This window comes from Apodemus sylvaticus, chromosome 22 (genome assembly GCF_947179515.1).
Source record: "Apodemus sylvaticus chromosome 22, mApoSyl1.1, whole genome shotgun sequence".
In the NCBI taxonomy this organism is placed as follows: domain Eukaryota; kingdom Metazoa; phylum Chordata; class Mammalia; order Rodentia; family Muridae; genus Apodemus; species Apodemus sylvaticus.
Genome location: NC_067493.1, coordinates 31,459,284 through 31,598,217, shown reverse-complemented (window position 1 = coordinate 31,598,217; position 138,934 = coordinate 31,459,284). Strand labels below are relative to the sequence as shown.

At 47.0% G+C, this 138,934-nt stretch overlaps 9 protein-coding genes and 1 pseudogene across 13 annotated transcripts in view; 4 read left to right on the top strand and 6 right to left on the bottom strand.

Moving 5' to 3' along the window:
• Nucleotides 1-4,289, top strand: part of Tsc22d4 (TSC22 domain family member 4) — a 12,834-nt gene extending 8,545 nt beyond the window's left edge. Inside the window, exons 4-5 of the mRNA XM_052167505.1 lie at nt 3,260-3,308; nt 3,608-4,289. Coding sequence (XP_052023465.1) covers nt 3,260-3,308; nt 3,608-3,817 — 259 coding nt within the window. The 3' untranslated portion in view covers nt 3,818-4,289. The remainder of the gene's footprint in view (nt 1-3,259; nt 3,309-3,607) is intronic.
• A 1,575-nt stretch (nt 4,290-5,864) lies between these two features.
• Nucleotides 5,865-13,670, top strand: Spacdr (sperm acrosome developmental regulator). Its single transcript, XM_052167506.1, has 3 exons — nt 5,865-6,886; nt 7,259-7,585; nt 13,204-13,670. Exons 1-3 carry the CDS (start codon nt 6,836-6,838, stop codon nt 13,444-13,446), a joined length of 621 nt encoding a protein of 206 aa, XP_052023466.1. The 5' UTR covers nt 5,865-6,835; the 3' UTR covers nt 13,447-13,670.
• Nucleotides 13,671-26,149: 12,479 nt separating this feature from the next.
• Ppp1r35 (protein phosphatase 1 regulatory subunit 35) lies at nt 26,150-27,387 on the top strand. Its single transcript, XM_052167817.1, has 4 exons — nt 26,150-26,499; nt 26,580-26,823; nt 26,909-27,045; nt 27,136-27,387. Exons 1-4 carry the CDS (start codon nt 26,272-26,274, stop codon nt 27,307-27,309), a joined length of 783 nt encoding a protein of 260 aa, XP_052023777.1. The 5' UTR covers nt 26,150-26,271; the 3' UTR covers nt 27,310-27,387.
• A 1,661-nt stretch (nt 27,388-29,048) lies between these two features.
• Nucleotides 29,049-33,466, bottom strand: Mepce (methylphosphate capping enzyme). The gene is made up of 4 exons (XM_052168226.1): nt 31,452-33,466; nt 30,246-30,464; nt 29,720-29,846; nt 29,049-29,623 (listed from the first exon to the last, which is right to left on the bottom strand). The coding sequence occupies exons 1-4, from the start codon at nt 33,042-33,044 to the stop codon at nt 29,571-29,573; spliced, it is 1,992 nt and encodes a 663-aa protein (XP_052024186.1). The 5' UTR covers nt 33,045-33,466; the 3' UTR covers nt 29,049-29,570.
• Nucleotides 33,467-34,825: 1,359 nt separating this feature from the next.
• On the top strand, nt 34,826-67,599 carry Zcwpw1 (zinc finger CW-type and PWWP domain containing 1). Its single transcript, XM_052168657.1, has 17 exons — nt 34,826-34,962; nt 45,122-45,177; nt 46,123-46,367; nt 47,429-47,504; nt 48,962-49,052; nt 49,505-49,662; nt 50,147-50,269; nt 58,923-59,039; nt 59,697-59,817; nt 60,439-60,514; nt 60,889-60,993; nt 62,264-62,347; nt 62,818-62,884; nt 63,174-63,313; nt 64,318-64,378; nt 64,789-64,932; nt 67,139-67,599. Exons 2-17 carry the CDS (start codon nt 45,153-45,155, stop codon nt 67,456-67,458), a joined length of 1,953 nt encoding a protein of 650 aa, XP_052024617.1. The 5' UTR covers nt 34,826-34,962; nt 45,122-45,152; the 3' UTR covers nt 67,459-67,599.
• Nucleotides 43,431-43,796, bottom strand: LOC127673093 (nucleoside diphosphate kinase 6-like; annotated as a pseudogene).
• Nucleotides 67,600-68,059: 460 nt separating the features above from the next.
• Nucleotides 68,060-81,453, bottom strand: LOC127673089 (paired immunoglobulin-like type 2 receptor alpha). Its single transcript, XM_052168647.1, has 7 exons — nt 81,007-81,453; nt 80,317-80,709; nt 75,618-75,851; nt 71,204-71,234; nt 68,819-68,865; nt 68,574-68,605; nt 68,060-68,412 (listed from the first exon to the last, which is right to left on the bottom strand). The coding sequence occupies exons 1-7, from the start codon at nt 81,275-81,277 to the stop codon at nt 68,287-68,289; spliced, it is 1,134 nt and encodes a 377-aa protein (XP_052024607.1). The 5' UTR covers nt 81,278-81,453; the 3' UTR covers nt 68,060-68,286.
• Nucleotides 81,454-91,224: 9,771 nt separating this feature from the next.
• LOC127673091 (paired immunoglobulin-like type 2 receptor beta) lies at nt 91,225-128,250 on the bottom strand. 4 transcript variants are annotated; one of them, XM_052168654.1, is made up of 5 exons: nt 128,005-128,249; nt 127,306-127,692; nt 126,215-126,350; nt 124,425-124,455; nt 91,225-91,335 (listed from the first exon to the last, which is right to left on the bottom strand). In XM_052168654.1, the coding sequence occupies exons 1-4, from the start codon at nt 128,090-128,092 to the stop codon at nt 124,443-124,445; spliced, it is 624 nt and encodes a 207-aa protein (XP_052024614.1). In that variant the 5' UTR covers nt 128,093-128,249; the 3' UTR covers nt 91,225-91,335; nt 124,425-124,442. The 4 variants fall into 4 exon arrangements, with proteins under 4 accessions (XP_052024614.1, XP_052024613.1, XP_052024612.1 ...); XM_052168653.1 differs by lacking the exon at nt 91,225-91,335 and adding an exon at nt 92,895-93,255; XM_052168652.1 differs by lacking the exon at nt 91,225-91,335 and adding an exon at nt 123,090-123,914.
• Nucleotides 92,895-98,764, bottom strand: LOC127673092 (paired immunoglobulin-like type 2 receptor beta). The gene is made up of 4 exons (XM_052168655.1): nt 98,515-98,764; nt 97,831-98,217; nt 95,521-95,710; nt 92,895-93,781 (listed from the first exon to the last, which is right to left on the bottom strand). Exons 1-4 carry the CDS (start codon nt 98,561-98,563, stop codon nt 93,769-93,771), a joined length of 639 nt encoding a protein of 212 aa, XP_052024615.1. The 5' UTR covers nt 98,564-98,764; the 3' UTR covers nt 92,895-93,768.
• A 4,092-nt stretch (nt 128,251-132,342) lies between the features above and the next one.
• LOC127673090 (paired immunoglobulin-like type 2 receptor beta) lies at nt 132,343-137,503 on the bottom strand. 2 transcript variants are annotated; one of them, XM_052168650.1, is made up of 5 exons: nt 137,258-137,502; nt 136,559-136,945; nt 135,468-135,603; nt 133,678-133,708; nt 132,343-133,167 (listed from the first exon to the last, which is right to left on the bottom strand). In XM_052168650.1, the coding sequence occupies exons 1-4, from the start codon at nt 137,343-137,345 to the stop codon at nt 133,696-133,698; spliced, it is 624 nt and encodes a 207-aa protein (XP_052024610.1). In that variant the 5' UTR covers nt 137,346-137,502; the 3' UTR covers nt 132,343-133,167; nt 133,678-133,695. The 2 variants fall into 2 exon arrangements, with proteins under 2 accessions (XP_052024610.1, XP_052024609.1); XM_052168649.1 differs by lacking the exons at nt 132,343-133,167; nt 133,678-133,708 and adding an exon at nt 135,186-135,301 and having other exon boundaries at nt 137,258-137,503.
• Between the last annotated feature and the right edge of the window lie 1,431 nt (nt 137,504-138,934).

The following is a 138,934-nucleotide window of genomic DNA, read 5'->3' as shown; positions in this document are numbered from 1 at the left end:
GTATATATTTATGTTATGTATGTATGTATATGCGAGTACCACTTTGTACCACAGAGGTCAAAGGTCAGAGAGCAGGTCATTACGCTCTGTGGAAAGCGGCCTTTCTTTACCCACTGAGCCATCTGGATGACCCCTCCACACACTTACTTCATGAAATTGTAAAAGCAATCCCATGATTCCTCACTTTCCAGATGAAACTTAAAGGAAAGGGGGGTTGGGGGTGGCGGGGTTGGAAACACATCCAAGGTCACTCAGCCAGTCTGTGAACCTCGACCTCAATCTATAGCCACTCTCTTTCCCGTTGGAGTGTGTGCTTCCCAAGAGGATAAGAGGTGGCAACGGTCCTTAGGATGTCCTTTTGCTAAGACAGAGGCAGGGACAGCTCTCAGTAACTGGAGCAAGGAGCCAGCCCCTCCCCCTCCCTGGCCCAGCCTCTGCCCTGCGTACCCCCAAAGGCACTACAGAATCAGATCTAGGCGAGAGTGTAGACAGGATTGCTGGATTCCTCTTCCTTGGCCTCAGGCCCGACCTCTGAGGGCTCCCAGAGCGAGCGTCTGTGGGCAGCTGTGCTGGCCCACGGCTCCAGCTCTTCAGACAGCTTGTGTCTTCCGTTCTCTCATATTCCGCCTTCAGATGGAAAGACCCGTCTCGAGAGCTGCCCTCACCCCTGGACCCAAGAGTCTGTCCCTCAGGGCTGCTGTGTCCACTTACACCCCGGGGGGTGCCCTTTCTGTTCTCAGTCTCAGCCTGACCCGGGTTGGAAGTCATGGAGGTTTGCAGGTTGACGGCAAGACGTGTCTCAGGGGCGGGGATATTTTACATTTCACCCTCCTTCCTACAGAGTTGCTTAGGGGATTGTGGCACCTGGCGGGCTGGGTTTGCCAGAGTCCCCGTCCCTTCAAGTGTTAAGGCTCGGATGGCACAGGGGAAGTGCTTTCAGAATCCTCCTGAGCTAGACAAACACAAGATAGCCATCAATCAGCCGACAAATGTTGCTGTTGTATTATTCCTTCATTTCTGGCAAGAGTCGAGGGTTTAACTTGGCATCTCTGCCCGGAGTCCGCCAAGCAGGGCTGACACCTCTTTTCTGGTCCATCTTGGGTGTCTCTGTGGACTGGAAGGAGGGGGTGTTGGGTTTTTATTCCGTAGCCTGCTCCCCTCCCAGGTACTGTGGACTGAAGTATCTTGAAAACAAATTTGACACTGGCACCTCCCCCTCCTCCTGCTCCTCCCCCTCCCTCTCTTCCTCCCTCCCTCCTTCCTCTTCATTATGTGTGTGTGTGTGTGTGTGTGTGTGTGTGTGTGTCCAGGTATATTATGGCAGACTTGTGGAAGTCAGAGGACAACTTGGGGAAGTTTGTTCTTTGCTTCCACAAGGTAGGTTCTTGGAATGGAGCTCAGGCAAGTCAGGTTTAATAACCAGAATCTACCCCCTGAGCCCCCTTCCCGCCAACCCGTCTGGCCCCCACCTCCGTTGTTAAGCATCTCTTGTGTCCCCTGCCTTTGGAGCCCCCCCACCCCCGCCCGGTGTCCTTAGTCACTGATATCCTGCTCTTTCTAGCCTGTTCACCCCCTGGGTTGGTTGTACCTGTCAGCACCTCCTGCACCCAGAGCTTGGCCAGGAAATGGAAAATTCCCAGCTCCCTCTCTGCCAGCCAGGCCTCATGCAAGGGTCACCTTGGACCGAGTATGGGTCCCCCTGTAGGAAAGCAGGTTGAGGTTGACAGCCAGTGGGGAGGGACTACAAAGAGTTAGCAATGTAAGCTAAGCTAAGCGGGGAGGCAAGTGGCACCCTGACTCTGGGAGGGGACGGGGCTGGAGACCCCGTGTCCCTAGGGAAAGGAGAAAAGAGGCTCAGGTGACTGCAACAAAAACCTGCTTCCTCTGCTCGGGCGGCCTAAGGGGAGACCTTGGAGGCTGGAGCAGGGCGAGCAGACCCTAGGAAGTCCTGGGTGACCAGAAGGGCTTGAGTAAGAACCAGATTCTTTAGCCTGGTGCCAGTCGGGAGCCTGAGCCCCGGGGCATTTGAGTCAGGCGTGAGTTGCCCTCTGGTGGCCGCTGCTCGAACTGCAGCCAGACCGCCCTTTCCCTGGCTGATTACCCAACTACCGATTTAAAGTCTCTGCCTCTCTCTAGCCAATGTCCCGTGTTCACCCTCTCTCTTTTAATCCATGACTCACTGCAAGACCTCCATACCCAGGTCTCAGGTCCCATACAGGTTGCTTTTGATTTACAGGGTTCCTGACATGAGGGAGGGAAGGGGTGCTTTTGTTGTTATGGTAACCTTTCCAATTTCTCTCCTTCACTGAAGTGGGGTATCCTCTGTCGCAGGTTTCGAGAACCACCCGAAGTGTGTGTGTGTGTGTGTGTGTGTTTCTACCCTGCCCCCTTGTCTGTTCCCTTTCTCAAAGTTGAAGGAGGCTGTGGTTAATCCAGACAGGGCAGAGAGGAAGGCATAGGTGGGGACAGGCGCCCTAGGTCTCGCCTTCAAGCCCCTCCCCACGCCAGCCGTCTTGCCCTATAGCCCCTCCCCTGCCCCCTCTTCCCAGCTGACTTCGCTTCCCCTTCCCCTCCAATCCGGGAGTGGTGCCAGGGTGCGAAGGGGACACTGGCACAGACCATGTGTGTCTGGGAATTCCCGCCCACTGTGGAGCCAAGGGAGGGGGTCCCCGTGTCCCCGAGGAACCAATAGCAACTGCGCCTTGCCCTGAGGGGGAGGGCAGGGTGTATATCTGTCAGACCGGCAATCGGTAAGTCCGGTCTTTTCTCTGCCTGCCTGGCATCCATCCGCAGAACTCAACTCTGCCCAGGGGGGCTCTGAGCCCCCCAGGCGTTCCGCCTGACACGGCCTTTTTGGTTGGGAGTGGATACTGATGACCCCCACCTCAGGAATGTCCCAGCCAGGGGTCTCTGTGAAGTCCTTGGTATCATCTTATGAGACTCGAGTGGTAGGGATGGCGCCAGGGGCACCCCGCAAAAGGGGCTGCGTGTCTTCCCCATGCTCCCCACGGGGGTCATCCCCCATCCGGGGGGCGTCGGGACCTCCTGCCCACCAGGGCTTGGGGGCGCCTGGGCGTCGACCTTCATCCCGCTGTGGGATGGACAAAAGCCTCCTCCCTCTGATCCTCTACTGTCACAGGTACTTGGGCGGGGTGGGGCATAACCTGGGCTTTTAGAACAGGGAGCACCTGGAAGACTGCAGCAGAGCTGACTTGGGGTTCCTCCTCAACTTGTATCCCCCCCCCCCATGTCTCTCCAGTGGTTCCGGAAGCCTGGTTGGCATTGACAACAAGATCGAACAAGCCATGGTAAGAAAAAGATGTTTTGGTCCCAAGAGGTCCCTTAGCGGTGTCGCTAGCATCCCTCCCATTACCTGGGAATACAAACCGTTCCTGTTGGTTACCGTCACCCTCATCCTCCACTTCAGCCTTTGGCTTCCCCCAACCTCTGCTCCATCCCTGTCTGAGTCCTGCCCCTCATCCTTGGACCGCTGCCCTGTTTCTCCCTTAACCTCTGTCCCCTCCTTTGGGCAAAGGGGGGGGGTGGATATCATAACGACTTCAGGGGGGGGGGGGGACCTGATGGCTTGTTTGTCCCTGGGGTCCAGGACTTGGTGAAGTCCCACCTCATGTTTGCCGTGCGAGAGGAGGTGGAGGTGCTCAAGGAGCAGATCCGAGACCTGGCCGAGCGGAACGCTGCGCTGGAGCAGGAGAATGGATTGCTGCGCGCCCTGGCCAGCCCGGAGCAGCTGGCTCAGCTGCCGTCTTCGGGGCTCCCCAGGCTCGGGCCCTCCGCACCCAACGGGCCTTCCGTCTGAGCCTTCTTTCCCTCACAATGTGCCTTTGGGGGCTGCCGCTGGCTGCCGGGCCTGGGCCAGCAGCCTGCCTCTCGTCCTATGTAGCTTTAAGGCCGACGCCAGACCCCAGTGCGCAGGGACGGGAGCTGAAGGCTCAGTATTGGCCGGTCCCTTCCCACTCGGGCTCCCCGGAGTCCTCAGGCCTGGCCGCAAGAGAACGAACCCAGCAGGGGATGTTTATCTGACGCCCCTCACCCATGAGAGAACCCAGCCCCACCTTCTACCCCGGGGATCAGTGTTCTGGGGAGCCCCTCAGCAGTAGATGGCCTGGAAAGATTTGGAGGTTCCCTGGCAGGCCCCACCCCCGTTCTCTTCAAGTGCCCCCTCTCTTCTGCCCAGGGAGGGTGTGTGGACAGTATCTTCAACTTCTCGGATTCAGGTTGTTATTAAAATAATAATTATAATTAAAAAAAAAATTCTGAAGAAACTTGAATATGGAGGTTGGTGTGCTGTTTGCTGTGTGTAGCTATGTAGTTAGTTACCCTGTCCCCAGCACACACCCGCACGCTCACACACACACACACACACACACACAAACGCACACAAGATCCCAGGTCCACCCCGGAGAAGATACCAGAAAATGGTTTGGGAATGGTCTTAGTCCCTGGAAAGGCCTAGCAAAGAGGTAGGGGGCGGTGTCTGCCCACGTGCTGGTGGTTGGCAGTATGGGGGGGGGGGGCTGACAATGAAGTCTTTGGTGAGTGCGAGGATCCGCCCCCAGCTTCCCAGTGTGTCCCCTCTTGTGGGCTGGACCCGGGTAGCTGCTTGGAGACAGGGCAGGGAACCCTGAATGGGCCCCTTGTCTTAGGCTGGGTGTGGGCCAGGCTCGTTGGGCACACGGTGCCCTCGCCAGGCCTGGCAGGCTGCCTTGGCTTCTACACCACCCCTGGCTGGAGGAGGACTGGGCCCAGTGGGTGAGCAGGCTCCTCCCTGACAGCCTGGGCTCCTCTCCCAGACCGACCTAGGAAGCCAAGAAGGGCTCCATCTAGTGGCGGGGAAAAGGCAGCAGCAGTCAGAGACTTGAAGGAGAACAGCCTTGCCTCTGGGCATCAGAGAGGAAGTCTTAGCGGAGGTTTGGATCCTGTATCTTCATTTGGGGAGGTTTGGATCCTGTATCTTCATTTGGGGTCGGGGTGTGGTGGTTAAAACTGTAGCCGGGCGGTGGTGGTGTACGCCTGTAATCCCAGCACTTGGGAGGCAGAGGCAGGCGGATTTCTGAGTTTGAGGCCAGCCTGGTCTACAGAGTGAATTCCAGGACAGCCAGGGCTACACAGAGAAACCCTGTCTCAAAAACAAACAAAACAAAACAAAACCAAACCCTGGGTATCGTGTAGCCCGGCCTGACTCCAGACTTACCGTGTTGTTGAGAGTGGTCTTAAAGGCCTGACCCTTCCGTGTGCCGGGATCACGGGTGTTCTTCATGAATTCACTGTGTGCTGCTGTCCACATGTAGAGACCAGAGGATAAACGTGTGTGTGTGTGTGTGGGGGGGGGTGTCAGTCCTCACCTTTGACCTTCTTTGACCGTCCTTGCTAAGGACGACTGGCTAGCTGTCCTTTATCATAGCCTCGCATTTCTTGTTAGGAGCGCTGGTACTGTAAATGTTTGTTACTTTATCACTGACTCCCAATCGAGGCTTGTATGATCAATACCTCCTCTTTACCCACGGACTCATGGCCTCAGTCTTTAGTTGTCTAGGTAGAGGGTATATACCAGCTCATGATGGTCTTGAACTTACTATGTAGTCAAGACTGACATTGATTTCTGTGTACGCATGCGTGTGAGGGTGTGCACGCATGCGTGTGAGGGTGTGCACACATGCGTGGAGAGACCAGACAGTATTGGGTGTCTTTGATCACTTTCTCTGCGTAGCCCTGGCTGTCCAGGAACTTTCTCTGTAGAGCAGGCTGGCCTTGAACTTGCGATCCATTTGCCTCTGACAGCCTGGAGGTTGCCTTAGGTGGACTTAGTGTTACCGGATGGAGCCAGACTGCCTGGCCAGCAGGCCCCAGCGATCCTCTGTCTCAGCTTCCCCACTGGAATTACAGACATGCACCACTGGAGGGTGGACCCAAACACAAGTCCTCATGCTTGTGTGGTAAGTTCTTTACTGAAGGAGCAGTTTTCCCTAACCTGCCGAGGCTAGCTTTTGACTTCTGATCCTCCTGCCTCATCGCCCAAGTGCTAGGATTCTGGGCATATGTCTGGTTCAAGTCCAGTTTATTTTATTTTTATTTCATGTGTATGGGTGTTTTGCCTGCATGTGTGTCTGCGTCATGTGGGTGCATAGTACCTGTGGAGGCCAACAGAGGGCGTCGGATCCCCTAGAACAGGAGTTATAGAAGGTTGTAAACTACCGCGTGGATCCTGGGTCTAGAACCCTGGTCCTCTGGAAAAGCACCAAATGCTCCTAATGGCTGAACCACCTCTCCAGGCCCCCCCCCCCTCAAATCCAGTTTTTACAAATCTTGTATTCACTCAACAAACACTTACCTTGAAGTACTATTGTAAAAATCACCTAGCAAGATCCACAGAGGATGCCTAAAGAGTATCTGGGCTGTCGATCAACGTTGATTTCATTATCCTGGTCCTTGGGCCAGGGGGCACAAGGCCGTCAATGATTGGTTCTGAGGGTCTTGGAAGGTCCTTGGGGGGTTGGGGCCAGACAGCTCTCACAATGATCTAGAACACTCCCTCACTCTAAGTTCTCATCCCACTTCGACTCCTCTCCCTGTCCCAGGGAGGGGAGGAAGGGTCTGTCATGAGTCACTGGGGGGCACGCCCCTTTGGGATTTCTTATTTCTTCCTTCAATTCTGAGCTTGAAGCTCCTCAGTACCTGCAAGTCCTCTCTGGTGGTGGCCACTGGCCTGTAGCCTTTTCCCTCCTGCACCTCAGATGCTGGCTTTGTGCCATACTTTGGACTTGTGGTGTCAAGAAAGATTGCCTCGGTTGTGGTGTCAAGAAAGATTGCCTCGGTCATGAAGTTCTTGAAATGGATTAGGCAAATTTGGCGAAAGCTGCCCAGTTGGGTGAGTTTTACGAACACAAGATGGCCGTGAGACAGGAGTTCTGGTTTGTGTCGTCTGGGCTGTTCCTGGGGTTTTTTTTGGCCTCTTTTAGCTTAAGACAGGATAGGAGGGGAGGCTTTAAGATGCGTGGGGAAGGACTTTGGATGGTGGGAAAGTCACGTCATTGTCTTTACTGTGGGGTCTCCTCTTTCTTCCCTGTGTTTTGTTTCTATTACTTTTATGTATAGAGGAATGTGCATATCACGACACAGACAACTTTTGGGAATCGGTTTTCTCCTCTCCTCATTGGAGCCAAAGACCCATCAGACGGTCAGGGCTATCTGGCAGGAGCCACTCACTGAGCTATCCAGCCCACCCTGTGTCTTATCTTAGGTCCTGTTCTGGAAACGCCTAACCAAGTCAGGCCCATCCGATCAGCATGTGAAGTGTCCTCCGTTGAAGGGACCGGAGAAACCTTCCGTGGATTTTGACACTGTAAAGTTGGTCAAGTCCCACAAAGAGGCCATGGTCGCTGACCTGGATGTGTGCCCAGGGATGCTCGAACCCAGTGTGCTGGCCTCGATCAAGGAAAAATCTTCCCTGCATGATGAAGAGAGTCATTTGAGTCATGACAGTCGCTCCCTGATGACCGTGGTCCACTCAGTTTCTACATTTATGTTCTCCGTGCTGCAGTCCGGTTGGAGATTGTGTAGGTGGAAGGTGTGTACTGTCCCATCTCTAATCCCGAGACGCATTCTTCTTGTCCCTTCTCCAGCGGTGGGTTTTTTGTTTTGTTTGAGACAGGGTCTCGGGTAGCCCAGAATCGTCTGGAACTTGCTATGTAGCTGAGGATAACTGCAATTACTTCCTACTTCAATTTATTTCTGATTATGTTTTTTTTAAAAAGGCAATTTAAAAGCTGGTCAGTTAGTAGCACACACCTTAATCCCGGAAACAGGAGGCAGAGGCAGATGGATCTCTTGAGTTTGAGGCCGGCCTGGTTGACAGAATTTCGGGACAGCCAAGGCTACATGGAGAAACTTTATCTTGGAAAAAAAAAAGTTATTGATATGTGTGTGTTTCTGCTCATCTGTATGCACACTATATATGTGCAGTTGTCCAAAGGAGGCGATAAAAGATTGTCAGAACCCCGGGAACCTGGAGCTCTTAGCTATCTGATGGCAGGTCCTAGGCCTCTGCAAGATTGGCAAGTGTTTTCAACTGCTGAGCCATCTCTCTGGCCCCAAGATTTTTATTTTGTTCATTTATTTTTGTTTTTAAAATTTTATTTATTTATTTTATGTATATGAGTACACCATTGCTCTCTTCAGACACACCAGAAGAGGGCATCAGATCCCATTACAGATGGTTGTGAGCTACTATGTGGTTACTGGGTATTGAACTCAGGATCTCTGAAAGAGCAGTTGGTGCTCTTAACCGCTGAGCCCTCTCACCAGCTCTTTAGAGTTTTTTGTTGTTGTGGTTGTTGTTTTGTATTTTGAGACAGGTTCTCAACATGTCTTCTGACTGGCATGGAACCCTATATAAACCAGGCTGCCCTGGACCTCAGCGATCCTCTTACCTCTGTCTGCCAAGTGCTGACATTAAGTGTGTATCACTGCCCTCATCTCCAAATTCCTTTCCTTTTTCATTTTCTTTTTTTAAAAAGCTCTCCCTCTCTTCATGTGTGTGTAAGTTACACCTGTGCTATAGCATGCTTGTGGAAATCGGAGGACAACCTTGGGTGTCAGTCTTTTCGTGTTATTAGATTTTCACGTATGTGTGCGCAGCACGCATGTGCACGCCACGTGTCCACAGGTGCCCATGAAGCCAGGAGAAGGGGTCAGATCGCTTGTAGCTGGAGTCACAGGGTGTTGTGGATCCTGGGAGCTGAACACCAGGCCTCTTCAAGAGCAGCAAGTGTTCTTAACCACTGAGCCATCTTTCCATCCCCTCCACAGAGAGTCTTGTTTGTCACTGCTGTAGATGACTGTCCTAAGCATTTCTGGGGATTCTCCTGCCTCCTCCCATTTCACCGTGGGAGTGCTAGGGTTACAGATACATGTGCTGTGTACCTATGGACATATGCTACAGTATCGAGCTTTTTTTGTTTGTTTTTGTTTTTCTGAAACAGGGCCTCTGTGGAGTCCTAGAACTCACTCTGTAGACCAGGCTGGCCTTGAACTCAGAAATCCGCCTGCCTCTGCCTCTCAAGTGCTGGGATTAAAGGCATGTGCCACCACTGCCCGGCTTGGTATCCAGCTTTCTACGTAGGTTCTGAGGATTTGAGGACCTGAATTTAGGCCTTTAGATTTGCACCGCAAACACTTTACCAGCTGAGCCATCTTTCCTGGCCTCGAACTCTCCTGATCCTCCTGCCCGCCTCTCCTCGGTGTTGGTATTATGAGCAAATACCACCCAGGACTTCATGCATGCTAGGCCGTGTCCAGCTCCCTCCCTCCCGTGTGCGGCCAGTCCTTTGTAGCACCTCTTCTATTGTGAAGCTTGGCAGAGATAGCGGTAAGCGGAGTCTATCCAGACCAGGGAGGCGGCAGACAGGGGCGCAAACAGGCCATGTTGGTTTCAAACTCAAATGGAGTAATGTTGCGGGTAGAGAGGACCAAAGGAGGGGGTCCTATGAGGAACAGGGCATGGAACATCAAATATACTCTCATAGATGAAGAGACAGGGAAACTGAGGCTTGAAGGAGTTTGATCCGCTTGGTGAAAATTAAGGGGAAATGGAGGAAGTGGGGGGGGGGGTGAGGGCATAGGGAGAGGCGGGAAAGAGGGGTGGGGCTGGGGGAGTGGCTTGTGGGAGAGCAAAGGACTTATTTGAATAGGCACTGCGCATAAATGAATGACAGGGTAGATGGCCAGGTGGTAGACTTGTGAATTTAACCCTAAGAACAGGAAGAGCTTTGGAGATGTTTAATCAGGTGTGACAACATCTTTTTTCTTTTGGTTTTTTTGGATTTGATTTTTTTTTCAAGACAGGGTTTCTCTGTGTATCCCTGGCTGTCCTGGAACTCACTCTGTAGACCAGGCTGGCCTTGAACTCAGAAATCTGCCTCTGCCTCCCAGAGTGCTGGGATTACAGGCATGCACGCCGGCCGCCCTGCGACAACATCTTTTTATATTTATTTTATTTATTTATTGCTTTTTGAGACAAGGTATCCTGCAGGCTGGTGTCAAACTTCCTCAGTATTTATTGTAGCCTTGAATTCCTGGCCCTCTGAATGCCGGCCCCCTCCCCACCCCAAATCCAGGGATTATAGGTGTGCACCACCACACTCAGTTCATGTAGTAGTGGGGATAAAGCCTCTGGCTTTTTTGCCTGCTGCACAAACATCCTGCCAACTGCAAGTTTCTCTGTACCATTCTTTTTTTTTTTCTTTTTTGTTTTTTTTGGATTTGTTTTTTTCAAGACAGGGTTTCTCTGTGTAGCCCTGACTGTCCTGGAACTCACTCTGTAGACCAGGCTGGCCTCAAACTCAGAAATCTGCTTGCCTCTGCCTCCTGAGTGCTGGGATTAAAGGCCTGCGCCACCACCACCTGGCTTCTCTATACCATTCTTAAGATAAGATATTGAAACTCCGGACATGTTCAGTGGTTTGGTGGTGGTCAGATGCCGTGTGGGGGAGGTTACGAGATGACATTAGCCGGGGCTGTAGGTCAGCAGTGATGTGCTTGCTTAACATGTCTGAGACTCAGATTTAACCCCTAGTACTGCTAGGGGTAGTGAGAGACAAGACAGCGAAGGGGATGAAACAAATTGATTACCTTCACGATAAAAGGGTGACATTAGTAACTCTCGCGATGCCGTTGACTGGTGGTTAGATACACACTTCTGCACGTGATACAGTTTTATAGAATTAAAGCACATATAGATGCATACACACAGCATACACGGGAATAAATGCACAACTAGGGATGTCTGCAGGTGGTAGAGATGCCTTAGCAGTTAAGAACACTGACTGCTCTTCCAGGGGTCCTGAGTTTGAATCCCAGCAACCACATGGTGGCTCACAATCATCTGTAATGGGATCTGACGCCCTCCTCTGGTGTGTCTGAAGAGAGCAACAGTGTACTCACATACATAAAATAAACAAATCTTTCAAAAAAAGAGCACTGCCTGCTCTTCAAGAGGACCTGGGTTCAATTCCCAGCATGTACACGGCAGCTCCCAACCATCTATTACTCCAATTCCAGGGGATCCAAAGTCCCCTTGTAATCTCAGGCACCGGATAGGTATGTGGTGCACAGACATACATATGTATAGACAGGCAAACACACACAGAAATTATCTTTTAAAGAATTACTTATTTCACGTATGTGAGTACACTGTAGCTGTCTTCAGACACACCCGAAGAGGGCATCGGATCCCATTACAGATGGTTGTGAGCCACCATGTGGTTGCTGGGACTTGAACTCAGGACCTCTGGAAGAGCAGTCAGTGCTCTTAACCACAGAGCCGTCTCCAGCCCAAGTTCCTTTATTTTCTTAAGGCACACACACCTCTTTTGCAAAGGATCCTTTGGTTCCCAGCACCCACCTAAAGCAGCTCAGGACCACCAGCAACTCCAGTGAATCCACTGCCCTCTTGTGGTCTTTGTGGGCACTGCACTCAAATATTACCCCCCCCACACACACACACACAGATGCACACAAGTACATAATTAAAAATGATAATAACACAAATCTTTTTGTTGTTTTTAAGACAGTAGCTCTATTTCTGGAATTCGCTGTGTAGACTAGGCTGGCCTCGAAATCACAGAGTTCCGCATGCCTCTACTTCCGGAGTGTTGGAATTAAAGGTGTTTGCCACTCTGGCCACTTTCCTGTATTAGTTGAGTATTTTCCTTTACTGTTCTCAGCTTTAAAACAAACAAACAAACAAACAAACAAAAACAAACCCACAGGATCTTACTATGACCCTGGCTGACCTGGAACTCTCTGTGTAGACCAAAATGGCCTCAAACTTAAGAGATCTGCCTTCTCTTTCCCAAGTGCTGGGACTCAGCACTAGCACGCAGAGTTTTTGAGATGGCGTCTGTCACTGAACCTGGACCTGGCCAGAGCCCCCTTGTGCTCCGCTTGGTTTATTATACGGAGCTGGGAATCAGCTCTCGACCTGATGTTTGATCTAACACACTAAGCTATTTCCTACACACACACACACACACACGCCTTGTGTCTCACAAATTATTCTTACTGAAAGAAAATAGGTTGCTTGGCTGTGGTGGCACATGTCTTGAGTCCCACCACTTAGGAGATAACAGGCAGGGGGATGTCTGTGAGTTCAAGGTCAGTCTGGTCTACAGAGTGAGTTCCAGGACAGCCAGGGCTACACAGTGAAGTCCTACCTTGAAAAGCCAAGCAAACAATGCCTCCTCCACCCCCTGCACAACAAACAAAAAAGCACAAATCCAAAAGAAAAAAAAGAAAAGAGAAAACACGACAAGGTGGCCCACGCCTTGTAATTCCAGCGTTCGGGAAGTGGAGGCAGAAGGAGTCTTCAAGTTTGGGGCTAGCCTGAGTTTTCTGTAGTGAATTCCAGGCCAGCCTGGATTAACAGCGTGAGGCTTTGCCTCAAAAAAGCAAACAAAACAGAAAGGAAAACGAATGGGTGAAGTAAGAGAGGGAAGGAGAAAACGCAGGAGAGAGGACGGAGGAAATAAACGCCTAAGATCTCAGGACTCGAGGCCGAGGCAGGACTCTGAATTTAAAGCCAGCCTGGGCTACATAAGACCGCCAAGAGCTAACCCAGGGCTAGATATACGGCTCAGTTCTTGCTGGGCTCGCCTAGTATGAGACTCTGGGTTCCATCCCCAGCACCCTTGTGGTGGTGGAGGTGGAGGCAGGAGGATCAGGTATTCAAGGCTACATAGCATTTCAAATCTGGACTGAGATACACAAATACTTCTAAATGAAGAGAAGAATGGGAGGGAGGGAGAAAAAAAGCAAAAGAAACATGGAAGCTCAGGGCAAACATAAGGGCAGAAAGGATCATCACATAATGCAAGCTGAGAGGACTTCCTGGAGGAGGTGATGCCTGTGCTAATCTGATGGAGGAGGCAAGAGGCGTCCACCCCTTTGTTGTTTATTTGCTGGTCCATCCATCCTCTCCTGTTTTTTTTTTTTTTTTTTTTTTTTTTTGGGATTTGGTTTTTTTCGAGACAGGGTTTCTCTGTATAGCCCTGGCTGTCCTGGAACTCACTCTGTAGACCAGGCTGGCCTCGAACTCAGAAATCCGCCTGCCTCTGCCTCCCAAGTGCTGCCACCACCACCCGGCTCATCCATCCTCTCCTGACCCCACCATCTTTCTTTCTTTTACAGTCTTCTATGAGTGCTGCCTCAGTTTCCTCCCATACGAGGAGCCGCTCGGTCCTGGGCACACCAGAGGCGGAGATGCTTCGGGAAGTGTACCTGGTGCTCTGGGTCATTCGCAAACAACTACGAGAGCTGGCCCGCAGGCAGGAGAGGCGCAGACGGCGCCGCATGCGCTCTCAGCCTTCCCATACTTCCCGCCACTCGGAACCAGTGCAGGGCCTCAAACACGATGCCCGAAGTCCCCTCTAGGCAGGGGAGCCCCAGATCTTTTGAAAGCCCCCCACCTCACTCTTACGGAAGGGTGACAGGAAGGGGTTCAAGGCCATCAGGGCCAGAGCTGCTGGTGAGGAGACGTTTGACCATACTGTCAGATCTCACCGGAACCCCAAGACCAGGCCTAGGGTCGGACACACTCCCCTTCTCTGTGTTTATTCAATTTGTAAAAAAAAATTATCTGAATAGTGAGAAATAAATACCGGATGTTTCTGAGTAGATGTAGTTTGTGCTCATGAGAGGCGGTAAGGGGGGGGTTGTGGTCTATGTAGAGAAAGAAAACACCCACTGTGTGTGTATGTATATATTATGTGTATGTGTGCGTGTATGTATGTGTATAAATGTGTATGTGTGTATATATGCGTGCATGTGTATGTATGTGTGTATGTGTATATATGTGTATGTGTGCATGTATGTGTGTATATATGTGTGCATGTGTATATGTATGTGTGTATATACGTGTGCATGTGTGTATATGTGTGCGTATGTGTGCATGTGTGTGTATGTATGTGTGTATATATATGTGTGAATGTGTATATGTATGTGTGTATATGTGTGCATGTGTGTATATGTGTGCATATATGTGTATGCATGTATATGTGTGTATATGTATATATGTGCATGTGTGTGCGTGTGTGTCTGTATGTGTGTCTGTATGTGTGTGGGTGTGTATATGTATATGTATGTGTGTGTATAAATGTGTATGTGTATATAGATGTGTGCATGTGTTTATGTGTGTATATGTATATATGTGTATGCGTGTATGTGTGTGTATATGTATGTGTGTGTGCGTGTATGTATCTGTGTATGTGTGTGTATATGTGTATGTGTGTGTTGTGCAATTATGGATGAACGTAACCCCTAGGTGTCTTTTTTTCTATGTCAGAAGTGGACCAGCCCAGTCCTTACATCTCTACATCCTCCTGAGATGAATCGCCTCTGCCGGCTCTGCCTAGCTAGTAACCATAGCAACAGCATCATGCCCGCTGGGTAGCAGCCCTGACTTTCATCTAAGCAATTCCAAGAGAAAGGGTGGTGTAGCGACCTATCCAAGGCCTTCCAGTTAAGGATGTCGGTGTGTGTGTGCACACGCACGTGTGTCAGGAGGTGGGTACCAGAAAAGGGTGTTGGATCCCACGGAGCTGGAGCTACAGGCAGGTGCAAGACATCCAGCGTGGGTGCTGGGAGTCAAATTCGTCCTCTGCAAGAGCAGCAAGGGCTCTAACCATTGAGCAGTCTCCAGCCCTTCCTTTTGTTTTTGAGACAAAGTCTCAGGCGCTCCCATCTGGCCTCCAACTCTTTATGTAAGGTAGGATGCTAGGCAGACATTTTACCAACAAAGCCATGTCCCTAAGCGCCCGCTTTTCGATTGTTTCTATTACACGTTTAATTACGTCTTTTGTTTGCACTTGGCGTATGTGTGAGAGTGGATGTGTGCTACAGAGTTCACGTGACTGGATGACAACTGGGCAGGATGACAATCAGTTCTCTCTCGCGCCCATGTGAGTCACAGGGATTGAATTTAAGTCATCAAGCTTGGTGGCAGCCGTCTTACCTACAAGGATACATAGATCATGCAGCCCAGGCTGGGCTCGGCATGCAGATTGAAGATGGTCTTGGACCATCTACTGGTCCTTCTGCCTCAGTCTCTCTCTCAATCTCTCTCTCTCTCTCTCTCTCTCTCTCTCTCTCTCTCTCTCTCTCTCTCGTGTGCCGTGATGGCTGGAGTGTGATGTCATATGGGGCTCGGTAGTTGTGATTCCAAGGAAGCCCACCTGGGGCTGCAGGAGAGTCATCTGCTGGGGAAGAAATTTGGTTCCGTTGCCTGTACCCTACCGAGAGCCTTGGGCAACAACGCTTCCCAGGGTTGTCTGGAAGCCACAGAGATTCTGAGTGATGCTAGGGAAGAACTGGGGTCAGGGTGGGCTGAGGAGGCCAGGATAATGGGAGCCATGATCCATTAGCTGAGACCGGGTGGGGGTGGGGCAGCAGCCCTATGAGGGTGTGATAGTATCCGGAGGGAGGTTGTGCACACATGAGACAACGAAAGGGCATGCTGGGGTCACAGTCCTGCCCCGCCCTTCTCTCTCTGCCTGCTCTCTCATATGCAGAGGCAGCTCCCCAAGAAAATGCAAATAGAAACTTTTGGGGGGATTTGGGAGTTCGCAGGGCTTGGGAGTTGTCAGCAGCGCTTGACGCTAGAGAAATGTAAAGTTAGCAGCACGTTCCTTGGGCAGGAGAGAAGAGGGGGACTGGGGGGAAGGAGAGGGGATAGGGAAGGGCCGGCAGCTGGTCTGTATGGTGGAAGTCACAGACTGGGGGCTTCAGCTCAGGTGCTTAAGTCCTTGCCCACAAGGCACAAAGCCTTGGGTTCAAAGCCCGGCACTGCACAAATGAGGCAAAGCAATGCCTTCTTGTAATCCCGGCACCAGGGAGGTAGAGGTGGGAAGATCAGAAGTTCCAGGTCACCCTCAGCTGCCCGAGGACTGAGTCTGAATCCCCAGTACCCGTGTAAAATGACGGGCACAGAAGCAGCCGGGCCAGTCAGTCCAGCAGAATGGGTAGGCGACAGGCTCACCCAGAGACCCTGTTTCAGAAACCAAGGTGAGGGCCAGGAGACGGCTCAGCAGGTGAAGGCTCTGCCGTTGAGCCTGACGACCTAATATAACTCCTGGGAGCCACACGGAGAGAGGAATGACTCCTATAATATAAGCTGCCCTCTGACTTACATATGTACGTGGTTTGTGCATGCTAACACACACACACACACACACACACACACACACACACACACACACACACACACACACACACACGAGGTTTAGTTGTGAGTTGTACTTTGCACCCTGACCACAAGGGGGCAGTAAAAAGCAACAGGCAGAGATAATCACCTTGCCAAAAAACTAAGGCACAACCCCAGTGGTTCTGAACCTGTGGCTCTCAACCATTCCTGGTGGTGGTGGTGGTGGTGGTGGTGGTAAACCAACCCTTTCACAGGGGTCGCCTGAGACCATCGGGAAACAGATATTTACAGTAGGATTCCTAACAGCAGCAAAATTACAGTTAAGGAGAACCGGTGGAAATAATGTTATGGTTGGGGGTCAGCACAACATGAGGAACGGCATTAAAGGGTTGCAGCACCAGGAAGGTTGAGAACCACGGCTCTATCTAGATATGCATTATACACATGAGACCACACCCGGCGCTTGGTGCAGGCTAGGCGAGCATTCTACCACCCAGCCACAGGCAAGAGCTTACCACTGAGCCATACTCCCAAGCTCTCTACCCACCCCCAACGTGTGTGTGTGTGTGTGTGTGCATGCGCGTGTACGCGTGTGCATATAGAGACAGTAGTTCATCTGGTGGCATTCTCAGCCCCTCTCCACCTTGCTTTTCTATACAGGGTTTTTCCCTGAGACCTGGGCGTGGCAGGCTGGCCAGCCATCAGGGATCTCTCCGTCTCTGCTTCTCCAGCACTGGGATTGCCTTTGTATGTCTGTTGCCACACCCAGATTTTTATGTAGGTTTGGGGTCCTCAAGATTGTGCAGCAAGCACTTTACCCACTGTCTCCCCAGCCATGCCCAACGGACGTGTGTGTGTGTGTGTGTGTGTGTGTGTGTGTGTGTGTGTACCGGGTAGATGCCCTGGAACTGGGCTTACAGATGGTGGCGAGCTGTCTCCGGAGTGCTGGGGAACCAAATTCATTGCTTCTGACTCCTGAGCTAGCTCTCCAGCTCCATACTTTTTAAAAGACTCACTCTCACTGTGTAGCTCAGGCTAGCCTTTAACTCCTAACTAGCTAGTCCCGTCTGAGCCTGGCGGAGCACCAGCAGGGAGCACGGGAGAGGAAAGACGGTGGGTGTAGATGTATCCAGCATGTAGAACTTGCTTTTTCTCAGTCTACCTAGTTGTCTGTTGAAGTTAGGCCCTGGTCCTGCCTCCCAGCTCCGTGCTCCCCAAAATAAGACTCAGGCTCCAAATACATTTACAAATACTTTGGCCGAATGGCTAGGCCCTTCTCTGACTAGATATAACTTGAGATATCCCATTAATTTTTTAACCTTCAGTTTGCCACAAGATTGGTTACCTGAGCTCTGATACCACGTGTCTGCCTCTCACATCTTCCTGGCGAATCATCTGCCCTTTGCTCTATCCCACAATCCTAACTTCTTCCCGGATGTCCCACCTATATTTCCTGCCAAAGCCATAGGCCGTAGGCTTTTTTAATTGACAGGTGACGTACCCATACAACACATAAAATATTCTCTCTGCAGTTGATCTTCGTTCTGACCCGTTCCGAAAGAGTCCATCCCGGAGTCCTAGAAGATGCGTGTGAGCTATCAGAGGAAGGGCGGGCCAAACAGGGGGAGACGCCTTGATCTCCAGAGTTGGGGAGAGGCAGTGATGCCTGGGAGGGAGAGCTGCCTGCAATGCCCCCTCCCCTCCCTGCCCCTCCCCCACCCCACCCCTCCCCTACCAGGGATTTAGCTTCTCATGGTGCATAACATACCTGAAATTAAAATTGCCAGACTCAGTGTCAGCCGTGACCAAGAAAAAAGGAAAGACATGACTTCCATTCCTAGAATTCATGGTTAAAAACAAAGACCAAGATAGCAGCAACAATGAAACAGTGAGGAATGAGTAGCCTTTGCAGCACGGTGGGGACAGAAGTGACTCTGGGACTTCCCAGAGACAGCCTAGCTCAGTTGGTGGCTTGCAGGCCAGTGAGAGACCGGCTCCAAATAAATAAATGGTGAATGGTGCCTTCTGGGGAGTGACACCCAGGGCTGTTTCTGGCCTACACACACACACACACACACACCTGCTTGCACACACACATACACACACATACACACACACACTCACATCCCTGCTTGCACACACACATACACACACTCACACACCTGCTTGCACACACACACCTGCTTGCACACACACCTGCTTGCACACACATACACACACCTGCTTGCACACACACACATACATACACACACACATACCCCTGCTTGCACACACACATACACACACATACACACACACACACATACACACACACACACTCACACCCCTGCTTGCACACATAAAAACATACACAGAGAACAAACAGAGGTGAGTGCAGTGGCAGCTGGCTATAAGGTCAGCCATCGGGAGGCTGAGAGAGAAGGGACACAAGGCCAGTGTAAGCTCTGTAGCCAGTGTGTGCTTGGTGTGGGGAGGTGGAGAGAAACTCGGGAGGCTCTGAACGGAGAGTTCCTGGGCGGCTCCTGACACTAATTATCATGAGAGAGTCGGTTAGAAACACAAACTTGGGATAGTGAGATGGCTCAGCAGATAAGGCACTTGTCACCAAGGCTGACAACCAGAGTTTGGTCTGAGTTTGATCTACCCATCTGGTGAAAGGAGAGAACCAACTCCTACAATTGTCTTGTGACCTCCACATGTGGCAGTCACACACACACACACACACACACACACACACACACACATACACACACACACACACACACACAAATGTAATGAAAAATTTTAAGTAGGGGCCAGCCTAGCCAGCGAGGAATATATAATAATAACTTGCCTGTCTCACCCCTTTCCCCATTTTTTTCAGGACAGGCTGTCCCTGGAACTCTGTAGACCAGGCTACCCTTGAACTCAAAGATCCATTTGCCTCTCCTGGGACTAAAGGGGTGTGTCACCACGCCTGGCTTCACCCCCAGTTTTTAAAGCTAGAACCACAAGCTTGCAAACAGTTATCACAGCCTTATACAAAGACTTCTAACGATGTTTGTTTAGCCCAGCAATCAACTCCTCGACCTCAGGCCAGCACCGTTCCTGCTTCTAATCATTGTGTCCTGGGCCTGTTGTTTCTAAATATCTAACCTAATCCTCCCATCCGTATGTTGAAAAATGTCACTGGGCATGGTAGTGCAAACCTGCAATTTCAGATTGTTTTGAAGGTAGAGGCGGGAAAATCAGGAGTTTGAGGGCATAGTAGCTACACAGAAAGTTTAAGATCAGCCAGAGATACACGAGACACTGTAAAAATCAAAACAAAACAACAACAAGAACAACAAAAAAAACCAAAGGCACCGGAAGTGGCTGAAAGCAATACTTCCTGGATGTGTGGTGAGTTAGTCAGCTGCTCTGAGCCTAGGTTTTTCCAGGTATAAAGTGGGGATAGGGGTTAAAATCTGGATCATGAGATTATCTGAAGGGTCAGGGGACACAAATTGTAATGACTCGATACATATTAGCTGCTATTAAAAGGACCCTGGTGCTGGGCAGTGGTGGCACACACCTTTAATCCCAGCACTCAGGAGGCAGAGGCAGGCAGATCTGTGAGTTCAAGGCCAGCCTGGTCTACAGAGCAAGTTCCAGGACAACTAGAGTTACATCGAGAAATTGTGTTTCAGGTAAAAAAAAAAAATGCTGTAAAGGGGGCCTAGAAAGATGGTTCAGTCATTAAGAGTATTGGGTGCCCTTTCAAAGGACCTGGGTTCGATTCCCAGCACCCACATGGCACCACAAAACTGTCTGTAACTCACGTTCCATGGGATCGGACACCTACACAAATAAACATGCAGGCAGAACACCAAGGTAAATAAAAGTGAATACATCAGTCCAAGGAATAAAGGATCTTGTTGGCAAGCTGGGATGTGGCTCCATCGGTAGAGCACACACCTTGCATGCCTGAGGTCCTGGCTTCCATCTTGGGTACCACAGAAACCCGGTTATGACGGCACGCACTTGGAATCAACAATCCAGAGGTGGACACAGGAGCATGAAGAGCTCTTTTTTTGTTGTTGTTGTTGTTTTGTTTTTGTTTTTTGTTTTTTGTTTTTTGTTTTTGGTTTTTTGAGACAGGGTTTCTCTGTGTAGCCCTGGCTGTCCTGGAACTCACTCTGTAGACCAGGCTGGCTTCAAACTCAGAAATCCGCCTGCCTCTGCCTCCCAAGTGCTGGGATTAAAGGCGTGCACCACAGCCCGGCTGCATGAAGAGTTCAGAGTCACTGTTGGCTACACAGTGAGTTCAAAGCCAGCTTGGTTTACAGATCTTGTCTTAAAGCAGGGGTGGGAGGGGGTGAGGTGGGGGTGGAGTGGGTGGGCGGGAAGGATTTATGGTTATCATTCATTGGTGATATGACTTTCTTTGAGGCCTAAAACAATGCTGAGTAAGCCAGAAGTAGGGAAGGTAAATCTCCACTGGGTGTGTGGGAAGCGTGTTCTAGCATCTATCTTGAGGAAAGGATGTCTTTTTTTTTTTTTTTTTTTTGGTTTTTCAAGACAGGGTTTCTCTGTGTATCCCTGGCTGTCCTGGAACTCACTCTGTAGACCAGGCTGGCCTCGAACTCAGAAATCTGCCTGCCTCTGCCTCCCGGAGTGCTGGGATCACAGGCGTGCGCCACCACCACCCGGCCCTGAGGAAAGGATGTCTTTATGAAAGAGGCAAGGAAAAGGATAAGGGGGGGGGGGAGCAGTAGTATTAGGAGGTGTGGCCTTGTTGGAGTGGGTGTGTCACTGTGGGCGTGGCCTTTAAGACCCTCGTCCTAGCTGCCTGGAAGTGAGTATTCTGCTAGCAGCCTTCAGATGACGATGGAGAACTCTCAGCTCCTCCTACACCTTGTCTGCCTGGATGCTGCCATGCTTGATGATACTGGACTGAACCTCTGAACCCGTAACCCAGCCCCAATGGGATGTTGTCTTTATGAGAGTTGCCTTGGTCACGGTGTCTGCTCACAGCAGTAAAACCCTAACTAAGAGGGTCCTCTTGCACAGGACCCAGGTTCAGTTCCCAGCACCCACATCAGGCAGCTCACAATGACCTGCAACTCCGGTTCCAGAGAATCTGATGTTCTCTCTCTATCTCTGAAGGGCGCCTGCAGGCATGTGGTGCACATATATGCACTCAGGCACCTGGGCATACACATAGAATAAAAATGTAAAGCAGACCAGGCTGGCCTCGAACTCAGAGATCCACCTGCCTCTGCATCCCACGTGCTGGGACTAAAGGCGTGTCCCATGTCCTATGTCCAAAGTAATAACTGCGAACTACTAAGTCTACTGCTTCCATCTCTGGGGTACTGAGATTACAGGTGTGCACTACCACACCTGGTTTTACGAGGTGCTGGAGATGGAACCCAGAGTCTCACGCATGCTAGGCACCCTCTGACAGAGTCTCTCTTACAGCCGAGGCTAGCTGTGAATTTGTGATCTCCCTGCTTCAGCCTCCCTAGCTGGGTTCATACGCATGAGCACATCCTGCCGTCCCCCTGGGCGTCTCTCTGAGGAGCCCATTCCAACAATTCCACAGATGGCAGGTGTGTGGCTAGGCAGTAGAGAGGCATGCCTTGCCTTATGGGGTTATAACCTCCCTGGGGCTACATTTCTAGTCCCACCTTTCTTCACTGCACAGAGCTGGGACTGGGGTGGGGGTAGGGGTGGAGCTGGGGTTGGCTTGGAAGGGATGTGTGCAAGACCAGGTGATAGGATCAGCAGTCTGGACAGGCTGAGAACCGCGTGTTTGGAACACCCTTTCCCCTAAACACATGGGGGCCTTTGGCCTGACAGAATTCTTGACACCCCATTCATCTGCTGCCAAAACAATAAAAGGAGAACTGGGTAGGATGTTGAAAAGGACATACGGGGAGGGGGGTGTGGTGGTGGTGGTGGGGCAGGGGGAGGAGAGAGAAGTCTGAGTGCCAGGAACCGGGAGGGAAGGGAGACCGAGATGGGACCCAGTACAAACCCACCCCTGGCTGCCATCACATTTTTATTTTGACTTTTTTTTGTATTGGGAAAGTGCTCTGCACTGAGCTACAGCACTCTGCACCCTTTACATTGTAACATTTTAGATGTGGGTGTGGACTGGCTCAGGCTATGACCTGTGTTTGTGTGTAAGTCAGAAGACACTTGCTGGGGCCGGTTTTCTTCCGCTGCGTGGTTCCCAGGGAACAAATTCAGGTGGCTAGGCTTGGCAGCAAGCCCCTTGCCCCACAGCCATCTTGACAGCCTCGCATTGGGGCTCTCTCCCTCTCCCTCTCCCCCTCTCTCTCTCTCTCTCTCTCTCTCTCTCTCTCTCTCTTTTGGTTTTTAGAGACAGGGTTTCTCTGTGTAGTCGGGCTGTCTTGCTGTCTTGGAACTCATGCTGTAGACCAGGCTGGCCTTGAACTCAGAAATCCTCCCGCCTTTGCCTCCCAAGTGCTGGGATAAAAGGTGTGTGCTGTGTGTGTGTGTGTGTGTGTGTGTGTGTGCGCGCGCGCGCACTGCCCACCCAGCTTTCTTTTCTCTCTCTCTCTCTCTCTTCCTTTCTTCCTTCTTTCTTTAAAGATTTGCTTATTTTATGTATAGGAGTACACTGTAGCTGTCTTCAGACACACCAGAAGAGGGCATCAGATCCCATTATAGATGGTTGTGAGCCACCATGTGGTTGCTGGGAATTGAACTCAGGACCTCTGGAAAAGCAGTCAGTGCTCTTAATCACTGATCCAGGTCCAGCCTCCTCCTCTTTTTTTAAAATTTATTTTTTTAAATTAGTTTCTTAAAGGCTTTTCTTTTCTTTTTTGTTTTTTTTGTTTTTTTTTGTTTTTGTTTTGTTTTTTTTTTTTTGAGACAGGGTTTCTCTGTATAGCCCTGGCTGTAGACCAGGCTGGCCTCGAACTCAGAAATCTGCCTGCCTCTGCCTCCTAGAATGCTGGGATTACAGGTATGCGCCACCACCGCCCGGCTCTTAAAGGCTTTTCAAGTAGTTCATGGACCTCTAATATAAAACATGTATGTATGTGTGTATGTGTATACACTTTCCCTAGCCCTGCTAATAAACCATTCATTACCTAGCTCTTATGTTTTACGTAACATCCTTGAAACTACCAGGTAAAAATCTTTTCGAAAAGTACAAATAGCTTCCCCAACCCAAAGGCTGAGAACGTCCTTGGATCTTGTCTGAGGTCTACAGCAGAGATGGCCTCTCTGCTCTAACACATCGACCTGATGTCCCCAGCCTCATATTTGCAAGATATCCTGATTTATGACTGTCTTTGTTCTTTTTTTTTTCTTTTTTGGTATAGAATAGTTTATTCAGAATAGGGGATGGGAGTTAGTGGTAGAGAAAGGCAGAGAGAGAGAGAGAGAGAGAGAGAGAGAGAGAGAGAGAGAGAGAGAAGTGGAGTGGAGGCCGGCCATGACCACATGGAGAGGGGGGGAGGAGAGCCCAAGGGGCAGAGAGGTGAGAGCAAAGAGCACTGTTCTTAATGTAAGAACTTTATGACCCTGCTACCATATTGGGGTGTGGTCTCTGGGGGGTGATCTGGATCTGTTTCTGGCCCATGGTCGCTCTCCTTTGGGTCTCATGATAATGTATCTTATTACCTTTAAGGCTCAAGCAATGTTTGGCATTAAGAGGAGAAACCCCTTTCAGTCACAGGACTCACAGGCTTATCCAAAGGCAGATACCGTGTACCGGTCACATGCTTTTACAACTATCAGCATTCGCTGCTGGTTTTCTTTTAAATGCATGTGTGCTGTATGAATGTGTGTGCACCTGTGTGTGCCCTGTGTGTGTAGGTGCAGTCTCCCTATTCATGTGTGTGTGGAGACAGCAGAAATGAGCATCAGTGTCTTCCTCTATGTTTTGGCTAGGCTGGCTGGCCATTGAGCCCTGGGATTCAGCACTGGGGTTACAGGGTTTTACATAGATGCAGGGGATCCAAACTCAGATTCCTTCTTACTCGTTTCTTTTCTTTCTTTTTTTGTCCTTTTTCTTTTTTTTTTCTTTTTTTTCTTTTTTCTTTTTTTTTTTCTTTTTTTTGAGACGGGGTTTCTCTGTGTAGCCCTGGCTGTCCTGGAACTCACTCTGTAGACCAGGCTGGCCTCCAACTCAGAGATCTGCCTGCCTCTGCCTCCCATGTGCTGAAATAAAGGTGTGAGCTGCCACCACCTGGCTCTGAAATCAGATTCTAATGCGTGTGCAGCGAGCACTTTTCCGTGAGGCGTCTCCAGCCTTCCTGCCACCTCGTGGGTGCCAGCCTCTGGATTACATTTCTGCTTCTTCTGGGGAGCTGTCTTGGAGCCCACTGTCGATGATCTCCGTGGAAGACTGTCGAGGAACCCTTTAACATGGACTCTACGGATGGTTTCACAGCCCCAAGAGACCCAGCCTCCAGCGAGAGCATTCAACTTCTGACCATCGAGATCCTCGATGAAGAGAGACAGAAGCTCTGCTCTGTTTTATTTTGGTTGGTGTTGAAGAACCACAGAATCAAGCAATGTTGTACCTGAACGCTCTTTTCCTTCTAAGAGAAAAAAAATGTGAAGATAAAAAAAAAATCATACTTTTGCTGGGTGTGGTGGTGCATGCCTTTAATTCCAGCATTCAGGAGACAGAAGAAGATGGATTTCTGGGACCTCGAGGTCATCTGGTCTACAAAGTGAGTTCCACAACTGCCAGAAATGCATAGTGAGACCCTGTCTCAAACAATCGAAGAAGAAATTAATTCAGAAAGGTTTATGCTCTGCTACCTTCCCTCTCTCTTTAGCCCCTTTTAGCTCAGGCTGGCCTTAAATTCCTTATGTAGCTGAGGATGACTTTAAATTCCAGATCCTCCTATGCTGCCTCCAAATACTGGGATTCTAGACTTGCACCACGACACTTTGCCAAACTTTTATCATTTCTGAAAAGTGTAAAATAAACCACATATTGTCTACCCCTTGCAGGTTGGCAAAGGGTCTGTATCATCTACTCCAGCTGCTATACTGCATCGATAATTTGTTCTCCATTATTGCTGTGTACTATTTTATGGTATTTGTGTAACACATTTTAACCCTTTATCTGTTGAAGGGCATTTCTAGTTTGGGGCTATGAATGAAGGTGAACACATGTATAGTATACAAACTTCCAAGGATGTGGAATCTGAGGTCACATTTTGGGGGTTTAGTTAACCGGGTCTCTGATAGCTCAGTGTGCTCACCAAGACCGGCCCCAAATAACTCCAGATTGATTCTTTTCTGCTTCTAACTCCTAAAATGTCATTGCTTTTAAAAATGTCGTGTGTCTGTGTGTTGTGTGTAGGCGGTGGCGGTGTGGTGGAGTGAAAGACTAGGATGTGGATTTTACTTAGGCTAAGTGTGGATCAGAGGACAACTTGTGGGAGTCAGTTCTCTCCTTCCACCATGTGTGACCCTGGAATTGAGCTCAGATTGTCAGGCTTGGTGGCAATCGCCTTTAACCTCCGAGCCAACTTGCTGACCCCCAGGATATGGATTTAAAGTTAAGGCAATATTGCGTCAATTCCTATAGTACTTCCTTACTCAAATATCAGAATCCAGGGATTTTGCTTCCATGTACAGGGAAGCTTTGATCGACGTTCAATCGTGACCAAAACCTTCAGTTACGGGGGATGGGGCTCCGCTCGGGACCGCTAGGTGAGAGAGCAGTGAGGATTTTGTTACAGTGGAAGAGGACTAACACTTTAATCCCAGAACAAATGAGCAGGGGAACCTGACAGGCAAGGACGCCACATCCGCGTTCCCTGAAGGAAAAGTAGTCTTGATAGGAATCCGTAGAGCATCTAGGGCACCGTCGCTCTCACGCCCCGCCTTATGGGCGAAGTTAGCGTGAGAGGGCGGAAGTGCGACCGGAAGCTGGAGGGCGGAGGGTGGGAATGACGTCCAGGAGCGCCAATGGAGGGGCGCGGCGGGCTTGTTGTCTTACACCGGGTAAGGGCTAACGGTTTCCGGTAGTGGCAGCCCCCAAGAGTGGGAGAAAAGGGGCGACGGCGCGTCCCGGAACCCCGACCCTCTAGAACAAGATGATGGGCTTCGGCACGGCCGCGTTAGAGTCCAGTGAAAGCGAAGAGACCCTGGAGGCCCCGGGGACACCCCCGGAGCCGCGAGCCCCGGAACCCCGAGCCCCAGAGCCCGAGCCGGGCTTGGACTTGAGCCTGAGCCCGAGCCCGCTGCCCGAGAGTCCGAAGCAGCGGAAGGGCAGCCCGGGTCGGCGGAAGGGGCGGCGGGGCGGCAGCCGGAGGGGGCGGCAGGTGAGCGGCGTGAAGGCCCGGCCCCCCACCCGCCGTGCGCCCCGGAATCTGCCGCTCACCGTTCCGCTCTCTACTCCCAGGTTCGTTTCCAGCTGGCGCCGCCCTCCCCGGTCCGGTCGGAGCCGCTGCGGGCGGCGGGGGCACCGGGCGAGGAGCATGAGCTGGAGGCGCCGGCCCTGCAGAGCAGCCTGGCTTTGAGTCTGGAGCTGCAGAACGCGCGCGCCGCTGCCGCCAGCGGCCAGTTTGATGCCGCGAAGGCGGTGGAGGAGCAGCTGAGAAAGTCGTTCCAGACCCGCTGTGCCCTGGAGGAGACCGTGGCGGAGGGTGAGGGGTGCAGGCGGCCGGCGCGGCCCGGCGCGGCGGTCTGGGTGAAGGGCGCTCCTCACCCCTGCTTTCCCTGCGCCCGCAGGGTTGAACGTGCCGCGCTCTAAGCGGCTCTACCGGGACCTGGTGAGTCTGCAGGTGCCCGAGGAGCAGGTTCTGAACGCCGCGCTAAGGGAGAAGCTGGCGATGCTGCCACCGCAGCCCCGAGCCCCGCCCCCGAAGGTGAAGGAGGGATCGGGGACCTGGACGTCCCTCTCATCCCTGGGCTCTCTTCCTCCACCCGGGTGTGTAACCTGCTTCATCTTTTCATAGGAGGTGCTCCGGCCAGGGCCAGACGTGACGATGCTGTGCAACCCAGATTCTCTGTGGTACGAATCTCCGCACTTGACAGTGGATGGGCTGCCCCCACTAAAGCTTCAAGCCCGGCCCCGCCCTGCAGAAGACACCTTTCTCATGCATCGGATGCTGAGGCGCTGGGAAGCGTAGCCCTCAAAACCCCGGAATTGCTAGTCTGTATTTTTTGCTAGAATTGTCTTTTCATAGAATAAAATGTTTTTCCCCCTACATTACTTAACTGTTCTTGGGAGCTTAGATAGGACTAAACTGCTTCAGGGTCTTAAGTCCTAGTTGGAGGCACCCCCTTTCCAACCCCCTATTGCAAAAAACACTGTCCCAAGGGTGGGGTCAGACCTTCCTCTCCATTTAAGTCACCTTTAGTTATAATTAGAACTTGAGCCTTAGCCTGACACGGAGGCTCCAAGCATGTCCCAGCACCTGGGAGGCTGAGGCAGGATTCTTTAAGGACAGTAGTCAGAGCTACACAAATTATTCTGATACGGTTTCAGGCAGGGTAGGTTCAGCTCAGTGGTAGTATCTGGGGGAGCATATACAAAGCTCTGGGTTCAATCCCCAGAGTGTGCGAGTGTATAAACAGGAGTCAAAGCACTTTAAATTTCACTTTGGTTGGGTGTGATGAACACTTGAGGCAGAGACAGGATCAGACATCCCTGGCCAACGTAAGTCAGTTGATAACTGTCTCAAAACAGCACTGCACACACACACACACACACACACACACACTGCCCTATTTGTACAAACTATAGTTGTCTGCATAGTTCTGGTTGTCTTGGAACTCATGTAGGCCAAGCTGGTCTTAAACTCAAGAGACTTGCCTGTCTCTGCTTCCCAAGTGCACCTGCCTATCCAAATACTTCTGAGCAAAAAGTACCCAAATGTGGGTTTTAACTTCCAGTGATTGCTTCAAAGGACATGTTGCTGGTTTCCTTTTATCTGAATGCTGCCCATCTTGTCTGGGATCAACAGGAGAGTGCTCAGTGTTTGTTCAAGGTTCCAGCTGCTCTTGACAAACTAATCAAGACCTTCACTCTGCAAACTACCCAGGCTCTCATTCCACCTAGGGCCCTGCAGTAGGTTTGTTGCTCTGGGCTATTAACCATTTCTGATTCCTTTTTACCTCCACTGCTAAGCCCTCAAAAGTTAGCCTGCCTCAGACTTTCATTCACAGACACTTATCTGGGGTTCCTTTTGAGGAAGGTAATTTGAACCACTACCATCTTAAGCATTGTGTAAGGGTACTTACTGTACTGTCTAGTTTCTACCAGCCTTGATGCAAGCTAGTCATCAGAGAGGAGGGAGCCTCAACTGAGAAAAAGCCTCTAAGATGAGGCAGTAGGCAAGCCTACAGAACATTTTCTTAATTAGTGGTTGATGAGAGGGCCCTGCTCACTGTGGGTGGGGCCACCCCTGGGTTGTGGTTCTGGGGTCTACAAGAAAGGCTGAGCAAGCCACAAGGATACATCCAGTAAGCACCCCTAGATGGCGTTGACATCTGTCTTCTGGTCCTTGCCTCCCCGAGACAGGGGAGCATAAGCTGAATACACCTCTTCCCTAACTTTCTGGTCACAGTGTCTCAGCAAAAGTAACCCTAAGACAGGTACTAATAGTTTTCCAAACTCACCTAACTAACCTCCCAAATAACCCCTTCCTCCTTGAGGCCCTGAATCATTATGCAGTCAATCCAGGCTGGCCTCACTCACACCTTGAGATCCTGCCTGTCTCTGCCTCCCAAAAGTGTTGGGATAAAAGGCCTATGTACTACCACACCCAGTAAAAACCACCCTCAAGAGACTAGGATGTGCAAAGGGAGCATGCGATCCTGGGAGGTACTTACTACCTCTAGAAAGTGCTGGACACAGGGACAGGGCCACTGCCCTAGTTATCAAGTTTATTGTGCTGTTCTCACATTCCAAACCCAGCTCCCTCCCACCGGGGGACAGCAGAAGGACTTTCACAGTACCTGTGTGTCTCCTTACCAAACTTTCCCTAACACCCTTAGTCCATCCATGGTCCATTTTAAGTGCAGCTAGGAACAAAGGCTGAGGAGAAGCGGGACATCTTCCGAGAACAGGAGGAAGGGCCTAGAGAATCTGACATTCCCCCTCCCCACGTCCTAGGAGGACAGAGTCAGCAAACAGTCCATGCCATCAGCCCAGCGGGCTGGGAGAGGAAGCTGATGTAATCCCAGCACAGCTGGGCTTGCTCAAGTGCCAGAGGTGTCAGGGAGGAGACGTGGGGTAGCAACTTAGGGAAAGCTCTCTTTACAGATCCAAGAAAAGTAGAAACGTTTTGGAATTAGACAGGAAAGACCTTGGGATAATTTCCTTTCCCCCCAGGACCTCAGGAGCAGCAAGGGCAGCCTCTTCACAATCTCTATCTCAGAAGGCCACTTAGTGGCTGGGGGACCGAGCCTTGTGGAACAAGTACACCGGACGCTGGAAGCCTGCAGGGAAGACAGAGGCAGGAGGGTAGGACCCTGAACTTCTCCACAGGGCCAGTACCCTTGCATCCAGGACTAGCCCCTCCCAGCCATTCTTACCTCTGGAGGTGTTACTCGGTGTGGCCACAAGCTCATAGCTGGAGAAACCCACCTCTGGGGATGTCAGGTAGGAACTGAACTGTTCTGGCTTCAGCTGGATTCGAAAGTAGTTCTTATAGATTGTTTCCTGGTGAAAAAGAGAAGGGGTTATTTCTACTTACCACCCTTTTTCTTGGCCAATTACGACATCCTTTTTCCTTGCTCAGAAAGTCTGAGCTGGAGGATAAAGAGTTCAAGATGAGCCTGGACTAGACTACAGAGCCAGTTCAGGCCAGCAGCGTTGCCATTTGGTGTAGTGTAGCCCTTAGAAGGCAGAGGTAGGCAGGTCTCGTTGAGTTTAAGGCCAGCCTGGTCCAGAATAAGTTTCAGGACAGCCAAGGCTGAACACAAAAATAGTCTTGGGAAAACAGGGCTGGGGCTGTAGCTCACTGGTACAGACACCATCCTATCATGTGTGAGGTAAGGGGCTCAATCCCCAGTAAAAATAAAAGGATGATGATTCCCTCTCTCCAGTAACCCAACTCACTGTGAGAGACTTTCTCTTGCAGTAGGAGGACCATGGCTGGGGCTCCAGGACCAGGATGCCCCCCGGGCGCAGATGTCGGTAGATCCGGCGGAACATCCGCTTCAGCCCCTCGTCACCCCAGTTGAGGTGCACCCACTTGGTGAGGCTGAAGCAGAGCACCACATCATACTCCGGCCTTTGGGCGTCCACCAGCTCATCTCGGTCCAGGACATAGTTACCCTGTGGGCCACAAGAGGAGAGAGGTCACCCCTGGCCCCACAACCACCTGCAGCCCGAGAAAGCCTTCCACACAAGCTCACTCCAGCCCTTGGTGGCCTTCTGAGGCTCTTCCTGGAGTGTTCTCAAGACCCCAGCCTGGGCTGATTTTTACTCTTGCCCAGGAGACCTCACATACAAAGCCCACAGTTCTAAGACACTTTTTCCATAAGTCCTGTTTCAGGCTTGTTCTTTCTCTAACAAAATAACCTTAGGAAACCTTTTTAAAAAGAAGGTAAACTCATCACCACTCCTGGGAAGACATTTTCCCAGGCTAAGCCACTGGCAATAACTACCTGATGGAGGAAGCGAGCACGGACAGGGGCATATGCCACCAGGCTGGGCACTCTCCTCCATGGAGATTCAGTTTCAACTGCACCCCCCATCCCCCCACTATTCAGTCAGTATGGGAAAGGCAGGCCTATGGGTTCCTGACCAGTAATTTCAAGTCTGTGCTGTATCTAGGGAAACAAAAAGCAGTTGAGGCAAACAAAGTACCTATCAAAGGCCCCAAACTACATACTGGAGTGTTCCCCTCCCCCAAAGACACCCAACTTGAGGCTCCCTCAGGAGATTTGAGGCCAAGGTTCCATCTGGACTGAACAGTAGAGGTTACCCTCAAGGGAAGGTGGATTGTCTGGATTTAGTCCCAGTTGGAAGCAGGACAAGTCAGCCCCTATGCTGGGGAGGAGATCCTTGTTTGCAGTCATGAGAAAGGACCAGATGCTAGAGCCTGAGGTAGAGATCCCACTTTCCACGTTATGTGAGCAGAGAGACAACACCCAGTAGATTCTCTGGCCAATCCACACTGTTCTCTCCAGGAGATGGTTCTTGTATGGAGGAACAGATGCATGGATAGACCTCTGGGTCATGACCATCCCCCCCCCACTCATTCCTAGTTAATCTCATCTTCACATTTGGACCCTATTCCAAGAGCCTTTGGACTCTTACCGTGACGAAGACGACATTGTTGGGGAAGACAGATGTGTCTGCTCCATCCAAGGGCACTTGGGGTGCAGCGATGGGACCCCGGCTGGCTGTCAGTGAGGCTGGAAAGCAGCTCCTTTTTCGGACAGTGGTAGTCCCTTCCTCCCCCTCAGTACCTGGGTCCCCCTCAGAAGGCTGAGCTTGGAGACGAAGCTCCTCGGACAGGTAGTGTCGGATATTTTGGCGGGCAGAGTGGATGAGCCGTGGATCTATGTCCAGCCCCACCATGCGGGCCGGGCCCCACTTACAGGCAATACTTAGGGTCAGATGGCCAACGTTGCAGCCCAGATCTAGGACGTCCCGGCCTTGAAACCACTCGGGCTTCAACACCCTCAGGCGTACGTCCTCACAGGAAGGATTGCGATAGCCATAGTACTTGCAGTAATTCCCATACTGGAACTTCAGCTGCTGCTTTTTGAAGCCAGTTGCAGGTAGTGGGTGGTGGTGACGGCCTGCCCCACTCCCTCTGCCCTTTTCCTTGGAACCCTGGCTTCCACCCCTAGCCCCTGCCTCTGACTTGCTGGAAGTCCTGCGACGTTTGCGGTGTCGGGAGGAGGAGGAAGTGGAGGGTGCAGAGGTAACTGAGGCAGCTGGAGGGGCAGAAAGGGAGCCTGAGGAACCTTGCAGGGCAGAAGGAAGGGGAGACACAACTTCATCCCTGCAGTTGATGGCTGTGTTGAGTTCATAAGGTTGCGGGGCATCACGGTTTTGGCCTCTCTGCTGCTGCTGCGTAGCACCCTCGCCAAGGAGCGAGGGCGTGAGAGGGTCAGTGGGCAGCACGGTGGCGTTGCTATCATTCCCTCCAGACGCCTGCTGCTGCTGGTGGTGCGGTCCCCGGTGTCTGTGGCGCTTGCGACCAATCTTGAGTGGTGAGGCAAGCACTACATGGGCTTCATCAGTGCAAGTGTTGAGACTGAGCGGGTCAGTGATATCTTTGGGGATGAGGATCTCCACAGGGTCTCGCCCCTTGGCCGGAAGTGGGGACGACTTTGGGGTCTCCGCATTGAGTGCGCGACTCACTTCCTCATCCAGGAGGCTATTCAGGTTCAGCGGATCAAATATATTACCCCCCAGAAGGAAATTGGACGGTAACACAGAGTCGCAGTCCGAATTCACTCGCCGGCGCCTCTTGAAGGCAGGATGTTTGAAGCTTCCACCGCTCCCTCCCCCCACATTACAGCTATTTCTTCTTTTGCCCCCACCACCCCCAGGGGGTCGGTGGGGCTGATAGCCATTGCGAGGTCGCGGAGGGGCTGGGGGACCCAGGTCCGTCCCGCCCCCTCCCCGGCGCTCCTCCCCCACGTCCGCAGGAGCGGCGGCTCGCCCGTGGAGCTCCCCATGCGCCTGTGCCTGGGGGCCGCCCCCTCCGCTGGCTGCGGCCCCGGCCGAGTGCGCGCGTGGGCCCGGCCCGCGTTCCGTCCCATCGCGGAGCTCCCCGGAGGCAGCCTCTTGGTGCGATCGCACCTCGGGGCCGCCCCCTCCGCCCGACTCATCTTTGAGCGGCGGCGGCGGGGCTGGCACTAGGAAGGGCTCCTTCTCCGCCGCCATCTCGATCATCTCCTCTCCCTGTTTAATTTCCCCTTCCCAAGCGAGGGTACTGAGACGGGATCAAGGGGAAGCCCCCTGTGACCCTTCCTAAGACCACCTCACTCCCTCCTTCCCCGAGTGCGCGCGCAGCTCTGCCTCGCGCCCAAGCGCCTCCACCTCCCTCCCGCGACACACCAAGCGCGCTCCACTCGCCCGCGAGACCAAAACAAGATGCCCGCGAGACCCGGACAAGCCGAGGAACCAACTGCGCGTGCGCTGACACCCTCTCCGCCGCCGCCACTACCACTCTGCCGCGAGCGCGCACGACGGGCGCGCGTTCCGCTCGCCCAGGACCCACGCATGCGCGCTCCGCCACCACCCAGGCTGCGCGCGCATCGGGAGTGCGAACCAACTTAACGGCTCCGAGAGTTTAAATACAGCCCCCCCCCCTAATAGCCTCACCCTCCCCCAGCCCGAGACGCCCACCGCCCCACACGGACACCCGACTTCCCTTCGCTGCTAAGTCCAAGCCCTACTGATATCCTTTGTCTCTGCCGTGCGATCCCACCCACCGTAGGCAGGGAACAGGAGCTGGTGTGAAAAGGTCTCCTTGACACCCGACCCTTGTTCCTGAGGAATGAGGCTCCGCGGTCTCCGCCCGGCTCTAAACCCAACAACCTCCCTGCCCCGCCTCCTTCCTCCCCCCCATCCCCGCCCCTCCTGGAGAGCGCCTGCGCACAGTCCCTTTGGGCTTGCGCGGGTTGAAGGGGCAACACGTGCTGGAGATGATGTTCCGCCCCCTCCGCCCTAGGGGCGGGGAGTGTGACGTCGTTTCCTTAGGTTAGAAACACGCAGCGTGCGTCAGCACGTTTCTAAGGGGTGTGCGTTCCCAGCGAAAGAGGCGGGCTCATGAATTATTCATGAGAGATCTCATCCTCACCCCCCCCCACCTCTTCTTCCCGCCCATCTTATTAGAAGGACCTAGGAGAGCCCGGGGAGGGGGAGGAGAATGATAAAGTCGGCGAAGGAATCGAGCATATTGTCTTAAGAACTGTTATCAATAACATTTCTTAATTTATTATTAAAAATACTCTCTGAACTGAAAACAAGTACTAAAACACCGAGGTTGTCCAAATTCTTCTTCCCCTGAAATGGTCCAGTCGTTCTTGCGACCCTCCCCCTTCCACCAGTGAAGAACGTCTAGAGAACCACGCCCCCCTCTCCTCCGACACTGACGTCAGGCCTCGGTCGCCTCCGCCCCAGGGCGGCGCCTGCGCAGTCTGTCCCTAGCCGGAGGGCTGGCGTTCTTAGCGTCAGTGTCACCCGCTAGCGCTGCGGGTTTTACGGCATTATCACTGCAGCTTAGCTTCACAAGACACACAAGCGAGTGGGGGCGGGAAAGGGTATGGACTCGTCTTGGCTCCTTTGTCTCTCCAGTGGGAAGCACTGATTCGATGCAGAGTCCCCTGACTGATGGCTGGCGGAGTTTCCCCGTCAGAAAAGAGCACTCTAGAGGCAAGAGAGGGCCTCAAGATTGTCTCAAAATTTAAGGGCATGGCGAAAAGTAAAAGATAGGAGTAGGGGATCAACGCACAAAAACACGGAAGAGAAGGCGATTTAAGGTGGAGATAAGAACGAATTGCCTCAGGCGCTCCACTGTATCTTAGGGGGTGGGGGTGGGTAGAGAAAGTAAAGGTGCCAGGGAGGATTATGGGACTTGTAGTTTCCGTTCGGAAGATGGCGGGCTACTCCAGCTGCGCAGACGCAGAAGCGGCTTCCAGCTGCGCATGCGCATCGCCTCAGCGCACGCCGCTTGGGGGCGGCATCTGTCCGTGTCCTCGCGCCTTCTCCTGGTGGCGGGAAAAGTAGCTCGAGGTGGAAGGGATGTGCGGGATGGCTGCGACAGCGTTAGCTGCGCCTCACCTTTAGGTCCTCGTCGCCCCCGAAGGTAGTTGTCTTTTCTGCGGCTGCAGAGGAAGGTGTTAGTTGTGGCGAATCCCGGCACCTGTTGGCTGAGGAGAAATTTTCTCTTCAGAGTGGCAAAGCGTTACTTGACGCCTTGAGGGGAGGCGAGGGATGTTTGCCTGGGTGAGATCTCTGGTGGTTAATGGCCGCCCCAGGGAGAATTGGTGAAGAAAGGGGGAGGAGTGGGAGGCTTCTCCCGTCCCCCTTCCCCGTGGGGTCCGGCACTCGTGCTCCCGCATCCTGATAGCTGTACGCAGAAAGGACGCCGCGCTCTGCGAAGGCCTCGGGGACGTGCATGAGGCAGCGAGCATCCCCGAGGGCTAGCCTGAGGTGCGGGACGCGGCCAGGGCTAGCCTGAGGTGCGGGACACGGCCAGGGCTAGCCGGAGGTGCGGGACACGGCCAGGGGCTAGCCGGAGGTGCGGGACACGGCCAGGGCTAGCCGGAGGTGCGGGACACGGCCAGGGCTAGCCTGAGGTGCGGGACACGGCCAGGGCTAGCCTGAGGTGCGGGACACGGCCAGGGGCTAGCATGAGGTCCGGGGCACGGCCAGGGGCTAGCCGGAGGTGCGGGACACGGCCAGGGTTAGCCTGAGGTGCGGGACACGGCCAGGGGCTAGCCTGAGGTCCGGGGCACGGCCAGGGGCTAGCCGGAGGTCCGGGACACGGCCAGGGCTAGCCTGAGGTGCGGGACACGGCCAGGGCTAGCCTGAGGTCCGGGACACGGCCAGGGCTAGCCTAGGTGCGGGACACGGCCAGGGGCTAGCATGAGGTCCGGGACACGGCCAGGGGCTAGCCTGAGGTCCGGGACACGGCCAGGGGCTAGCCTGAGGTCCGGGGCACGGCCAGGGGCTAGCCTGAGGTCCGGGGCACGGCCAGGGGCTAGCCGGAGGTGCGGGACACGGCCAGGGCTAGCCTGAGGTCCGGGACACGGCTCACGAGTGGGAGCGATGTGGTGGAGACGGAGGCCGAGAATGGAGATGACATTAGCTGTCGCGCAAGAAACTGTTTCTCTCACAAGGGACCACACGTCTTTGGAGGTTTCTTCCACTACCCTCCCCGTCCCTCCTCTGCCCTCCCCCTACCCCGTCCCCGCCTCCCCTCCCCTTCTTCCCCCGCCCTCCCCCGTCCCCGCATCCCCCTCCCCTGAGCCCGTGAATTTTATTTGTAACTTTCTGTGGAAAGTTTAGCCTGGGTAGTTACTTCTGAGAGTGGATCTGCTGAGGGTGGATGGAGTCTCTTTCTTTGTTTCTTTATTTCTTTCCTTCTTTTTTTCCCCCCTCAAAGGTTTAAAAGGTCTGCAGAACGCACACGCGTGCTCACGAAGTGAACTTAAAAACTTAAAAACAACCAGGTAAACCATGAGAATAGGCAGGCGTTCATAGGCTGTTTGTGAGACAGTGTCAAAAGGCCATCAATTCCGTATTGAAGGAAATGAGATTTTCATTTATTCTATCATTATCGCCATTATTTTTGTTCTTTTTTTAAAACTTTTTTTAATTTTTAATTTTTTTTTTTAATGTATGAGTGCTCTGTCTGCATGTACACTGCAGGCCAGAAGAGGGCATCAGCTCCCTTCAAAGAAGGTCGTGAGCCACTACAAGGCCTCTGGAAGCCATCTCACCAGCATGGGGGGGGGGGCGAGGGGGTGGAGCTTTCTCCCTGTTTTTTTCTCTCTAGCCCTGGCTGACCTGGAACACACTCAGTAGACCAGGCTGGCCTTAAACTCAGAGATCTCCCTGCCTCTGCCTACAGAGTATTGGCATGGACCACCACTGCCAGGCCCCAGGACAGGACCTTTTAAACTGAATTATATTTTTAAAAGTTTTATCACCCTTATTTGTTTGTTGTTTATTGGGTGTGTGTGTGTGTTTATACACATGTTGTAGAGCATGGGGGCATGGGGAGGCCAGAGGACAGCCTGCCCATGCTGTGCCAGCCTGTCTGTCTGTCCATCCCTGCCAATCATGTGGGATCTGAGGTCAGTTTCAGGTCATTAGCCTTGGTGGCAAGCACCCCTACCCACTGAGTCACCATTTGTCTGTCTGTCTGTCTGTCTATCTATCTATCTATCTATCCATCTATCTATCATTTATTTATTTTTTGTACCCCGTAGTGTTTTCAAAGTCACTTTGTAGCCCAGACTGGACTCAAAGTTGAAGCAATCGACTTCCTTCAGTCTCTCAAGTGCTGTGAGTGTAGCCATGAACCCCTAATTGTCTTAAATGATATTCTTTCTTTTTTTTTTTAATCTTTTTTTAAGATTGAGTATCTTCTTCATTTACATTGCCAGTGGTAAAACCTTTCCCAATTCCCCCCCCCAAAAGCCCCCTCCCCAACGATTCCCTACCCCTCCTCCTACCCCCTGCCTCCATGTATATGCCCCTCTACCCGACACATTCCCACCTCCTCCCCAATTCCAGCCCCCCATCCGTTTCCCTTTGTTAGGGCCTCTATTGAGCCTTCACCTGACCAAAGACTACTCCTCTCACTGATGCCCAACAAGGCTTTCCTCTGCCACATTTTTGGCTGGAACTATGTGTACCCCTTGGTTGATGGTTCAGTCCCTGGGAGTCTTGGGGTGTCTGGGTGTCCTAAGTCATTGTTCTTCTCATGGGGCTATATACCTCTACAGCTCCTCGGGACCACCCTCCAGATCCTCCATTGGGGACCCCAAGTTCAGTCCAATAGTTGGTTGCTAGTTTCTGCCTCTATATTTGTAAGGCACTGGCAGGGCCCTCTGGAGACAGCCATGGCATGCTCCTTTTGGTACTTGCTTCTTGTTGTAGTATCGGGGTTTGATGACTATAGGATGAATCCCCAGGTAGGGCACTCACTGGGTGGTCTTTACTTCAGACTCTACTCCACACATTGCCTCCCTTGTTGCTCCTGTGAGTATTTTGTTCCCTTTCTCAGAGGAACCATAGCACCCTCACTTAAGTCCTCCTCCTTCTTGAGCTTCCTGTGCTGGGTGAATTGTAAATTATTTATTTTGAGCTTTTGGACTAGTATCCTCTTATCAGTGAGTGCATACCATGTGTGTTCTTTTGTGATTGGGTTATCTCGCTCAGTATGACACTTTCTAGTTCTATCCATTTGCCTAAGAATTTCATGAATTCATTGTTTTTAATTGCTGAATAGTACTCCATTGTGTAAATATACCACAGTTTCTGTATCCATTCCTCTGTTGAGGGACATCTGGGTTCTTTCCAGCCCTGTCTATTATAAATAAGGCTGCTATGAACATAGTGGAGCATGTGTCCTTATTGCATGTAGGAGCATCTTCTGGGTATATGCCCAGGAGTGCTATAGCTGGGTCCTCAGGTTAGTACTGTCTAATTTTCTGAGGAATTGCCAAATGATTTCCAGAGTGGTTGTAGCAGCTTGCAATCCCACCAACAGTGGAGGAGTGTTCCTCTTTCCCCACATCCTCTCCCGCATCTGCTATCACCTGAGTTTTCCAACTTAGCCATTCTGACTGGTGTAAGGTGGAATCTCAGTGTTGTTTTGATTTGCATTTCCCCGATAACTAAGGATGCTGAACATATTTCTTTAGGTGCTTTAGAGCCATTTGAGTTTCCTCAGTTGAGAATTCCCTGTTTAGCTCTGTACCCCATTTTTTAATAGTGTTATTTGATTCTCTGGAGACTAACTTCTTGAGTTCTTTGTATACATTGGCTATTAGCCCTCTGTCAGATGTAGGGTTAGTAAAGATCTTTTCCCAATTTCAATGATATTCTTAAATATAGGAGTTTGTGAGTATGTGTTTTGGTTTTTGTTTTGGAGGGGCTGCAAGGTCTTTCTGCAAGTCTGAAACCAGAACATTCCTAGGATTGAAATTTAGAGATGGCTCACTATCCTAGCTTAAAGAAGATTGAAAAGTTTTCTTTGTTTGCTTGTTTTTGTTTTTTTAATGACAGGGTCTTGCTATGTAGCCATCAAATTTGAACTCAGTCCTGTCTCAGCGTCCTGAATGCTGGTATTAAATATGATTTTTAGAAACTTAGAATCTATGGTAATAGCACTAAAGAGTTTATGTTTCTTTATCAGTATAAAGAGGGAATAATTACCCAGTCATAAGGTGGGTGATTAATTAATTAACGTTTTTTGACAAATATTGGCAGCACTGAATTAAATTACTTCACTGCAGCAGGTCTATTTAGAACTTTTTTTTGTTTTGTTTTTCGAGACAGGGTTTCTCTGTGTGGTCCTGGCTGTCCTGGAACTCACTCTGTAGACCAGGCTGGCCTCGAACTCAGAAATCCACCTGTCTCTGCCTCCCAAGTGCTGGGATTACAGGCGTGCGCCACCACACCCGGCTATTTAGAACTTTTTTTTAAAAAAAGATTTATTTTATGTATGTGAGTACACTGTAGTTGTCTTCAGACACACCAGAAGAGGGTGTCAGCTCTCATTACAGATAGGTGTGAGCCACCATGTGGTTGCTGGGATTTAAACTCAGGACTTCTGGAAGAGTAGTCAGTGCTCTTAACTGCTGAGCCATCTCTCCAACCCTATTTAGAACTTTTGTTTGTAAACATTTGTAAGTTCATGAGTACATGTTATATGTAATGATGGTTTCATTGTGACAAATTTGTACATGCATATTGTGCATTTCAATTATATTCACTCCAACTACTCTCTTATTCCCATTTTACCAGTGAAGAGCAGCTTCTTGCCCTTAACCTCAGAGCTGTCTTTCCAGCTCGGATTGTCCATGTTTTTTTTTTTTTTTGTTTGTTTTTTTGTTTTTTTCTCTTTCCCTCCCTGCCTCCTTTTCATCTGAGAGAAAAGAGAAATTAAAACCTCAAATGGAGACAAGGGAAATAACTCAAGAAGTAAATACCTACGGCACAAGTAGAGGATCCCCAGCACCACGTAAAAACTGGACAAGGTGCTGTGGGACTGTGACCTCAGCCCTGCAGCTTGTTGAGTAGCCAGTCTCTCTGAAATGTCAAAGTCCCTGCCCCCTCGCCCCCAAAAAGTAGAAAATTCTAGAAGACTTCCCATCATCAAGGCCCTGACTTCATGCTCTAACACACAGACAAATGCAAGTTGGTATTTTGCATATTTATTAACTAGTATTTCTCCCTCTGAGTCAGCTTTAAAAAAAAGTAATTATTTTTTTATTAGTATACAGCATTTTGCCTGCATGTATGCCTGTAGGCCAGAAGAGGGCACCATGTGGTTTCTGGGAATTGAACTCAGGGCCTCTGGAAAAGCAGCCAGTGCTCTTTAACAGCTGAGCCATCTCTCCAGCCTCCTGAATCAGCTTTTTGATATATGTTATTGTAGACGAGGCAAATTTATCTCAGATGGAGCAGCAGCTTGCTTTATCAGAAAGTAACTTCCTGGCTTCCCTATTGACTGGGCTACAATTTTTAAAAGTAATACTCTTCACACTTCCACTTTAGAGTAAGGGGAACTCTTTATTTTGTATCTCTTATAGGTTTCCTATAACTTATTCATGTACTAGTGCAATAATATATAACATTTTCCTTCTTTTTTTCTTTTTCTTTCTTCTTCTTCTTCTTCTTCTTCTTCTTCTTTTTTTTTTTTTTACAAAACATTTAATTAGAGTAATGTGAATGTTATGAATATACACCAGTTTTGTACTTGGTACCTTCCAGGGTCAGAGAACCTGATCCTTGAATTGGAGTTATAGATGGTTATGAACTACCATGTGGGTACTGGGAACTGAATCTTAGTTCTTTGCAAGAACAACAAATGCTCTTAACTGCTGAGCTCTCTCTTTCTTTTCTTTACCTTTTCTGTGTGTGTGTGTGTGTGTGAGAGAGAGAGAGAGAGAGAGAGAGAGAGGCACAGAGAGAGACAGACAGACAGACAGAGGGACTCTCACAGCCCTGGTGAGCTTAGAATTCACACCACACAACTGTGGAACACACAGTGATATTCCCACCTCTGCTTTCAAGTGCTAGGATTAAAGTGTGTGGCATCATACCTGGCTTATCAGTCATTTTTTTTTGTTTCTTTTTTTTTTTTTAAGGCAGGATTTTTCCATGTAGCCCTTGCTGTTATAGAACTCTCTCTGTAGATCAGGTCAGCCTCTGAGTCAGAGATCCACCTGCCTCTGCCTCCTGAGTGCTGGGATTAAACGTGTGTATCACCATGCCCTGCTGTGATTCTTTATTTGTATTTTTATTTCTGTATTTGGGTATGTGTCTCTGTGTGGGTATGTGCATTTGAGTGCAGTGATTGCAGAGACTAGAAGAGGGTCCAATCTGGAGCTGAAGTAGCAGGCAGTTGTTAACTGCCTAATGTGGGTGCTGGTTGGGGTCTCTGGAAGAACCACAAGCATTCTTAACCACTGAGCCGTTTCTCCAGCTCTGTAATCTGTAATTCTCCCTAGTTAGTTGACACTCCAGAAACACATTAGCCTGGGAGATGTGTATAGGTTTAAATAGGTTTTAAAACTAAATATTTAAAGGTTTGCAGTTTGTGGAGACTATTCTTTTTATGTAAATGGGTTATAGTTTGTTAATTTGTGTGTGTGCGTGTACGTGCATGTGCGTGTGTGCGGGTGTGTGCTCGTGCAAGTGCATCAGAGTAGAGTGTAGTGGCAAGCTTTGTACATATACCCTGCATCTACCTAGGTCTGCTCCTCAGAGACATTTTGATCAGTTCTTTGTATTTTCAGGACTAGTTTATGAATATATAATCTGTTACGTAAGCATGCATTTTAAATAGCAAAATGTCACATCAGACTCAAAGATTTTTCACTCTGCCTTTTCCCCTTTCCCAGGCACTTATAATGTCTGGAATTACAGAGTTTGGAGAAGAAAAGTTTGTCCTATGTAGCCAAATTAGTACTCATTTTGTAGCCTTTTATTCAATTTTTAGCTTCTATTCAGGGCTATAAGAAAAAAAGAACAAGTTGTTTTAATGTTTTTCCATTTTCTTTTTGTCTTTTTCTTTTGTTTTTTAGAGACAAGGTTTCTCTGTGTAGTCCTTGCTGTCTTGAAACTCACTTGTACACCAGGCTGGCCATGAACTCAGAGTTCCACCTTCTTCTGCCTCCCAAGTGCTGGGATTAAAGATGTGCACCACCACTGCCTAGCTCTGGCCTTTTTGTTTGTTTGTTTTGTTTTTTTCGAGACAGGGTTTCTCTGTGTAGCCCTGGCTGTCCTGGAATTCACTCTGTAGACCAGGCTGGCCTCAAACTCAGAAATCCACCTGCCTCTGCCTCCCAAGTGCTGGGATTAAAGGCGTGCACCACCACCGCCCAGCTACCCCTTGCCTTTTTTTGTGTGTGTGTGTGTGTGTGTGTGTGTGTTTTGAGACCTAGTAAAGTTTTTTTTTTCAATTATTTTTTTTTATTCGATATAATTTATTTACATTTCAAATGATTTCCCCTTTTCTAGCCCCCCCACTCCCTGAAAGTCCCGTAAGCCCCCTTCTCTTCCCCTGTCCTCCCACCCCCCCTTCCCACTTCCCCGTTCTGGTTTTGCTGAATACTGTTTCACTGAGTTTTTCCAGAACCAGGGGCCACTCCTCCTTTCTTCTTGTACCTCATTTGATGTGTGACCCCTTGCCTTTTTTGATAGAGCAAATGTATGTGGGGACTAGCAATGAGGAATTAAGAGGTAAATGGTGTGAAAATATGCTCTTTACTCTAGAGGAACAGTAATTGCTTCAGAACAACAAGCCTCAATTACTCGTATATGTGTGTGCATGTACACATGAATGAAAAGGAGTGGGAAAATGCCAGAGGATTTTTTTCCCCCGGTAGCACAGAGTTTATTTATTTATTTATTTTTAACTTTTTTTTCTTTTATTCGATATATTTTTTATTTACATTTCAAATGATTTCCCCTTTTCTGGTCCCCCACTCCCCGAAAGTCACATAAGCCCCCTTCTCTCCCCCTGTTCTCCCACCCACCCCTTCCCACTTCCCTGTTCTGGTTTTGCCTTATACTGCTACACGGAGTCTTTCCAGAACCAGGGGGATTTAGCACAGAGTTTATTAAGGAAGCCAGATCGGATGCTGGTTACACAGACACTGCATTTTCCTGACTAGTCAACAGGCAGGCTCTTTCTTGAGGAAGGAGAACAGTCCTTTGTAAAAAAAAAAAAAAAGGAGTCAGCATCCTTCCTGAACACCCATGAATACTCCACAGAACAGGTTGATAGAGCTAGACTGCAGCAGCTGAGCTGTGGTTGGCTAGACCTTCCAGCACGTGGTGGGGTCCAACAGGGACAGTGCCTTCAGACCACCTTGTCAGGGTCAGACAGGGCTTTACTAGGCTGGTTTGGGGCCTCCTGTTTCAGCTATACAGTGGATACCTTCCTCTAGACTGCAGTGCACAGGACCACAGTGCAGCTGGGGTTCCTTCTTCTCATACCAGTGCTGTTCAGTGAGGTCAGGGAAGAAGGCTGTAATCTCTCTGCTGGTAGAAACCACAGAGTCTGAGCCATGGGTAGTATTTCAGGTGTCAGTGAGGCCCACACTCCCACAAATTGAATCTGGGGCTATCTGGCATGCTCAAAATACCCTGGTGGGTCCCATCAGTGTCCCCAAAGTTGGATGGCATCTTTGTGGGCAAGGATATAGGCTCGGATTGGCCCACTTGGTCATGAACTCCACCAACTGCTGATAGAAAAAGTGCCCTTCATGCTTTAGATAACATCTCCAGCAGTCTCTGGCTTCCACTGCAGTTCCCTCATTCGTACAATGAGGAAGTTGTTGCTCAGAATCTGCTCATGGACAGCCTTAGGATCAGTGGGTGAGCAACTGTATCAGGCTTGGTCATGCCTAGTGTGAGCTGGAGAGCCTGGGGACTTCGCAAGATGGAGGTCATCTCAGCCCTGGCTTACCACAGAATTTAGCTGGATGAATCAGTGCATGAACCTGATCCAGCCATTCCAAGGCCAGGCTGCTAAGGGGTCTCCTGGGAGGACAGGGGACAGTGTGTAGTCCAACTCCCAGCAATGACCAGCTGTGAATGGGAAGTCCAAGGGTCTAGTAGTTGGTCAGTTCCACAAGCCTAGTAGATTCCAGCAGATGTGCTGGCAAGTGAATGCAAGCAGGCAAAGAGCAGTCAAAGGATACCTTAAAAATACTTTGTATTTAACTAATATGGCCAGTACATTTTAAATGCATCTTGTGATCTAATGGATGATACCTTATTCATTGGAATCTAATAGATTTGTGGTTAGATTTAAATGTTATGATATATAAATGGTAAAGAGCATAGTCTGTGCTCAATATGTGTTAGCCACTGTTAGTCACAAGTCAGAACAAAACATTGATTTAGTGTAGAACAACCGAGAGTATATTCCTAAGGACGAACTGTGACAATCAAAGATGTTCTCATCATGTTAAAGTAGAAGAGCAAGAGAGAAGATGCTAAGTTCTTTGGACACCCTTTCTGGTTACCACATATTTCTGAGCTACCTTTGGTAGAATCCAGTATTTGGGGAAATCTTTTGGCTGGAACATTCAAATAATGGACAAAAAGTAAATATTCCTATGCATAGGGACCTCTGAATTAGGTTGGAGAATTGTGAAGTTATTTGTTTCCTAAGTATTTGGGGGAACTTTGTGAAATGCCCTGTTACCACTGCTCCAGGACCACCTATGCTTCCATTTCTGCTGCTACTGTGTCCGTCAAGTTAGAGTGCCTGCCATATGTCAGGTACAAGTCTAGGTATTCAAAATACTGCAGCCAGTGTCTCAGACCTGTAACCCCAGTTATTTGGGTGACGGAAGGCAAGAGAATTACAAGTTCAAAGCTTGCTCTGGGTTACAGAGTGAGCTCGAGGATTACAAAAAATTAAAGGCAGGCCTCGACAACTTATGGAGACCTTGTCTTAAATGAAAAAGGGCTGAAATATAGCTCAGTGGTAAAATGTTTGCCTGGCTAGCATGTATAAAGGCTAAAGCTTATATTCCAGTACCACAGAAACATAAACCCAAGGATTGCTGCTTTAAAAATAAGCATGGTAATTTGATTCTCTGTATGCCCAGTCATGTAATTAGTGCTGATATAGTAGTAGAATTGGAGTGAAGAATGCAGAAGTATTGTCCAGTGTCCCAGACAAACTTAAATTCAAGAAGACAGGGAGAAAGGAAAGTTTGAATTATATTTAACTAAAGTAATAACAATTACCTTGTTATTAACAGGCAAAGGAATGTATAATTTCTGAACTGAATTATGGCAGCATTGCAGAATCACAAAGGTGAGAGAGGTTCACTTAATATATTTCTCTTCTCTTTTCCTTCTGCCTATCCTTTCCTTGAGAGGGGAATTCTGGTGACAGGCTTTCTGCTCACTCTGTTCAAATTACTGTGGTACCAGTTCATTGAGCAAAATAAATATGGCTTAGAAATAGCCCTGATGGGACAAAAGAGATGGCTCAGTGGTTAAGAGCACTTGCTGCTCTTCCAGAGGTCCCAGGGATGCTTCCCAGCACCACATCAGGTCGCTCACAACTGCCTGTACCTTCAGCTCCAGGGGAGTAGATGCCCATGGTCTCCATGGGTACCCGTGTGTACAAAGTCACACAATTCACATAATTAAAAAAAAAAGACTAAGTAATCCTTAAAAAAACCCAGCCACACTCAGAACACATTTAAGTATTTATAATATAAAGTTAGATATGCTGAATGTCACAGAGAAGTACAGTGTTAGAGGCACTCAGAGGAGATGGCGTTAGACTTGGTCTTGGGGATTTTATTGTGGTTTGTTTAGTTTGGAGACGTTTCCATATGCATTTTGGTCAGCTAAAATAGATTTTAAAAAAGATTAAGCCTTGAGTCATTTCTAAGTGTTCAATTTTCTTAAAACACAATTTATGAAGTTAAAATGAGCCTATTTAAAAAAAAACAATTCACACTTGAATAATTCAATTTCATACATGCTTGTATCAATCCCTTGAATTAGTAGTATCAAACCTGGAGTATGTTAGAGCCAAATAATCCTGTCAAATTACAAATTTATGGCTCTCCAAACAGCTCTAAAGTAATCTCAGGGCCAGAGGAATGGAGTATGCAGGGACGGGCGGAGACTTAAGGATTTGTTAAAAGCGCCTTCTGCTTAATTCCAACTTGACTGCCTCATGGGCAGTGTTCAGCAATCTCTGTTAGATACTCGGTTTCCTAAATTTCAATTGCAATTTCTTCAGAATATGAAAAGGGAACAAAGAAAACCTTTGCTCCACCTACACAAAAATCACATATTGAGAAACCTCAGCCCAACTCATGGAAGGAGGATACCCAGGGGACCAGTTCTCCAGAGGCAGAGACCAAGCCAAGCCTACTCAAAGCCAGCTTAAAGAAGGAGCAGAAGGCGACCACAGACCGTGGTCCAAGCAGGGGCCAGGAGAAAAAGCGAAAGGCTCAGGACCAGCCAGCCGAGAAGAAAGGGAAGGTATGAGTCACACTGATGGATTCTAGTGGGACAGTCTCACTTTCCCTGTTTCCTGGATAAGCCACTTAAACAGAATCTTTTTGTCTTGGGAACTTTTGTGTGTGTGTTTGGGAGGAATGAACCCAAGATCCCATGCATGGTAGGTGGGCATCCTATTACTGAGCTACACTTTGTAGACCAGGCTGGCCTTGAACTCATAGGTATCTGCTTGCCTTGGCCTCCTGACTGCTGGGAGTAAAGGTCTGTTCCTTCACACCCATATTTTGTTTTTTTTGTTGTTGTTGTTAATTTTGAGAGAGGTCTTTCTCCATTTCCTGGGCTGGCCCTGGAATTGCAGTTATTCACTGCAGTGTCCTTCCTGAATAGCTGGGGTTACAGTTACAGGCATGTTCTGCCACTGTTCATCTTACTTTACTCATCTTACATCTGAGAAAAACAAAAATAAAGCAAAACAACAACAACAACAACAAACCACTTTTGGTTTTGAGACAGAATCTTGTAGCAAAGGCTGGCTTGGATCTTGCTCTGTAGCCCCATGATGGCCTAGAACTAATGGTAATTCTCCTGTCTCAGCTTTACAAGTGTTGAAATTAATGAAGTGTATGCACAGACTCATGTGTGTCTGTGCTAATGTATGAAGTGTGCATTGATTCTTAACATGGAGTCCCAAGTAGCTCAAGATGACGGTGAACTTGATATGCAGTCAAGACTGGCCTTGAATTCCTGATTCTTCTGCCTCTGTCTTCCTAGTTTTGAGATTACAGATGTGTGCCACCATGCTGCAATACCGAAAGGTTTTGATGAAAGCATTTGGCTAGAAATAATGGGATAAGAGTGGGACAGAGACAAGAGCAGGAATGGACAGAGTTTATAAACAGTTTCCACTTGCTGCCCCTTTCTCCCCAGGAGTTCTGGGTAAAGTTTATAGACTCCCGTTGACTTAAAACCTATAGTTGTATTCATTTACTGCTTCATGTAAACAAGGCTCCCCTGACTTGTCAGAAGTGAGAAACTGTGAACAGACAGTTCTTTCTTATTCTTTCTTATTCTTGTCTCTGTAGGAAAAAACTCTTACCAATGCAGAATTTGAGGAGATTTTCCAGATTGTACTACAGAAGTCCCTGCAGGAGTGCTTGGGTATGGCCTGGCATGAAGGGAAAGGGCTTCATTAGTCAGAGTGACTGTCATCTTAGGGGTAGTATAAGTCCGACAGCTTCTTCCTCTGCCATCTTCCTGAGAAAACTCTAAATGATACTTGAAATATTTAATCTGTAGCTAAACCATGTTAGAGAAAAGTAAGAGAAAAGACTTTTAGAAAAGTAGATGATACTAACTTTATAATTAACACAGCCTCACCTGAGCTTTTCAAATGTAATTTTAATTTACTCATATGTTTGCAATCTACTTAGAAAAGATAATATTCCCCAGATTTGGAGAATGTATGTTATGTGTAAAGATATATATGTGTATCTAAATTATATTTTATTTTTATTGTGTTTTGCATGTGCACGCACACACACACACATACACACACACACACACACACACACACACACACACACGTGCGCGCGCGCGCGCACATGTCATGCTATGGTTTATGTGCACAGGTGAGAGGACAGCTTGCAGACATTGCTTTCCCCTTCTACCAAGTGGGTCTTGGGGATTGACCTCAGGTTTTCCGACTAGGTGCTGAGTTGTCTTACTGGGCCAAGGCTTATATATTTTTAATACTGCATTGCTTCTTTTCATGGGTTTGGTTTTTATTACTATTTATTTAGTATCTGCATTTAAATGTATGCACAGGTTCATGTGTGTCTCTGTTAATGTATGCAGGTGTGCATGTGTACATGTACTGATGCATGTGTCTGCTGATGTGGATTGAGGCCAGAAGTCAACCTTAGTTGTCACTCCTCAGGCTCTGCCTTGTGTTTTGAGTCAGTGTCACTCTCTACCCTGGGTCCTAATCAGTTCCTCTAGTCTAGGCTGTGGGGAGTTACAGGGATCTGCCTGCCCCAGTCTCCTGAGTGCTGGGATTATGGTGCATGCCATCATACTTAATTCATTTGGTTCTGATTTTACATGGGTTATAAGGATTGAACCGAGGTCCTCATACCTGTAAGGCAAACACTTTATTAATTGAGCTATTTCTCCAGCCCTAGGTTTGATTTTTAGAATAAAAAGGGCTGTTATATAGGCTCAGAGACTTTTTCTATAAGGTCATGTGACTAAAGAGAATGATCTCATAGCTATTTGTAGGTGTACTTTTCTTCAAAGGAGTTTGGGGAAAAATAAGATAAATATAGTACATGTATACTAGGATTATCAGCCCTGGAATGAGGCTGATCAATATAGAAAAGATATGAATTTATATCTTGCACAAAGATATGAATTTTAGTTTTTCCTGAATTTAAATGATTTTAAGTTCTATCATATGACAAAATACCAGAAGTAGACTCTTGTAAGAGCAGGGTTAAGGTATCCAAGTGGAATGTTGGGGTTGAGAACTACTAGAGCATTTGTTTTTCCATGTTTCTTTTCTGCTCATAATACTTGATTTTGGAAGGGCTAGGGTCTGTCTGGCCTTAATTTTGCAGAGACTTCCTGTGTCCAGCGCACCAGACCTTCCAAATTGGACAAAGAACTGGGCATTGCGCCTTCTGCCACTGATAAGGAAAATGCTGATCCGTAAGTTTATTCCAGAAGGAAAATGCTGATCCGTAAGTTTATTCCAGAGAGACAGACTGAACACAGGGTGGACATAACATTGGTAAATGGTGTCTTGTCTTCCTGTCTGTCTATATAGTCATTCATTATATATTATATTATATTATATTACATTACATTATATTATATATTGATTTCTCTCACCTCAGGAAAGATGCCTCTTTGAGTTGGGAAGGAAACAGGCAGGGAAAAATGAGTTGGATAAAATGACCTCTGGAGACCTTAGGAGGCCTGGCACTTATATGTGTCGTTTGGGGATTAACAATTTCTGATGCACACTATACCACACAGCTACATTTCCTGACTGAAGTCTAGAATTCCTGTTTTACTTTTAACCCCTGATTTTGTTTTCAAACAACTGGCATGGCAAGTGTATCTCTGAAGACTTTTTATTTAAGCAATATCATTTTCAGAGAGAAAGTAATAACTCCTGATACTTCAAAGACTGCATCTTCTGTAGAAGAGGAAGTGAGTTCTGAGATGGGGACATCTACACTGGGCCAGCCAGTTACTGAACCCTCTAAGAAGAAATTTAATAGACTCTCTTTAAGCAAACAAAAGAAGAAGGCTGGTAAGTATCATCAAATGGTTTTAAAAAAAGACTTATTTTCTGTGTGAATGTATACTATGAATATGTGGTTATGTGTGGAAGCCAGAAGATGTTGGATCCCCTGGAGTTGCAGTTATAGGTGGTTGTGAGTTGCCCAAGGTGGGTCCTGGGAGCCAAGGTAGGGTGCTCTCTCCAGTTCCCAGATAGCCTCTAAACTTTTAAAATGTTATTTATTTTTAGTGTAGGGCATGCACGTGTTCATGTGTGGAGGACAGAGAACAATTTTTTGGGGTCAGTTCTCTCCTTCTACTGTGACTTCCACGTCAGTCAGCCCAAGTCACTCCTCCTTTGAAACCTGGTTCAAGTACTTATTCAAGAAATTAGAAGTCTACAACTTTCTGCCCCAGGCTTGGGGCTTCTTGGTGACTCTTCCCTGGTTTTTATTGCCTGCAGACATTCTCATACCTCCTACCTCACAGTGTTTTGTTTTGTTTTGTTTTCCCAGAAGATGAGAAAATGGAGAAGATCCAAGATGGACGTGAGTGCAGTCTCAAAGAGAAACAGAAGATAATGATTCAGGACCAGTCTCAGATCAGAGGCCACCAGAAAGAAGAGGAAGGTGGTTTTGGTGAGCTCAGCTGAGTGTGGAAAAACTTGGGCTGAAAATTCAAGATGGAGGAGATAGGCAGTGCATAGGATGTTAAAGGAAACCATAAACTGTTATTTATCGTGCACAGTTGCTTCTTAGGAGATATGGAAAGAGGAAAAAGTAGAAAGACTCCATCTATTTGGTTATTTGTTCACAGAATCCACATCCTGCACTTGGTGTTTTAGATGGTGTTCAGAAGGAAACTAAGGTTGGCTCAGAAGTGAATCGGAGAGTTAGGAGAGGGTGGTGGAATGGAGTCAGATGAGGGGAGAATTTCATGAAAGAGAGGGAGCCCAGTCATGGCAAACACATTCACAGACAAGTCAGGGGATGAAGATTTGAAAATGTTCAAGTGCATCACAATCAATAAGCCGCCAGGGTCTTAGCGATGGCTGCTGTATGGGTTGGTCAAGGCGATCGGCAAGCTATAGTTGGCTGAGAGCTGGCACTAACATCCCGGGAACTCACTAGACCTGAATGCAGCAGCACACACATCTGTAAAGGAAGGGTTGCCACAGGGGAGACAGGAGACTCTCCTTAAGCTTAGTAGCCGCTTGGCCTGGCGTACAGGGAGAAAGTGAGAGACTGTCTCAAAGAAGGTAGAAGGCATGGTGTAGCTGTCTTTTGACCTCCACACACATGCTGTGGCATGCACATGCTGGCATTTTCATACATGCCACAGCATGCAGGTACCCACATTCATACATACAAAGATAAAACAAAATAACAATAACAAAAAAGAAATGATGAACTAGACTGGTTTATACTTTTAATTTCAGCACTTGGGAGGCAGAGGCAGGTGGATTTCTGTGAGTTCACAGCCAGCCTGGTCTATGTAGTGAGCCCCAGATCAGCCAAAGATACAAAATGAGATCATGCCACAAAAATAAACAACTTAGAATGTTTGGTATAAGAACCAGTGAAGTGAAATTCAGCTAGTGTCTGATGATGTGTCTATATGTACATAGTTTAGTTTTCTCTTTGTGTGTGTACACATGTATATTCATGTTGTATTTGTTTATGTGTGTACATACATACACAATCATAATGTGTGTGTAGGCCAGAAGGCAACCACAACTGTTGTTCCCCAGGAACTGTCATTTTGTTCTCTGTTTTTTTGAGATAGGGGCTCTCCTTAGCCTGGAACCCACAAAGTAGGCTTAGGCTGGCAGGCCAGTGAGCCCCAGAAATCTGCTTGTCTCCATCTCCCTAGTGCTCATTACAAAGATTTGCCAGTGTGCCCAGAATTTTTAATGAATGAATGAGTGTGTGTGTGTGTGTGCTCTCGACACATGTGGAGGTCGCAGAACAACTTGTAAGAGTTGGTTCTCTCCATCCTTTGGGTCTTAGGGATGACACAGACAGTTAGGTTCAGTGCCAGGTTCCTTACCCGCTGAGCTGTCTCACTAGCCCAGTGACCATCTTATATTTTTCCATCTCTTTTTTCCATAGGTTCTGGACACTGAGCTCAGGGCTTACAATGAGAAGCACTTTACTGACTGAGTCCTCTCCCTATCCCTGTATTTACAATATTGTTATTTTAAAAGCATAAATTGGCTTGCATGTTCTTGGAGAGGCACTCTAGAAAGACTGTGCATGTACTCGATCCATGCGGACAGGGAGCTGAGTGTGTGATGTCTGTAGGCAGTCGACTTGTATAGAGCTTAAGTCACTCAAAGGGAAGAGCTGCACAGATTTTCCCTGTTTTGTTAATTAAGTTGTTTATTCTCTTTACAACCTGACTGCAGCTTTCCCTCCCTCCTTCCCCCCAGTCCCCCCCTTTTAGATCCTCTCCCTACACCCTCCCTTCTTCCTCCTCAGAAAAGGGGGGCCTCCTATGGATATCAACCAGCCTTGGCATATCAAATTGCAGTAAGACTAAGCCTGTCTTATTGAGGCTTGCTTGACAAGGTAGCCCAATTAGGGGATAGGGACCCAAAGGCAGGCGGTGTAGTCAGAGCCATCCCCTGCTCCTGCTGTTAGCAGTCCCCTAGGAAGACCCAGCTGCACATCTGTTACTGTTCACAGGCCCTAGTCTGTCTTCCATGCATGCTCTCTGGTTGGCAGTTCTGTCTCTGTGAGCCCCTATGGGCCCACGTTAGTTGATTCTGTAGGTTTTCTTGTGGTGTCCTTGACCCCTCTGGCTCCTTCAAGCCTTCTTCTCCCTTTTTCATAGGATTTTCCAAGCTGCACTTAATGTTTGGCTGTGGGTCTCTGCATCAGTTGCTGGGTGAAGCCTCTCTGATGACAGTCACACTAGGCCCTGTCTGCAAGTAGAGCAGAATATCATTAATAGAGTCAGGGGTGGGCTCCTTCTCATGGCATGGGTCTCAAGAAAGCCAGCCATTGGATAGCCATTCTCTCAAATTTTGCTCCGTCTTTTACCGCTACACATATTGTGGGCAGGACAAATTGCAGGTCTCAGATTTTCTGGCTAGGTTGATGTCCCGATCTCTCCATTGGAAGTCTGCCTGGTAACAGGAGATGGCCCGTTCCATAGCCTCCATTGCTAGGGCCACTCTCATTGATTCCTGGGAGCGTCCATTGTTCTAGGTTTTGGAAATAGGAGGTATAAGGTCAGGGAAGGACACAGGGAGAGGATAGATTATTTCTTAAAAGGAGAACTAAGAAGTTTGTAAATGGATGATTATTTTTGTTTTGTTAAAGTTGCCAAGGAGAGGAGAGCCCTCCTGGTGTAGGATGTAGACAGGGACTGACTGTTATAAATACATTGTAATCAATGTAGTCAAGGAAAAATATTATGTTATGAATAGGAACAATTGAGCCCTAAGTAACATTGCCTAAAAATGTATTCCTAAGGTAAGGATGTTTCAGTTAAAACCTGAAAACCACCTACAAGTTATCTAAGTGGAGGGTAGGAGAAAGTTTTAGGTAAGATAAGATTTGGTATATTCTGGGTATTGAAAGAAAGCCAATGTGATTGGAGTTCTGAGATCGTGAGGTATGGGGTGTGCTTTGGAAAAATGGAAAGAGATAGGCAGTGACTTGATTAAAGAAACACTGTAGTCTAGAAAGATGTCTCAGCACTTGCAGAGGATCTGAGAGGGAGTCTCACCTCACCACCACCCGTGGTTCTGACTGTGGGGATCTCATGCCCCTTCCTTGCCTTCATGGGCACATGCATTCAGGTACAAACACAGATGCACACACGTACACAGATGTATAAACATAAACTGAATAAAGTCTTTGAGGGCTGGGTGGTGGTGGTGTATTCCTTTCATCCTAGCATTCAAGAGGCAGAGGCAGGTAGATCTCTGAGAGTTTAAAGCCAGCCTGGTCTACAGAGCTAGTTTTAGGACAGTCAGGGCTACACAAAGAAACCCTGTGTTTGGTGATAATAATAACAACAGTAATAATAGATAAAATAAAATCTTTGAAAGAAAAAGACCTAATATTGAGAATTTTATCTTAAGGGCAATGAGAAGCCTCTGGAGGGTGGTATCCAGGTGGATGATGTCTTCACATTAATGTTTGACAGCGATCCTTCAGTGACTCACCAGAGAATGGAGCACTTACTGCGTGAGCATGCGTGTCAGAATGTGTAGTGGTGGCTTGTGTTAGGATGTTGAAAGCAGAGACATGTATTGTTTTATAGTATTTTAGAGATAAAATCGTAAGGGCTAGGTAATGACTGGTAATTGGTGGAGTATGAGAGAGGAAATATCAAAAGAGGTTGGTCTCTGGTATAATCATTTACATGACAAGAAATGGAGGAGGAGAAGACACAGTGGGGGAAAAGTAAATGTTTTGGTTTGGGTGTGTTAAGTTTGAGGTCTGTATGAGACTCAGCTCTGAATCGAGAGTCAGGACTGGGAGGGTAGCTCAGTGGTGGAGCTTGTGCTCAGTGCTCGGCATGCACACGGTTCTGGGATCAGTCCTTGGCACCACAGGATTTATCAGAGCCACGCGGCATGGTAAGATATGGGATACTACAGGTGTCAAAGAGCAAAGTGGCACTTAATTTATAACAGGCTGAGAATACACAACTGTGTATTGTCAGGTATGAAAAATAGATTTCACAACTATGGGAATGGATGAGCTCAGCTTAGAGGAAAGTGTGGTGTGAGGAGAGAAAACCTTTGAGCTTTGGAGCACTGACTTTGACACTTTTGGAGAAAATAAGAACTGAGCAATGGAAACTGAAAAGAAGCTGCCAGGAAGATGAGAGGAGACAGGGGAGTGAGCTCTTGCGGAGGACAGGAAGCTAGCCTTTCACGACGGGCAGGCAGCGGGAACGCTCCGTGTGCAGCGCCATCGGCTTCCTTTGTCATTCAGCCACACAGGGTGCGCATCAAACACGCCTTCCCTCTTGTTTTTATTAGCTCTTTGAGAATTTTAAATATATTTTATCATAGTTGCTTTTCCCTCAGCTCCTCTCAGATCCAACCCCACTTCCCTACCCACACAACCTTTTGTTCTGTCTCTCTATTTTAATTATCAAGTACAAAATGTTGCCTGTTCTCTCTTGGGGTGTGGCTTTCCGCAGGGGCTTCACTCTTAAAGAAAACTGCCTTGATGACTGCCTCTCCTCCCTTAGCAGCCATCAAGCCACCAACAGTTCCTTGGGTAGGGGCAGGGCTTGGTTTCCACCTCCTCTCTCCATGCTGGGATTTTGTCTGGCTTGAGTTTGGAAAGACTTGTGCCTGTTGTCAAGACTCCTGTGGATTCATACGTGTGGCTGCCCTTCAGTGTCTGGAAACCAGCCTGTCTCCAACTCTCTTCTCTTTTCTTTTTTTGGTCTTGCTAGGTCACCTCTATAAATACCAAAGAATTAGGGGCTAATTACATTGGTGATTTTTTGTTTGGTTTGTTAGTTTTTGCTTTGTTTTGTTTAAGAGACAGGATCTCCTGTACCCCAGCTACCTTGAACTCACTATAAAGCTGAGGAGGACATTGGACTCCCCATCTTCCTGCCTTCTAAGTGCTGGGATGGCAGCCCTGAGCCAATGCACCACATTAATGAGGTGCTAGTGATAGGGCTCTGGGCCTCATGCACTCGGCAAGTGTTCTATCAGCTGAGCTTCAGCTCAGGCCCAGCAACTGTCGCTTCCAACTAAAGATCATGCCCAACTAGTAGTTTGGTTTTAAATTTTATCTATGTGTGTGGGTATTTTGCCTGCATGTACGTCCAAGCACTGTGTCCATGGTTAGTGCCTATGGAGACCAGAAGAAGTCAACTCCCCTTGAACTGGAGTTACAAATGATTGTGAGCCACCATGTGAGTGCTGGGAACTGAACCCAGACCTTCTGGAAAAACCACAAGTACTCTTAACCACTGAGCCATCTCCCCAGCTTCCAGTATTTTACATTTAGAAAAAGTACTTAAATGATCCATTCATAGTGTATGATGTTTTGAAAGGACCAGAATGTAAGTCACCTTTTCTGAATTATTCCAATGGGATGAGATTAGAAATGGGTGAGGTATGTCCCTGCATTTGAAAATGTTTGAAGTTAAAATTAGACAGTGGGTAAAATTTTAACAAGACAGACTTTGTAAGAGAACCATTGTTTGATGATATTAAATCTTTGTGTGTGTGTGTGTGTGTGTGTGTGTGTGTGTAGGCTAGAGATCAACCTTAGGTGTCTTCCATCTTATACTGGACATCACTGGTTCAGTTACCGTGGCTGGCAATGAACTCCAGGGATCCTGTATTTATTTATTATCCTAGCACTGGGATTAAAGGTGTACACTGTTATTCCTGAATCTTAACATGGACGCTGGAGATCCAAACTCAGGGCCTTATGCTCTCAGTGGATGGAGCGGATGGGCAGGCTGGTGGGCTGGAGACCGAGATACAGTAAGAGCTGCAGGCCTCTCAGCAAGTGAGGTGGAGAGGACAGGGCATTTGTGTCAGAGGGTGTTTGGACAAAGACTCAGGATGTGTGTACTTTCTGACCTGACTGGCTGGGCCATGCAGGAATAAGAGTAGTTTAGAGAGATTTATGGAAAAGGGCCAAGAAACCGAGATGGGGTGCTTGTGAGGTGTTCCTTAATGTGGTGATAATCTGAACTGAAGGCTGGAAGAGGAGAGGCAGGACGCCACCATCTTTACAAGGGACACATGAGGGCAAGACAGTTTCTGCAGGAGAGAGAGGCGCAGAGGCAGGGGGAATAAGATAATGTTTGGCCTCCTTTCTACCTTGAGAGATGTGGGGAATGTGAGAAGGAACAGACTCCACTTAGGGAGCTGAGCTGGGGTTGAGTGGGGGTAGAGTCAATGGTAATCATCCAGGGATCACACTGATGATTGAGAGTCATGGAGATGGCTTGGTCAGTAAAGTGCTTGTCAAGCAAGCATGAGGATCTGAGTCTGAGCCTTGCTTAAACCCATGTGATAAAGGTAGGCCTAGTGACGTGTGCCTATAATCCCAGTGCTGAGGAATCAGAGGTGGGAAGCTCCAGGTTCAGAGAGACCCTGACCTAAAATGTAAGGCGGAGGGGCTAGAGAGGTGCTTAGTGGTTAAGAGGGCTCTTGCAGAGGACCTGAGTTCAGCTTCAGCACCAGGTCAGGTGTCACAACTGACTTTAACTTCAGCTCCAGACAGTCCAATGTCCACGCTTTCTCTATGGCACTGAACTCCATGCACACATAGTCCTATATACACATACTTAAAGATAAAAACAAATCTTACCAGGCATGGTGGCTCATGCTCTTAATCTGGGCACATGGGAGGCAGAGACAGAGGCAGAGAGAGGTAGAAAAAGAGAGGCAGAGAGGCAAACAGGCAGGGGTGGAGGCAGACATACTGATTCTGAGTTTGAGGACAGCCGTTTTGAGGACAACTAGTGAAAACTTATCTCAAAAAGATCAGTCAGTCAATTGATCGATCACTCTTCTTTAAAAGTCTTTGTGCATGTGTATACACGTACCAACACTTGAGTGTGTGCACACATATCTGCATAACCCACAAATCCTACACATAAAAACAATAAGATGGACCATACTAGTGGGGCACGCTGGCTGTCAGCCTCTGGTCTGGATAGGCACACATGTGAGCACACACATAGAAGGAGAGAGTTCCCCGGAGAGGCTGATGCTGTGTGAATAGAGTTTCTCAACCTTGCAAAGTTTCAAAGAACACAGTGAAAAGTTTAGCAGAGAGATAGAAGTGGAGGTTTGAGAAGTAATTGATGAAAGAAAGCTATATCCTCTGAGTGAAGCCCAAAGCAAATGGTTAAGAGAGATGCTGGACCCAGACCTATGTCTTATGGAGGAGGATCAATCCCAAAGGATTCAACTTTGTCATTTTTTTTAAAGATTTATTTTATTTTCAATGTGTATGCATATATATTGTATATAGATTTATATGTATGAATGTAGTGCCTTCTGAGGCCAGATGAGAAAGTAGGATCTTCTGGAGCTGCAGTTGTGAGATGCCCAATGTGGGTGGGTACTGGGAACTGAACTCAGGTCCTCAGATCCTCTTTAAGGGGAGTGAGTGCTGCTCTTAATCACTGAGACATCTCTCAGCCCTGCAAGCTTAAGCTTGTGATTTGATAGCAGAAAGATAAATCCGATGAGAATTGGATAAGAATTATGAATATTGTGCACAAAAGATGCAGGGTAGTGTTTAGAGAACACTAGTGCAATGTCAGAGAATCAGAACCAGGAAGATGCTGGGCAGGGGGGTAACCTCAGACCTAAGATGCTGGGCAAGGGGGTAACCTCAGACCCAGGGAGATGCTGGGCAAGAGGGCAACCTCAGACACCATCCACCTTTTTTTTATTTTTTATTTTATTTTTTCAGGGTGAGGGAAAGGGAGAGGGAGAGGGAGAGTGTACGTGCCATTGGCCTGGAACTCACCAACCCAGGTAGCCACTGAGCCCTAGGGTCCCCCTATCTCTCTAGGTTATGAGCACCCGTGCCCAGCATTTTTCTTTTTTTTTTTTGATGGGTAGTGTGTGGATTTAACTCAGCTCTTGCTTTCAAGGAAAGTAGTCTCCTGGCTCCAAGCTTTCTGTTTCTTTGTGATAATAGGAGAGACTCACAGGGCTTTGCAAATGTTGAAATATTCTGCAGAACACTGAGCTACACTTGCAGCTCTAAGGCAGCCTTTTTTTTAATTGAATATGTTCTTCATTTACACTTTCAATGTTATACCCCTTCCGGGTTCCCCCCTCCCTGTAAGGCAACCTTTAGCATGCTTTTTTCCTCTCTAATTTTTAATTTGTGTGTATGCAGGAACGTGGGTTTGTGCATATGAGCAAAGTGTCTACGGAGGCCAGAAGGGAGAGTGCCAGATCCCCTGATGTAGGAGTTAAGGCGTTAGTGAGCTGGGGGCTGGGACTGAATCCTGGAAGAGGGGTGCACACTCCTAACTGCTGAGCTGAGGCAAACTTTCTGTTTGATATCAATATAGAGAGTGTCACTAATGTTTGGTAGAGATTACAGTGGAAGGCTTTAGTTCTCGGTCACCAGGTTAGACTGGCCTTCAGTAAATTGCTATCTCTGAGCCTTCGCTCCACCAATTATCTTTCAGAGGCTTGACTGATTAGTTTGCAAGCTCTGAGATATGATTCAGGGGCTGGTGGGAGAGTGTATTGAATTTAATTGGATGGGGCAAGGAAGGGCATGTTTTTGTCTCACCTCAGTTTCTCTCCTGTCACAGGACACTGTGTCATCTGGGTCCAGTGTTCCTCTCCAAAGTGTGAGAAGTGGCGGCAGCTACCTGGAAACATTGATCCCTCAGTTCTCCCAGATGACTGGTCTTGTGACCAGAATACAGGTAGGAAGGAGTGGAAATGGTTTCCCCCGAGTTTTTATTGCTCCTCTGGTTTTTTCCCCATCATGTCTCTTTTCAACTAAGTGCAACTTAGTTGCAGCTGACATTGAAGGGTCCTTGTGGGCTTTGGGAAGGAAGGCTCTGCCTGTTCTGTGGATAGATCTGGCATGAAGGATGGCAGGAAGATGGGGGACTGGGCAACTCTGTGTGTACCTGGAGTGAATCCCAACTCTGTCAGCATTGCCTGCTCTTACCACACTGCCTGGAATATTAGTGTTGTGTTGTATCAGACAGAGAGGCATGTGTGACATGCTGGGAAAGACAACTGACAAAGAGCCCGTGAGCTGAGCACTCATTCTAGAATTCTCGAGACAGTTTGGGAGAGAGTATGACCATCTAGTCCAGCACACTTACTTTACAAGTGAGAAAGCCTCAGAGAAGCGACCCCCACACCACCCCACCAAGGGCGCAGAGCCACTCTGGGATGTGAGCAGGAGTTTGGAATCTCCGTTTTTGGAGGCAGCACTCCTTCTGTTATTTTCTCTCTGGGTTTCTGTTCTCTCCCACCTGCAGCCTGCACAGTCCTTTGCCCTCTCTGTGGCTTGCACCCTAGTTTTGTCCATTGAGTCTCCTGTTTCTGCATTTCTTCTCTTTTGGCAGATCTGAATCACAATCGCTGTGACATTGCTGAGGAGAGCTGGGCAGGCTGTGAGAGTGATGTGGTCTATGCCTCCTACGTTCCTGGATCCATCATCTGGGCCAAGCAATACGGTTACCCATGGTAGGGCACCATGGCAGACAGTCTTTCCTGAACTTGGGGGGACTCATGCAGGGAGGAAGGATATGGCAGTCCTTTGTTGTAGAGCTAGTGCCTGCATTAGAAAGAGCATCAGTGAGGGAAAGATGAGGGTGGAGCTGGAAGGCTTTGGAAGACCAGGTTTCAGGGTGGAGGTGGGTGGGATGGAAGCATGGGTCTGTTGCTGTTGCAGTGAGTGGATATAAAAGAGGGAGAAGGGGAGTTCTTGGGTTTGTTTTGCATTGTTTTTGAGACAATGCTGCCCTTGAACTGGAAATCCCACATAAGTTTCCCTAGTGCAGGATTGTAAGGCACACGCCACCAACCCTTGCTTCAAGGCGTTTTAACAGCTGAGATTCAAGGGCTTGCTAAGGGAGGGGAAGGATGAGGAGTCAGCCTCTTTTCTGACAGTGACCCTGGGTTTGCTAGCATGACTCTTATTCTGCTGAAGTCATGTCAGTCATTTGGTAGTGAACACCAGTAGGGACTAACGGGGTATAGTTTTTGATCTTCTACAAAACATATTGGTCTTTTCCATGTGTGCATGATGTTGAAGTTGTGTTCTGATCACAACCCCTTGTCTCCCATCCCTCCATCCTTCCTCAGGTGGCCAGGCATGATAGAATCTGATCCTGACCTGGGGGAGTACTTTCTGTTTGCTTCTCCTCTTGATTCCCTGCCGGTGAGTTTCTTGGTTCTGGCCCAAGCAGGAACACCTCCATCCTAACACATTCAGAGTTAGAAACAGATGTAGCCAGGGACGCTTAACTGGAGTGACAGATATGGAGATAAGATGAATACTGATGTGGCGAGATGAGCTTGTAGTGAGATACACTTGCTTCCAGCAGGGCATTTTTGTTTTGCTCAGTACATTTTGCCTGGGGTTCCTCAGAAAAGAGGAATAGTAGGGAGAGCTGGGTAGGTGAGCCGGGGTTCAGGGAGCAGATGAGCTCCAGCATCTTCCCTGTGAATTCCTCTGGTCTTTCTCTACAATTTCTGATAAGGGAGAGGCAGAGAGAAGGGCAGAAATCCAAATAATACCGCCTTTTATTACAGTCTAAGTACCATGTGACATTTTTTGGAGAAACAGTTTCTCGTGCATGGATCTCGGTCCGCATGCTGAAGAACTTCCAGGAGCTGTCTTTGGAGCTAGCTAAGGTGGTGAGCAAACTTGGGGCATCTCTTGTGATACAGGAAATGGGTTTCTTTCTGTGATTTTTTTTTTTGAGAGAGGGTCTCATATACCCCAGGCTGGCCTGGAAACTCACTATGTAGTTAAGGATGATCTTGAACTTCTGCTCCTTCTGTCCCCAACCTCCTAAATCCTGGGATTACAGGCAGACACCACCGCACCATGTTCTAATCAGTTGAAGCTGCAGCTGTAAGGGCCCGGGTTAACCCAGGGCTTGTCAGTCTCAGCACAGTGGGCCTCTTGGTTCACATAATCCTCTGCTGTGGAGGGCTGATCTGATGCAGTTGTTAGCAACAACCCTGGGCACTGCAGCATCTTCTACCTTGTGTCTTGTCCTCTTCTAGTTGTGACAGCCAAATGATTGTCCCTAAACATTGTCTTTTGGGAGACAAAGTCTTCCCTAGTTGAGAAGCAAAGTGGTTAGCTAAATCATACTTCCTCCCTATATTCATTTTGGGTTTAACTAGCCTTAAAGTGAGCAGAGGTCCTACAGCCCAACCAGATGGTCTTTGGAATTATAGAGTTGGGAGAAGAAATGGTTGTCGTGGCCTTTCTATTCAATTGAGTATTAAACTGCTGGCCTTAGAGGAACCTACGAGAGTCTGAAAGGGGAATCACCTAAACTTCTGTCTTCTTTCCCTTCAAGTCACTGTGGAGAGGGCACCAAATGATACTGGGAAGGAGAGCCCCAAAAGACTAAGAACAGAGTGTGTGTTAGTTCCAGGAACTGAAACACCTGTAGCTGAGATAATGTTTAAGTCAGATGTGATGATTCACATCTATAATTCACCACTCTGGAAGCTGAGGCAGGAGGATTGCTGTGAGTTTGAGGCCAATAGGCTGTAAGCAAGTGTTAGGCCAGACTGAGCTACAGTGTGCAGTCCTGCTTCAAAAACCAAAAATGTCTCGGGGGTGGTAGTGATATGTTGGTATCATGTGTCTAATATTATTAATTATTTTTCTTTAAAAAAGATTTATTTTTAATTGTGGGTATGAGCACATGTATGCAGGAACCTAAAGAGACTCAACACTTCAGATCCCTGAAGCTGGAGTTCGTATGGTACTGAGCTGTTTGCCGTGGATGCTGAGACCCTAACGTGGGTCCTCTGGAGGAGCAGCCTTAACTCTAGCGCCATCTCTCTAGCTCCATACTGACTAGGGAAAAATGATTAGTTACTTAAAGGTTTCTGTATTGACTATTTTTAAAGGCATATTTAAAAGCCTAACCTTCTGTTTTAGAAAAAATACAAGAACAAGGAGTCCAACCAGAAGCTGGAGGCAGCCATAGTGATGGCTCACAGGGCGGAACAGACCAGTATTCAGGTGGGACAGTGCTCAGCCTGCCCAGCCGGGCTCCATTCAGTCCAAAGGCAACCACACCCGCAGCCTCACTGCAGGGAACTGGCGGCCTTCCCTAGTGCAGCTGAGAGCTCACCCTTTCCTTCCTGGCCAGGGTTCCTGATGCCTACGGCATCCACTCCTCTCCCTGCCCTTGGACACTTGGTGTCTTCTCTCAGCCCGAACACAGTTTTTACCTTCAAATTCCTCTGGAAGGAGCAGGGTTGGGTAGAGAATGACATGTGAGTTTCTTTATCCTTGTCACTCGTTCCAGCATGAATCAACTAGAAAAGAGATTGTAATTAATCTCCTTTAAAGGTTCAGATAAAGCTAATGTGATATTTCAAGTGATAATGGTTTGGAAAATGAGTGTAAGACTTTGTCATAACTAGAATCTAGAAGACAGGGCAAAGCTGTGCCTGACTAGGTGACACTGCTGTTTCTTGCTTCCCCAGGAGCGGGTTAACTTGTTTGGTTTCTGGAGTCGATACAATGGAGCTGACATCAGTGGGGAAGGGAAAGGTAGGGATTGGAGGGTGGAGAACCCCCTGCCCCAGGACCCAAGCCTGCACTGCAGTCTCTGTCTCTGTCCCTGTCCAGATTCTCTAGTGGGAACTCTTGTGACTGTGACCCAGAGAGATGGGGAAGGGGAGGATAAGACAGGGTGTGTATGAGTGTGCTCTGTAGGACCGTGGTGATGTGGGACTCTCCCCGGACGCAGAAGACAGAGTTTGAACATGGATTTCCTGAGATCAGCTCAATTCAACCATGTATCTCCGACACATAGTCTTCCTTCTTTCCTCTCTTCCAGGTTTGATGCTCTGTGAGTCCAATGACTCTGAGTCTTGTCTGGAGAAGGAAGAGAAGGACTCTGAGGAGGAGAAGGAGGAGAAAAAAGAGAAGAAAGTAAAGCGTGGAAAGCATTCTTGTGACGTTGGGACTCCTGTAGGGGTGCGCTTGGCGGGATTCCTGGTCCCCGTGAACCATCCAGCCTCAGGCACTGACTGGCCTGCCCCGCCCTCAGGACCTCCGGAGAGGAGGCTTTCCTTCCTCCCCAGGGGCCTTTCTTAGCTCTTTGGGAATTTCCTTGGTTGCAGTGTCAGTTTGTGCTATTTTCCTTTGGGTTTTCATGTAATGTCAGGAAACCCCCAGTTGCTTTTCCCACTCCTTTCTCCTGTGTGGAAACTTGACATGTCATCCATTTTCTTGGCTTCACTTTGAAATATTCATTTTCACATTCTCTTTTAGTTTACCTTTTTCTTCTTGTGAAAAAGTGTATTACTACATTTACTTACTCGGGGGTGGGGACACATGCCAGAGAACACGTTGAGGGAGGTGGTTCTCTCTTTCCACCATGTCAGTCCCTCCAGTTGAACTCAGGATTCCTGAACTCCCGAGGCTTGGAGCCGCTGAGCCATCTCATTGTCTCCCCCTGCCTCAGCTCCTTTTTAAGCATTCAATCCTTGCGCTGACTGGTACTAAATAGGATGGGAGGGTGACCACATATTTTCTCTCTCCTGCTGAGCCAGGCTGCAGTCAAACCTAATTTAACTTTCTGAGGCCCACCTATTATTCTCTAGCACCCCCTCTTCTAAAAAGAGAATATGTGTGCTAGTGCACACGTGTGCAGGTGTGCATGCATCTGTGTGCAAATGCACGTGGAGGTCAAAGGTTGTACTCGGGTGTCATTCTTCAGGTGCTATCCACCTTCGTTTTTTGAGATAGGTCCATAGCTTGACCAATGAGATAGGCTGGCTAACAAGCCCCAAGAATGCACCTGTTTCCACACCTCCTGTGCAGGATCACAAGTGTGCTGTCCCACTCAGCATTTTATGTAGGTTTTGGAAAGTGAACTCAGGCCCTCATGTTTGCATGGGAATCACATGACTGCCTCCTGGTTTGTAGAAAGATTTTTGTAATCCAATTTACCTTTTTCTGTTCTTTCCCTATTGAAGGACCCAACTTTGCCTAGACCCGAGCCAGCTAAAATACAGACCAAAAAACCCAAGTCAAGAGGTAAGCAAGATAGCTGGGAAGGGGCAAGCCCCACAGATAGGGAGGGCAGAAGCAGAGAGAGTGAGTGTTGGCAGGTGGTTGTGCCTGACTGAATCTTATTTCTGGGATCTGAGAGAATAGGTCAGGCTGATGCCAGGGCGGAAGTCACAGCACCTCATTCTTGTTCTCAAACTCTTTGGTTAAAGGCGTGGGGTTTAGCTTAGTCCCCAAGGCTGATTTCTTGGAGCAGGCTGGTTCTGAGGAAAACCATAGGAAGGAGAAGACCCTGGAGCAGCAGTGTCAAGATGGCTGGAACTGGAAACCACTGAGGGAACTTGCTAGACTGAGGCAGAGATGTGGAACAAGGCAGAAGCTAAATATGTGGCTACCATCTTCCCTGCTGACTGTCAACACTTTTTCTTCATGCATAGGGGTTGGGGTTTATACAGGCCCGGCAGGAGGACAAGATGGGACCCCAAAGAAGAAAACTGTGAAGAAATCTGTGGCCAGTGAATCCACAGTCCCTCCTGTCCCCACACTGAAAGAACAGGGGGATTCAGACCTGGGCCACCCAGGTAAGCCTCAGAGAGTGAAGGCTGTGGGGAACGAGGCTCTTGACTACATCGCTCCTCTCGGGCCATTTCTGAACAACTCTTCATGCTTCGGTGTGGAGGTGGGAGTGTTATGAAGTTGAGGCTGGCCTGTATCGTATTTGAGTTCTAGGCTAGCATGGGCTACACAGAGAAACCCCTTTTCAAAAACACTGAAAAGGAGGAGACAGAGAGGAGAAGGAGGAGGATAAATGAAATTCTAAATGAAAGACCATGTCTCAGAATGAACCTGGAACATTCTTTATAAACTTTATAAACTTAATTGTGGCCAGTGATAGCATGAAAGACCTTTAATCCCAGCACTCAAGAGGCAGAGACAGGCAGGTCTCTGAGTTTCAGGCCAGCCAGAGCTATCTAGTGAGACCCTATCTTAAAAGAACTAAGTAAACAAGCAAACATAATTGTGTCTGATTTGATTAAATCCAAGGATAAACCAAATGGTAGAGAATGTTTATTGATATGGTTGTGGGCTGGCTAAGTAGATGCTTGATGCTTCTATGATAGTCCCTCTAAACCTAAGTCACTAAGTCACAGTGGCTCTATGACTAGATATGTGGAGTTTCATACTTATCTGTTTTGTGTGTGTGTGTGTGTGTGTGTGTGCGCGCGCGCGCGCGCGCGCGCGCGCGCGTGCGTGCCATGGTACAGATGTGGATGTAAGGAGACAACTTTGGGGAGTCAGTTCTCTCCTTTACCATGTGGGCTCCTCCACTGAGACATCTCACTGACTTGTTTTGCTTTGTTTTTTGAGACAGGATTTCACTATGTAGCCCTAGCTGATCTGGAACTCACTCTGTAGACCAGGCTGGCCTTGAGCTCACAGATATTCACCTGCCTCTGCCTCTTGAGTGTTGGGGTCAAAGGCATGTGTCACCTCCACCTGGCCTGAGAATTTCATACAATGTATTTTGATCATATTCACTCCCTCAACTTCTCCCATTTCTTTCTTCACCTTCTCCTCCCTGACCACCCAAACTTGAGTGTTCTTTTTCCCATCAGTCCATTAAGTCCAGTTTGTATTGCCCTTGGGTGTGGGGCCTGGTCTGGGGTGTAGTTGACCTACCAGGGGTCAATTGTATCATTAAAGAAAACTGACCTGCCCTCTCCCAGAAGCTGTCAAGCTAAGTCAAGCACTGGCTGCTCTCCCAGGGGAACATGTTCAGTTTCTAGCACTCATGATGCTCACAGCCATCATGAGTCTAGTTCCTGGGGGTCGAAACCCTCTCTGACCCCCACAGGCACTGCACATATGTGATGCATATACATGCAGGCAAACACCCATATACAGAAAATAAGATCTTTTTAAAAATTCCAGTAGTGTCTCAGCCAGTAGTGAGGTTTTATGTGTACCTTTCCCTTTCCACACTGGGATTTTCTCTGGCTTGAGCTCGCACAGACCTCATGTGTGCTGTCACAATCACTGTGAATTCACGCGTGCAACTGCCCTTTTCTGTTCAGAAAACACTGTTTCTACCACCTCTGGCCCTTATACAGTCTTATGGCCCCTCTCTTCCCAAAGATGCTTGAGGCTTAGTAGAGGGGTGTGCCGTGTTCCATCAGGGCTGCACCCTGTTGAGAGATGACCCTGCTGCAGGGAGATGCAGCGATCTGTGGGGAAGAAGTAGGTTATTAGGAGTCATTTTAATACTGTGTCCATTAAGCAGGATAACGGTATTGGATTCCCCCCAGGGCCTGAGATCTGTCTACCCACAGTGCCAGGTATGGGTTCTGTCTCGTGGAATAAGCCTTAGGTCCCATCACTGGCCTGGGTTTTGACATTCTGTTTGCACCGTCTCTGTCTGTGACCACGTGTATGTCGGGTGGCCGGAAGAAGGTGTCATATGCTCTGGAACTGGAGCCACAGAGGGTTGTGAGCTACTGTGTGAGCACTGGGAATTGAAACCCAGTCCTCTATAAATGCTGTAAGTGCTTTTCACTGAGAGCCAGCTTTCCAGCCCCATTGACATTTCAAATACAAATGTACTGAGACTCAGGGTTCAGATTTATTGACCACCCACGTTGAATACATAGCTGACCCAGGCCAGAATCCAAGTGTGACCCAAAAGCCCATATTCCATATTTTGATAAAAACTATATTTCATATGTTTTAAACAAGAATTGTAAAAACTCAGGGTAAGTTGACTCTTAACTTTGTCCCTTTTTCCTTTAGGACCTAAGAAAAAATTTAAAGCTCCCGAAAACAAGACTTCAGCCACCAACTTATCTGAGGAGAAAGAAATTAAAATTGTGTCCAAGTGCCCTTCCCCCCCAGCTCAGCATGGGGCTTGTCCAGTGGGAAAGGAAGGGCTTGGGCCCCAGGGGCCCCTGACACAGAAGGCGGCGAGTTTCCCTCCTGACGATGACGATGACGGATCCAGTGACCTGGACCTGGAACAGCTCATGGAAGTTATTGGAGAACCGGAAGAGAGAGGGGAGATGCAGCAGAGGGCCAGCTCAGAGGAGTTCCTGGCGGCCCTCTTTGAGGAGTAGAGTACTCTGGTCCCCCTGCTGTTGTCTGCCTCAGGGAGAGCCTCTTAGCCCTTCGGAGCAGCTGTTAAATGTTGGGGTTGTTGACCTCCGTGGGTCACGTCAGAGCTGTGCAGCCTGTGTTAATAAAGCAGGTCTCTGGAATTAGTGCTGAGCTGTGCTGTGCTGTGTGTGTGTGTGTGTGTGTGTGTGTGTGTGTGTGTGTGTGTATGTGTGTGTTGCTATGGCAAACTGCCTTCTCTGGAGAGTATAGGAAGCTGGGGACAGCAGTGAGACCCAGAGCTGGGGAAACCTCCAGAAAAGCATGTCTGGGCTCCAGCTGCTTCCTGGGAGCTAGCTACATGGCCTTAGGCAAACACCTTAGCCTCCTGGTGTTTAAGTTCTGTGTCTCACACCATCTAGCTAGGGTGTGGGCAGATGTCCAGTGCTGTGGTTTGTGGGAACAAGTCACACTGTGTGCTGATCATTACACTCACGGATGTGGGTGCATGTCATGGAGTCCACTTGTTGCATTTAGGATCCCTCGCCTTGGGCTGCTAGAAAAGGTAATAGAGGAGGGTCCTTAGAAGGCCAGAAGTCAAGTGTCACGTCAGTTCTCCTTAGATTCATTTAGGCAAATTCTGTGGATCTTTTTATTTTTGTGAGGAAGGCCTATGAAGTTAGAAAAAGGAACTGGGAGTTTCTCAGTTTCTTTGTGGTTAGACTCTGACTAATGAATTTCTGTGTCTGCCTGTGGTGGTATCGGTGACCTGTGAATTTTTCTTTGCCTGTGGTATCTGTGGAAGCTGGAGTCTTCCCACTAGAAACAAAGGTGATTCTAATGAGCATCACTCATTTGGCCTTTACGGTGGAGTACACAGTCTCTTCCTGGGGGTTCCTGTGGGCAGGCAGGCTGGGCGCTGCTCCTGGTGAGGTGGGGCTTGAGAGGGAGATGGAGGCATACAGGATGTTACTATCCTGAGGGAGAAACGAGAGGTCAGATGGTGGTAGCGGTGCAGTTGTGGCTACCACAAAGCAGCAGCTGCAGCCTGAGTGTCCTGCTCACACCACAGGCCTCTACCCGTCCACCACCTTCAACACCCTTTCATTCCCTTCAGGTCTGAGTCTGAGTTGCTTACCTTGGGGTTCTCTTTGGCATCCATACATTGTCCTAGAGAAAAAGGAACATGGAGTGCTGAAGTCAGGCAGTGTGACAGGAGAGCAGGCAGATGGCTGGGAGTTCCCACAGTGAGATGGGGACCTTGGTTACATGGAGGGACAGCAGGAGGCCGGAAAGGAAGTACTGAGGGAATGCTTATGGAAGTGTGGGGCTTGGGAGAAGAAGGCAAAGGCAAGTGTGGAAACAAGAAGCTGACAGGATTACCTTCAGGGCCAACACTCTCACGTTTCTCACTGTTTTCCAATGGCTCCCTGCGTAGGAACAAGATGGGCGATGTATTAGAGGCGGGATGAGAGAACTGAGACAATTGGTGCTGGGGTGGCTCCGTGAGATACTTGTCACATAAACATGAAGCCCTGAGTTTAGATCCCCAGACCCACATAAAGCTGGGTGCTGGAGAAGCAGAGACAGGCAGATAAATCTCTGGAGCTCACTGGTCAGCCGGCCTGGGCTAACTGGTTAGCTCCAGATTCAGAGAAAGACCCTGTCTCAGAGAAAGTGGAGGGCTGGAAAGGTGGTTCAGGCAACAAAAGTGGCTGCTTCACAAACATGAAGACCCAAGTTGAGATCCCCGGGACCCATCTAAAAGATGCAGGGCACAGTGAGCCTTGGAGAGGGACCAGAGACAGGGAGGTCCCTGAAGCTCATTGGTCAGCCTGGCCAAATCGATGAGCTTCAGGTTAGTGAGAGACCCTGTTTTGAAATAAAGGAGGAGAGTCACCACATAGACCTCTGGCCTCCACGCACATGAACACACACCACATACATGACCTCTGACCTCCACACATGTGCATGTGCATCTGTACATGCACACACAGGAATACGTAGTGACACACAGAACTGAGCATGGTCGTATATGTGTTCAATCTCTGTACTCAGGAGGTAAAGATAGGACTCCTGATGTTCATTGGCCAACCAATCTTGTCTAGTTAGTGAGTTCCAGACAGTGGAAGACCCTGTCTCCAACAACAACAATAACAACAACAACAATACCAAGTGGGATCTGGTGCAACGACTTGGTGGTTAAGGCCTTGACATTAAGACTGACAACCTGAATTTCATTCCAAGGATCCATAAGGTAGAAGAGCCAACTCTCAGAATTTGTCCTTGGTCTTCCATACGTGTGCCATGTCAAGATCATACACACACCCATACATGCATGCACACAGACAAAATGTAATAAAAGTAATTATTTAAAAAAGTAGATGGCACCTGAGAACACACGCATGCACACATGCAAGTGCATGCAGACACAAGCGCATGCTCCAAAGGTGCCCTTTGAGTGGTCTCTGCAATCCTTAGTGACTGGGAATGAACATGATGGTGTTAGGTCCTCATAAGAAGGCTCTCTGGAAGAAGATGAGGGGTAGTCTGCCCAGGGTCTCTTAGCACTAGGACAAGGTGAGTATTCTAGGAGATCTAGGGAGGAACAGAAACTAGAAATAGGAAGAACCAAGGATATCCTCTCTCACTACATTGGTTATAACTAGAAGGCAAAAAAAAATTCATATCTTCCGGGTCGGCACTCAGGTACGCATTCCTGGAGGAAAGTGTTGAGGTTTTGTCTGGGACCCTGGCCCCAAGTTTATTTTGATTGGTGATCCAAGATGCAGAAAGACAATAGCTGGAGTGAAGAGACATAGGTGGGGAGGAGGTTTTTGGAGGCTTAGAGAGAGGAGACCACTGGCTCATTGGAGCTAAGAGCAGCCCAGATGAAACATAGTAACTAGTAAGTAATAATTCGGTGTTATCGATAAGGAAATGGATTCTAACAACATGGGGGGGTAGACAGCTGCCCAGCTTTTGTGCTGCCTAAGGCATATTAAAATATAAAGGCTGTGTGTGTCTTTCAACATAAATGATCTAAGGTGGGTAGAAATCCCACGCCGGATTTTTAATTATTTTTATTACCACAGAAGGGACCTGAGCTTGGACTGGAGGATGAGCATCTGGGTCCCATCCAAAGCATCTCATAAACCAGGTGTGGGGCAGTGCCTGTCATCCCAACTCTTAGGAAGTGGAGGCAAAGGGATCAGAAGTTCAAGGTCATTCTTGGCTACATAATGAGTTTGAGACCAGCCTGGGCTATATGAGACCCTTTCTCGGAAAATTGGGGTTGGAGGAGGACGGCTTAGACAGGCAATGTATGATAAGGGAAAGAAAAGACAGGAGAAAAGGGCAGAGAGGCTGGAAGGCAAAGAGAAAAGGAGAGATGGGGACGACCTAGAACAAAGGATCCTGGGAGAATGGGCTTCACCAACCAACCAGCGAGAAGAACGGAAAAGATGGCAGCGCTGGATGAACCCAGGCGGATGGATGTTCAAGGCTGAGAAGGAACCAGACAGAGAGGGAAGCTTAGGAAACAGGAGAGGAGACAGACCCTATGAGGCACTGAGGTGGTGGTGGTGGTGGTGGTGGTGGGGTGGGGTGGGGCGGAAGCTGTTCTGAGAAGGAAACTCCCTGAGACTCCGCGGGTGTGAAGCTGGTGGAGGTGAGGCGCTTGGCCCACAGAGGACGAAGGACAGAGCCCACAGGATGAGCCAGGCCGCGAGGAGCCCCAGTGCACGGCTCTCCAGAGGTGGCACTCACCTGGCTGGGGTTTCAGCTTTAGTCCTCTGGCCTGTTGGGAAAGAAACAGTGTCAGGGTGACCTTGGTGCTGATCTCCACCATCCCTCGCTGTCCTCTAGGTTCATTCTACCACCTTCAGAGGATGGCGGGTCGGGGTGGGGGCAAGGAAACTGCCCCAGGCCAGTCAAGGAAGAGCCCAGAAAGACCTCTGCAGCGCCATTATCTCACTAGCTCCTCCTCTCAAATATCTGCCTGGTCCACGCCCCATCCGGTCTCCTTTGCACCCTCTCTCATCCCGGACCGATTTCCACTCCACGCTCACCCACCTTCCTTTTCGCAGCCTTAGAAACTGCCTCTTTGTGGATTATATTTTATTCTTCTGGTCTCTTTGCCTTGGTGCATACTATGCTGTTTTAATCACTCTAGATTTTAGAGTTTTTAAAAATTGCCACTTATTTATTCAATGGCCGGGGGTGTGCTACAGTTTGTCAGAGGTCAACTTGCATGGTGGCTTCCAGGGAACTCGACTCAGGTGCTTTTGATTCCTTTACCCTTTGACCACAACTGTAGCTTAAAAAATTAAAAAAAAAATTTTTTTTTAAATTATGTGCATCTGTGTATGTGTGTGGGGCAGATGCACGAGAGTAGATGTCTGCAGAATTCAGGAGAGGGCTTCGGATGCCCCGAAAGCTTCAGTCAGTTACAGGCCCTTGTAAGCTGGGATGTGGGGGAGGGGATTGCTGCAAAAGGAACCCAGGTCCTTGAGTGGCCAGTGCTCTCAGCTGCTGAGCCGCCGCCCCTCTCCCAACTTTTAAGAAAATTCTGAGATCAGGCAGTACGAAGCCTCCATCATTGGCTATTTTGCTTCATTTTGTTTTTGTTTCATTTTGTCTTCTTTTGTTTGTTTTTGAGAGCGCATCAACTGGAGAAGAGGAATTATTATTTATTTATCTATTTATTTTTACAAAACTGCCATTTTAGTTGAAATGGGAATTATTTCGAGTCTACTGCTGGTTGTTGTAAGATTGATGCTTTAAAAACGATACCTTTATTTATTTTTATTGTATGGATATTTTGCCTGCTTGTATGTCTTGTTTCATTCATGTGTGCCTGGTCCCTGTGGCAGTCAGAGGAGGGGATCATATCCTGTGGAACAGGAGTTCCAGGCGACCACAAGCCACTGTGTGGGTCCTGGGAATCAAACCCAGGACCTCTGCCAAGAGCAGCCAGTGCTCTTAACCACCGAGCCATCACTCCAGCCCCTTAGCATAGACATCTTAACTATGCTAAATTAAACTATGATATAAAGATATAGTTATATCTTTAACTATGCTTAAATTTTTCCATTTTTTTCATATTCTCTGCTTCTTTTCTTTCCTTCTACAATGCCACCCACTGTGTTTTGGAGAACAAGTTATCTGGCTCCTTAGTTTTAGCCTTTTACCAAAATGTTTTACTTTGCTTTCTTAGGTTTAAAGATATATTTTTATTTGTGTGTATGTATGTATGTATGTGTGAGTGTGTGAGTGTGTCTCACGTGGGTTCCTGTGCCCAAGGAGCCCAGAAGAGAGCACTGAACCCCTGAGGCTCGGCTTACAGGTGGTTGTGAGCTGCCCCATGTGGGTGCTGGGACCTGAACTGGGGTCTCTGGGAGTGTAGCAGATGTTCCTAACCCTAACCACTGGGCAATCTCTCTGTGTTCTTTTGACTTAAAATACAAGTGGTTTTGTTGTTGTTGTTGTTGTTTTATGATAGCTCTGTCAGATCCATACAACATTTCAAATATACCCAGCTCTGGTGAGCTTCCCCCTGTGGAGGTTTGAATGAGAAGTCTCCACCGCCCGTCTCTTTGCACACTTGGCCTGCTTGGGGAAGGTTATAGAACTTTGAGGACGCTCAAGCCTTCTGGAAGAGGTGTGTGTCCCTGGGTGCGGGTTGGGAGAGCCTGTTGCCCGCCTCATCTCCAGCTTCCTCTCTGATTTCTGCATCGTGAAGACGTGACTGCCCAGCGTCCTGCTTCGGTTGCCCCGCTGTTATTAACCTTCCTTCTGGAACCGCAAGCCAAAACAAACTCTTTTTCTCCACAAGCTCCTTTTGGTCCTGACGCTTTACCACAGCTGTGGAAAAGTGGCCGTCGCCACAACCCTGTAACGGGCTTCCTCTTTCAGTCCCGTATGACTTGGTGGTTTCATCACTGGTTTTCAACAAATTTGAGACTTGTTCTTGTTCTCTGGTCCCACGGATTCCTGTTGGGGCCCGCGCTCTCCCTAAGAGCCACTTTGCAATCTAATCACTGATTCTGTGTTTTTTGAGGTCTTCCGAACCCAAGGATGACCTTGGACTACTGTTCCTGTTGCCTGCATCTTCCACACATTGTGGTTATGGACACGCCCTACCACACCGGCCTAGTCACAAATCTGGATGCTTTTGCCTCAGTCTTTCCCCCACTGTCTATTCCTCTCTGTGTGTAGCTCCACTGGGTTAAACCTTGCAGCCTGAGCCTCCTCCAACCTGTTGGTCACACCGGAAGAACGTAATGTTAGATTCCAGCTGCTGCTTTAGCCACAGCTCTTGCAGTAACCGGTTCCCTCTCACAGACACTGAGGCACCGTGACTCTCCAGGTGACGGCAGGCTTCCACCCGGGCCCCGGGTGTCTCACCTGGGAAGTAATTTTACGTCAGGGAGGGTTTTAGTGGCCACACATCCTGCTCTTTCCTGGCACATTTCTGTCTCCCTCCTGGTACAGGCTTATGCTCTGAAGCCACTCCCATCCCCAGAAAGTTACAAAGAAACCATCGCTTCTCTCTAAAGCTTCTGCCATATTGAGGCCTCAATCCTCCCTGGCACGCTGTTATCTTTCCTTTTGTCCATGGAATTGGTGATTTTTAAAGTAAACTCCTTCCTCTTCAATAATCTGCCTCAGTGACCCTCTTGAGCCCCCATCTGAGACCTTCCACACACGTGGATGGCGTCACAGCAGGAAGCCGAGGTGGCCATTTTGTTTTGCCTCTGGTCTCAGAGTCTTTGCGACCTGACTTACAAGGTTCCCTTCGGCCTTCTGCCTCCTCCACCAGCACGGCACACCACCGCAGTTCTTCAGATGGTTTCTCTTTTCTGGAGGGCCAGGAAGTGTCCTCTACATGATTCCCATCACTTTAGTGGATTTTGTGGAGGGGAGGTGGGGTTGAGATAAATTCTTATATAGTCTAGGCTGGCCTTGAATTCCCTGTGGTAATTAAGGTTGGCCTTGAGCTCAGAATCCTCCTGCCTTTACCTCCCCAAGTGCAGTAACTGCAGGTGCGGACACCATTGGCTGTCACTGTTTTTATTTTATTATATTTATTTACTTACTATATATGTGAGTATACGCATACCATGGTGTGTGTGTGTGTGTGTCTGTGTGTGTACACACGGGCATTCTAGTCATTGCCGGAGCCTTGACCTCTTGGGTCATCCCTCTGCTTCCAACCGCCATGATTTATTCTTTGACTCTGTATTATTTGTCTTCCTTTGAGAGTTCGTCTAGCTGCCCACCTCTCCTCTGACTGTGTCTGTCGACAGCTCCTTCCAGACTGAACACTCAGCCCTCGGAGCACCTCCCCCAACCCCACAGAGTTAGGGGACCTCATGTTTCGCCTACTTGTGATCCTCCAGTTTCAGATTTTGGGAAGTGAATGGACACGGCTAAGTTGAGGCAACTTCCTGTCTGCTCTGCTTTCTCCCTGGCTTTCTCCCAGGCAGGCCCTTTCTCCTCTGAAAACCAAAGGAGTGGGCTGGCAATGACATGACAACGAATGACTAAGTCAACAGAGAAGAACCGAGATCTGACTGGACAGGGCGGTCCAGGAACTCGACCCTGCAGATGCTTCACTTGAGGAGTTCACTTAATGCAGATTCTGAGGGGGATTAGCAGTGCACACCTGCAGCCACCCAAGCCGCAACAGCACTGACAAAAAGACCCCAGTTACTCTAAGCACAGGCCTCTGAGCCTGACTCTGGACCGAAGAGGGGGTCTTCATAGATGAGCACTGGGGAGAGAGGGAGGGAGGAGGCCAGAAGCCAACCGTGCTATATCACTCCTCAGTAGCTGTCCACACTATTAACCATTATTATTATTATTATTATTATTATTATTATTATTTAAAGACAGGGTCTCTCACTGGGACCTGAGGCCGATCGATTAGGCTAGTCTGGCTAACCATCAAGCCCCAGGGACCATTCTGTCTCTACCTCCCCTAGCACTGGGATTCCATGCATTCCGGTGACAGAACTCAGGTCCTCATACTTGCATGGGCAAGCACTTTTACTGACCGAGCCATCGCCTGCGCGCTAGGATTTGCACTGTAAACAATCACCTTCGATGACGCCGGTGTAGATTGTTCTGTGCAAACACCCGGGAAGCGTGATTGGGGGTGCAGTCTTGGGCCACTTACCTTGCCTTCTCTTCCACCTGAGGAACACTATCAATCCCAAAACCCCAGCCAGGAAGACAGCAGCCGCCACTGCCAACCCAATTGCGGTGTGCAGATCCAGGCCACCAGTTTCACTATGCGTGCTTTCTGTGACGACATTTTTGGTGCGCACAGAAGTTGTAGCGGTGGTGCTGGTGGTGCTGGTGGTGCTGGTGGTGCTGGTGGTGCTTGGAGGTGTAGTCGGGGTGCAGGTGGCTGGAAGAGACAGAGGGGAAGTCAGCGTGGAACTTCCTGGCAGGGGAAGGTGTCCTAAAGATGCCTCTGATGCCCTCTTTGCCCATCCGACTACTGGAGCGATGGACTCCGAGGAATTGGAATCCCCCAAGGAATGCTGGGGGAAGGGAAAGGTTGGAGTCTGGAGCCAGACAGAGAAAGAACTGGTCTTCCAGAAAGAAAGTTAGTTCACACGGTGGTTCTGACAACTCCTCAGAGCAGCTTGTAGGAGAGACTAGAGACAGCGATGGCTCACTGGTGGGCGGGGCTACACGGGGGAGGGGGCAACTGGGCCTGAGGTGTTTTCTATTTAAGTCTAAACCTCAGATCTGTCTGTCTGAATCTCAGGACCTGTCAAAACCCCAAATATGGACTTAGCACAGGGGCACTGGGCCTCCTTGTTCCTCTTCCCAATTTGGCCATGTTGAGCAAACCTCTTTCCTCTGCTTGTCACTGTGACCTGTTCCTTTAATTGTCCTGTTGAAGACAGATGGCCAGGCCTGGCTTGTTAGAGCTTCCAGGGTCCAGGCTCTGACTCTATACTCAAGTAACAAGTGGGTTCTTCTTGGATCGGGGAGGACATGGGTATCTTGTCTCCTGAAGGGGGGTGGGATGTGGGATGGAGAAACTCACACCGGAAGAAGGGAACGAGGGAGGGGGCTAAGAATCGGTGAGCAATGACGACTCATTATTTCTTGGTAGGATGTCTTCAGACCCTCCTGTCCATCATCAGTTACAAAGAGCCATCTCTAAGTCACACACATCAAACACGTTCTTTTTTTTTTCTTCTAAAAACAATTCTCGTTAGAACAGAGGCAGTTGCAAGATGCACAGGGTTATTCCTAAAGTCGTGGGTTATTAAGCGAAAATAGGCACAGCTTACCTGCCTGTGAGTTATTGGTCAGGGAGGCCCCAGAGGCCCTCAATACAACATAGGCTATGGCCACTGTGCTCCATTACCCACCATAACTAGATGGTAAGAACCCATTGCTGAAGACACTTCCCCCTTGTGATGTAGATGTGATCAAAACACATTGCTTAAATGTACGGAATAGTCAAATAATAAAATCGCTTAGCCATTTATTTTATTTATGTGTACAGTGTGTGAGTGTGCATACTCTTCCCTATACTCACATGCGCACACACAGGGTGGAGGTGTGCACCTGAATATGCATGTGGAGGCCAGAAGAGGCTTACGGTGTTCCCTCCCCACAGTCTCCATCCATTCCTCAGGTGCGGTCTCTCCATGAAATGAGGGCTCAAGTGTCAGCCATGTTGAAAGCCAACAAACATCAGCAATCCTCCTGCCTCTACCTCCTTGGAACCAATATTCCAGTGTTACAAATGTACAAGCATTGTGCAGGGCCACCCAGCTTCCTACGTGGAAGCCAGTGCCCTTAACGACTAACCAGTGCCCTTAACGACTCCTGACTTTTTCTTTTAAAAGACAAAGTTCCATGTAGCCTAGACTGGCCTTGAACTTGCTGCGTAGCTAAAATGACTGTGAGCTTCTGATCTCTGCCTCTACTTCTGAAGTCCTGGGACTGCAGATATGTACACCCCCAAAAATCATGTGTGGTGGAGCAAACCTTTCATCCCACCCTTCAAGAGGCAGAGGCAGGCAGACTTCTGTGAGTTCAAGGCCAGTTTAGTCTACATAGCATGTTCCAAACCAGCTATGTTTAGTAGTAGTAGGGCTACATACTGAGACCCTGTCTGAAAAAAATTTACTGTTATAAATGTAAGTAATGTAAGACAACCGTATACGCAATATCCGGTTCAGTAGCTTAGAGCACACTCACTTTGTGCTGCTTTCTAGTTAGTTCCAGAACTTTTTTCAATGAACTATTTCCTTTTTGCCCTAGTGGATTTTAATGGGGCATGTATTAAAAAATTAACAGGCAGGAATGTTAAGTGAATGAATTAATTTAAAAAATACCGATGGGGCTGGAGAGATGGCTCAGCGGTTAAGAGCACCAACTATTCTTCCAGAGGTTCTGAGTTCAATTCCTAGCAACCACATGGTGGCTCATAACCATCTGTAATGGGATCTGATGCCTTCTTCTGGTGTGCCTGAAGGGAGCAATGGTGGTGTACTCATATGCATAACATAAATAAATCCTTAAAAAAACACTGATGAAAGAACCTGGAGTGGAGGGGAGGTGTAACTCATTGACACAGCCCTGGTCTAGCGAGCGTGTGGGGACAAGCAGAAAAACATGGTGTGTCTGACTGAAGCAGAGGGAGACATGGCTGCCTTACAGCGACTGTTATACCAAGCACCTAACAGGCTAGCTCAAAGGCCAGGAGAGAGCATCAAAGGAGGAAGAGGGAGGGGCCTGGGAAGAAGGGAAATTTCAGAAAAACTCATTTAGGGAACCATGTAGGAGGCACAGGAAACACAGACGTATGGCTGGCAGGCCAGTTCTGGCTGTGGGGTTTCTCCTGCACCAGCACAGGGGTCAGGATGAGGTAATGGTTTGCCAGGGAAGGCAGGTGGGTCTGACCTAGAAGGGACAGCACATTTATCACTGGCAATGCTGAGCATTGACAATGTGATTACTGATAATCAATTGTTGTTTGACAATTAATTTTATATTTTATTTTCCATAAACTTATGTTTTATTAAATTTTGCACACACATATTTGTGTCTGAGTTCATCTGTGTGTATATATGTATATGTTTATGTGTGTATATGTGTGTGTGTGTGTATGTGTGTGCTTGTGTGTGTATGTGTATACGTATGTGTGCCTGTGCATGCATGTGTGCATGTGTGTGTGCCTGTGCATGTGTGCATCTGCGCATGTGTGTGTATGTGTGTGTATATGTGTGTGCTTGTGTGTGTGTATGTGTATATATATGTGTGCCTGTGCGTGCATGTGTGCATGTGTGTGTGTGTGCCCGTGCATGCATGCATGTGCGTGTGTGTATGTGTGTGCTTGGGTGTGTGTATGTGTATATATATGTGTGCCTATGTGTGCGTGCGTGTGTGTGTGTGTGCCTGTGTGTGCGTGCGTGTGCGTGTGTGTGTATATGTGTGTGTGTGCTTGTGTGTGTGTATGTGTATACATATGTGTGCCTGTGCGTGTGTGTGCGTGTGTGTGTGCCTGTGCATGCATGCGTGTGCATGTGTGTACGTGTATACGTATGTGTGCCTGTGTGTGAGTGTATGTGTGCCTGTACATGCATGCATGTGCATATGTGTATGCATGTGTGTGCGTGTGCATGTGCGTGTGCGTGTGCGTATGTGTGTGTGTGTGTGTGTGTAGACCGGAGGTCAGCCTTGGGTGCTCCTTCCTCAGACATCATGCACCCTATTTTGTAAGTCAGGCCATGTGAGCACCTGTAACCCACAACACCCTGGGAGATGGAGACAAAGGATGAACAGGGCTTCATAGGCCAGTCTCAGCCCCAAACTCTGAGGTCCAGGTTCAATGAGAGACCCTGCCTCAAGGGAATAAGGTGGTTCTTGTTAGAGGAGAATCCCCAATGTCCACTTCTGGTTGCCACAAACACAAAGTGGTGCATATGTGCACACACACACACACACACACACACTCAGCATGCACACACATGCTTATACCATATATACATGCTCCACAAAATTAAGACAGGAGGCAAGCAATAGAGTGAAGACAACCAGAGGTCCTGCATCTACTGGTTGAGAGAAGCATGGAGGTAAAGGGTCCCTTTCAAGGCCTGTGCATCACCAGTGTGACCTTGGACAAGGGGTTGAGCTCTGCTGGCCTCTGTGTCTCCCTCTGTCCATGGACCATGACAGTGCTCAGCAGTGGTGACTGACAGAGGCTGGGGCAATGCTCACACAGTGACTAGGCTGTGCTCTGTGTGGATGCAGTTACACCTGCAACAGAGGAGGTGAAGTAAATCGGAAACCTAACCATGGTAGGAACATGGCAGACCATGTGGGAAAGATGGGGGCTGAGGAGGAAGGAGGGAGAAGAGGGAAATGAGGAGGAGAAAAAAAGAAACGGAGGGAGAGATGGGGGAGCCGGAGGCATACAGGGACAGTGGAGGCCATGAGATAGGGTGTAAACCCTTGATCTAACTGAGACCCAGACGCAGGACCAAGGGGAGGTTGCGCCATCCCAGAGAAGCCAGATACCCACGGATTTCTAGCAGCGAGGGCAGGATGGACGGTAGTGCAAATTTGGAGAAAGAGGCAGGAAACTGGGCCATCTGGGAAGAGCTGAGGCCTGGGAGAAGGATGGGGAGATCTGAGGGTACAAAGAGGGGACAGCTCACAGAATGCCGCTAAGGTTTGCAGATGGTTATAGAGAAGAGAGAAGGTGAACTCGGCAGAGCTCTGGGGAGGGAAGAGAACGCACGAGAGAAATCTGCAGGAAGGATCAGAAGTCTAGGCTCTCTAATGACATTTATGGTATAAGGAAGCCAGGGGCCACCAAGCCAGGGCTGTGATGGACTCACCATGGGTCACGGTGAGTTGGGTCCCAGGAATAGACTGCCAAAACTTCATGCCTTCTGTTGTTAGCAGAAAAACTCGGCCAAAGTATGGGGCCTGGTCAGTGTCCTTTAAGTTCAGGATTCTGAGGGCTCCGGATGTCTGACCCTGTGTCCAGTTCAGGATGAGCCGGTCCTTGAAGTGTTCATGTATGAAAGGCGGGGTTGACTTGTAGATGAATTCCCCATGGAAGTTCTTCCATCTCCAGGCTATGCTCATCTTTGAGTCCTTGGCCAACTGCCAGGAGGAGGGGAAGGAGAAGGAGAAGGGGATCTCGATGGAGCCGCCCTGGACCCCAGAGAGGCTTGCTGGTTGGTTGAATCCATAGTCATTTTCTCTGCTGGCTCCTGCAGAGTTCCCTGGGAAAGATGAGGAGAATCTGAAGGCAGTGCAGGGATGGAAAGGACAACCAGAGCCTCCTGAGCCTTCATACACTGGCAGGGGTGGGACACAGGGCAGGACTGTCTCTATGGCTGGTGGGACAGGGAAGAGAGTGAAGGGTTGGGTTGGGCTCCCTCTGAGGGATGAGCTCTCTTGAGGCAGAGAGGCCTGACAGGCACCTCTAACAGATACCTGTCCAATTGACACCCACTCTGCTGATCTCCACTGTCCCCTCCTGTGGTTAAGTCCCTGCTAGTGAGGTCCCCACCACTCACCAGTGTGCACACATGCTGCTGACAGCAGAAGAAGCAGGATCTGAGCCATGGCCAGAGGCCCTCCAGGGAGTGAGACCAGCAGAGCCATCAGGAAGGGGAGGACTCTGGGTAGTAACACTGCGGTGCTCAGGAGTCCAGAGAGAACCAGGATGAAGTGACACACATCCTCAGGACTTCTCATGTGGGGGACCGAGTCGGGGCAGGACCTCTCCATCTCCACCTCCTTGTGGCCAGCAACTTCCTGTATTGATCTGGCTTCTTCTTTTCCCATGTTGCAGAAGATCCGCCCTTGTGGTCACTGACAACATAACTGAGCTCTCGTGCCCAGCCACCATTGTTGGCTGGGAGACATGGCCTAGACCTTGGCATGACTGGTTCTCCTCTCTTCCACCTGACCTTCTGCCTTGTCTACCTTTTCCATTCCCCAAGGGGCTTGTAATCTCTTCGTCTTCTTTCTTCCATATTTCCTCTATTCCTTTCCTCTCATTCCCCAATTTCTTTCTCATTGTGTCTCCTACCATGCTGGTTGTCTGGGTCTCTCTCTAACAACCTCATGTAATGATGTTGTCAGTCTCTGAACCACTTCAGACACAATGAGGAAGCAAGGTGGTGATGAGGAAACCCATTCAGTCCCTGGCCCTAGCACAGTGACGCCCTTACCCTGCTCCTCCTTCCCCCATCTGCTCTTTGGCATTTTCTTGCCTTTTAGGCATTCTTCACAGTGCTCAGGAAGAACCAAGGCCTGTAGACTCTCTCTGCCTTGCTGTGCTCCCTGTGGCACAGTCTCCAACTTCCCTTGGCTTCTTGGACAGTGACTCTAAAACTTCTCTAGTTTATAAACAATCATTTCTCCCTTCCCCTCCATCCCCCCACCCTAACACTCACTCAGAGGAGGATCTGGGAACCCCTGGCACATGTCACATGACAGTCACGTGGCTCACTGACTGGATTTTAGTCACATTGAGTTCGTGGAGTCTTCCATTCCACACAGAGACTTCAGGCGGCCTGCTCAGCGCAGCCTCTGAGGGGGCTCTTTCCACAAAACTCTTGAGTGACTCCCTCTAGTTATGGTCACACCAGAACCTTCTCTGGACTAAGTGGGCACAGACGGCTCAGAGCAGCCATGTGTCACTCAAGACCTAAGGCCTGGGACATGGCTGAAAGTGGACACAGCCGACTTGTGACTTGGGTGGAGACATGAGAGGTTGGGACAGAGGATGTGGTGGCCTCAGGGCTGGTTTTAAGGAGGTTCATCATACTATTCCCCAGGACACAGTGCTGTCAGTTCACTGAAAGGCATGAAGGCATGAAGGCATGAAGGCATGATTGTATGAGAAGAAGTGCCATCATTCTTCCTGCGTGACATTTGCAGAGGCATCTTCCCGTTTCCTTAGCTTTCCTGGCATTGATCGCCTTGTCCACACTTCCCTGCAGCTGGCTACACAGCCTGCCCTCTCCCACATCTGCTTTTCTGCCTCCTTCACAGTCCCCGTGGTCCTCAGATCCCTTGACCTGAGCCAGACACACACTGTCATGGCCTCACTGGCAGCTGCACAGGGACAGACTTCTGTATCCAGAGTCCCCATGGAGACACTGAGGCACAGAACCTTTGGGATGAGTTGACCCCAGTTGGAAGGTCAGTCAGGACATGGACTAGGGATATGGTACTTGTCAGAAGACTTGTTTGTTTGTTCGTGTGTGTGTGTGTGTGTGTGTGTGTGTGTGTGTGTGTTTAAAGTCTATGTCAAGTAGCCCAAATGGTCCTAAACCTTTTTAAATAGCCCAAGATGACCATGAAGGATTACAGAACTTCCTGCCTGGTCCTCCCATGAGCAGAGATTACAGGTGTGTACCATCATGCTCCTTTATCTACTGTTGGACACACAACCTTTGGTTCTGTGCATGTCAGGAAAGTAAGCACTCCATGAGATGAACCACAATTTTAGCTGCAGTGAGGTCTGTGAGGAGGATGCCCTCTTGGTCACGAGTCCTCACTTCCAGATTTCATCTGCCTTTCCCTTAATCTCTGGGTAAATGGTGACTCAATTGCTAACTCACCCTACAAGGGGCTGACAGAACTGTCATATGTCCTCTGCTGGACCTCAGCATTATTATACATCAGGTTCTCCAGGTTCAACAGGATCCCAGCATCCCTTGTGCCCTGCTCCACTGCTGCCACCTGCTGGCTCCTGAACTCCAGGTCATGAGCTGTGTTCTATTTTCATGTTTTGGACTCAGTTAAATTCCTGCTGTGGGAAGAGACAGATAAATGCATCCCTCTCAGTTTGAAGCTAGCCTGGTCTATATATGTCAAGTTTCAGGGCAGCAGGCATTACACACTAAAAATTTGTCTCAAAAAAACCAAAACACACAAACAAAAACTAAGAAAAACAAAACCAGGCTGCTATCTTCTTTCCGGTGACTAAGTGGACAGGTACAGCCAGGAAGTAGGGATCAGGAGCAGCAGAAACAGCTGGGTCCATCCAGGCTCTGCCTACACCCAGGGTCTGGGCGGCTCCACGGTCCTCTGTGCACTGATTCACCCAGGGAGTAAGTCTCTTCAGGGAGTGATTTGACTCCCAGCTTTAGAGGTCAGGCTGCTGCCATCTTCTCTCTGGTGACCCAGCCAGCAGGTACAGCCAGGAGGCAGGAAACAGGAGCAGCAGAATGCTTGGGACAGAGTTAGTCCTGGCTCCACCTGCACCCAGAAGCTGGGCGGCACCACAGTACTCTGTGTTAGGAGAGAGCTGGTCACCCAGGCGTGCTGAGACAGGCTTGTAGGCCCACAGGAGGGACAAGCACCCACCAGAGACAGCAGGACCAACTAACATCAGAGATGATCAGATGGCGAAAGGCAAACATAGGAACATTACCAACATAAGTCAAGGCAACATAGCACCATCTGAACTCAATTCTCCCTCAACAGCAAGTACTGGATACCCCAACACACCAGGAAAGCAAGATTTAGATTTAAAATCACAGCTCATGATGCCGATAGAGGGCTTCAAGAAGGATATAAATAACTCCCTTAAAGAAATACAGAAGAACACAACTAAACAGGGAGAAGCCCTTAAAGAACTACAGGAAAGGACAACAAAACAGGTGAAGGAATCAAACAAATCTATCCAGGATCTAAAAATGGAGGCAGGAACAATAAAGAAACCACAAAGGGAAATAACTCTGGACAGAGAAAACCAAGGAAATAAGTCAGGAGTCATGAATACAAGTATCAACAATAGAATACAAGAGATAGAAGAGAGAATCTCAGATGCAGAAGGTACCATAGAGAGCATTGAAATAACAGTCAAAGAAAATGCAAAATGCAAAATGCAAAAAGCTCCTAACCAAAAACATCCATGAAATCCAGGACAAAATGCGAAGACCAAGCCTAAGGATTATAGGTATAGAAGAGAGTGAATATTTCCAACTTAAAGGGCCAGTAAATGTCTTCAACAAAATTATAGAAGAAAACTTCCCTAACTTAAAGAGAGAGATACCCATGAACATACAAGAAGCCTACAGAACTCCAAATAGTTTGGACCAGAAAAGAAATTCCTCCCATCGTATAGTAAATAAAACACCAAATGTACTAAACAAGGAAAGAATGTTAAAGCAGTAAGGGAAAGAGTCGATTAACATATAAAGGCAGACCTTTCAGAATTATGCCATACTTCTCACCAGAGATTATGAAAGCCAGAAGATCCTGGGCAGATGTCATACAGACCCCAAGGGAACACAAATGCCAACCTAGGCTACTATATCCAGCAAAACTCTCAATTACCATAGATGGAGAAACCAAGGTATTCCACGACAAAAACAAATTTACACAATATCTTTCAACAAATCCAGCTCACCAAAGGGTAATGAATGGAAAATACCAACAAAAGGAGGGAAACTACACACTAGAAAAGGCAAGAAATTAATCGTCTTTTAACAAAACAAAAGGAAGAGAGATACACAAACATAACTCCACCTCTAATAACAAAAGTAACAGGAAGCAACAATCACTTTTCTTTAATATCTCTTAACATCAATGGACTCAATTCCCCAATAAAAAGACATAGACTAACAGACTGGATAAATAAGTAGGACCCAACATTTTGCTGCATGCAGGAAACTCACCTCAGGCACAAAGACAGACACTACCTCAGAGTAAAAGGCTGGAAAACATTTTCTAAGCAAATCGTCCCAAGAAACAAGCTGGAGTAGCCATTCTAATATCAGATAAAATTGACTTCCAACCTAAAGTAATAAAAAAAGATAAGGAAGGACACTTCATATTCATCAAAGGAAATATCTACCAAGATGAACTCTCAATTCTGAATATCTGTACTCCAAAGGCAAGGGCATCCACATGCATTTACTAAACTTTACTAAAGCTCAAAGCACACATTTTACCTCCCACAATAATAGTGGGAGACTTCAACACCCCACTTTCATCCGTGAGCAGATCAGGGAAACACAAACTAAACAGAGAAATGGTGAAACTAACCGAAGTTATGAACCAAATGGATTTAACAGATATCTATAGAATATTTTATCCTAAAAGAAAAGAATATGCCTTCTTCCCAGCACCTCACAGTACCTTCTCCAAAAGTGACCATATGCTCAGTCACAAAACAGACTTCAGCAGATACAAGAAGATTGCAATAATTCCATGCACCCCCTCAGATCAGCACAGACTAAGGCTGGTCTTCAATAACAAGAAAAACAACAGAAAGCCCACATACACATGGAAACTGAACAACATTCTACCCAATGATAACTTGATAAAGGAAGAAATAAAGAAATTAAAGACTTTTTAGAATTTAATGAAAACGAAGGCACAACATACCCAAACTTATGCGACACAATGAAAGCAGTGCTAAGAGGAAAACTCATAGCTCTGAATGCCTCCAAAAAGAAACTGGAAAGAGAATATACTAACAGCTTAACAGCACAGTTGAAAGCTATAGAAAAAAGGAAGCAAATACACCCAAGAGGAGTAGAAGACAGGAAATAATCAAACTCAGGGCTGAAATCAACCAAATAGAAGCAAAAAGAACTATACAAATAATCAACCAAACCAAATGCATGCAAGCATCCATTTTGCTGGTTCTTTGAAAAACAACAACAACAAGAACAAGATAGATAAACCCTTAGCCAAACTAACCAGAGAGCACACAGACAGTACCCAAATCAGCAAAGTCAGAAATGAAAAGGTAGGTATAACAACAGATACTGAGGAAATCCAAAAAATCATCAGATCCTATTACAAAAGCCTATACTCAACAAAAGTGGAAAATCTAGAGGAAATGGACAATTTTCCAGGCCAATACCAAGTACTAAAGTTAAATCAGGATCAGATAAAAGATCTAAAAAATCCCATAACCCCTAAAAAGATAGAAGGAAGTCATTAATAATCACCCAACCAAAAAAAGCCCAGGACCAGATCGGTTCAATGCAGAGTTCTATCAGACCTTCAAAGAAGACCTAATACCAATACTCTTTTAACTATTCCACAAAATAGAAACAGTTGGGACACTACATAATTCGTTTTATGAAGGCACAATTACTCTGATACCTAAACCTCACAAAGACCCAACAAAGAAGAACTTTAGATCAATTTCCCTTATGAATATGATGCAAAAGTATTCAATAAAATTCTTGCCAACCAAATCCAAGAACACATCAAAAGGATCATCCACCACGATCAAGTAGGCTTCATCCCAGGAATGTAGGAATGGTTGTTCAATATACAGAAATCTATCAATGTAATCCTCTATATAAACAAACTCAAAGGAAAAAAAAAACATGATTAAATGCTGAGAAAGCATTTGACAAAATTCAACATCTCTTCATGATAAAAGTCTTGGAAAGATCAGGATTTCAAGCCCCATATCTAAACATAGTAAAAGCAATATACAGCAAACTAGTAGCCAACATCAAACTAAATGGGGAGAAACTTGAAACAATCCCACTGAAATTGGGGACTAGACAAGGCTGTCCACTTTCTCCCTACCTGTACAATATAGTACTCAAACTCCTAGCCAGAGCAATTAGACAACAAAAGGAGGTCAAAGGGATTCATATTGTAAAGGAAGACATCAAAGTTTCACTATTTGCAGATGATATGATTATATACTGAAGTTCTCCACCATAGAACTCCTAAACCTGATAAACAACTTCAGCAAAGTAGCTGGATATAAAATTAACTCAAACAAATCAGTTACCTCCCTATACTCAAAGGATAAAGAGGCTGAGAAAGAAATTGGAGAAATGACACTCTTCACACTAGCCACAAATAATATAAAATACCTTGGTGTGAGTCTAAGCAAGCAAGTGAAAGTTCTGTATGAGAAGAACTTCAAGTCTCAGAAGAAAGAAATTGAAGGAGATCTCAAAAATTGAAAGATCTCCCACACTCATGGATTAGCAGGGCTAATATTGTAAAAATGGCTGTCTTGCCTAAATCTACAGATTCAATGCAATCCCCATCAAAATTCCAACTCAACACTTCATAGAGTTAGAAAGAGCAATTTCCAAATTTATCTGGAATAACAAAAACCCAGGACAGTGGAAACTATTCTCAACAATAAAAGAACTTCTGGCAGAATCACCATCCATGACCTCAAGCTATGCTACAAAGCAGTAGTGATAAAAAATTGCATGGTATTGGTACAGGGACAGGCAGGTAGATCAATGGAATAGAATTGAAGACCCAGAAATGAACCCTCACACCTATGGTCACTTGATCTTTGACAAAGGAGCTAAAACTATCCAGTGGAAAAAAGACAGCATTTTCAACAAATGGTGCTGGGTGAACTGGCAGTCAACATGTAGGACGATGCAAATTGATCTCTTCTTATCTTCCTGTACAAAGCTCAAGTCCAAGTAGATCAAGGACCTCCACATAAAACCAGATACACTGAATCTAATAGAAGAGAAATTTTGGAAGAACCTGGAGCACATGGGCACAGGGGAAATTTTCCTGAATAGAACACCAATAGCTTATACTCTAAGATCAAGAATTGACAAATGGGACCTCATAAAATTGCAAAGCTTCTGTAAGGCAGAGGACACTGTCAATAGGACAAAATGGCAACCAACAGTATTGGAAAAGATCTTTATCAGTCCTACATTTGATCGAGTGCTGATATCCAATATATACAAAGAACTCAAGAAGTTGGACTCCAGAGAACCAAATAATCCTACTAAATTGGGGTGCAGAGTTAAAGAAAGTAATCCCAACTGAGGACTAATGGATGGCTGAGAAACACCTAAAGAAATGTTCAACATCCTTAATCATCAGGAAAATGAAATCAAAATAACCTTGAGATTCCACCTCATACCAGTCAGAATAGCAAGATCAAAAACTCGGGACAGCAAATGCTGGAGAGGATGTGGAGAAAGAGGAACACTCCTCCATTGCTGGTGGGATTGCAAGCTGGTACAACCACTCTGGAAATCAGTTTGGCAGTTCCTCAGAAAATTGGACATAGCACTACTTGAAGACCCAACTATGCCACTCCTGGGCATATACCCAGAAGATGCTCCAACATGTAATAAGGACACATGCTCCACTATATCCATAGCAGCCTTATTTATTATAGCCAGAAGCTGGAAAGAACCCAGATGTCCCTCAATGGAGGAATGGATACAGAAAATGCGATACATTTACACAGTGGAGTACTACTCAGCTATTAAAAACAATGAATTCATGACATTCTTAGGCAAATGTATGGAGCTAGAAACTATCATATTGAGTGAGGTAACCCAATCACCAAAGAGCACACATGGTATGCAATTGCTGATAAGTGAATATTAGTTCAAAAGCTCGGAATATCCAAGATACAAGTCACAGTCCACATGAAGTTCCAGATGAAGGAAGATCAAAGTGTGGACTCTTTGATTATTATTGGAAATTGGATCAAAACACCCAGGGCTCATACCCAATCAATAGAAGGAAAATAGTGTCCCCAATGGAACAGCTAGAAAGGGAACCCAAGGAGCTGAAGAGGTTTGCTCCTTCACAGGATGAACCAACCAGTACCCCCAGAGCTCCCAGGGACTAAAGCACCAACCAAAGAATACACGTGGAGGGACCCAGGGCTCCATCTACATATGTAGCAGAAGATGACCATTTCAGACATCAATGAGTCCTGTGATGTCTAATGAGCCATTAGTCCTGTGAAGGCTCAATTCCCAAGTATAGGGGAATGTAAGTCAGGAAATTGGGGTGGGAGATGGTGAGTAGGGGAGGGGGTAGGGGGACAGGTAACAGTGAGGGGATAGGAGGCTTTTGGTGGGATAATATGGAAAAGGGTTAACATTTGAAATGTAAATAAATAAAAAATTAAAAAAGAAAAACAAACCCAAAAAAACCACACCAAACAAAAATAAACCAAACCAAAGCAACAAACTCCTCCGCATATCAAAATACCAAGAAGCAAAGCAAAGATACTCCAGGTTGGTAGTCAAGTTGGATGGTGTCCTAATCATAACGCCTGAAGGTGTCTTCTGAGCTCTACATTCCTGAGCACACACTTATATGTGTATGTACCTGAGTCTTCACATGTGCACACACACATGCACACACTCACACACACACTTATGCACACACACACATACATTGTCTCTCTCTGTCTCTTTATCTCTGTCTCTCTCTGTCTCTGTCTCTCTCACTCTCTTACACACACACACACACACACACACACACACACACACACACACACAGAGATTATAAGTTCACCTTTAACAGTTGATCAACTTTTACAACTGTACCCAGTCTTCATCATTGACTCTACAGACTCCAGTTCCTGACACTCTCCACAGCATTCAGACTCTCTGATTTTATACCCTACTCTATTATCCTCTGACAGTGGTGAGAGAGAACAGGCTCAAGCTTCCTATTTCTCTCTGAACCTTCCCATTTGAGAAACATCCCTCAGATAAGACATACTGCAGGCTCTGTGGGCTCTGACCCAGCAGATAACCTCATGGATGAAAACTATCCCTCTCTTCTCCATTTCGGTGACACTACCTATGCACACACTTCTTGATATCTCTTCCCTAGTTGTACAGAGCCATATTGGGGTGTCATGCCACTAGGTAGGAACTTGACATTGATCAAGGTGAACTTCCTCTCCCAGCCTTTGTTGAGCAGGGATTCCTGTGCTAGCCAGGATCCTGCTCCAGCTAAGGTGGAGCTCTCAGAGTGAAGGTGAAGTTCATTGTTCCTCCAGGTCTAGGAATTCCTGAATTAAGCAGGTGACCCACCCAGCTGCCTGAGCAGTGGAGTCAATGCCCCAGGAACAGCCAGACTATGCCCCATGAACAGCCAGATCAGTTTCCCAAACACCTCCTGAAATTTGGGGGGGGAAGGATCTTGTCCCACCTATATATATTTTTAGACCTCCATTAAACTTGGGGCCTCAATCAGCAATTGCTTTGTCCTGACCTCCGTTCTTTTTTGCTGCCCCCCCCCATCTATTCCCAGCTTCTCTTCCAGGGACCCAGTTTGCTGTGGCTGCAGGCAGTTACACCTAGTGACAGCATACAGACCCCAGATGGAACCCTAAGATACTCCACCCAGACTGGGACCTGGGGAGAGTGGAGGGGATACTAGAGAGGGTGGTGGAAGGACGGTGGCTGGTGGTGCAGACAGGACACTCAGGCTGCAGCTGCGGATGGTGGCTGGTGATGTAGACAGGAAACTCAGGCTGCAGCTGCAGCTTTACAATGCACAGTTGCCCTGCTGCCACCTGACCTCATGTTTCTCTCTAGGATGACATCATCATCTTTATCCCCCTCATCTACTTCCTGCCTCAGCAGGAGCATTGGCTGCACTCCTGTCCAGGGGAGCTCCCAGGGAAGAGACTCTATACTGTGTTCTAAAGACCCAGTGAGTGGGACTGGGGGACCAGCTCAGCCTCCTCTGATTTGAGGTCTGCCAACTTCTGCAGATAGACAAGGACAGACACATTTATATATGTGTCATCAAATTTGTGGTCATAGAAACAGAGAAACTCCCCACTTCCCTTCTCAGTATTACATATGTAGCATAAAGCAAAACAATCCAAAACCAAAAAACCCCAAACTATTAATAAACTGAGCATGATGGTCAGGACTTCATCCCATTTTACAAGATGCAGTGAAGGACCCCCCAAAACCGAGGGCGCCCTAGCACCCCACGCCTCGGAAGGCGACCCCCAAATCACTCACAAGGAACGGTCTCGATGCAATAACATGAGAATTTCTTTATTCCAGAATTCTGGGTTCCACAGCCGTATACCTCGCAGGGTTAGAGGACTGTGGATCCTGAATGCATTTATAAGTTTACAACAAAGCCTGTGAATCACAAACCAATCATTTCATAGCATGCAGAGCCTGGGAAGTGCGAGCCAATCGATTTGTACCACTGTATAGTTTTTAGGCCAATCAGTTTAAATTATTGGAGCCCATGATCAGTGGACCAATTAGTTTCCTATTTTCTTGGATGTCTATAGCTGTGTGAACTCCTGGATAGGGTTAATGGAGTAGGCAGTTTACTGAAGCAAGATAAGCTTAGCCCATTTCCAGTTACCTTACGGGGCCAGGATCAACCTTTTACCTAGTTTCTAACAAAGAGCACAAAGAGCAGGCTCTGGAATATGAAGTGTTTGGGGCTCCTTAGAAGGCTGGAGTTAGGCTGTATTTTCTATTCTTTCAGCAGGAGCAGGGGTACTGTGAAATTTGGGGCCAACCTCAGTCTACATAGCAAGTTTCAGAACAGTCAGATCTAGATAGTAAAGAGTCAGAACTATATAGTAGAGAGACCCCTTTCTCAAAACAGAAACACACATCAAACAGTGATCAACCAAACAACAAAAATACTAAACAATTGATATTTACAATTTTTGTATGTGAATCTGAAGAGGAAACTGGTATCATCTTCAAGTTCTCTATCCCTAACAAAAAGGGAACCATCATATGCCCTTTCTCCATGACCTCTCTGTTTGGAGCTTTGGTTAGCTTTGCTGTTGGTTTCAAGACAAAGTCTCATGTTACTCAGGCTGGCCTGAAACTCAAGAGGTAGTAACTACAGCTACTCTTTCAGCGGTTCTCAAGCTTTGTAATTTGTGGGTCAAGATTTCCTCATGTTTGGGTAATCCCAACCATAAAACTCTTTCACTGGTATTTCATGACTGTGACTTTGCTATTGTTATGATTGTGATTGCCTCCTGTAAAAATGCTGTTCTACCTGGAGCACAGGTTGAGATCCAGTGCTCCAACTGATAATGTTCCCATCACTACCTGTCAGTAGTTGGGATGACAGGCATGCTACATGCACAATTTCCTCTGGCACTTTGTGCTACCGAGCAGCTCAGTCTAGGGAACACATATTCCAATAACTGTTAGCCAGGGTAGAAGCCAATATTTGTTCCGTACTTGGATCATAATATTCCTGTTTGGTTGATCAGAGACACAGTCTCCTAAGTCTATTCAACTGGGGATAAGTACCTCTGTGATGTTGAGAATGTTGGCTATTTGTAAGTTTTTTCTGTGGGCTTAATGCGGTTTTCCATTTTGAACAATGGGAATGATCCTGGGGATTCCCATGACCATTTGAGCAACTGCATTAAGGCCCCTTCTCAGTGGGCAGATGCCTTTGGTGTGACCTCACAAATGGATGACTTTAGATGACTGCACAGACCACCATCATGGAATCCTGCTGTGTGAACACTTCGGGGATGCTCAGAGGAAACCCCACCCCAGCTCCTAAGGTCACTGTGCTCAGGAGAGCTGCTGAGATTAGTCTCAGGAGGCTTGGATGCAGACACAACCACAGCAGACTACTCATAGCTGCTCTGGGACACATTCATTTTACCACAAGATGTCTTGGTGATCAAGAGAAACACTGAGGTGGATTACTGGGAGGAAGACATTTATTAAAATTGTCAACAACTCCATGATCAGCACAGTCAGGGTCTCAGGACCAGTGACACACAGGATGACCTGGGTTCCGAGGAGAGGGCATCAGAGCCCACATGGCTGAAGAGTGGGTTATCTTCTTATATCTATCAGAAAATGGTGATGTTTCACAGCAGAATCCTGCAGCCATGAGCTCTGATTCCCAGAGAGGAGACATTGGAATGGTGGGATGCAGGGTGTATGCTAACCAATAACTACTTAGATGTAAACTCATTGCCTGGTAAAAGATCCTGGCACTGGGAGGTCTGTTAGCCAGGGACTAAGAGATGATGTCTCATCAGGAGCCTGTGGGTGACTCTGAGAGGCAAAGGACAATTACCCAGAGTCAGTTTTCTCTGTGTACCTTTGGGTCCCCAGGAATCACACCCAGGCCACTGGGCTCGGCAGCAGGCTCCATTTCCCACTGAGCTCTCTCACTGGCACACACTACTTTTGGTTCAGTAATATGTAATTTAAAATAGTTCACATCAAATCAATTTAGAAAATGTTATGACTGTGATTTGTCACCTTCAGCAATCCCCCTCATTTTTAAAGACATGATCTCTCATTGGCCTGAAACTCACCAATTGTAGACTATGTGGACAGCCAACCCATGACTGCCTGTCTCCTGATTGACCAGGTCTGGGATTGCAAATTCCTGACACATCCCTGGTTTATACTGTGTGAGCTCCTGATCCATCAAACTCAGGTCCTCCTACCCATGTCCCATGCTTTTCTCCTGAATCATCTCTCTGTCTCCCTCTGAATTTCCCAGCAGCCCCTCAGCTGCCCCTTGGGGTGACAGGCACTCACATGGCTGGGGTTTAGGCTTTAGTCTGCTGGCCTGTGGGAGAAGAGACAGTGTCAGTGTGTCAGCCATGCTGGTTCTCCATCCTGCCTCTCAGCTGTTCTCTGTGTTCAGACAACATGAGGGGCTCAGGACAGCAAACAGCTCTGTGGCAGCAGGGCAGGGACAGGTCTGAGAGTCACCAGGACCTGAGGACAGTAGTCAGCTGACTTCTGTAGCACACAGCAAGTCAGACGATTGACTACTAGTGTACTGGCCCATGTCCTGTCTCCCTTCCCCACCTTGCCCTGCTCTGGTCCCTTGACACATCTCTGCCTCCTCTGCTCTGCAGTCCCCATGTCTCCCTTTTGCCTCCCTGGACTCCGGCTCTCAGGCTGTCCCTCTCAGTGCAGGCTGCTGCTCCATCCAGACTCAGCTCATGGTGTGAATCCCAGTCAGACTTCTGCTGCTTTTCTACCTCTCAGTTGCTGCTGACTGTATGGGAGGCCTGGGCCTTCCTGAAACCAAGGGCTACATTTTCACAGCTTCATTCTTGACTTTCCAATACATGTCACTACCTACTCATCTCTGCCCTTGTCTGGTATCTTCCAGTCTCCCTGGCTTTAAATCTGCTCTGAACCCCATCTACACTGGGCTCTTATGTTGTGTGTTCAAGGTCTCATGGAGCCCATGTTTGCCTTCAGCTTGCTATGTAACTGTAGATGGCCTTGAGCTCCTGAAGCTCCTCCCTGTCCTTCCCCAGTGCTGGGACTCGGGTGTCCCTCACTGTGTCCCCAGGTGTGTTTCTTAGAATATGAGTGTGAGCAGACATCTTTACAAACTGTAACTTGGAATGGTATAGAGATTGCATTGAATTTTAAGGGTGTGTCTGGTTGTGTGTGTGTGTCCGTGTATGTCTGTGTGTGTTGTAAGGACTTACTTTATAACATTTTCTATTCTATGACCATCTTTACAGTTTTCACTATTTCCTTAAAATTAAATTTAATTTCGGGCCGCATGTGTGTCTAGGTGTGTGTCTGGATGTGTACACACACATGTGTATGGTACTATACAACTTTGGACGTTGTTCTTCAGGAGCATTCCACCATTGTTACTGAGACAGCTCTGTCTTTGGCTTTTCCCCACCCGCTGGCCAAGGCTGGCAGCACAGTGACCCAGGGATCCTAGTGAGTCAGCCTGTTCCAGTGTCTGACAGCTCTATGTGCTTCCTGAGGATGGAGCCCATGTCCCAGTGTTAGTGGGGCAAACATGTCAAGTGAGCCCCTCACTGGCGTTTGTAACCTTGCTCTGTAGTGCTTGGTTTTAGTGTCTGAATCTTGAACCTCCGTCAGGTTTTAGGTCTTTCCCTTTACACTGTCTTTACATCTGTGGGTCTATTACATACCTGCTCTTAATTTCCATTTTGATCCCACATGCCCAACTCAAAGAGGTGTCTCCTTTACTCCTGTGACATGTTGTCTCTGAATGCTGGTCTGCTCTCAGACCTTCTCTAACAGCCATAGCTCTTTCCAAATGAGCAGTCAGCCCTGAGGCCCCTGCGTGCCTCCTTGGATTCCTGAGGAGCAGGCTCTGTGTTCATCTGCATTGGCTCCTCTCATTCCCAGCTGGTCTGGAAGGACAGCAGGCTCCAGGGACTCAGTCCTTGTGGAGGTCAGGCACGCTTCCCTCCTCCTGTTCTCTTTCCTGTTCCCTGCACAGGCCTGCCTTCTCCATCTCCCACAGCTGAGAACACTCCCAGTGGGAAGCTCAGGTGAGGCCTGTCCTGGACCACTTACCTTTGCCTCCACCACAGGAAGATCATCAGTCCATAGAGTGGGATTATGACCACAGCCTTGGCTACGACCATCGTGACCATGGCTCCCAGGTTGAGCAGGGAAGGATTCCCCTGGCCCCCTGTGTCCTCCAGGCCAGCTGTGGTGACTGCAGAGGTGACGGTGGAGGGGCTCCTCATGGTGGTGCTGAGTGCTGAGGAGAGATGAGAGGTGAGCAGACCCTCCCTGGATGAGGGAGGGATGGGTGAGTGTCACACCCTGTCTCTACTATGTGATATGGGATGTGGAACATCTGTCAGCGAGACACTGAGATATTTAAGGCTGAGATTCTAGGAGATCAAGCTCAAATGTACAGTCACCAACTGTCCTGACTTTGTGTCCACAGATTTTCATTTCATCACAAGTAACCAAGGCAGAAAAACAGTGATTTTTTTTCACCTAAATGTATTACATACAGATTTGAGAAGGCTATAGAGAGGGCTTATAGTTTGGGCCTTAGAACCTGAGTTTGCTCCCTAGCATCCAAATGAAGAGCCTGGTTAAACAGGCAGGACCTTTAATCCTAGCCCAAGAGGCAGAGGCAGGCAGATCTCTGTGAGCTGACAGTCAGCCTGGTCTATGTGTCTAGTTCCAAACCAACAGAGCTGAGTGAGCTGTCATCCTAGTACTGAGGAGGTGGAGACAGGCTTGTCCCTGGGACTCACTGGCCAGCAACCTAGTCTCCATGGGAAAGTTGAAGCCAGTGAGAACCTGTTGCAACAAATATGGTGAATCAGACCCTAGATGTTGCTCTAGCATCAACTTCATAAATAAATGTGTACAAACACATGTACACACACAGACATGCACACAACTGTGGGAGACTTAAATACAAATACATGCAGAGAGACATACACAGATATGAATACACAGATACACACAGACACACACAGTCTCAGAGACACAGAGACATACACCCAGACACAGAGAATGAAACACACACACACACACACACACAGAGAGAGAGAGAGAGAGAGAGAGAGAGAGAGAGAGAGAGAGAGAGAGAGAGAGAGAAAGAGAGAGAAGAGAGAGAGAGAAAGAGAGAGCTTAACTTTATGAGTAAGGTCCAGGGCAGAATACATTCCTTTGCTTTAAAAACATCACTTAGGTTAATTTCCCCAAAATTTATGTATTTGTGAATTCTAGATCAATGGTTCTCAACCTGAGCATCACTGCCCCCACATCGATTGCATATCACATGTCACGCATGTTAGTTACTTACATTGTTATTTATAACAGTAGGAAAATCAATGTTATGAAGTAGCACTGATATACTTTTATGTGTGTGCATCCCATAACATGATATATGAACTATATTAAGTATTTACAGCATTAGGAAAGTGGAGAACCTCTGAACTAGACACATACACAAATGGCTTCTTTCTCTTTCTGAGTTCAAGTCCTGATGGGTTTACATAGTCAGTATTAAGACAGCCAGGGCTACATGCTGAGACCCTGACATAAAACAAAGAAACAAACAAACAAACAAACAAATGAACAGCTAAGTTAAAAGGAAAAAAATGGGATTCACAGAGGAAGGTCATAAGAACAGTGCAGCCACATAGTCCCCGCTGCTGTAGGGCCATGTGTAGGGACACACAGTGACCACGCTGGGCCTCAGGACTCCCAGTCAAGGGGACTGCAGTTACTGCTGCATCAGAGGGCCTAGAGGGATCACAAGACACAGCAGCCACATCATGAAAGGGCAGACATTTTCTTATTCATTTTCTAATTACTGAAGAGCCTGTGGGAGAGAAGTCGGATGTATTCTGGGAAGCTATGAGGGGGAAATGAGGGACTGTGGAGACAGGTGTCAGTTACACTTAGACCAGAGGACAGCAGAACATCCAATGGCCCCCACTATATGTTCTGAGCTGAGGTTGGAGCCGTGTGGAGATGCTGCATACATGGAACAACTGGAGCCCTGACACAGGACCCAGCTGTATCCTGGAGAAGTTCCTCAATTTTGAGGTCATGGTTGGAAGTGGACGGGACAGTAGTGTTAGATTTGGAACAATAAGGGAGTGAGCTATGGGGTGGGGCACATGCTGATGCCCAGAGAGGGGTGTGGTTCTGTCAGAGCAGACAATGACAGACCAGGGCAGAGGAGGCAGCAAAGACTTGTCACAACTACAAGGAATGATGCTGTTGGCAGAGGTGTGGACAGAGCCAAGGGGAACGAATATGAAAGGAAGGTCAGAGTTAGGAAGCCTGAGGTGACATGTAGGGGACAAGGAAGCCACAGGTGTCAAAGCCTGAGCCATGGTTGCTCACCATGTGTCACAGTGAGTTGGGTTCCAGGAATAGACTGCCAATTCTTCATGCCTTCTGTTGTTTGCAGAGAAACATGGCAGAAGTATAGGGCCTGGTCAGTCTTCTTCAAGTTCAGGATTCTGAGGACTCCGGATGTCTGACCCTGTGTCCAGTTCAGGATGAGCCGGTCCTTGAAGTGCTCATGTATGAAAGGCAGGATGGAGTTGTAGATGGATTCCCCATGGAAGTGCTTCCATCTCCAGACTATCCTCATCTGTGGATCCTTGGCCAACTCCCAGGGGAAGTAGAAGGAGAAGGGGATCTCGATGGAGCCGCCCTGGACCCCAGAGAGGTTTGCTGGTTGGTTGACCCCATAACCATTTTCTCTGCTGGCTCCTGCAGAGTTCCCTGGGAAAGATGAGGAGAATCTGAAGGCAGTGCAGAGATGGAAGGACAACCAGAGCATCCTGAGCCTTCATCCACTGGCAGGGGTGGGACATGGGGCAGGACTGTCCCTATGGCTGGTGGGACAGGGAAGACAGGGGTGGTCTGGGTTGGGCTCCTTCTGAGGGGTGAGCTCTCTTGTGACAGAGAGGCCTAGCTGGCCATTTTACCAAACAACTCTCGCCATGATAGCCCTCTCTTCCCAACCCCACTGGCCCCTCCTGTGGTTAAGTCCCTGCTAATGAGGTTCCCACTACTCACCAGTGTGCAGACAAGCTGCTGACAGCAGAAGAAGCAGCATCTGAGCCATGGCCAGAGTGCCTTCAAGTCATCAGACCACCAAAGCCTACAGGTAGGAGAGGATGCCTTGTGGGGCAACCCTGGGGTGCTCAGGAGTCCAGAGAAAATCAGGGTAAAGTGAGACAGATCCCAGGCCTGCTTAAGTGGAGGACTGAGTGGAGACAGCTCTCCAAATCTCAACCTCCTTGTGACCAGCAACTTCCTTTAATGATCTGACGTCTTCTTTTCTCATGTTGCATAAGATCTGCCCTTGTGGTCACTGACAAGATGGACGGCCCCTTGGGCCCAGCCCCCATTGTTGGCTGGGACACATGGCCTTGTCCTCAGCAGGCAGGGCTCTCTTGTCTTCCACCATGACCTTCTGCCCTGTATACTCTTCCATTTCCTATGTGGCTTGTAATCTCTCTGTCTCCTTTATTCTATTTTCTCTATTCCTTCTCTCCCCTTCCTCAGCCTCTCTCTTATTTATCTGGGTGTCTGAGCCTGTCTCTAGTAATCTCACGTAATGAAGGTGGCAGTCTCTAAACCACTTCAGACACAATGAGGAAGGTTGAGATGAGGAACGACATTTATGCCCAGCCCTAGCATGGTGCCCACTCACCCCTTTAACTGCTCCCCCGCATCTATCTGCTCTTTGCCCTTTCTTGGCCATCAGCGACCTTTCACAGTGCCCAGGCAGAGCCAAGGCCTGGTGGATACCCTCCACCTTGCCCTGATCCCCGTGGCAGGACTGTGACTCTAAGGCCTCTCCAGTTACTAAACCTGCCCCTCCCCCCACCCTAGCACTCACTCAGAGGAGGATCTGGGAACCCCTGGCACATGTCACATGACAGTCACGTGGCTCACTGACTGGATTTTAGTCACATTGAGTTCGTGGAGTCTTCCATTCCACACAGAGACTTCACGTGGCCTGCTCAGCGCAGCCTCTGAGGAGGCTCTTTCCACAAAGCTCTTGAGTGACTCCCTCTAGTTATGGTCACACCAGAACCTTCTCTGGACTAAGTGGGCACAGACGGCTCAGAACAGCCATGTGTCATTCAAGGCCTGGGACATGGATGACAGTGGACACAGCTGGCCTGTGACTTGGGTGGAGGCGTGAGAGGTTGGGGCAGAGTCTCCGGTGTCCTCAGTGCTGGTTCTAAAAAGGTTCATCCTACCATCCCCATGACACGATTCCATCAACTCCCTGAATGGCAGGAAGACATGATTGTATCAGAGGAAGTGACATCATCCTGCCTGAGTGACATTTGCAGAGGCATCTTCCCATTTCCTTAGCTTTCCTGGCATTGATCGCCTTGTCCACACTTCCCTGCAGCTGGCTACACAGCCTGCCCTCTCCCATATCTGCTTCTTTTTCTCATGATGGACATAGAACCTCAGATTCTGTGCATGCCAGACAAGTAAGCACTCTACCAGATGAACATCTTTAGCCTCAGTATGGTCATTGAGGGTTCCCTCACGGTCATGAGTCCTCAATCCAGATTTCATCTCCCTTTCCCTGTCTCTCTGAGTTCTCTGGGTAAATGGTGACTCAATTGCCAGATTACCCAAGAAGCACTGGACTTCACAAGACTGCCATATGTCATGTGCTGGACCCCAGCATTTTCCCATAACAGGTGGGTTCTATAAGATCTCAGCTGCACTTTGTGCCCTGCTCTGTCTCTGTCACCTGCTGGCTCCTTAACCCCATGCCATGGGCTGTTATAGTGTCAAGTCACGGACTCAGTTGAATCACTATGGAGACCCTGTGGGGTGTGACTCTGCCCAGAATGCTGTCATCAGTCTCCTGGAGTGTCATCCTGCCTCCCCAATACCAGTGACAGTGTCCTGCAGCCCTGATACTCTCCCAGTGAGGGGCACTTCCTGTGGAAGAGCAGTCTAGGGTTTTGCTCTACATGCAAGGGGCTTCTGAATACCACGGGACTGTAATGCTTAAACCGGGTGCTGCTCAGGCACACATATGTCCTTCACTCCACAGAATAAATAGGAAATGTGATTTAAACAATTCAAACCCAAGGTGGCCTAGGCCTGGTGGTGCATGCCTTTAATTTGGGAGACAGAGGTAAAGGAATATGGATCTCTGAAAGTTTGAGGGAAGCCTGGTCTTTATATATACTTCCAGGGCAGCAAGGGCTACAGAGTGAGATTGTGTCTCAAAAAAACATCAACAACAACATATTAAAGTAAGCATGCAAACAGAATCCCAACCCAACAATAAAACCCTACAAATGAATGAGAAGCCCAAGGTGTACTCATGTTCAAAGGCTCTTGAGTAGTGACGAAGGGGTTGCCCTCTAGACTCCGTATACATGAGCACACACTTGCACACACATGCACAGATCCTCAGACTCAAATCATGCAAGGACCCTTTCATAGCTCATCTGCCACCACATGTCTGCCCAGTCTTCACGCTGAGTAAACCCAGACTCTGCCAGGCCAGGCTCTGTGATTCTTCAGCTTCCAGTTTCTGACAGTGTCTGCAGCGTTCAGACTCTGATTTTATACCCAGCTGGATTCTCCCATGATGACAGTGGGAGAGAACAGGGTAAACCCTTCCTATGGCTCTCTGAACCTTCCCTTTCCAGACACGTCCCTCAAATAACACATACTGTAGGATCTGTGGACTATGACTCAACAGACAATCTCATAGATGAAAACTGTCTATCTGTTCTGTTCCTGTCACACTACCTACTCACACACCCCTTGATTTCTCTTCCCTAGTGAGAACACACAAATGCCAGAACCTCTAAGTAACTTGTCCAGGATGGGCCTTGCAGAGAGTGGAAGAGATGCTAGAGAGGGTGGCAGAAGGATGGCAGCTGGTGACGTAGAGGATGCTCAGGCTGCAGCTGCACAGTTGTCCAGCTGGTACCTGACCTCGGGTTTCTCCCCATGATGACATCATCATTTCCAGGATGACATCATCATTTCCAGGATGACATCATTATCTCCAGGATGATATCATCATCTCCATCTCCCTCATCTACCGCCCAGCCTCAGCATGAGCACCCACAGTACCCCTGCCCAGGGGAGTCACCAGGAAGAGACTGCCTTCTGTGTCCTAAAGTCCTAGTGAGTGTGATTCGGGGACCAGCCCAGTCTCCGCTGTTATGAGTTTGTCAACTTCTTCTGATTGCCAGGGGTAGAGGCATTTATTTATTTATTTTTATTAGATATATTCTTTATTAACATTTCAAATGATTTTCCCTTTCCTGGATCCCCCATCCCCGAAAGTCCCATAAGCCCTTTTCCCTCTCTCTGTTCACCAATCCACCCTTTCCCACTTCCCTGTCCTGGTATTCCCCTACACTGCTGCACTGAGTCTTTTCAGGACCAAGGGCCTCTCCTTCCTTCTTCTTGGGCATCATTTGATATGTGAATTGGTTCTTCAGTATTCTGAACTTCTGGGCTAATATCCACTTCTCAGTGAGTGCATACTATGTGTCTTCTTTGTGACTGGGTTATCTCACTTAGGATGATATTTTCCAGTTCCACCCATTTGCCTAAGAATTTCATGAATTCATTGTTTTTAATAGCTGAGTAGCCGGGTGATGGTGGCTCACCCCTTTAATCCCAGCCCTTGAGGGGCAGAGGCAGGTGGATTTCTGAGTTTGAGGCTGGCCTGGTCTACAGAGTGAGTTCCAGGATAGCCAGAGCTACACAGAGAAACCCTGTCTCGAAAACAAAAACAAAAACAAAAACAAAATAGCTGAGTAGTCTTCTATTGTGTAAATATACCACATTTTTTTTTTTTTTTTTTTTTTGCATCCATTCCTCTGTCGAGGGACATCTGGGTTCTTTCCAGCTTCTGGTTATTATAAGTAGGACTGCTATGAACATAGTGGAGCACATATCCTTACATGCTGGGGAATCCTCTGGGTATATGCCCAGGAGTGGTATAACGGGATTCCTCTGGTATTATCATGTCCAGTTTTCTGTGGAACTGCCAGATTTATTTCTAGAGTGGTTGTACCAGCTTGTAATCCCACCAGCAGTGGAGGAGTGTTCCTCTTTCTCCACATCCTTTCCAGTACCTGTTTTCTCCTGAGTTTTTGATCTTAGCCATTCTGACTGGTGTGAGGTGAAATCTCAGGGTTGTTTTGATTTGCATTTCCCTGATGACTAAGGATGTTTAACATTTCTTTAGGTGCTTCTCAGCCATTTGATATTCCTCAGGTGAAAATTCTTTGTTTAGCTCTGTACCTCATTTTTAATAGGGCTATTTGGTTCTCTGGAGTCTACTTTCTTGAGTTCTTTGTATATACTAGATATTAGCAGATGTAAGGTTGGTAAAGATCTTTGTGCAATATGTTGGTTGCCTTTTTGTCCTATTGACAGTGTCCTTTGCCTTACAGAAACTTTGTAATTTTTTGAGGCCTCATTTGGCAATACTTGTTCATAGAGCATAAGCTATTGGTGTTCTGTTTAGGAACTTTTCCCCTGTGCCCATGTGCTCAAGGCTCTTCCCCAGTTTCTTTGTTTAGTTTCAGTGTGTCTGGTTTTATGTTGAGGTCCTTGATCCACTTGGACTTGAGCTTAGTACAGGAGTTGTGAATGGATGGATATGTATTCTTCTGCCGCCAGTCCAACCAGCATCATTTGTTGAAAAGGCTATCTTTTCTCCACTGGATGGTTTTAGCTCCTTTGTCAAAGATCAAGTGACCATAGGTGTGTGGGTTCATTTCTGGGTCTTCAATTTTATTCCAATGATCTATCTGCCTGTTACTGGACCAATACCATGCAGTTTTTAACACTATTGCTCTATAGTACTGCTTGAGGTCTAGGGTACTGATTCCCCCAGTTCTTTTAATGTTGAGAATAGTTTTAGCTATCCTGTGTTTTTTTTTTTTTTTTTTTGTTATTCCAGATGAATTTGAGAATTGCTCTTTCTAACTCTATTAAGAATGAGTTTGAATTTTGATGGGGATTGCATTGAATCTGTAGATTGCTTTTGGCAAGATGGCCATTTTTACTATATTAATCCTACCAATCCATGAGCATGGGAGATCTTTCCATCTTCTAAGGTCTCCTTAGATTTCTTTCTTCAGGTACTTGAAGTTCTTGTCATACAGATCTTTAATTGTTTGGTTAGAGTCATGCCAAGATACTTTATGTTGTTTGTGACTATTGTGAAGGGTGTCATTTCCCTAATTTCTTCCTCAGCCTATTTATTCTTTGAGTATATGAAGGCTAGTGATTTGTTTGAGTTAATTTTTTATTTGTTTATCATTTTTTATTTGATATATTTTTAATTAACATTTCAAATGATTTCCCCTTTTCTGGTCCCCCACTCCCCGAAAGTCCCATAAGCCCCCTTCCCTCCCCCTGTTCTCCCACCCACCCCTCCCCACTTCCCTGTTCTTGTTTTGCCCTATACTGCTACACTGAGTCATTCCAGAGCAAGGGGCCACTCCTCCGTTCTTCTTGTACCTCATTTGATGTGTGGATTATGTTTTGGGTATTCCAGTTTTCTAGGCTAATATCTGCTTATTAGTGAGTGCATACCATGATTGATCTTTTGAGACTGGGTTACCTCACTTAGAATGATGTTCTCCAGCTCCATCCATTTGCCTAAGAATTTCATGAATTCATTGTTTCTAATGGCTGAATAGTACTCCATTGTGTAGATATGCCACATTTTTTGCATCCATTCTTCTGTTGAGGGATACCTGGGTTCTTTCCAGCTTCTGGCAATTATAAATAGGGCTGCTATGAACATAGTGGAGCATGTATCCTTATTATATGCTGGGGAATCCTCTGGTTATATGCCCAGGAGTGGTATAGCAGGATCTTCCAGAAGTGACATGCCCAGTTTTCTGAGGACCCGACAGACTGATTTCCAGAGTGGCTGTACCAATTTGCAACCCCACCAGCAGTGGAGGAGTGTTCCTGTTTGAGTTAATTTTATATCTGGCCACTTTGCCTAAGTTTTTTATCAGCTGTAGGAATTCTCTGGTGGAGTTTTTTGGGTCCCTTACGAATACTATCATATCATCTGCAAATAGTGATAAGTTGACTTCTTCCTTTCCAATTTGTATCCCTTTGACCTTCTTTTGTTGTCTAATAGCTCTAGCTAGAACTTCAAGTACTATATTGAATAGGTATGGAGAGAGAGAGGGAAGCCTTGTCTAGTCCCTGATTTTAGTGGGATTTCTTCAAGTTTCTCTCCATTTAGTTTGATGTTGTCTACTGGTTTGCTGTATATTGCTTTTTTTTTTAAATTACTTACCTTTTAAATTTTTTATTGAATATCATCTTCATTTACATTGCCAATGGTAAAACGTTTCCCAATTTCCTCCCTCCACAAAGACCCCCAACCCCTCCTCCCACCCCCTGCCTCCATGTATATGCCCCTCCACTGGACACACTCCCACCTCCCCACCTCGGTTTCCCTTTGTTGGGGCCTGTATTGAGTCTTTCCCTGACCAAGGACCACTCCTCCCACTGATGTCCAACAAGGCCTTCTTCTGCCACATTTTTTTTGTCTGGAACCATGCATACCCCTTGGTTGATGGTTCAGTCCCTGCGAGTCTTGGGGCGTCTGTGTGACCAAAATAATTTTACTTCCCATGGGGCTATAAACCCCTTCACCTCCTCCAGACCACCCTCCAGCTCCTCCACTGGGGACCCCAAGCCCAGTCTAATAGTTGGTTGATAGCATCTACCTTTGTATTTGTAAGGCTCTGGGAGGGTCCCTCTGGAGACAACCATGGCATGGTCCTTTTGGTCAACACTTCTTGTTGTCCATAGTAATGTCAGGGTTTGTTGACTGTTCATAGGATGAATTCTCCTGTAGTGTAGTCTCTAGGTGGCCTTTACTTAAGTCTCTGCTCCACACATTGTCTCCCTTGTTGCTCCTGTGAGTATTTTGTTCCCTTTCTCAGAGGAACCAAAGCACCCTCACTTAAGTCCTCCTTCTTCTTGAGCTTCCTGTGCTGGGTAAATTGTAACTTGTTTATTTTGAGCTTTGGGGCTAACATCTGCTTATTAGTGAGTGCATGTCATGTGTGTTCTTTTGTGATTGTGTTACCTCGCTCAGGATGAGGCTTTCTAGTTCCATCCATTTGCCTAGGAATTTCATGAATTAATTGTTTTTAATAGCTGAATAGTACTCCATTATGTATATATACCACAGTTCCTGTATCCATTCCTCTGTTGAGGGACATCTGGGTTCTTTCCTGCTTCTGGCTATTATAAATAAGGCAGCTATGAACATAGTGGGGCATGTGTCCTTATTACATGTAGGAGCAACTCCTGGGTATATGCCCAGGAGTGCTATAGCTGGGTCCTCAGGTCTAATTTTCTGAGGAACCGCCAAACTGATTTCCAGAGTGGTTTGTAGCAACTTGCAATCCCACCAGCAATGGAGAAGTGTTCCTTTTCCCCCACATCCTCTCCAGCATCTGCTGTCCCCTGAGTTTTTCATCTTAGTCATTTTGATTGGTGTAAGGTAGAATCTCAGTGTTGTTTTGATTTGCATTTCCCTGATAACTAAGGATGCTGAACATTTCTTTAGGTGCTTTAGAGCCATTCAAGTTTCCTCAGTTGAGAATTCCCTGTTTAGCTCTGTACCCCATATTTTTTTTATTCGATATATTTTTTATTTACATTTCAAATGATTTCCCCTTTTTATTTACATTTCAAATGATTTCCCCTTTTCTAGCCCCCCACTCACTAATAAGTAGATATTAACCTAGAAAACTGGAATACCCAAAACATAATCCACACATCAAATGAGGTACAAGAAGAAAGGAGGAGTGGCCCCTGGTTCTGGAAAGACTCAGTGAAACAGTATTCGGCAAAACCAGAACGGGGAAGTGGGAAGGGGTGGGTGGGAGGACAGGGGAAGAGAAGGGGACTTACGGGACTTTCGGGGAGTGGGGGGAGAGAGACAAGGGAAATCATTTGAAATGTAAATAAATTATATCGAATTAAAAAAAAAAGAAATGAAAAGGGAGATATAACAATGAAACTGAGGAAATCCAAAAAATCATCAGATCCTACTACAAGAGCCTGTACTCAACACAACTGGAGAATCTGGAGGAAATGGACAATTTCCTTGACAGATACCAAATAACAAAATTAAATCAGGACCAAATAGAACATCTAAGCAGTCCCATAATGCCTAAAGAAATAGAAGGAGTCATAGAAAGTCTTCCAACCAAAAAAAGCACAAGACCAGATGGTTTCAGTGCAGAATTCTATCAGACCTTCAAAGAAGAGTTAACACCAACACTCTTCAAACTATTCCACAAAATAGAAACAGAAGGAACACTACCCAATTCCTTCTACGAAGCCACAATTATGCTGATACCAAAACCACACAAAGATCCAACAAAGAAAGAGAACTTCAGACCAATTTCCCTTATGAACATCGATGCAAAACTACTCAATAAAATTCTTGCCAACCGAATCCAAGAACACATCAAAACAATCATCCACCATGATCAAGTAGGCTTTATCCCGGGAATGCAGGGTTGGTTCAATATACGGAAATCCATCAATGCAATCCACTACATAAACAAACTCAAAGAAAAAAACCCACATGGTCATTTCATTGGATGCTGAATAAGCATTTGACAAAATTCAGCATCCTTTCATGCTTAAAGTCTTGGAAAGAACAGGAATTCAAGGCCCATACTTAAACATAGTAAAAGCAATATACAGCAAACCTGTAGCCAGCATCAAACTAAATGGAGAGAAACTTGAAGCAATCCCACTAAAATCAGGGACTAGACAGGGCTGCCCCCTTTCTCCTTATCTTTTCAATATTGTACTTGAGGTATTAGCTCGAGCAATTGGACAACATAGTCAAACTATCATTATTTGCAGATGACATGATAGTCTACCTAAGTGACCCAAAAAACTCCACTAGAGAGCTCCTATAGCTGATAAACAACTTCAGCAAAGTGGCAGGTTATAAAATCAACAAGCAAATTAGTGGCCTTCCTATACTCAAAGGATAAGCAGGCTGAGAAAGAAATTAGGGAAATGTACCCCATATTTTAATAGCGTTATTTGACTCTCTGGAGACTAACTTCTTGAGTTCTTTGTATACCTTGGATATTAGCCCTCTATCAGATGTAGGGTTAGTAAAGATCTTTTCCCAATTTGTTGGTTGCTGTTTTGTCCTATTGACAGTGTCTTTTTCCTTACAGAAACTTTGCAGTTTTATGAGGTCCCATTTATCGATTCTTGTTCTTAAAGCATAAGCCATTGGTGTTCTGTTCAGGAACTTTTCTCCTGTGCCCATGTTTTCAATATTTGTCCCCACTTTCTCCTCTATAAGCTTCAGTGTGTCTGGTTTTATGTGTAGATCCTTGATCCACTTGGACTTGAGCTTTTTGTACAAGGAGATAAGAATGGGTTGATTTGCGATTTTCTGCATGCAGACCTCCAGTTGATCCAGCACCATTTGTTAAAAATACTGTCTTTTTTCCACTGGATGTTTTTAGCTCCTTTGTCAAATATCAAGTGACAGTACATGTCTAGGTTCTTTTCTGGTTCTTCAATTGGGTATTCCATCGATCTTCCTGCCTGTCTGCATAACAATACCAAACAGTTTTTTTATCACTATTGCTTTTTAGTAGAGCTTGAGGTCAAGGATGCTGATTCGACCAGAAGATCTTTTGTTGTGGAGAATAGTTTTTGCTCTCCTGGGTTTTTTGTTATTCCAGATTAATTTGAGAATTGTTCTTTCTATATCTATGAAGAAGTGTTTTGGGATTTTGATGGGGATTGTATTGAATCTGTAGATTGTTTTTGGCAAGATGGCCATTTTTACTAATATTGATCCTGCCAATCCATGAACATGGGAGATCTTTCCATCTTCTGAGACCTTCTTCATTTCTTTCTTCAGAGGCTTGAAATTCTTTTCATATAGATTTTTTACTTGCTTCATTAGGATCACACCTAGGTATGAAATATTATTTGGGACTATTGTGAAAGGTGTCATTTCCTTAATTTCTTTCTCATCTTCTTTATTCTTTGAGTAAAGGAAGGCTACTGATTTGTTTGAGTTAATTTTATATCCAGCCACTTTACTGAAGTTGTCTATCAGCTTTAGGAGTTCTCTGGTGGAAATCTTGGGGTCATTTAAGTATACTATCCTATCATCTGCAAATAGTGATGTTTTGACTTCTTCCTTTCCAATTTGTATACCTTTGAGCTCCTTTTGCTGCCTGACTGCTCTGGCTAGGACTTCAAGTACTATATTGGATAGGGAGAGAGTGGCCAGCCTTGTCTGGTCCCTGATTCCAGTGGGATTGCTTCAAGTTTCTCTCCATTTAACTTGATGTTGGCTACCAGTTTGCAGTATATTGCTTTCAATATGTTTAGGTATGGGCCTTGGATTTCCGACCTCTCCAAGACTTTTATCATGAAGGGATGCTGGATTTTGTCAAAAGTCTTTTCAGCATCTAATGAAATGACCATGTGGGTTTTTTCCTTTAGTTTATTAATGTAGTGGATTACATTGACTAATTTACACATATTGAACCATCCCTGCATCCCTGGGATGAAACCTACCTGATTGTGGTGAATTATAGTTTTGATGCATTCTTGGATTCAGTTGGCCAGGATTTTGTTCATTATTTTTGCCTCAGTGTTCATGAGGGAGATTGGTCTGAAGTTTTCCTTCCTTGTTTGGTCTTTGTTTGGTTTAGGTATAAGCATTATTGTGGCTTCATAGAATGAGTTGGGTAGTGTACCTTGAGTTTCTATTTCTTGGAAAAGTTTGAAGAGTATCGTTATTAACTTTTCTTTGAAGATCTGATAGAATTCCCAGCTAAACCCATCTGGTCCTGGACTTTTTTTGATGGGAGATTATTAATGACTGCTTCTATTTCCTCAGGACTTATGGGACTATTTAGATGGTTTCTCTGATCCTGTTTTAACCTTGGCACCTGGTATGTATCTAGAAAGTTGTCCATTTCATCCAGGTTTTCAAACTTTGTTGAGAATAAACTCTTGTAGTAGGATCTGATGATTTTTTGAATTTCCACAGTTTCTGTTGTTTTGTGTCCCTTTTCATTTCTGATTTTATTAATTTGGAGACTGTCTCTGTGTCCTCTGCTTAGTCTGGCTAAGGGTTTGTCTATCTTGTTGATTTTTTTTTTTTTTTGAAGAACCAGCTCCTGATTTTGTTGATTCTTTTTATGGTTATTTTTGTTTCTGTTTGGTTGATTTTGGCCCTAAATTTGATTATTTCCTGCCTTCTACTCCTCTTGGGGGGTATTTGCTTCCTTTTGTTCTAAAGCTTTCAAGTGCACTGTCAAGTATATTGCTTTTACAATGTTTAGATATGGGCCTTGAATTCTGATCTTTCCAAGACTTTCAACATGAAAGGATGCAGAATTTTGTCAAATGCTATTTGAGCATCTAATGAAATGATCATGTGGTTTTTTTTATTTTAGTTTGTTTATGTAGTGGATTACATTGATGGATTTCTGTATATTGAACCATCCCTGCATCCCTGGGATGAAGCCTACTTGATCGTGGTGAATGATCCTGTTGATGCGTTCTTGGATTTGGTTGGCAAGAATTTTTTTCATTCACATAATTTAATCAGGGACACAGAGATTAGTTTAGAAATTACATATATTAATTAAATTGTGTTAAATGCTATGAAAGGAATAAGGTCAGTAAATGGATAATTAAATTTCAGTCTTTACTTAGATATTTAAGAATGTGTGAGTGTTTGGTGAAGCATAGGAGGCAGACCTATTGACACCAAGCATGAAGTAATGAGAAAGCTCTTAATCCTTTCACTGTGGGAATTCTGCTTTCTCATCTTAATTTGCATTCAGCCATCTACAGTCCACAGTAGGTAAATGGTTCTTGAGAAAATCCACTCAAATGCCTTCAGATTACTTACTGGCATTATAATCTCTAGGTATGCTTCTTCTTCCCCTCCCCCCCCCATTGTATTTTTATTTTATTCGATATATTTTTTATTTACATTTCAAATGATTTCCCCTTTTCTGGTCCCCCACTCCCCTAAAGTCACATAAGCCCCCTTCCCTCCCCCTGTTCTCCCACCCGCCCCTTCCCACTTCCCTGTTCTGGTTTTACCTAATACTGCTACACTGAGTCTTTCCAGAACCAGGGGCCACTCCTCCATTCTTCTTGTACCTCATTTGGTGTGTGGATTATGTTTTGGGTATTCCAGTTTTCCAGGCTAATATCCACTTATTAGTGAGTGCATACCATGACTGATCTTTTGAGACTGGATTACCTCACTTAGTATGATGTTCTCCAGCTCTATCCATTTGGTTGGCAAGAATTTTATTGAGTATTTTTGCATTGATATTCATAAGGGAAATTGGTCTGAAGTTCTCTTTCTTTGTTGGATCTTTGTGTGGTTTTGGTATCAGCGTAATTGTGGCTTCATAGAATGAGTTGGGTAGAGTTCCTTCTGTTTCTGTTTTGTGGAATAGTTTGAAAAGTGTTGGTATTAGGTCTTCTTTGAAGGTCTGATAGAATTCTGCACTAAAACCATCTGGTCCTGTGCTTTTCTTGGTTGGGAGACTTTCAGTGACCACTTCTATTTCTTTAGGGGTTATGGGACTGTTTAGATGGTCTATCTGATCCTCATTTAACTTTGGTATGTGGTATCTGTCTAGAAAATTGTCCATTTCCTAAGATTTTCCAGTTGTGTTGATTATAGGCTTTTATAGTAGGATCTGATGATTTTTTGAATTTCCTCAGTTTCTGTTGTTGTATCTCCCTTTTCATTTCTGATTTTGTTAATTTGGATATTGCCTCTGTGTATCTTTGGATGGTTTCAGCTCTGAGTTTGATGATTATCTGCCATCTACTCCTATTTCTTTATTTCTTCCTTGACCAAGGTATCATTGAGTAGAGCATTGCTCAGCTTCCATGTGTATGTGGACTTTCTGTTGTTTTTGTTGCTAATGAAGACCACTCTTACTCCACAGTGATCTGATAGGAGGCATGGGATTAGTTCAATTTTCTTATATCTGTTGAGGTCTTCTTTGTGACCAATTATATGGTCCATTTTGGAGAAGGTACCATCATGTGCTGAGAAGAAGGTATATTCTTTTGCTTTAGGATGAAATGTTCTATAGATGTCTGTTAAATCCATTTGGTCCAAAACTTCAATTGGTTTCACAGTGTGTCTGTTTAGTTTGTGTTTACCTGATCTGTCCATTGATGAGGGTGGGGTGTTGAAGTCACTCACAATTATTGCGTGAGGTACAACATGTGCTTTGAGATTTAATAAAGTTTCTTTTACAAATGAGGGTGCTCTTGTATTTGGAGCATAGATGTTCGGAATTTTGAGTTCTTCATGGTAGATTTTTTCCTTTGTTGAGTATGAAGTGTCCTTCCGTGTCTTTTTTGATGACTTTAGGTTGAAAGGCAAATTTATCTGATATTAGAATGGCTACTCCCACTTGTTTTCTGGGATCATTTGCTTGGAAAATTATTTTCCAGCCTTTAACTATGAGGTAGTATTTGTCTTTGACACTGAGGTTGCATTTCCTATATGCTGCAAAATGCTAGGTCCTGTTTCCATATCCAGTCTGTTAGTCTGTGTCTTTTTATTGGGGAATTGAGTCCATAGATGTTAAGAGATATTAATGAATAGTGATTGTTACTTCCTGTTATTTTTCATGTAATTTTTATTTTTGTGTGGTTATCTTCTTTTGGGTTTGTTGAAAGAAGATTACTCTCTTGCTTTTTCTAGGGTGTAGCTGCCTTCCTTATATTGGCATTTTCCATCTATTATGCTTTGTAGGACTGGATTTATGGGAAGATATTGTGTTAATTTGTTTTTATCATGGAGTATCTTGGCTTTTCCTCCTATGGTAATTGAGAGTTTTGCTGGGCATAGTAGTCTGGGCTGACATTTGTGTTCCCTTAGTGTCTGTATGAGATCTGCTCAGGATCTTTTTGCTTTCATTGTCTCTGGTGAGAAGTCTGGTATAATTCTGATAGGTCTTCTTTTATATGTTACTTGCCCTTTTTCCCTTACTGCTTTTAATATCTTTTATTTGTTTAGTGAATTTGGTGTTTTGATTATTATGTGATGGGAGGTATTTCTGTTCTGGTGTAGTCTTTTTGGAGTTCTGTAGGCTTCTTGTATATTCAAGGGCATCTCTCTCTTTAGGTTAGGGAAATTTTCTTCTATAATTTTGTTGAAGGTATTAACTAGCCCCTTAAGTTGTAAATCTTCACTCTTTTCTATACCTATAATCCTTAGGTTTGTTCTTTTCATTGTGTCCTGGATTTCCTGGATGTTTTGGGTTACAAGCTTTTTGCATTTTGCATTTTCTTTGACTGTTGAATCAGCATTTTCTATGGAATCTTCAGCACATGAGATTCTTTCTTCTATCTCTTGTATTCTGTTGTTGATGCTTGCATCTATGATCCTGATATGTTTCCAAGGTTTTCTATCTCCAGAGTTGTCTCCCTTTGTGATTTCTTAGTTGCTTCTTCTTCAGCTTTTTAGATCCTGGATGATTTTGCTCAAGTCCTTTACATATCTATTTGTGTTTTCCTGTAATTCTTTAAGGGATTTTTGTGTTTCCTTTTTAAGGGCTTCTGCTCGTTGACCCATGTTCTCCTGTATTTCTTTAAGTGGCTTTTGTGTTTCCCCTTTAAGGGCTTCTATCTGTTAACCTATGATCTCCTTTATTTCTTTAAGGGATTTTTGTGTTTCCTCGTTAAGTGCTTCTCCCTGTTGACGCATGTTCTCCTTTATTTCTTTAAGGGAGTTATTTATGTCCTTCTTGAAATCCTCTATCAGAATCATGAGATGTGAGTTTAAATCTGGGTGCTGCTTTTCAGGTGTGTTGGGGTATCCAGGACTTGCTTTTTTTTTTTTTTTTTTTTTAGAATTTTTTTTTGGTTTTTTTTATTCGATATATTTTTTATTTACATTTCAAATGATTTCCCCTTTTCTAGTCCCCCACTCCCTGAAAGTCCCGTAAGCCCCCTTCTATCCCCCTGTCCTCCCACCCACCCCTTCCCACTTCCCCGTTCTGGTTTTGCCAAATACTGCTTCACTGAGTCTTTCCAGAACAAGGGGCCACTCCTCCTTTCTTCTTGTACCTCATTTGATGTGTGGGTTATGTTTTGGGTATTCCAGTTTTCTAGGTTAATATCCACTTGTTAGTGAGTGCATACCATGATTCACCTTTTGAGTCTGGGTTACCTCACTTAGTATGATGTTCTCTAGCTCCATCCATTTGCCTAAGAATTTCATGAATTCATTGTTTCTAATGGCTGAATAGCACTCCATTGTGTACATATACCACATTTTTTGCATCCACTCTTCTGTTGAGGGATACCTGGGTTCTTTCCAGCATCTGGCAATTATAAATAGGGCTGCTATGAACATAGTAGAGCATGTATCCTTATTACATGGTGGGGAATCCTCTGGGTATATGCCCAGGAGTGGTATAGCAGGATCTTCTGGAAGTGAGGTGCCCAGTTTTCGGAGGAACCGCCAGACTGATTTCCAGAGTGGTTGTACCAGTTTGCAACCCCACCAGCAGTGGAGGAGTTTCTTTCTCCACACCCTCTCCAATACCTGCTGTCTCCTGAATTTTTAATCTTAGCCATTCTGACTGGTATAAGGTGAAATCTCAGGGTTGTTTTGATTTGCATTTCCCTAATGACTAATGAAGTTGAGCATTTTTTAAGATGCTTCTCTGCCATCCGAAGTTCTTCAGGTGAGAATTCTTTGTTTAACTCTGTACCCCATTTTTTAATAGGGTTGTTTGGTTTTCTGGAGTCTAACTTCTTGAGTTCTTTATATATATTGGATATTAGCCCTCTATCTGATGTAGGATTGGTGAAGATCTTTTCCCAATTTGTTGGTTGCCGATCTGTCCTCTTGATGGTGTCCTTTGCCTTACAGAAACTTTGTAATTTTATGAGGTTCCATTTGTCAATTCTTGCTCTTAGAGCATACACTATTGGTGTTCTGTTCAGAAACTTTCTCCCTGTACCGATGTCCTCAAGGGTCTTCCCCAGTTTCTTTTCTATTAGCTTCAGAGTGTCTGGCTTTATGTGGAGGTCCTTGATCCATTTGGATCTGAGCTTAGTACAAGGAGACAAGGATGGATCAATTCACATTCTTCTGTATGCTGACCTCCAGTTGAACCAGCACCATTTGTTGAAAAGGCTATCTTTTTTCCATTGGATGTTTTCAGCCTCTTTGTCGAGGATCAAGTGGCCATAGGTGTGTGGGTTCATTTCTGGATCTTCAATGCCGTTCCATTGATCTTCCTGCCTGTCACTGTACCAATACCATGCAGTTTTTAACACTACTGCTCTGTAGTATTGCTTGAGGTCGGGGATACTGATTCCCCCAGACTTTCTTTTGTTGCTGAGAATAGTTTTAGCTATCCTGGGTTTTTTGTTATTCCAGATGAATTTGATAATTGCTCTTTCTAACTCTGTGAAGAATTGAGTTGGGATTTTGATGGGTATTGCATTGAATCTGTATATTGCTTTTGGCAAAATGGCCATTTTAACTATATTGATTCTACTGATCCATGAGCATGGGAGGTTTTCCCATTTTTTGAGGTCTTCTTCCATTTCCTTCTTCAGAGTCTTGAAGTTCTTGTCATATAGATCTTTCACATGTTTGGTAAGATTCACCCCAAGATACTTTATACTCTTTGTGGCTATTGTGAAGGGGGTCATTTCCCTAATTTCTTTCTCAGCCTGCTTATCCTTTGAGTATAGGAAGGCCACTGATTTGCTTGAGTTGATTTTATAACCTGCCACTTTGCTGAAGTTGTTTATCAGCTGTAGGAGTTCTCTAGTGGAGTTTTTTGGGTCACTTAGGTAGACTATCATGCAAATAATGATAGTTTGACTTCTTCCTTTCCAATTTGTATCCCTTTGATCTCCTTATGTTGTCGAATTGCCCGAGCTAGTACCTCAAGTCCAATATTGAAAAGATAAGGAGAAAAGGGGCAGCCCTGTCTAGTCCCTGATTTTAGTGGGATTGCTTCAAGTTTCTCTCCATTTAGTTTGATGCTGGCTACAGGTTTGCTGTATATTGCTTTTACTATGTTTAGGTATGGGCCTTGAATTCCTGTTCTTTCCAAGACTTTAAGCATGAAAGGATGCTGAATTTTGTCAAATGCTTTTTCAGCATCCAATGAAATGACCATGTGGTTTTTTTCTTTGAGTTTGTTTATGTAGTGGATTGCATTGATGGATTTCCGTATATTGAACCAACCCTGCATTTTCGGGATAAAGCCTACTTGATCATGGTGGATGATTGTTTTGATGTGTTCTTGGATTCGGTTGGCAAGAATTTTATTGAGTATTTTTGCATCGATGTTCATAAGGGAAATTGGTCTGAAGTTCTCTTTCTTTGTTGGATCTTTGTGTGGTTTTGGTATCAGCGTAATTGTGGCTTTGTAGAAGGAATTGGGTAGTGTTCCTTCTGTTTCTATTTTGTGGAATAGTTTGAAGAGTATTGGTGTTAACTCTTCTTTGAAGGTCTGATAGAATTCTGCACTGAAACCATCTGGTCCTGTGCTTTTTTTGGTTGGAAGACTTTCTATGACTCCTTCTATTTCTTTAGGCATTATGGGACTGTTTAGATGATCTATTTGGTCCTGATTTAATTTTGGTATTTGGTATCTGTCAAGGAAATTGTCCATTTCCTCCAGATTTTCCAGTTGTGTTGAGTACAGGCTCTTGTAGTAGGATCTGATGATTTTTTGGATTTCCTCAGTTTCGTTGTTATATCTCCCTTTTCATTTCTAAGTTTGTTAATTTGGATACTTTCTCTGTGCCCTTTGGTCAGTCTGGCTAAGGGTTTATCTATCTTGTTGATTTTCTCAAAGAACCAGCTCCTGGTTTTGTTGATTCTTTGTATGGTTCTCTTTGTTTCTACTTGATTGATTTGGGCCCTGAGTTTGATAATTTCCTGCCTTCTACTCCTCCTGGGTGAAATAGCTTCTTTTTGTTCCAGGGCTTTCAGGTGTGTCATTAAGCTGGTAATGTATGCTCTCTCCATTTTCTTGTTGGAGGCACTCAGGGCTATGAGTTTTCCTCTTAGCACTGCTTTCATTGTGCCCCATAGATTTGGGTATGTTGTGTCTTCATTTTCATTGTGTTCTAAAAAGTCTTTAATTTCTTTCTTTATTTCTTCCTTGACCAAGGTATCATTGAGTAGAATATTGTTCAGTTTCCACGTGTATGTGGGTTTTCTGTTGGTTTTTTTTTTTGCTATTGAAGACCACTTTTACTCCATAGTGATCTGATAGGAGCCATGGGATTAGTTCGATCTTTTTATATTTGTTGAGGTCTGTCTTGTGACCAATTATATGGTCAATTTTGGAGAAGGTACCATGAGGTGCTGAGAAAAAGGTATATTCTTTTGTTTTAGGATAGAATGTTCTATATATATCTGTTAAATCTAATTGGTCCAAAGCTTTAATTAGTTTCATTGTGTCCCTGTTTAGTTTCTGTTTTCCTGATCGGTCCATTGAGGAAAGTGCAGTGTTGAAGTCACCCACAATTATTGTGTTAGGTGCAATGTGTGCTTTGAGCTTTAATAAAGTTTCTTTTACGAAAGAGGGTGCCCTTGCATTTGGAGCATAGATGCTCAGGATTGAGAGTTCTTCTTGTTGTATTTTTCCTTTGACCAGCAAGAAGTGTCCCTCAGAGTCTCTTTTGATGACTTTGGGTTGACAGTCAATTTTATCTGATATTAAAATGGCTACTCCAACTTGTTTCCTGAGACCATTTGCTTGTAAAATTGTCTTCCAGCTTTTTACTCTAAGGTAGTGTTTGTCTTTGACCCTGAGGTGTGTTTCCTGTAAGCAGCAAAATGTAGTGTCCTGTTTACGTATCCAGTCAGTTAGTCTATGTCTTTTTATTGGGGCATTGAGTCCATTGATGTTAAGAGATATTAAGGAATAGTGATTATTACTTCCTGTCATTTTTGATATTATTTTTTTTAAATTTGATTGGTTAACTTCTTTTGGGTTTGATGAAAGGTTACTATCTTGCTTTTTCCAGGGTGAAGTTTCCCTCCTTGTATTGGTGCTTTCCTCCTATTATCCTTTGTAGGGCTGGGTTTGTGGATAGATATTGGGTAAACTTGGTTTTGTCATGGAATATATTAGTTTCTCCATCTATGGTGATTGAGAGTTTTGCTGGATATAGTAGTTTTGGCTGGCATTTGTGTTCTCTTAGAGTCTGCATGAGATCTGCCCAGGATCTTCTAGCCTTTATAGTCTCAGGTGAAAAGTCTGCTGTGATTCTGATAGGTCTTCCTTTATATGTTACTTGGCCTTTTTCTCTTACTGCCTTTAATATTCTTTCTTTGTTTAGAACATTTGGTGTTTTGATTATTGTGTGACAGGAAGTATTTCTGTTCTGGTCCAGTCTGTTTGGAGTTCTGTAGTCTTCTTGTATATTCATGGGCATCTCTCTCTTTAGGTTAGAGAAGTTTTCTTCCATAATTTTATTGAAGATATTTGCTGGCCCTTTAAGTTGTAAATCTTCACTCTCATCTATGCCTATAATCCTTAGGTTTGGTCTTCTCATTGTGTCCTGGATTTCCTGGATATTTTGGGTTACAAGCTTTTTGCATTTTGCATTTTCTTTAACTGTTGAGTCCATGGTTTCTATGGTATCTTCAGCATCTGAGATTCTTTCTTCTATCTCTTGTATTCTGTTGTTGATATTTGCATCTATGTTCCCTGATTTCTTCCCAAGGTTTTCTATCTCCAAAGTTGTCTCCCTTTGAGTTTTCTTAGTTGTTTCTACTTCTGATTTTAGATCCTGGATGGTTTTGCTTAGCTCCTTCACTTGCTTGTTTGTGCTTTCCTGTAATTCTTTAAGAGATTTTTGTGTTTCCTCTTTCATGACCTCAGCCTGTTGACCAAATTTCTCCTGTATTTCTTTAAGTGTTTTTTTGCATTTCCTCATTATTGGCTTTTGTATTCTCCTGGATTTCTTTCAATGATTTTTGTGTTTCCCTTGCAAGGGCTTCTAACTTTTGATCCATTTTCTCCTGAATTTCTTTAAGTATGTCCTTCATGTGTTCCTGTACCAGCATCATGACCAGTGATTTTAAATCCAAATCTTGTTTTACTGGTTTGATGGGGTATCCAGGACATGCTAGTAAAGGAGAATTGGGTTCAGATGTTGCCATATTGCCTTGATTTCTTTTAGTGACGTTCCTGTGTTTGCCTTTTGCCATCTAGTTCTCACTGGTGTTAGTTGGTCTTGTCAATGCTGGACTCACCAGTGTAAACTGCCCCTTCCCAGGTGGCCTCTGGTGCACAACTTACCTCCTGCACTGCCTGGAGTCAGGGTGCTGTTGCCCAGGCTGTTCAGATCCTGAAGCAGACACCTGAAGGCTCCCGCTGGGGCCTGCTGGATTCACTGGAGCACACCGACTTCTCCCCACTGGACACCTGGAAGCCCCTCTTGCCTCTTGCAGGACCTGGAGATGTGGTGTTGCCGCCCAGGCTGATCTGGATCCGGAAGCGGAGAGATCTGAGTGCTCCCGCCAGAGGCCTCGGGACTGGAACCTAAGCTCTGTGCCACAGGAGCGAGCTGTGCTGTGAGTTCCCAGACTGCCTCTGGGTGCACACCAGGTCTCCCGCACTTCCTGGAGACCGAGTGCTGTGGCTCAGGCTGTTCAGATCCCAAAGCAGGCACCTGAAGGCTCCTGCTGGGGCCCACTGGATTCACCAGAGCACATTGACTTCTCCCTGCTGGCCGCCCGGAAGCCCCTCTTGCCTCTTGCAGACCAGGACTTGCTGTTATGGGAGAACTTGGTTCAGATGATGCCGTGATGCCTGGGTTTCTGTTGGTAATGTTCTTGAATTTGCCTTTTGCCATCTGGTTATCTCTGGTGTTAGCTGGTGTTGCTGTCTTTGATGGTGGCTTCTCTGTCATGCAAGCCTCTGTATCTGTGCTACTGGGATACCAGTTCTCTCTGTGTACATCGGTATGTAGGCACTCCTGTGAGACCCACTCTCTTGTAGTTGTATTTGGGTATGTAGCTCTGTGTCACCGAACAAGTATGGATGTAGGCAGAAATCGGAAGACTCCTGTCCCAGGCTGCTCCTAGGCTCTTGTGTCCTCAGGGTTTCTGGCTGTTTCCTCTGAGCATCAGGGGTGATCCTACCTGTGCTGTTTGGCCTCTCTGCACCCCTGAGTGGTTATCTACCTCTGTGTGTCACTTGGATATGATGAGTGGTTGCAGAGGGTGGTCCCAAGACAGAGACAGAAACCGGAGGGCTTCTGCCATAGCGTTCCTGGCATGATCCTCTGAGTGGAGGGGGTGGCTCTACCTGTGCAGGCAGGCCTCTCCGCACTCCTGGGTGGCTAAGCTACCTCCCTGTGCCACTTGGGTATGGTGCGGTGTGCCAGAGAATGGGCCCAAGCTGGAGCCAGAAACCTCAGTGCCCACATTGAGTTCTTGTACTCTTCCTTTCAACGTAGAGCCTTCTATCTGCCTCCTCAGCTCAGCCTCTGAGGAGGCCCTGTCCACAAATCCCTTGAATGACTCTCTCTAGTTATGGTCACACCACAAACTTCTTTAAATCATGTGGGCAAGAAAGCTAAAAGCAGCCATGTGTCACTCATGACATAAGACATAGGTCATGGCTGACAGTGGACACAGCTGGCCTGCGATTTGGGTAGAGACATGAGAGGTTGGGGCAGAGGCTATGGTGGACTCAGTGCTGGTTCTAAAGAGGTTCTTCCTAAGCTTTCCACATGGTGCCATCAGCTTCCTGAAAGGCAGGAAGACATGATTGTATCAGAGGAAGTGGCATCATTCTTCCTGAGTGACATGTGCAGAGGCATCTTCCCATTTCCTTAGCTTGCCTGGCATTGATCGCCTTGTCTATGATTCCCTGCATTTGACTATGAAGCCTGCCCTCTCCCATATCTGCTTCTCTGCCTTCCTCACGGTTTCTGTATGCCTCAGTTCTTTTCCTGAGCTAAACACAACCTCCCACGACCTCACTGCCAGCTGCACACAGACAGACTTCAGTATCCAGAGTCCCCTTGGAGACACTGAGGCAAAAAGCCACTGAGATGAATTGGCCTAGATGGAAGATCAAACAGGACATGGACAGCACTATGGAACTTTGTGTGTGTGTGTGTTTAAATTGTATTCCAAGCAGCAGAAGCTGGTCCTTGAAAGTATTATGTAGCCAAAGATGACCATGAAGGACTACAGATCCTCTTGTTTGTTCCTCCTATGAACTGGGATTACAGATGTGCACCATCATGTGTCTTTATCTCCCATTGGACATCAAGCCTTTGGTTCTGTGCATCCCAGGCAATTAAGCACTGCACCAGATGAACCACATCTATAGCAGCCATGAGGTCTTCAAAAATGCCCTCTAAGTCATGAATCCTCACCTTCAGATTTCATCTGCATTTACCTTATTCTCTGGGATGTCTGGGTAAAGGTCACATGCTTGTTAATTCACCCAGGAAGGGGCTGGACCTGACAAGTCTGCCCTATGTCATGTGTTAAACCCTAGCTAGCAGTTTTACTCAACAGGCTCTGGTAGGTTCTGCAGGAGTCCAGCTGCTCCTAATGCCCTGTTCCACTACTGCCATCTACTGGCTCCTGAATCCCAAGAATCTCTGTTCACATTTTTGGACTTTGTTGAATCCCCATGGGGACCCTGCTGTGGGGAGTGGTACTGCCCAGGATGCTGTCATCAGTCTCTTGGAGTGTCATCCTGCCTCTCCAATTCCAGTGACTGTGCCCTGCAACCATGATGCTTTCCCAGGGCAGGCGCACTTTCTGTAAAAGAACAACCTGGAATTTTGCTGTGTACATTAGGAGCTTCTGCACACCCTGGGATCATACAGGTTGTCAGAGTGCAGTGTGAGAACACAGCTGTGCCTTAGGTAATAGTACATGTGCACCCTGCCTACCACAATATAACTACGTAAGAGCAATTTAAAAAAATAAAGCCCAAAGCAGGCTTGCTCCTCTATTCCTTTATTTCTAGCTTTTTCAGAGGCAGAGGCAGAGATGAGACAAATGGATCTCTATCACTTTGAAGCTAGCCTGGTCTATATATCTAGTTTCTGGGAAGCAAGAAGTACACAGTAAATATTTGTCTAAAAAAGAAAAACCCAACAAAACATACAAAGAAACTAACAACAAACAATAAAAAATAAAAAAGCAAATCACAATAACAAAAACAACATATCAAAATACGAAGAAACCAAGCAAAGAAACCCAAGGATGATGCCTGAGTTATAATGCCTGAGGTTGTCCTCTGGATTCCACACATATGAGCACACACTTGCTTGCACACACATGTACTTGCAAACATATGTACTTTCAAGCACATACATACACATACACACATACACACAAAGGGGGGAGGTGTAAGTATAGGTGGAGGGGAGAGGGAAATGAGGGAAGGAAGAGGGGGATGAGAGAGAAACCATTCAAGGCGTCTCTGACATATGTTCAGCTACCACAACTTTACCCAGTCTTCATCCTAAGTAAACATGGCCTCCCTCAGGCCAGGCTCAGTGAATCTTCAGACTCTAGTTCATGACAGTGTCCACAGCATTCAGACTCTCTGATTTTATACCCAGCTGTATTATACTATAACAGTGGTGAGAGAGAAGGAGAGAGCAGGCTCAAGCTTCCTATTTCTTTCTGAACCCTCCCATTCCAGAAACATCCCTCAGATAAGACATACTGCTGGCTCTGTGGGCCCTGAACAAGCAGATGACCTCATGGATGGCAAGTATCCCTCTCTTCTCCATTCTTGTCACAGCACCTACCCACATGCTCCTTGGTTTCTCTTCCCTAGTAGCAACACACAGACTGCAGATGGAACCCCTAAGTACCCTACCCAGACTGGGTCCTGAGTACAGTGGAGGAGATTCTAGAGAGTGTGGTGGAAGGATGGCAGCTGGTGGTGTAGACAGACCGCTCAGGCTGTAGCTGCAGCTTTACAATGAACAGTCACCCTGCTGCCATCTGACCTCCTGTTTCTCCTCCAGGACATCATCATCTCCATCTCCCCCTTGCACTGTCCAGCCTCAGCATGAGCAGTTGCCTGCATTCCTGTCCAGGGGATTCACCAGGAAGAGACTCTACACTGAGTCCCGAAGGCCACGAATATGGAATTGGGATCAGCTCAGTTCCCTCTGGTATGAGGTCTGTCAACTTCTGCTGATATCCAAGGCTAGAGACATGTATATATGTGTCATCGATTTGTGGTCACTGAAACAGAGAAACTCGCCCTTCCCTCCTCAGTGTTATGTATGTAGCTTAAAAAGCAAAGCAAAGCAAAGCAAAGCAAAACAAGACAACACAAAAACACCCAAACCAAAAGTCAAACACTGTTGATAAGCCAGACGTGGTGGTGCAGAACTTCATCCCATTCTGTAGGATGCAGCAGCAGGGGCATGTCTGAATTTGTAGCCTGCCTTGGTCAAAGCAAGTTCCAGGACTGTCAGATCTACATCATAGAGAGACCCGTTTCTCAAAAACAAAACAGAGAAAACAATGAGCAAAAAACCCAAAGTATTGATAGACACAATTTATTTTATGAAAATCTTAAGAGGGAACTGGTATCACCTTCAAGACTCTGACTCCTGCTGAAAGGGAACTAACACAGGATCATTCACCTTGACCTCTGCACTGTTTGCAGTTTTGGCTAGCTGTGCTGTTGATTGAAAGATAAAGTCTTGCTGGGCAGTGGTGGTGCACACCTTTAATCCCAGAACTTGGAAGGCAGAGGCAGGCAGATTTCTGAGTTCGAGGCCAGCCTGGTCTACAGAGTGAGTTCCAGGACAGCTGGGGCTACACAGAGAAACCCTGTCTCGAAAAACCAAAAATAAAATAAAATAAAAAAAGAAAGAAAGACAAAGTCTCATGTAACCTAGGCTGGCATAAACTCAAGAGGTGCCCAGAGTAGCTTCCAATTCAGTAGTTCTCATGCTTCCAAAGGCTGTGACAACCTTTCCTCATGTTAAGGTGATTCTAAACATAAAAGTATTTCATTGCTGTTTCCTGACTGATTTTTCTAATGTAATGATAGTAATATAAACATTTGATATGCAGAATATCTGACGTGCCACTCCTGTGACTGAGACTTGATACAGTTAAAGAGGTGGTGACCCACAGGTTGAGAACCAGTGCTCAACTGATAATCTTCCCATCACTACCTGTCAATAGTTGGGATGACAGGCATATTATGATGCCCAATTTCCTCTGGTACTTTGTCTTACTGACAAGCTCAGTCCATGGAACATACAAGCCAAGCATTGGTAGCCAGGGCAGATGTCTGTGCCAGGTCTGTTAGCCAGGATCTTAGAGATGATGTCTCAACAGGAGCCTGTGGGTGACTCTGAGAGGCAAAGGACAATTACCCAGAGTCAGTTTTCTCTGTACCTTTGGGTCCCCGGGAATCACACCCAGGCCACTGGGCTCGGCAGCAGGCTCCATTTCCCACTGAGCTCTCTCACTGGCACACACTACTTTTGGTTCAGTAATATGTGATTTAAAATAGTTCACATCAAATCAATTTAGAAAATGTTATGACTGTGATTTGCCACCTTCAGCAATCCCCCTCATTTTTAAAGACACGATCTTTCATTGCCCAGGAACTCAGCAATTGTTGTAGACTGTGGACAGCCAACCCATGACTGCCTGTCTCTTGCTTGACCAGGTCTGGGATTGAAAATTCCTGACACATCCCTGGTTTATACTGTGTGAACTCCGGATCCATCAAACTCAGGTCCTCCTACCCACAACCCATGCTTTTTTGACTGAATCATCTCTCTGTCTCTCTTGCATGTCTCTCATCATGAATTTCCCAGCAGCCCCTTAGCTGCCCCTTGGGGTGACAGGCACTCACCTGGCTGGGGTTTAGGCTTTAGTCTGCTGGCCTGTGGGAGAAGAGACAGTGTCAGTGTGTCAGCCATGCTGGTTCTCCATCCTGCCTCTCAGCTGTTCTCTGTGTTCAGACAACATGAGGGGCTCAGGACAGCAAACAGCCCTGCTGCAGCCAAGCAGAGAAATGTCTGAGTGTCACCAGGACCTGAGGACAGTAGTCAGCTGACTTCTGTAGCACACAGCAAGTCAGAGGATCGACTACTAGTGTACTGGCCCATGTCCTGTCTCCCTTCCCCACCTTGCCCTGCTCTGGTCCCTTGACACATCTCTGCTTCCTCTTCTCTGCACTCCCCATGTCTCCCTTTTGCCTCCCTGGACTCCGGCTGTCAGGCTGTCCCTCTCAGTGCAGGCTGCTGCTCCATCCAGACTCAGCTCATGGTGTGAATCCCAGTCAGACTTCTGCTGCTTTTCTACCTCTTAGTTGCTGTTGGCTGTATGGGAGGCCTGGGCCTTCCTGAAACCAAGGGCTACATTTCACAACTTCATTCTTGACTTTCCAATACATGTCACTACCTACTCATCTCTGCCCTTGTCTGGTATCTTCCAGTCTCCCTGGCTTTAAATCTGCTCTGAACCCCATCTACACTGGGCTCTTGTGTTGTGTGTTCAAGGTCTCATGGAGCCCATGTTTGCCTTCAGCTTGCTATGTAACTGTAGATGGCCTTGAGCTCCTGAAGCTCTTCCCTGTCCTTCCCCAGTGCTGGGACTCGGGTGTCCCTCACTGTGTCCCCAGGTGTGTTTCTTAGAATATTTATGAATGTGAGCAGACATCTTTACAAACTGCTCTAAATTTAGAATGGAGTAGAGATTGCATTGAATTTTAAGCGTGTGTGTGTGTGTGCGTGCGTGTGTGTGTGTGTGTGTGTGTGTGTGTGTCTGTGTGTTGTAAGGAGGTACTGTATAAAAATTTTCTATTCTATGACCATATTTACAGTTTTAACTATTTCTTTAATTTTAAATTTAATTTCCGGCCGCGTGTGTGTCTAGGTGTGTGTCTGGATGTATGCACACACATGTGAATGGGACAACACAACCTTGGACGTTGTTCTTCAGGAGCATTCCACCATTGTTACTGAGACAGCTCTGTCTTTGGCTTTCCCCCACACGCTGGCCAAGGCTGGCAGCACAGTGACCCAGGGATCCTAGTGAGTCAGCCTGTCCCAGTGTCTCACAGCTCTATGTGCTTCCTGAGGATGGAGCCCATGTCCCAGTGTTAGTGGGGCAAACATGTCAAGTGAGCCCCTCACTGGCTCTTTGTAACCTTGCTCTGCAGTGTTTGGTTTTAGTGTCTGAATCTTGAACCTCCGTCAGGTTTTAGGTCTTTCCCTTTACACTGTCTTTTCATCTGTGGGTCTATTACACACCTGCTCTTAATTTCCATTTTGATCCCACATGCCCAACTCAAAGAGGTGTCTCCTTTACTCCTGTGACATGTCTCTGAATGCTGGTCTGCCCTCAGACCTTCTTTAGCAGACATAGCTCTTTCCAAATGAGCAGTCAGCCCTGAGGCCCCTGCGTGCCTCCTTGGATTCCTGAGGAGCAGGCTCTGTGTTCATCTGCATTGGCTCCTCTCATTCCCAGCTGGTCTGGAAGGACAGCAGGCTCCAGGGACTCAGTCCTTGTGGAGGTCAGGCACGCTTCCCTCCTCCTGTTCTCTTTCCTGTTCCCTGCACAGGCCTGCCTTCTCCATCTCCCACAGCTGAGAACACTCCCAGTGGGAAGCTCAGGTGAGGCCTGTCCTGGACCACTTACCTTTGCCTCCACCACAGGAAGATCATCAGTCCGTAGAGTGGGATTATGACCACAGCCTTGACTACGACCATTGCGACCATGGCTCCCAGGTTGAGCAGGGAAGGATTCCCCTGGCCCCCTGTGTCCTCCAGGCCAGCTGTGGTGGGAGAGATGGGTGAGTGTCACATCTTGTCTCTTCTGTGGGATGTGGGATGGGAAACAGCTTCCACACAGAGAGGGGAACAAATGCTTCAGGCTGAGCCTCTAGGAGAGCAAGCTCACATGCATGTTCTGCAAATGTCTTGGTACATGTCTTTAGATTGTCATTTGGTCACAGACATCTGAGCCATAGTAATACAGTGATTTTTGACCTATATATAAGTAGCATACTGATATGAATAATTAATTCATAGGCAGCTTGGTGCTTGAATTTTAAAAGCTGAGTTTGATCCCTAGTATCCATATGAAGAGCTCACAAAATGTTTACTCCTAGCTCGAGAGATACGCTCTGGAAGATCTGTGTGAGCTGACAGCCAGCCTGGTCTATGTGTCTAGTTCAACACCAGACAGAGCTGAGTGAGCTGCAATCATAGTACTGAGGAGGTGGAGACGGGCTTGTCCCTGGGACTCACTGGCCAGCCCACCTAGCTAGCCTTCCTGGGAGAACTTGAAGTCAATGAAAGAGCCTGTCTCAAAAAATAAGCTGGATGATACTTTAGGCTTGCCTCTGGCCTCCATGTATAGATGAACAAATATGTACACACACACATACACACACACACACACACTCATGCATAAACACACACACACACATACATACACACACACCCACGACTTAACAGACCCATATGTTCACCACATACTGTATACATAAATGTATACAATAGAAAATATATCACTTTAGCCATACGAAACAGCTCAGTGCAGAGCAGAGAAGAGCAGAGGAGGCAGCAAAAGCTTATCACAAACTACAAGGAAAAGATGCTGTTGGCAGAGGTGTGGCAGAGCTAAGAGAAAGGGATATGAATGGAAGGTCAGAGTTGTGGAGCCTGAGGTGACATGTAGGGGACAAGGAAGCCACAGGCATCAAAGTCTGAGTCACAGTGGCTCACCATGGACAATGGTGAGTTGGGTCCCAGATATCGACTGCCAACTCATCAAACCTTCTCTTGTGCTCAGCCAGACTTTACAGAAATATGTGGCCTGGTCGGTCTCCTTCAAGGTCAGGATTCTGAGGACTCCGGATGTCTGACCCTGTGTCCAGTTCAGGATGAGTCGGTCCTTGAAGTGCTCATGTATGAAAGGCGGGGTGGAGTTGTAGATGAATTCCCCATGGAAGTGCTTCCATCTCCAGGCTATGCTCATCTCCGGATCCTTGGCCAACTCCCAGGGGAAGTAGAAGGAGAAGGGGATCTCGATGGAGCCACCCTGGACCCCAGAAAGGTTTGCTGGTTGGTTGAAGCCATAGTCATTTTCTATGTTGAATCCCATTGAGTTCCCTGGGAAGGACAGGGAGAATCTGAAGGCACTGCAAGGGGCAGTGTCTGGATAGATGTAAAGGACAAACCAGTATACCCTGTGCCTTCATCCACAGGCAGGTTTGGACACAGGGCAGGACTGTCCCTTTGATGGTGGGACAGGAAAGCAAGAGAAGGGCTGGGTTGGGCTCCCTCTGAGGGATGAGCTCTCTTGAGGCAGAGAGGCCTGACAGGTACTTCTAACAGATAACTGTCCACTTGACACCCACTCTGCTGATCTCCACTGTCTCCTCCTGTGGTTAAGTCCCTGCTACTGAGGTCCCCACCACTCACCAGTTTGTAGACATGCTGCTGACAGCAGAAGAAGCAGGATCTGAGCCATGGTCAGAGTCCCTCCAGGAAGTGAGACCAGCAGAGCCATCAGGAAGGGGAGGACTCTGTAGTAACACCACAGTGCTCAGGAGTCCAGAGAGAACCAGGATGAAGTGACACACATCCTCAGGCCTTCTCATGTGGAGGACTGAGTCAGGGCAGGACCTCTCCATCTCCACCTCCTGGTGGCCAGCAACTTCCTTTATTGATCTGGCTTCTTCTTTTCCCGTGTTGCAGAAGATCCGCCCTTGTGGTCACTGACAACATAACTGAGCTCTCGTGCCCAGCCACCATTGTTGGCTGGGAGACATGGCCTAGACCTTGGCATGACTGGTTCTCCTCTTTTCCACCTTGACCTTCTGCCTTGTCTACGTTTTCCATTCCCCATGGGGCTTGTAATCTCTGTCTCCTTTTCTCTATATTTCCTCTATTCCTTCCCTCCCTGTCCTCAATCTTTCTCATTGTATCTCTACCATGATAGTTGTGTAGGTCTCTCTCTAATAATCTCATGCAATGTAGTTGTCAGTCTCTGAACCAGTTCAGACACAATGAGGAAGATGGTGATGAGGAAACCCATTCAATCCCCAGCCCTAGCACAGTGACCCCCTTACCCTGCTCCTCCTTCTCCCTCCCTGCCCCCATCTTCTCTTTGTCATTTTCTGATCTTTTAGGGAGCCTTCACAGTGCTCTGGCAGAATCAAGGCCTGTAGACTCTCTCTGCCTTGGCATACTCCTTGTAGCACAGTCTCCAACTTCCCTTGGCTTCTTGGACAGTGACTCTAAAGCTATTCCAGTTTCTTTTTTCTCTTCTTTCTTTCTTTCTTTCTTCCTTTCTTTCTTTCTTTCTTTCTTTCTTTCTTTCTTTCTTTCTTTCTTTCTTTCTTTCTTTCTTTCTTTCTTTCTTTCTTTCTTTCTGGTATTTCAAGACAGGGTTTCTCTGTATAGCCCTGGATGTCCTAGAACTCACTCTGTAGACCAGGCTGGCCTCGAACTCAGAAATCTGCCTGCCTCTGCCTCCCAAGTGCTGGGATTACAGGCATGCGCCACCACGCCTTGTGCTACTCCAGTTTCTAAAGAATCCTTTCTGCCTTCCCCACCACCATAACACTCAATCAAAAGAGGATGCTAAAAATCAGAGAAGCCCTGGCACATGTCACATGACAGCCACAGGACTGATTAAGTGGACTTTAGTCACATTGAGTTCTTGGAGTCTTACTTTTCACATAGAGACTTCCATCTGTCTCCTCAGCTCAGTCACTGAGGAGGCTCTTTTCATAAATCCCTTGAATGACTCCCTCTAGTTGTGGTCACACCAGAAACTCCTTTGGAACATGTGGTCAATGAAGGTTCAAAGCAGCCATGTGTCACTCATGACATAAGACATAGGTCATGTCTGACAGTGGACACAGCTTGCCTATGACTTGGTTGGAGACATGAGAGGTTGGGGCAGAGGCTGTGGTGGCTTCAGTGCTGGTTCTAAAGAGCACTTCCTACCCTTCCCACATAGTGCCATCAGCTTCCTGAAAGGCAGGAAGACATGATTGTATCAGAGGAAGTGGCATCATTCTTCCTGAGTGACATGTACAGAGGCATCTTCTCGTTTCCTTAGCTTGCCTGGCATTGATCACCTTGTCCACGATTCCCTGCATTTGACTATGAAGCCTGCCCCCGCCTATATCTCCTTCTCTGCCTTCCTCATGGTTTCTGCAGGCTTAAGATCTTTTCCTGAGCCAAACACAACCTCCCATGACCTCACTGCCTGCTGCACACAGACAGATTTCAGTGTCCAGAGTCCCCCTGAAGACATTGAGGCAAAAGCCATTGAGATAAATTGGCCTAGATGGAAGATCAAACAGGACATTGGCAGCACTATGGAACTTTGTGTGTGTGTTTAAATTGTATTCCAAGCAGCAGAAGCTGGTCCTTGAAAGTATTATGTAGCCAAAGATGACCATGAAGGACTCCAGATCCACTTGTTTGCTCCTCTTATGAACTGGGATTACAGATGTGCACCATCATGTGTCTTTATCTCCTATTGGACATCAAGCCTTTGGTTCTGTGCATCCCAGGCAATTAAGCACTGCACCAGATGAACCACATCTATAGCAGCCATGAGGTCTTCAAAAATGCCCTCTAAGTCATGAATCCTCACCTCCAGATTTCATCTGCATTTACCTTATTCTCTGGGATGTCTGGGTAAAGGTCACATGCTTGTTAATTCACCCAGGAAGGGGCTGGACCTGACAAGTCTGCCCTATGTCATGTGTTAAACCCTAGCTAGCAGTTTTACTCAACAGGCTCTGGTAGGTTCTGCAGGAGTCCAGCTGCTCCTAATGCCCTGTTCCACTACTGCCATCTACTGGCTCCTGAATCCCAAGAATCTCTGTTCACATTTTTGGACTTTGTTGAATCCCCATGGGGACCCTGCTGTGGGGAGTGGTACTGCCCAGGATGCTGTCATCAGTCTCTTGGAGTGTCATCCTGCCTCTCCAATTCCAGTGACTGTGCCCTGCAACCATGATGCTTTCCCAGGGCAGGCGCACTTTCTGTAAAAGAACAACCTGGAATTTTGCTGTGTACATTAGGAGCTTCTGCACACCCTGGGATCATACAGGTTGTCAGAGTGCAGTGTGAGAACACAGCTGTGCCTTAGGTAATAGTACATGTGCACCCTGCCTACCACAATATAACTACGTAAGAGCAATTTAAAAAAATAAAGCCCAAAGCAGGCTTGCTCCTCTATTCCTTTATTTCTAGCTTTTTCAGAGGCAGAGGCAGAGATGAGACAAATGGATCTCTATCACTTTGAAGCTAGCCTGGTCTATATATCTAGTTTCTGGGAAGCAAGAAGTACACAGTAAATATTTGTCTAAAAAAGAAAAACCCAACAAAACATACAAAGAAACTAACAACAAACAATAAAAAATAAAAAAGCAAATCACAATAACAAAAACAACATATCAAAATACGAAGAAACCAAGCAAAGAAACCCAAGGATGATGCCTGAGTTATAATGCCTGAGGTTGTCCTCTGGATTCCACACATATGAGCACACACTTGCTTGCACACACATGTACTTGCAAACATATGTACTTTCAAGCACATACATACACATACACACATACACACAAAGGGGGGAGGTGTAAGTATAGGTGGAGGGGAGAGGGAAATGAGGGAAGGAAGAGGGGGATGAGAGAGAAACCATTCAAGGCGTCTCTGACATATGTTCAGCTACCACAACTTTACCCAGTCTTCATCCTAAGTAAACATGGCCTCCCTCAGGCCAGGCTCAGTGAATCTTCAGACTCTAGTTCATGACAGTGTCCACAGCATTCAGACTCTCTGATTTTATACCCAGCTGTATTATACTATAACAGTGGTGAGAGAGAAGGAGAGAGCAGGCTCAAGCTTCCTATTTCTTTCTGAACCCTCCCATTCCAGAAACATCCCTCAGATAAGACATACTGCTGGCTCTGTGGGCCCTGAACAAGCAGATGACCTCATGGATGGCAAGTATCCCTCTCTTCTCCATTCTTGTCACAGCACCTACCCACATGCTCCTTGGTTTCTCTTCCCTAGTAGCAACACACAGACTGCAGATGGAACCCCTAAGTACCCTACCCAGACTGGGTCCTGAGTACAGTGGAGGAGATTCTAGAGAGTGTGGTGGAAGGATGGCAGCTGGTGGTGTAGACAGACCGCTCAGGCTGTAGCTGCAGCTTTACAATGAACAGTCACCCTGCTGCCATCTGACCTCCTGTTTCTCCTCCAGGACATCATCATCTCCATCTCCCCCTTGCACTGTCCAGCCTCAGCATGAGCAGTTGCCTGCATTCCTGTCCAGGGGATTCACCAGGAAGAGACTCTACACTGAGTCCCGAAGGCCACGAATATGGAATTGGGATCAGCTCAGTTCCCTCTGGTATGAGGTCTGTCAACTTCTGCTGATATCCAAGGCTAGAGACATGTATATATGTGTCATCGATTTGTGGTCACTGAAACAGAGAAACTCGCCCTTCCCTCCTCAGTGTTATGTATGTAGCTTAAAAAGCAAAGCAAAGCAAAGCAAAGCAAAACAAGACAACACAAAAACACCCAAACCAAAAGTCAAACACTGTTGATAAGCCAGACGTGGTGGTGCAGAACTTCATCCCATTCTGTAGGATGCAGCAGCAGGGGCATGTCTGAATTTGTAGCCTGCCTTGGTCAAAGCAAGTTCCAGGACTGTCAGATCTACATCATAGAGAGACCCGTTTCTCAAAAACAAAACAGAGAAAACAATGAGCAAAAAACCCAAAGTATTGATAGACACAATTTATTTTATGAAAATCTTAAGAGGGAACTGGTATCACCTTCAAGACTCTGACTCCTGCTGAAAGGGAACTAACACAGGATCATTCACCTTGACCTCTGCACTGTTTGCAGTTTTGGCTAGCTGTGCTGTTGATTGAAAGATAAAGTCTTGCTGGGCAGTGGTGGTGCACACCTTTAATCCCAGAACTTGGAAGGCAGAGGCAGGCAGATTTCTGAGTTCGAGGCCAGCCTGGTCTACAGAGTGAGTTCCAGGACAGCTGGGGCTACACAGAGAAACCCTGTCTCGAAAAACCAAAAATAAAATAAAATAAAAAAAGAAAGAAAGACAAAGTCTCATGTAACCTAGGCTGGCATAAACTCAAGAGGTGCCCAGAGTAGCTTCCAATTCAGTAGTTCTCATGCTTCCAAAGGCTGTGACAACCTTTCCTCATGTTAAGGTGATTCTAAACATAAAAGTATTTCATTGCTGTTTCCTGACTGATTTTTCTAATGTAATGATAGTAATATAAACATTTGATATGCAGAATATCTGACGTGCCACTCCTGTGACTGAGACTTGATACAGTTAAAGAGGTGGTGACCCACAGGTTGAGAACCAGTGCTCAACTGATAATCTTCCCATCACTACCTGTCAATAGTTGGGATGACAGGCATATTATGATGCCCAATTTCCTCTGGTACTTTGTCTTACTGACAAGCTCAGTCCATGGAACATACAAGCCAAGCATTGGTAGCCAGGGCAGATGTCTGTGCCAGGTCTGTTAGCCAGGATCTTAGAGATGATGTCTCAACAGGAGCCTGTGGGTGACTCTGAGAGGCAAAGGACAATTACCCAGAGTCAGTTTTCTCTGTACCTTTGGGTCCCCGGGAATCACACCCAGGCCACTGGGCTCGGCAGCAGGCTCCATTTCCCACTGAGCTCTCTCACTGGCACACACTACTTTTGGTTCAGTAATATGTGATTTAAAATAGTTCACATCAAATCAATTTAGAAAATGTTATGACTGTGATTTGCCACCTTCAGCAATCCCCCTCATTTTTAAAGACACGATCTTTCATTGCCCAGGAACTCAGCAATTGTTGTAGACTGTGGACAGCCAACCCATGACTGCCTGTCTCTTGCTTGACCAGGTCTGGGATTGAAAATTCCTGACACATCCCTGGTTTATACTGTGTGAACTCCGGATCCATCAAACTCAGGTCCTCCTACCCACAACCCATGCTTTTTTGACTGAATCATCTCTCTGTCTCTCTTGCATGTCTCTCATCATGAATTTCCCAGCAGCCCCTTAGCTGCCCCTTGGGGTGACAGGCACTCACCTGGCTGGGGTTTAGGCTTTAGTCTGCTGGCCTGTGGGAGAAGAGACAGTGTCAGTGTGTCAGCCATGCTGGTTCTCCATCCTGCCTCTCAGCTGTTCTCTGTGTTCAGACAACATGAGGGGCTCAGGACAGCAAACAGCCCTGCTGCAGCCAAGCAGAGAAATGTCTGAGTGTCACCAGGACCTGAGGACAGTAGTCAGCTGACTTCTGTAGCACACAGCAAGTCAGAGGATCGACTACTAGTGTACTGGCCCATGTCCTGTCTCCCTTCCCCACCTTGCCCTGCTCTGGTCCCTTGACACATCTCTGCTTCCTCTTCTCTGCACTCCCCATGTCTCCCTTTTGCCTCCCTGGACTCCGGCTGTCAGGCTGTCCCTCTCAGTGCAGGCTGCTGCTCCATCCAGACTCAGCTCATGGTGTGAATCCCAGTCAGACTTCTGCTGCTTTTCTACCTCTTAGTTGCTGTTGGCTGTATGGGAGGCCTGGGCCTTCCTGAAACCAAGGGCTACATTTCACAACTTCATTCTTGACTTTCCAATACATGTCACTACCTACTCATCTCTGCCCTTGTCTGGTATCTTCCAGTCTCCCTGGCTTTAAATCTGCTCTGAACCCCATCTACACTGGGCTCTTGTGTTGTGTGTTCAAGGTCTCATGGAGCCCATGTTTGCCTTCAGCTTGCTATGTAACTGTAGATGGCCTTGAGCTCCTGAAGCTCTTCCCTGTCCTTCCCCAGTGCTGGGACTCGGGTGTCCCTCACTGTGTCCCCAGGTGTGTTTCTTAGAATATTTATGAATGTGAGCAGACATCTTTACAAACTGCTCTAAATTTAGAATGGAGTAGAGATTGCATTGAATTTTAAGCGTGTGTGTGTGTGTGCGTGCGTGTGTGTGTGTGTGTGTGTGTGTGTGTGTCTGTGTGTTGTAAGGAGGTACTGTATAAAAATTTTCTATTCTATGACCATATTTACAGTTTTAACTATTTCTTTAATTTTAAATTTAATTTCCGGCCGCGTGTGTGTCTAGGTGTGTGTCTGGATGTATGCACACACATGTGAATGGGACAACACAACCTTGGACGTTGTTCTTCAGGAGCATTCCACCATTGTTACTGAGACAGCTCTGTCTTTGGCTTTCCCCCACACGCTGGCCAAGGCTGGCAGCACAGTGACCCAGGGATCCTAGTGAGTCAGCCTGTCCCAGTGTCTCACAGCTCTATGTGCTTCCTGAGGATGGAGCCCATGTCCCAGTGTTAGTGGGGCAAACATGTCAAGTGAGCCCCTCACTGGCTCTTTGTAACCTTGCTCTGCAGTGTTTGGTTTTAGTGTCTGAATCTTGAACCTCCGTCAGGTTTTAGGTCTTTCCCTTTACACTGTCTTTTCATCTGTGGGTCTATTACACACCTGCTCTTAATTTCCATTTTGATCCCACATGCCCAACTCAAAGAGGTGTCTCCTTTACTCCTGTGACATGTCTCTGAATGCTGGTCTGCCCTCAGACCTTCTTTAGCAGACATAGCTCTTTCCAAATGAGCAGTCAGCCCTGAGGCCCCTGCGTGCCTCCTTGGATTCCTGAGGAGCAGGCTCTGTGTTCATCTGCATTGGCTCCTCTCATTCCCAGCTGGTCTGGAAGGACAGCAGGCTCCAGGGACTCAGTCCTTGTGGAGGTCAGGCACGCTTCCCTCCTCCTGTTCTCTTTCCTGTTCCCTGCACAGGCCTGCCTTCTCCATCTCCCACAGCTGAGAACACTCCCAGTGGGAAGCTCAGGTGAGGCCTGTCCTGGACCACTTACCTTTGCCTCCACCACAGGAAGATCATCAGTCCGTAGAGTGGGATTATGACCACAGCCTTGACTACGACCATTGCGACCATGGCTCCCAGGTTGAGCAGGGAAGGATTCCCCTGGCCCCCTGTGTCCTCCAGGCCAGCTGTGGTGGGAGAGATGGGTGAGTGTCACATCTTGTCTCTTCTGTGGGATGTGGGATGGGAAACAGCTTCCACACAGAGAGGGGAACAAATGCTTCAGGCTGAGCCTCTAGGAGAGCAAGCTCACATGCATGTTCTGCAAATGTCTTGGTACATGTCTTTAGATTGTCATTTGGTCACAGACATCTGAGCCATAGTAATACAGTGATTTTTGACCTATATATAAGTAGCATACTGATATGAATAATTAATTCATAGGCAGCTTGGTGCTTGAATTTTAAAAGCTGAGTTTGATCCCTAGTATCCATATGAAGAGCTCACAAAATGTTTACTCCTAGCTCGAGAGATACGCTCTGGAAGATCTGTGTGAGCTGACAGCCAGCCTGGTCTATGTGTCTAGTTCAACACCAGACAGAGCTGAGTGAGCTGCAATCATAGTACTGAGGAGGTGGAGACGGGCTTGTCCCTGGGACTCACTGGCCAGCCCACCTAGCTAGCCTTCCTGGGAGAACTTGAAGTCAATGAAAGAGCCTGTCTCAAAAAATAAGCTGGATGATACTTTAGGCTTGCCTCTGGCCTCCATGTATAGATGAACAAATATGTACACACACACATACACACACACACACACACTCATGCATAAACACACACACACACATACATACACACACACCCACGACTTAACAGACCCATATGTTCACCACATACTGTATACATAAATGTATACAATAGAAAATATATCACTTTAGCCATACGAAACAGCTCAGTGCAGAGCAGAGAAGAGCAGAGGAGGCAGCAAAAGCTTATCACAAACTACAAGGAAAAGATGCTGTTGGCAGAGGTGTGGCAGAGCTAAGAGAAAGGGATATGAATGGAAGGTCAGAGTTGTGGAGCCTGAGGTGACATGTAGGGGACAAGGAAGCCACAGGCATCAAAGTCTGAGTCACAGTGGCTCACCATGGACAATGGTGAGTTGGGTCCCAGATATCGACTGCCAACTCATCAAACCTTCTCTTGTGCTCAGCCAGACTTTACAGAAATATGTGGCCTGGTCGGTCTCCTTCAAGGTCAGGATTCTGAGGACTCCGGATGTCTGACCCTGTGTCCAGTTCAGGATGAGTCGGTCCTTGAAGTGCTCATGTATGAAAGGCGGGGTGGAGTTGTAGATGAATTCCCCATGGAAGTGCTTCCATCTCCAGGCTATGCTCATCTCCGGATCCTTGGCCAACTCCCAGGGGAAGTAGAAGGAGAAGGGGATCTCGATGGAGCCACCCTGGACCCCAGAAAGGTTTGCTGGTTGGTTGAAGCCATAGTCATTTTCTATGTTGAATCCCATTGAGTTCCCTGGGAAGGACAGGGAGAATCTGAAGGCACTGCAAGGGGCAGTGTCTGGATAGATGTAAAGGACAAACCAGTATACCCTGTGCCTTCATCCACAGGCAGGTTTGGACACAGGGCAGGACTGTCCCTTTGATGGTGGGACAGGAAAGCAAGAGAAGGGCTGGGTTGGGCTCCCTCTGAGGGATGAGCTCTCTTGAGGCAGAGAGGCCTGACAGGTACTTCTAACAGATAACTGTCCACTTGACACCCACTCTGCTGATCTCCACTGTCTCCTCCTGTGGTTAAGTCCCTGCTACTGAGGTCCCCACCACTCACCAGTTTGTAGACATGCTGCTGACAGCAGAAGAAGCAGGATCTGAGCCATGGTCAGAGTCCCTCCAGGAAGTGAGACCAGCAGAGCCATCAGGAAGGGGAGGACTCTGTAGTAACACCACAGTGCTCAGGAGTCCAGAGAGAACCAGGATGAAGTGACACACATCCTCAGGCCTTCTCATGTGGAGGACTGAGTCAGGGCAGGACCTCTCCATCTCCACCTCCTGGTGGCCAGCAACTTCCTTTATTGATCTGGCTTCTTCTTTTCCCGTGTTGCAGAAGATCCGCCCTTGTGGTCACTGACAACATAACTGAGCTCTCGTGCCCAGCCACCATTGTTGGCTGGGAGACATGGCCTAGACCTTGGCATGACTGGTTCTCCTCTTTTCCACCTTGACCTTCTGCCTTGTCTACGTTTTCCATTCCCCATGGGGCTTGTAATCTCTGTCTCCTTTTCTCTATATTTCCTCTATTCCTTCCCTCCCTGTCCTCAATCTTTCTCATTGTATCTCTACCATGATAGTTGTGTAGGTCTCTCTCTAATAATCTCATGCAATGTAGTTGTCAGTCTCTGAACCAGTTCAGACACAATGAGGAAGATGGTGATGAGGAAACCCATTCAATCCCCAGCCCTAGCACAGTGACCCCCTTACCCTGCTCCTCCTTCTCCCTCCCTGCCCCCATCTTCTCTTTGTCATTTTCTGATCTTTTAGGGAGCCTTCACAGTGCTCTGGCAGAATCAAGGCCTGTAGACTCTCTCTGCCTTGGCATACTCCTTGTAGCACAGTCTCCAACTTCCCTTGGCTTCTTGGACAGTGACTCTAAAGCTATTCCAGTTTCTTTTTTCTCTTCTTTCTTTCTTTCTTTCTTCCTTTCTTTCTTTCTTTCTTTCTTTCTTTCTTTCTTTCTTTCTTTCTTTCTTTCTTTCTTTCTTTCTTTCTTTCTTTCTTTCTTTCTTTCTTTCTTTCTTTCTTTCTTTCTGGTATTTCAAGACAGGGTTTCTCTGTATAGCCCTGGATGTCCTAGAACTCACTCTGTAGACCAGGCTGGCCTCGAACTCAGAAATCTGCCTGCCTCTGCCTCCCAAGTGCTGGGATTACAGGCATGCGCCACCACGCCTTGTGCTACTCCAGTTTCTAAAGAATCCTTTCTGCCTTCCCCACCACCATAACACTCAATCAAAAGAGGATGCTAAAAATCAGAGAAGCCCTGGCACATGTCACATGACAGCCACAGGACTGATTAAGTGGACTTTAGTCACATTGAGTTCTTGGAGTCTTACTTTTCACATAGAGACTTCCATCTGTCTCCTCAGCTCAGTCACTGAGGAGGCTCTTTTCATAAATCCCTTGAATGACTCCCTCTAGTTGTGGTCACACCAGAAACTCCTTTGGAACATGTGGTCAATGAAGGTTCAAAGCAGCCATGTGTCACTCATGACATAAGACATAGGTCATGTCTGACAGTGGACACAGCTTGCCTATGACTTGGTTGGAGACATGAGAGGTTGGGGCAGAGGCTGTGGTGGCTTCAGTGCTGGTTCTAAAGAGCACTTCCTACCCTTCCCACATAGTGCCATCAGCTTCCTGAAAGGCAGGAAGACATGATTGTATCAGAGGAAGTGGCATCATTCTTCCTGAGTGACATGTACAGAGGCATCTTCTCGTTTCCTTAGCTTGC

Excerpts from the sequence above, each read along its gene's own strand:
- Spacdr (XM_052167506.1), top strand. The coding sequence starts at position 6,836 with ATGAAGTTCTTGAAATGGATTAGGCAAATTTGGCGAAAGCTGCCCAGT. Across the intron at positions 6,887-7,258 it reads GGCGAAAGCTGCCCAGTTGG|GTCCTGTTCTGGAAACGCCT; the intron begins GTGAGTTTTACG and ends GTCTTATCTTAG. Across the intron at positions 7,586-13,203 it reads GGAGATTGTGTAGGTGGAAG|TCTTCTATGAGTGCTGCCTC; the intron begins GTGTGTACTGTC and ends TTTCTTTTACAG.
- Ppp1r35 (XM_052167817.1), top strand. The coding sequence starts at position 26,272 with ATGATGGGCTTCGGCACGGCCGCGTTAGAGTCCAGTGAAAGCGAAGAG. Across the intron at positions 26,500-26,579 it reads GCAGCCGGAGGGGGCGGCAG|GTTCGTTTCCAGCTGGCGCC; the intron begins GTGAGCGGCGTG and ends CTCTACTCCCAG. Across the intron at positions 27,046-27,135 it reads CCCGAGCCCCGCCCCCGAAG|GAGGTGCTCCGGCCAGGGCC; the intron begins GTGAAGGAGGGA and ends ATCTTTTCATAG.
- Mepce (XM_052168226.1), bottom strand. The coding sequence starts at position 33,044 with ATGATCGAGATGGCGGCGGAGAAGGAGCCCTTCCTAGTGCCAGCCCCG. Across the intron at positions 30,465-31,451 it reads ACAATGTCGTCTTCGTCACG|GGTAACTATGTCCTGGACCG; the intron begins GTAAGAGTCCAA and ends TGTGGCCCACAG. Across the intron at positions 29,847-30,245 it reads GCAAGAGAAAGTCTCTCACA|GAAACAATCTATAAGAACTA; the intron begins GTGAGTTGGGTT and ends CTTTTTCACCAG.
- Zcwpw1 (XM_052168657.1), top strand. The coding sequence starts at position 45,153 with ATGGCAGCATTGCAGAATCACAAAG. Across the intron at positions 49,663-50,146 it reads CAAACAAAAGAAGAAGGCTG|AAGATGAGAAAATGGAGAAG; the intron begins GTAAGTATCATC and ends TTGTTTTCCCAG. Across the intron at positions 64,379-64,788 it reads CAAAAAACCCAAGTCAAGAG|GGGTTGGGGTTTATACAGGC; the intron begins GTAAGCAAGATA and ends CTTCATGCATAG.
- LOC127673089 (XM_052168647.1), bottom strand. The coding sequence starts at position 81,277 with ATGGGAAAAGAAGAAGCCAGATCAATACAGGAAGTTGCTGGCCACAAG. Across the intron at positions 71,235-75,617 it reads CAGGTGGAAGAGAAGGCAAG|GCCAGAGGACTAAAGCTGAA; the intron begins GTAAGTGGCCCA and ends CTTTCCCAACAG. Across the intron at positions 68,866-71,203 it reads AAAGCTGAAACCCCAGCCAG|GGAGCCATTGGAAAACAGTG; the intron begins GTGAGTGCCACC and ends GTTCCTACGCAG.
- LOC127673092 (XM_052168655.1), bottom strand. The coding sequence starts at position 98,563 with ATGGCTCAGATGCTGCTTCTTCTGCTGTCAGCAGCTTGTCTGCACACT. Across the intron at positions 98,218-98,514 it reads AGCAGCTTGTCTGCACACTG|GGAACTCTGCAGGAGCCAGC; the intron begins GTGAGTAGTGGG and ends CATCTTTCCCAG. Across the intron at positions 95,711-97,830 it reads CCAACTCACTGTGACACATG|CACTCAGCACCACCATGAGG; the intron begins GTGAGCAACCAT and ends ATCTCTCCTCAG.
- LOC127673091 (XM_052168651.1), bottom strand. The coding sequence starts at position 128,092 with ATGGCTCTGCTGGTCTCACTTCCTGGAGGGACTCTGACCATGGCTCAG. Across the intron at positions 126,351-127,305 it reads CCAACTCACCATTGTCCATG|CTGGCCTGGAGGACACAGGG; the intron begins GTGAGCCACTGT and ends CTCCCACCACAG. Across the intron at positions 126,049-126,214 it reads TTCCTGTGGTGGAGGCAAAG|ACCAGCTGGGAATGAGAGGA; the intron begins GTAAGTGGTCCA and ends CTGTCCTTCCAG.
- LOC127673090 (XM_052168649.1), bottom strand. The coding sequence starts at position 137,345 with ATGGCTCTGCTGGTCTCACTTCCTGGAGGGACTCTGACCATGGCTCAG. Across the intron at positions 136,946-137,257 it reads AGCAGCATGTCTACAAACTG|GGAACTCAATGGGATTCAAC; the intron begins GTGAGTGGTGGG and ends TGTCCTTCCCAG. Across the intron at positions 135,302-135,467 it reads TTCCTGTGGTGGAGGCAAAG|ACCAGCTGGGAATGAGAGGA; the intron begins GTAAGTGGTCCA and ends CTGTCCTTCCAG.